This window comes from Mobula birostris, chromosome 6, assembly GCF_030028105.1.
Source record: "Mobula birostris isolate sMobBir1 chromosome 6, sMobBir1.hap1, whole genome shotgun sequence".
NCBI lineage: Eukaryota > Metazoa > Chordata > Chondrichthyes > Myliobatiformes > Myliobatidae > Mobula > Mobula birostris.
Window position 1 is genome coordinate 104,101,262 of NC_092375.1, and position 144,179 is coordinate 104,245,440.

Below are 144,179 nucleotides of genomic sequence, written 5' to 3' on the forward strand. Positions count from 1 at the left end.
TCAGACCTGGGCCATACTGGTTCAATACGATCTCAGACCCAGACCATACTGGTTTGATACGACCTTAGACCCATACCATACTGATTCGATATGGTCTCAGACCTGGGCTATACTGGTTCGATATGATCTTAGACACGGGCAATACTGGTTCGATCCAATCTCAGACCCGGGCCATACTGGTTCGATATGTACTCAGACCCAGGCCATACTGGTTCGAATCCATGTCAGACCCGTGCCATGCTGGCTCGATATGATCTCAGACCCGGGCCATACCGGTTCGAAGTGATCTCAGACCCAGGCCATACTAGTTCGATACGACCTCAGACCCGGGCCATACTGGTTCGTTAAGATCTCAGACCTGGGCCATACTGGTTCGATCCAATCTCAGACCTGGGCCATACTGGTTCAATACAATCTCAGGCTCAGGCTATACTGGTTCGATACAATCTCAGACCCGGGCCACACTGGTTCGATATGTACTCAGACCCAGGCCATACTGGTTCGAATCCATGTCAGACCCGTGCCATACTGGCTCGATATGATCTCAGACCCGGGCCATAACGGTTCGAAGCGATCTCAGACCCAGGCCATACTAGTTCGATACGATCTCAGTACCGGGCCATACTAGTTCGATACGACCTCAAACCTGGGCCATACTGGTTTGATACGATCTCAGACCCGGGCAATACTAGTTCAAAATGATCTCAGACCTAGACCATCCTGGTTTGATAAGATCTCAGACCTGTGCCATACTGGTTCGATACAATCTCAGTCCCAGGCCATACTGGTTCGATACGATCTCAGACCCGGGCCATGCTGGTTCGTTAAGATCTCAGACCTGGGCCATACTGGTTCAATACGATCTCAGACCCAGACCATACTGGTTTGATACGACCTTAGACCCATACCATACTGATTCGATATGGTCTCAGACCTGGGCTATACTGGTTCGATATGATCTTAGACACGGGCAATACTGGTTCGATCCAATCTCAGACCCGGGCCATACTGGTTCAATACAATCTCAGACTCAGGCTATACTGGTTCTTATACAATCTCAGACCCGGGCCATACTGGTTCGATATGTACTCAGACCCAGGCCATACTGGTTCGAATCCATGTCAGACCCGTGCCATGCTGACTCGATATGATCTCAGACCCGGGCCATACCGGTTCGAAGCGATCTCAGACCCAGGCCATACCAGTTCGATACGACCTCAGACCCGGGCCATACTGGTTCGTTAAGATCTCAGACCTGGGCCATACTGGTTCGATCCAATCTCAGACCTGGGCCATACTGGTTCAATACAATCTCAGGCTCAGGCTATACTGGTTCGATACAATCTCAGAACCGGGCCATACTGGTTCGATATGTACTGAGACCCAGGCCATACTGGTTCGAATCCATGTCAGACCCGTGCCATACTGGCTCGATATGATCTCAGACCCGGGCCATAGTAGTTCGATACGGTCTCAGACCCAGGCCACACTAGTTCGATACGATCTCAGACCCAGGCCATACTGGTTCGATACAATCTCAGACCCGGGCCATACTGGTTCGATATTTACTCAGACCCGGGCCATACTCTTTCGAATCCATGTCAGACCCGGTACATGCTGGCTCGATATGATCGAAGACCCGGGCTATACTAGTTCGATACTGTCTCAGTTGCAGGCCACACTAGTTCGACACGATCTCAGACCCGGGTCGTACTGGTTCAATACAATCTCAGAACCAGGACATACTGGTTCGATACGATCTCAGACCGGGCCATTCTGGTTGGAAACAATCTCAGACCCACACCATAATAGTTCGATATGATCTCAGACCGTTGCCATCCTGGTTCGATACGATCTCAGACCTGAGCCATATTGGTTCAATACAATCTCAGGCCCAGGTGATACTGGTTCGATACAATCTGAGACCCGGGCCATACTGGTTCGAATCCATGTCAGACCCATGCCATGCTGGCTCAATATGACCTCAGACCCGGGCCATACTGGTTCAATACGATCTCAGACCCAGGCCATACTAGTTCTATACGATCCCAGACCCGGGACATACTGGTTCGATACGATCTCAAACCTGGGCCATACTGCTCGATACGATCTCAGACATAGGCCATACTGGTTTGATAGGATCTCAGATCCATACCATACTGATTCAATATGGTTTCAGACCTGGGGCATACTGGTTTGATACGATCTCAGACCCGGGCAATACTAGTTCAATATGATCTCAGACCTGGACCATCCTGGTTTGATAAGATCTCAGACCTGTGCCATACTGGTTCGATACAATCTCAGTCCCAGGCCATACTGGTTCGATACGATCTCAGACCCGGGCCATGCTGGTTCGTTAAGATCTCAGACCTGGGCCATACTGGTTCAATACGATCTCAGACCCAGACCATACTGGTTTGATACGACCTTAGACCCATACCATACTGATTCGATATGGTCTCAGACCTGGGCTATACTGGTTCGATATGATCTTAGACACGGGCAATACTGGTTCGATCCAATCTCAGACCCGGGCCATACTGGTTCAATACAACCTCAGGCTCAGGCTATACTGCTTCTTATACAATCTCAGACCCAGGCCATACTGGTTCGAATCCATGTCAGACCCGTGCCATGCTGGCTTGATATGATCTCAGACCCGGGCCATACCGGTTCGAAGCGATCTCAGACCCAGGCCATACTAGTTCGATACGACCTCAGACCCGGGCCATACTGGTTCGTTAAGATCTCAGACCTGGGCCATACTGGTTCGATCCAATCTCAGACCTGGGCCATACTGGCTCAATATGACCTCAGATCCGGGCCATACTGGTTCAATACGATCTCAGACCCAGGCCATACTAGTTCTATACGATCCCAGACCCGGGACATACTGGTTCGATACGATCTCAGACCCGGGCCATGCTGGTTCGTTAAGATCTCAGACCTGGGCCATACTGGTTCAATACGATCTAAACCTAGACCATACTGGTTTGATACGACCTTAGACCCATACCATACTGATTCGATATGGTCTCAGACCTGGGTTATACTGGTTCGATATGATCTTAGACACGGGCAATACTGGTTCGATCCAATCTCAGACCTGGGCCATACTGGTTCAATACAATCTCAGGCTCAGGCTATACTGATTCTTATACAATCTCAGACCCGGGCCATACTGGTTCGATATGTACTCAGACCCAGGCCATACTGGTTCGAATCCATGTCAGACCCGTGCCATGCTGGCTCGATATGATCTCAGACCCGGGCCATACCGGTTCGAAGCGATCTCAGACCCAGGCCATACTAGTTCGATACGACCTCAGACCCGGGCCATACTGGTTCGTTAAGATCTCAGACCTGGGCCATACTGGTTCGATCCAATCTCAGACCTGGGCCATACTGGTTCAATACAATCTCAGGCTCAGGCTATACTGGTTCGATACAATCTCAGACCCGGGCCATACTGGTTCGATATGTACTTAGACCCAGGCCATACTGGTTCGAATCCATGTCAGACCCGTGCCATACTGGCTCGATATGATCTCAGACCCGGGCCATAGTAGTTCGATACGGTCTCAGACCCAGGCCACACTAGTTCGATACGATCTCAGACCCAGGCCATACTGGTTCGATCCAATCTCAGACCCGGGCTATACTGGTTCGATACAATCTCAGACCCGGGCCATACTGGTTCGATATGTACTCAGACCCAGGCCATACTGGTTCGAATCCATGTCAGACCCGTGCCATGCTGGCTCGATATGATCTCAGACCCGGGCCATACCGGTTCGAAGTGATCTCAGACCCAGGCCATACTAGTTCGATACGACCTCAGACCCGGGCCATACTGGTTCGTTAAGATCTCAGACCTGGGCCATACTGGTTCGATCCAATCTCAGACCTGGGCCATACTGGTTCAATACAATCTCAGGCTCAGGCTATACTGGTTCGATACAATCTCAGACCCGGGCCATACTGGTTCGATATGTACTCAGACCCAGGCCATACTGGTTCGAATCCATGTCAGACCCGTGCCATACTGGCTCGATATGATCTCAGACCCGGGCCATACCGGTTCGAAGCGATCTCAGACCCAGGCCATAAAAGTTCGATACGATCTCAGTACCGGGCCATACTAGTTCGATACGACCTCAAACCTGGGCCATACTGGTTTGATACGATCTCAGACCCGGGCAATACTAGTTCAATATGATCTCAGACCTAGACCATCCTGGTTTGATAAGATCTCAGACCTGTGCCATACTGGTTCGATACAATCTCATTCCCAGGCCATACTGGTTCCATACGATCTCAGACCCGGGCCATGCTGGTTCGTTAAGATCTCAGACCTGGGCCATACTGGTTCAATACGATCTCAGACCCAGACCATACTGGTTTGATACGACCTTAGACCCATACCATACTGATTCGATATGGTCTCAGACCTGGGCTATACTGGTTCGATATGATCTTAGACACGGGCAATACTGGTTCGATCCAATCTCAGACCCGGGCCATACTGGTTCGATATGTACTCAGACCCGGGCCATACTCTTTCGAATCCATGTCAGACCCGGTACATGCTGGCTCGATATGATCTAAGACCCGGGCTATACTAGTTCGATACTGTCTCAGTTGCAGGCCACACTAGTTCGACACGATCTCAGACCCGGGTCGTACTGGTTCAATACAATCTCAGAACCAGGACATACTGGTTCGATACGATCTCAGACCGGGCCATTCTGGTTGGAAACAATCTCAGACCCACACCATACTAGTTCGATATGATCTCAGACCGTTGCCATCCTGGTTCGATACGATCTCAGACCTGAGCCATATTGGTTCAATACAATCTCAGGCCCAGGTGATACTGGTTCGATACAATCTGAGACCCGGGCCATACTGGTTCGAATCCATGTCAGACCCATGCCATGCTGGCTCAATATGACCTCAGACCCGGGCCATACTGGTTCAATACGATCTCAGACCCAGGCCATACTGGTTCGATCCAATCTCAGACCCGGGCTATACTGGTTCGATACAATCTCAGACCCGGGCCATACTGGTTCGATATGTACTCAGACCCGGGCCATACTCTTTCGAATCCATGTCAGACCCGGTACATGCTGGCTCGATATGATCTTAGACCCGGGCTATACTAGTTCGATACTGTCTCAGTTGCAGGCCACACTAGTTCGACACGATCTCAGACCCGGGTCGTACTGGTTCAATACAATCTCAGACCCACACCATAATAGTTCGATATGATCTCAGATCGTTGCCATCCTGGTTCGATACGATCTCAGACCTGAGCTTTATTGGTTCAATACAATCTCAGGCCCAGGTGATACTGGTTCGATACAATCTGAGACCCGGGCCATACTGGTTCGAATCCATGTCAGACCCATGCCATGCTAGCTCAATATGACCTCAGACCCGGGCCATACTGGTTCAATACGATCTCAGACCCAGGCCATACTAGTTCTATACGATCCCAGACCCGGGACATACTGGTTCGATACGATCTCAAACCTGGGCCATACTGCTCGATACGATCTCAGACATAGGCCATACTGGTTTGATAGGATCTCAGATCCATACCATACTGATTCAATATGGTTTCAGACCTGGGGCATACTGGTTTGATACGATCTCAGACCCGGGCAATACTAGTTCAATATGATCTCAGACCTAGACCATCCTGGTTTGATAAGATATCAGACCTGTGCCATACTGGTTCGATACAATCTCAGTCCCAGGCCATACTGGTTCGATACGATCTCAGACCCGGACCATGCTGGTTCTTTAAGATCTCAGACCTGGGCCATACTGGTTCAATACGATCTCAGACCCAGACCATACTGGTTTGATACGACCTTAGACCCATACCATACTGATTCGATATGGTCTCAGACCTGGGCTACACTGGTTCGATATGATCTTAGACACGGGCAATACTGGTTCGATCCAATCTCAGACCCGGGCCATACTGGTTCAATACAATCTCAGGCTCAGGCTATACTGGTTCTTATACAATCTCAGACCCGGGCCATACTGGTTCGATATGTACTCAGACCCAGGCCATACTGGTTCGAATCCATGTCAGACCCGTGCCATGCTGGCTCGATATGATCTCAGACCCGGGCCATACCGGTTCGAAGCGATCTCAGACCCAGGCTATACTAGTTCGATATGACCTCAGACCCGGGCCATACTGGTTCGTTAAGATCTCAGACCTGGGCCATACTGGTTCAATACAATCTCAGGCTCAGGCTATACTGGTTCTTATACAATCTCAGACCCGGGCCATACTGGTTCGATATGTACTCAGACCCAGGCCATACTGGTTCGAATCCATGTCAGACCCGTGCCATGCTGGCTCGATATGATCTCAGACCCGGGCCATACCGGTTCGAAGCGATCTCAGACCCAGGCCATACTAGTTCGATACGATCTCAGTACCGGTCCATACTAGTTCGATACGACCTCAAACCTGGGCCATACTGGTTTGATACGATCTCAGACCCGGGCAATACTAGTTCAATATGATCTCAGACCTAGACCATCCTGGTTTGATAAGATCTCAGACCTGTGCCATGCTGGTTCGTTAAGATCTCAGACCTGGGCCATACTGGTTCAATACGATCTCAGACCCAGACCATACTGGTTTGATACGACCTTAGACCCATACCATACTGATTCGATATGGTCTCAGACCTGGGCTATACTGGTTCGATATGATCTTAGACATGGGCAATACTGGTTCGATCCAATCTCAGACCCGGGCCATACTGGTTCAATACAATCTCAGGCTCAGGCTATACTGGTTCTTATACAATCTCAGACCCGGGCCATACTGGTTCGATATGTACTCAGACCCAGGCCATACTGGTTCGAATCCATGTCAGACCCGTGCCATGCTGACTCGATATGATCTCAGACCCGGGCCATACCGGTTCGAAGCGATCTCAGACCCAGGCCATACTAGTTCGATACGACCTCAGACCCGGGCCATACTGGTTCGTTAAGATCTCAGACCTGGGCCATACTGGTTCGATCCAATCTCAGACCTGGGCCATACTGGTTCAATACAATCTCAGGCTCAGGCTATACTGGTTCGATACAATCTCAGATCCATACCATACTGATTCAATATGGTTTCAGACCTGGGGCATACTGGTTTGATACGATCTCAGACCCGGGCAATACTAGTTCAATATGATCTCAGACCTGGACCATCCTGGTTTGATAAGATCTCAGACCTGGGCTATACTGGTTCAATACAATCTCAGATCCGGGCCATACTGGTTCGATATGTACTCAGACCCAGGCCATACTGGTTCGAATCCATGTCAGACCCGTGCCATACTGGCTCGATATGATCTCAGACCCGGGCCATACCGGTTCGAAGCGATCTCAGACCCAGGCCATACTAGTTCGATACGATCTCAGTACCGGGCCATACTAGTTCGATACGACCTCAAAGCTGGGCCATACTGGTTTGATACGATCTCAGACCCGGGCAATACTAGTTCAATATGATCTCAGACCGTTGCCATCCTGGTTCGATACGATCTCAGACCTGAGCCATATTGGTTCAATACAATCTCAGGCCCAGGTGATACTTGTTCGATACAATCTGAGACCCGGGCCATACTGGTTCGAATCCATGTCAGACCCATGCCATGCTGGCTCAATATGACCTCAGACCCGGGCCATACTGGTTCAATACGATCTCAGACCCAGGCCATACTAGTTCTATACGCTCCCAGACCCGGGACATACTGGTTCGATACGATCTCAAACCTGGGCCATACTGCTCGATACGATCTCAGACATAGGCCATACTGGTTTGATAGGATCTCAGATCCATACCATACTGATTCAATATGGTTTCAGACCTGGGGCATACTGGTTTGATACGATCTCAGACCCGGGCAATACTAGTTCAATATGATCTCAGACCTGGACCATCCTGGTTCAATACAATCTCAGACCCGGGCCATACTGGTTCGATATGTACTCAGACCCAGGCCATACTGGTTCGAATCCATGTCAGACCCGTGCCATACTGGCTCGATATGATCTCAGACCCGGGCCATACCGGTTCGAAGCGATCTCAGACCCAGGCCATACTAGTTCGATACGATCTCAGTACCGGGCCATACTAGTTCGATACGACCTCAAACCTGGGCCATACTGGTTTGATACGATCTCAGACCCGGGCAATACTAGTTCAATATGATCTCAGACCTAGACCATCCTGGTTTGATAAGATCTCAGACCTGTGCCATACTGGTTCGATACAATCTCAGTCCCAGGCCATACTGGTTCCATACGATCTCAGACCCGGGCCATGCTGGTTCGTTAAGATCTCAGACCTGGGCCATACTGGTTCAATACGATCTCAGACCCAGACCATACTGGATTGATACGACCTTAGACCCATACCATACTGATTCGATATGGTCTCAGACCTGGGCTTTTCTGGTTCGATATGATCATAGACACGGGCAATACTGGTTCGATCCAATCTCAGACCCGGGCCATACTGGTTCGATATGTACTCAGACCCGGGCCATACTCTTTCGAATCCATGTCAGACCCGGTACATGCTGGCTCGATATGATCTAAGACCCGGGCTATACTAGTTCGATACTGTCTCAGTTGCAGGCCACACTAGTTCGACACGATCTCAGACCCGGGTCGTACTGGTTCAATACAATCTCAGAACCAGGACATACTGGTTCGATACAATCTCAGACCGGGCCATTCTGGTTGGAAACAATCTCAGACCCACACCATAATAGTTCGATATGATCTCAGACCGTTGCCATCCTGGTTCGATACGATCTCAGACCTGAGCCATATTGGTTCAATACAATCTCAGGCCCAGGTGATACTTGTTCGATACAATCTGAGACCCGGGCCATACTGGTTCGAATCCATGTCAGACCCATGCCATGCTGGCTCAATATGACCTCAGACCCGGGCCATACTGGTTCAATACGATCTCAGACTCAGGCCATACTGGTTCGATCCAATCTCAGACCCGGGCTATACTGGTTCGATACAATCTCAGACCCGGGCCTGACTGGTTCGATATGTACTCAGACCCGGGCCATACTCTTTCGAATCCATGTCAGACCCGGTACATGCTGGCTCGATATGATCTAAGACCCGGGCTATACTAGTTCGATACTGTCTCAGTTGCAGGCCACACTAGTTCGACACGATCTCAGACCCGGGTCGTACTGGTTCAATACAATCTCAGACCCACACCATAAAAGTTCGATATGATCTCAGACCGTTGCCATCCTGGTTCGATACGATCTCAGACCTGAGCTTTATTGGTTCAATACAATCTCAGGCCCAGGTGATACTGGTTCGATACAATCTGAGACCCGGGCCATACTGGTTCGAATCCATGTCAGACCCATGCCATGCTGGCTCAATATGACCTCAGACCCGGGCCATACTGGTTCAATACGATCTCAGACCCAGGCCATACTAGTTCTATACGATCCCAGACCCGGGACATACTGGTTTGATACGATCTCAAACCTGGGCCATACTGCTCGATACGATCTCAGACATAGGCCATGCTGGTTTGATAGGATCTCAGATCCATACCATACTGATTCAATATGGTTTCAGACCTGGGGCATACTGGTTTGATACGATCTCAGACCCGGGCAATACTAGTTCAATATGATCTCAGACCTAGACCATCCTGGTTTGATAAGATCTCAGACCTGTGCCATACTGGTTCGATACAATCTCAGTCCCAGGCCATACTGGTTCGATACGATCTCAGACCCGGGCCATGCTGGTTCGTTAAGATCTCAGACCTGGGCCATACTGGTTCAATACGATCTCAGACCCAGACCATACTGGTTTGATACGACCTTAGACCCATACCATACTGATTCGATATGGTCTCAGACCTGGGCTATACTGGTTCGATATGATCTTAGACACGGGCAATACTGGTTCGATCCAATCTCAGACCCGGGCCATACTTGTTCGATATGTACTCAGACCCAGGCCATACTGGTTCGAATCCATGTCAGACCCGTGCCATGCTGGCTCGATATGATCTCAGACCCGGGCCATACCGGTTCGAAGCGATCTCAGACCCAGGCCATACTAGTTCGATACGACCTCAGACCCGGGCCATACTGGTTCGTTAAGATCTCAGACCTGGGCCATACTGGTTCGATCCAATCTCAGACCTGGGCCATACTGGTTCAATACAATCTCAGGCTCAGGCTATACTGGTTCGATACAATCTCAGACCCGGGCCATACTGGTTCGATATGTACTTAGACCCAGGCCATACTGGGTCGAATCCATGTCAGTCCCGTGCCATACTGGCTCGATATGATCTCAGACCCGGGCCATAGTAGTTCGATACGGTCTCAGACCCAGGCCACACTAGTTCGATACGATCTCAGACCCAGGCCATACTGGTTCGATCCAATCTCAGACCCGGGCTATACTGGTTCGATACAATCTCAGACCCGGGCCATACTGGTTCGATATGTACTCAGACCCAGGCCATACTGGTTCGAATCCATGTCAGACCCGTGCCATGCTGGCTCGATATGAACTCAGACCCGGGCCATACCGGTTCGAAGTGATCTCAGACCCAGGCCATACTAGTTCGATACGACATCAGACCCGGGCCATACTGGTTCGTTAAGATCTCAGACCTGGGCCATACTGGTTCGATCCAATCTCAGACCAGGGCCATACTGGTTCGATATGATCTCAGACCCAGGCGATACTGGTTCGATACGATCTCAAACCTGGGCCATACTGGTTTGATACGATCTCAGACCCGGGCAATACTCGTTCAATTCGATCTCAGACCTAGACATTTCTGGTTTGATAAGATCTCAGACCTGAGCCATACTGGTTCGATACAATCTCAGTCCCTGGCCATACTGGTTCGATACGATCTTAGACCTGGGCCATACTGGTTTGATACGAACTCAGACCTGGTCATACGGGTTTGATGTGATCTCAGACCCGGGCCATACTGGTGAGATATGATCTCAGACCCAGGCGATACTAGTTCGAAATGATCTCAGACCTGGGCCATACTAGTTCGATATATTCTCAGAATTGGACCATACTGGTTCGATATGATCACTACATGGGCCATACTGATTCGATCGGATATCAGACACAGGGCATACTGGTTCGATCCAATCTCAGACCTGGGCCATACTGGTTCAATACAATCTCAGGCTCAGGCTATACTGGTTCGATACAATCTCAGACCCGGGCCATACTGGTTCGATATGTACTCAGACCCAGGCCATACTGGTTCGAATCCATGTCAGACCCGTGCCATACTGGCTCGATATGATCTCAGACCCGGGCCATACCGGTTCGAAGCGATCTCAGACCCAGGCCATACTAGTTTGATACGATCTCAGTACCGGGCCATACTAGTTCGATACGACCTCAAACCTGGGCCATACTGGTTTGATACGATCTCAGACCCGGGCAATACTAGTTCAATATGATCTCGGACCTAGACCATCCTGGTTTGATAAGATCTCAGACCTGTGCCATACTGGTTCGATACAATCTCAGTCCCAGGCCATACTGGTTCGATACGATCTCAGACCCGGGCCATGCTGGTTCGTTAAGATCTCAGACCTGGGCCATACTGGTTTAATACGATCTCAGACCCAGACCATACTGGTTTGATACGACCTTAGACCCATACCATACTGATTCGATATGGTCTCAGACCTGGGCTATACTGGTTCGATATGATCTTAGACACGGGCAATACTGGTTCGATCCAATCTCAGACCCGGGCCATACTGGTTCAATACAATCTCAGGCTCAGGCTATACTGGTTCTTATACAATCTCAGACCCGGGCCATACTGGTTCGATATGTACTCAGACCCAGGCCATACTGGTTCGAATCCATGTCAGACCCGTGCCATGCTGACTCGATATGATCTCAGACCCGGGCCATACCGGTTCGAAGCGATCTCAGACCCAGGCCATACTAGTTCGATACGACCTCAGACCCGGGCCATACTGGTTCGTTAAGATCTCAGACCTGGGCCATACTGGTTCGATCCAATCTCAGACCTGGGCCATACTGGTTCAATACAATCTCAGGCTCAGGCTATACTGGTTCGATACAATCTCAGACCCGGGCCATACTGGTTCGATATGTACTTAGACCCAGGCCATACTGGTTCGAATCCATGTCAGACCCGTGCCATACTGGCTCGATATGATCTCAGACCCGGGCCATAGTAGTTCGATACGGTCTCAGACCCAGGCCACACTAGTTCGATACGATCTCAGACCCAGGCCATACTGGTTCGATCCAATCTCAGACCCGTGCTATACTGGTTCGATACAATCTCAGACCCGGGCCATACTGGTTCGATATGTACTCAGACCCGGGCCATACTGGTTCAATACGATCTCAGACCTGGGCCATACTGGTTCAATACGATCTCAGACCAGGGCCATACTAGTTCGATATGATCTCAGACCAAGGCCATCCTGGTTTGATACGATCTCAGTCCTGGGCCATACTGTTTTGAATCCATGTCAGACCCGGGACATGCTGGCTCGACATGATCTCAGACCCGGGCCATACTAGTTCGATACGGTCTCAGACCCAGGCCACACTAGTCCGATACGATCTCAGACCCGGGCCATACTGGTTCAATACGATCTCAGAACCAGGCCATACTGGTTCGAAATGGTCTCAGACCTGGACCATTCTGGTTCGATTCGATCTCAGACCCTGGCAACACTGGTTCAATACGATCTCAGAGCCAGACCATACTGGCTTCATACGATCTCAGACCCGGGCCATACTGGTTCAATACAATCTCAGGCCCAGGCGATACTGGTTCGATACAATCTCAGACCCGGGCCATACTGATTCGATACGATCTCAGACACAGCTGATACTGGTTTGATACAATCTCAGACCTGAGCCATATTGCTTGGATACAATCTCAGACCCGGGCCATACTGGTTCGATACGATCTCAGACCCAGACCATACTGGTTTGATACGATCTTAGACCCGGGCAATAATGGTTCAATACGATCTCATACCCAGCCCATACTGGTTTGATATGATCTCAGACCCATACCATACTGATTCGATATGTTCTCAGTCCTGGGCTATACTGGCTCGATATGATCTTAGACACGGGCAATACTGGTTCGATCCAATCTCAGACCCAGGCTATACTGGTTCGATACAATCTCAGACCCGGGCCATACTGGTTCGACATGTACTCAGACCCAGACCATACTGGTTCGAATCCATGTCAGACCCGTGCCATGCTGGCTCGATATGATCTCAGACCCGGGCCATACCGGTTCGATGTGATCTCAGACCCAGGCCATACTAGTTCGATACGACCTCAGACCCAAGCCATACTGGTTCATTAAGATCTCAGACCAGGGCCATACTGGTTCGATATGATCTCAGACCCAGGCGATACTGGTTCGATACGATCTCAAACCTGGGCCATACTGGTTTGATACGATCTCAGACCCGGGCAATACTAGTTCAATACGATCTCAGACCTAGACATTTCTGGTTTGATAAGATCTCAGACCTGAGCCATACTGGTTCGATACATTCTCAGTCCCTGGTCATACTGGTTCGATACGATCTTAGACCTGGGCCATACTGGTTTGATACGAACTCAGACCTGGTCATACGGGTTTGATGTGATCTCAGACCCGGGCCATACTGGTGAGATATGATCTCAGACCCAGGTGATACTAGTTCGAAATGATCTCAGACCTGGGCCATACTAGTTCGATATATTCTCAGAATTGGACCATACTGGTTCGATATGATCACTACATGGGCCATACTGATTCGATCGGATATCAGACACAGGGCATACTGGTTTGATACAATCTCAGACCCGGGCCATATTGGTTCAAAACAATCTCAGGCCCAGGTGATACTGGTTCGATACAATCTCAGTCCCGGGCCATACTGGTTCGATATGTACTCAGACCCAGGCCATACTGGTTCGATATGATCTCAGACCCGGGCCGTTCTAGTTCGATATGATCTCAGAACTGGGTCATACTGGTTCGATATGATCTCAGACCTGGGCCATACTGATTTGATACGATCTCAGACACAGCCGATACTGGATTGATACATTCTCAGACCTGAACCATATGGGTTGGATACGATCTCAGACCCAGGCCACACTGGTTCAATACAATCTCAGGCCCAGGCTATACTCGTTCGATACAATCTCAGACCCGGGCCATACTGGTTCGATACGATCTCAGACCCGGGCAATAATGGTTCAATACGATCTCAGTCCCAGACCATACTGGTTTGATATGATCTTAGACCCATACCATACTGATTCGATATGGTCTCAGACCTGGGCTATACTGGTTCGAAACAATCTCAGACCCGGGCCATACTGGTTCGATTTGTACTCAGACCCGGGCCATACTCTTTCGAATCCATGTCAGACACAGGACATGCTGGCTCGATATGATCTAAGACCCGGGCCATACTAGTTCGATACGGTCTCAGTCCCAGGCCACACTAGTTCGATATGATCTCAGACCCTGGTCATACTGGTTCAATACAATCTCAGAACCAGGACATACTGGTTCGATACGATCTCAGACCGGGCCATTCTGGTTGTACACAATCTCAGACCCAGACCATACTAGTTCGAAATGATCTCAGACCAGAGCCATACTAGTTCGATATGATCTCAGACCAAGGCCATCCTGGTTCGATACGATCTCAGGCCCGGGCCATACTGTTTCGAATCCATGTCAGACCCGGGACATGCTGGCTCGATATGATCTCAGACCCGGGCCATACTAGTTCGATACGGTCTCAGACCCAGGCCACATTAGTTCGATACGATCTCAGACCCGGGCCATACTGGTTCAATACGATCTCAGAACCAGGACATACTGGTTCGATACGATCTCAGACCGGGCCATTCTGGTTGGACATTCTCAGACCCAGATCATACTAGTTCGATATGATCGCAGACCATGGCCATCCTGGTTCGATACGACCTCAGACCCGGGCCATACTGGTTCGATATGATCTCAGACCCAGGCCATACTGGTTCGAAATGGTCTCAGACCTGGGCCATACTGGTTTGGTTCGATCTCAGACCCTGGCAACACTGGTTCAATACGATCTCAGAGCCAGACCATACTGGTTTCATACGATATCAGACCTGAGCCATACTGGTTCGATACGATCTCAGACCCGGGCCATATTGTTTCAATACAATCTCAGGCCCAGGCGCTACTGGTTCGATATGTACTCAGACCCGGGCCATACTGGTTCGATATGATCTCAGACCTGGGCCATACTGATTCGATACGATCTCAGACACAGCTCATACTGGTTTGATACAATCTCAGACCTGAGCCATATGGGTTGGATACGATCTCAGACCCAGGCCATACAGGTTCAATACAAACTCAGGCCCAGGCTATACTCGTTCGATACAATCTCAGACCCGGGCCATACTGGTTCGATACGATCTCAGACCCAGGCAATAATGGTTCAATACGATCTCAGACCCAGACCATACTGGTTTGATATGTTCTCAGACCTGGGCGATACTGGTTCGATACAATCTCAAACCCGGGCCATACTGGTTCAATATGAACTGAGACGCGTGCCATATTGGGTCGATATGACCTCAGACACCTGGGCCATACTGGTTCGATACGATCTCAGACCCGGGCAATAACGGTTCAATACGATCTCAGACCCAGACCATACTGGATTGATACGATCTTAGACCCATACCATACTGATTCGATATGGTCTCAGACCTGGGCTATACTGGATCGATATGATCTTAGACCCGGGCAATACTGGTTCGATCCAATCTCAGACCCGGGCCATACTGGTTCGATATGTACTCAGACCCGGGCCATACTCTTTCGAATCCATGTCAGACCCGGTACATGCTGGCTCGATATGATCTAAGACCCGGGCTATACTAGTTCGATACTGTCTCAGTTGCAGGCCACACTAGTTCGACACGATCTCAGACCCGGGTCGTACTGGTTCAATACAATCTCAGAACCAGGACATACTGGTTCGATACGATCTCAGACCGGGCCATTCTGGTTGGAAACAATCTCAGACCCACACCATAATAGTTCGATATGATCTCAGACCATTGCCATCCTGGTTCGATACGATCTCAGACCTGAGCCATATTGGTTCAATACAATCTCAGGCCCAGGTTATACTGGTTCGATACAATCTGAGACCCGGGCCATACTGGTTCGATTCCATGTCAGACCCATGCCATGCTGGCTCAATATGACCTCAGACCCGGGCCATACTGGTTCAATACGATCTCAGACCCAGGCCATACTAGTTCTATACGATCCCAGACCCGGGACATACTGGTTCGATACGATCTCAAACCTGGGCCATACTGCTCGATATGATCTCAGACATAGGCCATACTGGTTTGATAGGATCTCAGATCCATACCATACTGATTCAATATGGTTTCAGACCTGGGGCATACTGGTTTGATACGATCTCAGACCCGGGCAATACTAGTTCAATATGATCTCAGACCTAGACCATCCTGGTTTGATAAGATCTCAGACCTGTGCCATACTGGCTCGATATGATCTCAGACCCGGGCCACAGTAGTTCGATACGGTCTCAGACCCAGGCCACACTAGTTCGATACGATCTCAGACCCAGGCCATACTGGTTCGATCCAATCTCAGACCCGGGCTATACTGGTTCGATACAATCTCAGACCCGGGCCATACTGGTTCGATATGTACTCAGATCCGGGCCATACTCTTTCGAATCCATGTCAGACCCGGTACATGCTGGCTCGATATGATCTAAGACCCGGGCTATACTAGTTCGATACTGTCTCAGTTGCAGGCCACACTAGTTCGACACGATCTCAGACCCGGGTCGTACTGGTTCAATACAATCTCAGAACCAGGACATACTGGTTCGATACGATCTCAGACCGGGCCATTCTGGTTGGAAACAATCTCAGACCCACACCATAATAGTTCGATATGATCTCAGACCGTTGCCATCCTGGTTCGATACGATCTCAGACCTGAGCCATATTGGTTCAATACAATCTCAGGCCCAGGTGATACTTGTTCGATACAATCTGAGACCCGGGCCATACTGGTTCGAATCCATGTCAGACCCATGCCATGCTGGCTCAATATGACCTCAGACCCGGGCCATACTGGTTCAATACGATCTCAGACTCAGGCCATACTGGTTCGATCCAATCTCAGACCCGGGCTATACTGGTTCGATACAATCTCAGACCCGGGCCTGACTGGTTCGATATGTACTCAGACCCGGGCCATACTCTTTCGAATCCATGTCAGACCCGGTACATGCTGGCTCGATATGATCTAAGACCCGGGCTATACTAGTTCGATACTGTCTCAGTTGCAGGCCACACTAGTTCGACACGATCTCTGACCCGGGTCGTACTGGTTCAATACAATCTCAGACCCACACCATAAAAGTTCGATATGATCTCAGACCGTTGCCATCCTGGTTCGATACGATCTCAGACCTGAGCTTTATTGGTTCAATACAATCTCAGGCCCAGGTGATACTGGTTCGATACAATCTGAGACCCGGGCCATACTGGTTCGAATCCATGTCAGACCCATGCCATGCTGGCTCAATATGACCTCAGACCCGGGCCATACTGGTTCAATACGATCTCAGACCCAGGCCATACTAGTTCTATACGATCCCAGACCCGGGACATACTGGTTTGATACGATCTCAAACCTGGGCCATACTGCTCGATACGATCTCAGACATAGGCCATGCTGGTTTGATAGGATCTCAGATCCATACCATACTGATTCAATATGGTTTCAGACCTGGGGCATACTGGTTTGATACGATCTCAGACCCGGGCAATACTAGTTCAATATGATCTCAGACCTAGACCATCCTGGTTTGATAAGATCTCAGACCTGTGCCATACTGGTTCGATACAATCTCAGTCCCAGGCCATACTGGTTCGATACGATCTCAGACCCGGGCCATGCTGGTTCGTTAAGATCTCAGACCTGGGCCATACTGGTTCAATACGATCTCAGACCCAGACCATACTGGTTTGATACGACCTTAGACCCATACCATACTGATTCGATATGGTCTCAGACCTGGGCTATACTGGTTCGATATGATCTTAGACACGGGCAATACTGGTTCGATCCAATCTCAGACCCGGGCCATACTGGTTCAATACAATCTCAGGCTCAGGCTATACTGGTTCTTATACAATCTCAGACCCGGGCCATACTTGTTCGATATGTACTCAGACCCAGGCCATACTGGTTCGAATCCATGTCAGACCCGTGCCATGCTGGCTCGATATGATCTCAGACCCGGGCCATACCGGTTCGAAGCGATCTCAGACCCAGGCCATACTAGTTCGATACGACCTCAGACCCGGGCCATACTGGTTCGTTAAGATCTCAGACCTGGGCCATACTGGTTCGATCCAATCTCAGACCTGGGCCATACTGGTTCAATACAATCTCAGGCTCAGGCTATACTGGTTCGATACAATCTCAGACCCGGGCCATACTGGTTCGATATGTACTTAGACCCAGGCCATACTGGGTCGAATCCATGTCAGTCCCGTGCCATACTGGCTCGATATGATCTCAGACCCGGGCCATAGTAGTTCGATACGGTCTCAGACCCAGGCCACACTAGTTCGATACGATCTCAGACCCAGGCCATACTGGTTCGATCCAATCTCAGACCCGGGCTATACTGGTTCGATACAATCTCAGACCCGGGCCATACTGGTTCGATATGTACTCAGACCCAGGCCATACTGGTTCGAATCCATGTCAGACCCGTGCCATGCTGGCTCGATATGAACTCAGACCCGGGCCATACCGGTTCGAAGTGATCTCAGACCCAGGCCATACTAGTTCGATACGACATCAGACCCGGGCCATACTGGTTCGTTAAGATCTCAGACCTGGGCCATACTGGTTCGATCCAATCTCAGACCTGGGCCATACTGGTTCAATACAATCTCAGGCTCAGGCTATACTGGTTCGATACAATCTCAGACCCGGGCCATACTGGTTCGATATGTACTCAGACCCAGGCCATACTGGTTCGAATCCATGTCAGACCCGTGCCATACTGGCTCGATATGATCTCAGACACGGGCCATAACGGTTCGAAGCGATCTCAGACCCAGGCCATACTAGTTCGATACGATCTCAGTACCGGGCCATACTAGTTCGATACGACCTCAAACCTGGGCCATACTGGTTTGATACGATCTCAGACCCGGGCAATACTAGTTCAATATGATCTCAGACCTAGACCATCCTGGTTTGATAACATCTCAGACCTGTGCCATACTGGTTCGATACAATCTCAGTCCCAGGCCATACTGGTTCGATACGATCTCAGACCCGGGCCATGCTGGTTCGTTAAGATCTCAGACCTGGGCCATACTGGTTCAATACGATCTCAGACCCAGACCATACTGGTTTGATACGACCTTAGACCCATACCATACTGATTCGATATGGTCTCAGACCTGGGCTATACTGGTTCGATATGATCTTAGACACGGGCAATACTGGTTCGATCCAATCTCAGACCCGGGCCATACTTGTTCAATACAATCTCAGGCTCAGGCTATACTGGTTCTTATACAATCTCAGACCCGGGCCATACTGGTTCGATATGTACTCAGACCCAGGCCATACTGGTTCGAATCCATGTCAGACCCGTGCCATGCTGACTCGATATGATCTCAGACCCGGGCCATACCGGTTCGAAGCGATCTCAGACCCAGGCCATACTAGTTCGATACGACCTCAGACCCGGGCCATACTGGTTCGTTAAGATCTCAGACCTGGGCCATACTGGTTCGATCCAATCTCAGACCTGGGCCATACTGGTTCAATACAATCTCAGGCTCAGGCTATACTGGTTCGATACAATCTCAGACCCGGGCCATACTGGTTCGATATGTACTTAGACCCAGGCCATACTGGTTCGAATCCATGTCAGACCCGTGCCATACTGGCTCGATATGATCTCAGACCCGGGCCATAGTAGTTCGATACGGTCTCAGACCCAGGCCACACTAGTTCGATACGATCTCAGACCCAGGCCATACTGGTTCGATCCAATCTCAGACCCGGGCTATACTGGTTCGATACAATCTCAGACCCGGGCCATACTGGTTCGATATGTACTCAGACCCGGGCCATACTGGTTCAATACGATCTCAGACCTGGGCCATACTGGTTCAATACGATCTCAGACCAGGGCCATACTAGTTCGATATGATCTCAGACCAAGGCCATCCTGGTTTGATACGATCTCAGTCCTGGGCCATACTGTTTTGAATCCATGTCAGACCCGGGACATGCTGGCTCGACATGATCTCAGACCCGGGCCATACTAGTTCGATACGGTCTCAGACCCAGGCCACACTAGTCCGATACGATCTCAGACCCGGGCCATACTGGTTCAATACGATCTCAGAACCAGGCCATACTGGTTCGAAATGGTCTCAGACCTGGACCATACTGGTTCGATTCGATCTCAGACCCTGGCAACACTGGTTCAATACGATCTCAGAGCCAGACCATACTGGCTTCATACGATCTCAGACCCGGGCCATACTGGTTCAATACAATCTCAGGCCCAGGCGATACTGGTTCGATACAATCTCAGACCCGGGCCATACTGATTCGATACGATCTCAGACACAGCTGATACTGGTTTGATACAATCTCAGACCTGAGCCATATTGCTTGGATACAATCTCAGACCCGGGCCATACTGGTTCGATACGATCTCAGACCCAGACCATACTGGTTTGATACGATCTTAGACCCGGGCAATAATGGTTCAATACGATCTCATACCCAGCCCATACTGGTTTGATATGATCTCAGACCCATACCATACTGATTCGATATGTTCTCAGTCCTGGGCTATACTGGCTCGATATGATCTTAGACACGGGCAATACTGGTTCGATCCAATCTCAGACCCAGGCTATACTGGTTCGATACAATCTCAGACCCGGGCCATACTGGTTCGATATGTACTCAGACCCAGGCCATACTGGTTCGAATCCATGTCAGACCCGTGCCATGCTGGCTCGATATGATCTCAGACCCGGGCCATACCGGTTCGATGTGATCTCAGACCCAGGCCATACTAGTTCGATACGACCTCAGACCCAAGCCATACTGGTTCATTAAGATCTCAGACCAGGGCCATACTGGTTCGATATGATCTCAGACCCAGGCGATACTGGTTCGATACGATCTCAAACCTGGGCCATACTGGTTTGATACGATCTCAGAGCCGGGCAATACTCGTTCAATTCGATCTCAGACCTAGACATTTCTGGTTTGATAAGATCTCAGACCTGAGCCATACTGGTTCGATACAATCTCAGTCCCTGGCCATACTGGTTCGATACGATCTTAGACCTGGGCCATACTGGTTTGATACGAACTCAGACCTGGTCATACGGGTTTGATGTGATCTCAGACCCGGGCCATACTGGTGAGATATGATCTCAGACCCAGGCGATACTAGTTCGAAATGATCTCAGACCTGGGCCATACTAGTTCGATATATTCTCAGAATTGGACCATACTGGTTCGATATGATCACTACATGGGCCATACTGATTCGATCGGATATCAGACACAGGGCATACTGGTTCGATCCAATCTCAGACCTGGGCCATACTGGTTCAATACAATCTCAGGCTCAGGCTATACTGGTTCGATACAATCTCAGACCCGGGCCATACTGGTTCGATATGTACTCAGACCCAGGCCATACTGGTTCGAATCCATGTCAGACCCGTGCCATACTGGCTCGATATGATCTCAGACCCGGGCCATACCGGTTCGAAGCGATCTCAGACCCAGGCCATACTAGTTCGATACGATCTCAGTACCGGGCCATACTAGTTCGATACGACCTTAAACCTGGGCCATACTGGTTTGATACGATCTCAGACCCGGGCAATACTAGTTCAATATGATCTCGGACCTAGACCATCCTGGTTTGATAAGATCTCAGACCTGTGCCATACTGGTTCGATACAATCTCAGTCCCAGGCCATACTGGTTCGATACGATCTCAGACCCGGGCCATGCTGGTTCGTTAAGATCTCAGACCTGGGCCATACTGGTTCAATACGATCTCAGACCCAGACCATACTGGTTTGATACGACCTTAGACCCATACCATACTGATTCGATATGGTCTCAGACCTGGGCTATACTGGTTCGATATGATCTTAGACACGGGCAATACTGGTTCGATCCAATCTCAGACCCGGGCCATACTGGTTCAATACAATCTCAGGCTCAGGCTATACTGGTTCTTATACAATCTCAGACCCGGGCCATACTGGTTCGATATGTACTCAGACCCAGGCCATACTGGTTCGAATCCATGTCAGACCCGTGCCATGCTGACTCGATATGATCTCAGACCCGGGCCATACCGGTTCGAAGCGATCTCAGACCCAGGCCATACTAGTTCGATACGACCTCAGACCCGGGCCATACTGGTTCGTTAAGATCTCAGACCTGGGCCATACTGGTTCGATCCAATCTCAGACCTGGGCCATACTGGTTCAATACAATCTCAGGCTCAGGCTATACTGGTTCGATACAATCTCAGACCCGGGCCATACTGGTTCGATATGTACTTAGACCCAGGCCATACTGGTTCGAATCCATGTCAGACCCGTGCCATACTGGCTCGATATGATCTCAGACCCGGGCCATAGTAGTTCGATACGGTCTCAGACCCAGGCCACACTAGTTCGATACGATCTCAGACCCAGGCCATACTGGTTCGATCCAATCTCAGACCCGTGCTATACTGGTTCGATACAATCTCAGACCCGGGCCATACTGGTTCGATATGTACTCAGACCCGGGCCATACTGGTTCAATACGATCTCAGACCTGGGCCATACTGGTTCAATACGATCTCAGACCAGGGCCATACTAGTTCGATATGATCTCAGACCAAGGCCATCCTGGTTTGATACGATCTCAGTCCTGGGCCATACTGTTTTGAATCCATGTCAGACCCGGGACATGCTGGCTCGACATGATCTCAGACCCGGGCCATACTAGTTCGATACGGTCTCAGACCCAGGCCACACTAGTCCGATACGATCTCAGACCCGGGCCATACTGGTTCAATACGATCTCAGAACCAGGCCATACTGGTTCGAAATGGTCTCAGACCTGGACCATACTGGTTCGATTCGATCTCAGACCCTGGCAACACTGGTTCAATACGATCTCAGAGCCAGACCATACTGGCTTCATACGATCTCAGACCCGGGCCATACTGGTTCAATACAATCTCAGGCCCAGGCGATACTGGTTCGATACAATCTCAGACCCGGGCCATACTGATTCGATACGATCTCAGACACAGCTGATACTGGTTTGATACAATCTCAGACCTGAGCCATATTGCTTGGATACAATCTCAGACCCGGGCCATACTGGTTCGATACGATCTCAGACCCAGACCATACTGGTTTGATACGATCTTAGACCCGGGCAATAATGGTTCAATACGATCTCATACCCAGCCCATACTGGTTTGATATGATCTCAGACCCATACCATACTGATTCGATATGTTCTCAGTCCTGGGCTATACTGGCTCGATATGATCTTAGACACGGGCAATACTGGTTCGATCCAATCTCAGACCCAGGCTATACTGGTTCGATACAATCTCAGACCCGGGCCATACTGGTTCGACATGTACTCAGACCCAGACCATACTGGTTCGAATCCATGTCAGACCCGTGCCATGCTGGCTCGATATGATCTCAGACCCGGGCCATACCGGTTCGATGTGATCTCAGACCCAGGCCATACTAGTTCGATACGACCTCAGACCCAAGCCATACTGGTTCATTAAGATCTCAGACCAGGGCCATACTGGTTCGATATGATCTCAGACCCAGGCGATACTGGTTCGATACGATCTCAAACCTGGGCCATACTGGTTTGATACGATCTCAGACCCGGGCAATACTAGTTCAATACGATCTCAGACCTAGACATTTCTGGTTTGATAAGATCTCAGACCTGAGCCATACTGGTTCGATACAATCTCAGTCCCTGGTCATACTGGTTCGATACGATCTTAGACCTGGGCCATACTGGTTTGATACGAACTCAGACCTGGTCATACGGGTTTGATGTGATCTCAGACCCGGGCCATACTGGTGAGATATGATCTCAGACCCAGGTGATACTAGTTCGAAATGATCTCAGACCTGGGCCATACTAGTTCGATATATTCTCAGAATTGGACCATACTGGTTCGATATGATCACTACATGGGCCATACTGATTCGATCGGATATCAGACACAGGGCATACTGGTTTGATACAATCTCAGACCCGGGCCATATTGGTTCAAAACAATCTCAGGCCCAGGTGATACTGGTTCGATACAATCTCAGTCCCGGGCCATACTGGTTCGATATGTACTCAGACCCAGGCCATACTGGTTCGATATGATCTCAGACCCGGGCCGTTCTAGTTCGATATGATCTCAGAACTGGGTCATACTGGTTCGATATGATCTCAGACCTGGGCCATACTGATTTGATACGATCTCAGACACAGCCGTTACTGGATTGATACATTCTCAGACCTGAACCATATGGGTTGGATACGATCTCAGACCCAGGCCACACTGGTTCAATACAATCTCAGGCCCAGGCTATACTCGTTCGATACAATCTCAGACCCGGGCCATACTGGTTCGATACGATCTCAGACCCGGGCAATAATGGTTCAATACGATCTCAGTCCCAGACCATACTGGTTTGATATGATCTTAGACCCATACCATACTGATTCGATATGGTCTCAGACCTGGGCTATACTGGTTCGAAACAATCTCAGACCCGGGCCATACTGGTTCGATTTGTACTCAGACCCGGGCCATACTCTTTCGAATCCATGTCAGACACAGGACATGCTGGCTCGATATGATCTAAGACCCGGGCCATACTAGTTCGATACGGTCTCAGTCCCAGGCCACACTAGTTCGATATGATCTCAGACCCTGGTCATACTGGTTCAATACAATCTCAGAACCAGGACATACTGGTTCGATACGATCTCAGACCGGGCCATTCTGGTTGTACACAATCTCAGACCCAGACCATACTAGTTCGAAATGATCTCAGACCAGAGCCATACTAGTTCGATATGATCTCAGACCAAGGCCATCCTGGTTCGATACGATCTCAGGCCCGGGCCATACTGTTTCGAATCCATGTCAGACCCGGGACATGCTGGCTCGATATGATCTCAGACCCGGGCCATACTAGTTCGATACGGTCTCAGACCCAGGCCACATTAGTTCGATACGATCTCAGACCCGGGCCATACTGGTTCAATACGATCTCAGAACCAGGACATACTGGTTCGATACGATCTCAGACCGGGCCATTCTGGTTGGACATTCTCAGACCCAGATCATACTAGTTCGATATGATCGCAGACCATGGCCATCCTGGTTCGATACGACCTCAGACCCGGGCCATACTGGTTCGATATGATCTCAGACCCAGGCCATACTGGTTCGAAATGGTCTCAGACCTGGGCCATACTGGTTTGGTTCGATCTCAGACCCTGGCAACACTGGTTCAATACGATCTCAGAGCCAGACCATACTGGTTTCATACGATATCAGACCTGAGCCATACTGGTTCGATACGATCTCAGACCCGGGCCATATTGTTTCAATACAATCTCAGGCCCAGGCGCTACTGGTTCGATATGTACTCAGACCCGGGCCATACTGGTTCGATATGATCTCAGACCTGGGCCATACTGATTCGATACGATCTCAGACACAGCTCATACTGGTTTGATACAATCTCAGACCTGAGCCATATGGGTTGGATACGATCTCAGACCCAGGCCATACAGGTTCAATACAAACTCAGGCCCAGGCTATACTCGTTCGATACAATCTCAGACCCGGGCCATACTGGTTCGATACGATCTCAGACCCAGGCAATAATGGTTCAATACGATCTCAGACCCAGACCATACTGGTTTGATATGTTCTCAGACCTGGGCGATACTGGTTCGATACAATCTCAAACCCGGGCCATACTGGTTCAATATGAACTGAGACGCGTGCCATATTGGGTCGATATGACCTCAGACACCTGGGCCATACTGGTTCGATACGATCTCAGACCCGGGCAATAACGGTTCAATACGATCTCAGACCCAGACCATACTGGATTGATACGATCTTAGACCCATACCATACTGATTCGATATGGTCTCAGACCTGGGCTATACTGGATCGATATGATCTTAGACCCGGGCAATACTGGTTCGATCCAATCTCAGACCCGGGCCATACTGGTTCGATATGTACTCAGACCCGGGCCATACTCTTTCGAATCCATGTCAGACCCGGTACATGCTGGCTCGATATGATCTAAGACCCGGGCTATACTAGTTCGATACTGTCTCAGTTGCAGGCCACACTAGTTCGACACGATCTCAGACCCGGGTCGTACTGGTTCAATACAATCTCAGAACCAGGACATACTGGTTCGATACGATCTCAGACCGGGCCATTCTGGTTGGAAACAATCTCAGACCCACACCATAATAGTTCGATATGATCTCAGACCATTGCCATCCTGGTTCGATACGATCTCAGACCTGAGCCATATTGGTTCAATACAATCTCAGGCCCAGGTTATACTGGTTCGATACAATCTGAGACCCGGGCCATACTGGTTCGAATCCATGTCAGACCCATGCCATGCTGGCTCAATATGACCTCAGACCCGGGCCATACTAGTTCGATACGGTCTAAGTCCAGGGCCATACTGGTTCGATACAATCTCAGACCCAGGACATACTGGTTCGATACGATCTCAGACCGGGGCCATTCTGGTTGGAAACAATCTCAGACCCAGACCGTACTAGTTCGATATGATTTCAGACCTCGTCCATGCTGGTTCGATATGATCTCAGTCCTGGGCCATACTAGTTGGTTATGATCTCAGACGCGGGCCATACTGGTTGGATATGATCTCAGAACTGGGCCATACTGGTTCAACACGATGTCAGACCTGGGCCATACTGGTTCGATACGATTTCAGACCTCGTCCATACTTATTTGATATGATCTCATACCCAGGCCATACTGGATTGATACGATCTCAGACCTGAGCCATACTGGTTTGATGCGATCTTAGACATGTGCCATACTAGTTCTGTACGATGTCAGACCCCAGCCATACTGGTTCGACACGATCCCAGACCCAGGCCATGCTAGTTCGACTCAATCTCAGACCTGGGCCATACTGGTTCCAGGCGATCTAAGACCCGGGCCACACTGGTTCGATACGATCTTAGACCCGGGTGATACTGGTTCGATATTGTCTCAGACCTAGGCCATACTGGTTCGATACGATCTCAGACCCGGGCAATACTGGTTCAATACGAACTCAGACCCAGACCATACTGGTTTGATACGATCTCAGACCTGAGCCATACTGCTTTGATACGATCTCAGACCCGGGCCATGCTAGTTCGAATCAATCTCAGAGCCAAACCATACTGATTCGATATTGTCTCAGACCTGGGCCATACTGGTTCGATACGATCTCAGACCCGGGCAGTAATGGTTCAATACGATCTCAGACCCAGACCACACTGGTATGATACGATCTCAGACCTGAGCCATACTGGTTCGATACGATCTCATACCCGGGCCCTGCTAGTTCGAATCAATTTGAGACCTGAGCCATACTGGTTCGATACGATCTCAGACCCGGGCCATGCTGGTTCGATATGATCTCAGACACGGGCCATACTGGTTCGATACAATCTCAGATGCAGGCCATACTGGTTCAATACGATTTCAGTCCTGGGCCATGCTGGTTGGATGCGAACTCAGACCCGGGCCATGCTAGTTCGAATCAATCTCAGACCCGGGCGATACTAGTTCGATATGATCTCAGACCTGGGCCATACTGGTTCAATACGATCTCAGACCTGAGCCATACGGGTTGGATACGATCTCAGACCCAGGCCATACTGGTTCAATAAAATCTCAGCCCAGGCTTTACACATTCGATACAATCTCAGACCCGGGCCATACTGGCTTGATATGATCTCAGACCCGGGCCATACTGGTTCAATACAATCTCAGGCCCAGGCTATACTCGTTCGATACAATCGCAGACCCGTGCCATGCTAGTTCGAATCAATCTCAGACCCACACCATACTGATTCGATATTATCTCAGACCTGAGCCATACTGGTTTGATACGATCTCAGACCTGGGCCATGCTGGTTTGAATCAATCTCAGACCCGAGCCATACTGGTTTGATACGATCTCAGACCCGGGCCATACTGGTTCGATATGATCTCAGACGCAGGCCATACTGGTTCGATATGATCTTTGACCTGGGCCATACTGGTTCGATACAATCTCAGACCTGGGCCATACTGGTTAGATACGCTCTCAGACCCGGGCCATACTAGTTCGATATGATCTCAGACCCAGGCTATCCTGGTTCGATATGATCTCAGACCCCGGCCATACTGGTTCGATGCGATCTCAGACGCAGTCCATACTGTTTCGATATGGTCTCAGACCTGGGCCATACTGTTTCGATATGATCTCAGACCTGGGCCATACTGGTTCGATATGATCTAAGACCCGGGCCACACTGGTTCGATACAATATCAGACCCGGGTGATACTGGTTCGTATGATCTCAGACCCGGGTGATACTGGTTCGATATGGTCTCAGAGCTGGGCCATACTGGTTCGATACGATCTCAGACCCGGGCAATACTGGTTCAATACGAACTCAGACCCAGACCATACTGGTTTGACATGATCTCAGACCTAAGCCATACTGGTTCGATACGATCTCAGATCTGGGCCATGCTAGTTCGAATCAATCTCAGACCCGGGCCATACTGGTTCGATATGATCTCTGACGCGGGCCATACTGGTTCGACACGATCTCAGACCCGGGCCATGCTAGTTTGAATCAATCTCAGACCTGGGCCATGCTGGTTCCATACGATCTAAGACCCGGGCCTCACTGGTTCGATATGATCTCAGATCGGAGTGATACTGGTTCGATACGATCTGAGACCCAGGCAATATTGGTTCAATACGATCTGAGATCCAGACCATACTGGTATGATGCGACCTCAGAGCCGGGCAAAACTAGTTCCATATGATCTCAGAGCTGGCCATACTGGTTCAATATGATCTCAGACCCGGGCCATACTAGTTCGATATGGTCTCAGACCCGGGCCATACTGGTTCGATATGATCTCAGAACTGGGCCATACTGGTTTGATACGATGTCAGACCTGGGCCATACTGGTTCGATACGATGTCAGACCTGGGCCATACTGGTTCGATATGAACTCAGACCTGGGCCATATTGATTCGATACGATCTCAGACCCAGGCCATACTGGTTTTATACGATTTCAGACGTGAGCCATACTAGTTCGATACGATCTCAGACCCAGGTCATACTGGTTCGATACGATCTTAGACATGGGTCATAGTAGTTTGATATGATCGTAGACCCAGGCAATGCTGGTTCGAATCAATCTCAGACCTGGGCCATACTGGTTCGATACAGTCTCAGACCCTTGACATATTTGTTTGATACAATCTCAGACCCGGGCCATACTGGTTCGATACGATCTCAGACCCGGGCCATGCTGGTTCGACACGATCTCAGACCCGGGCCATGCTAGTTCGAATCAATCTCAGACCTGGGCCATGCTGGTTTGATACGATCTAAGACCCGGGCCTCACTGGTTCGATATGATCTCAGATCCGAGTGATACTGGTTCGATATGGTCTCAGACCTGGGCCATGCTGGTTCGATATGATCTGAGACCCGGGCAATATTGGTTCAATACGATCTGAGACCCAGACCATACTGGTATGATACGATTTCAGACCCGGACCATACAGGTTCGATACGATCTCAGACCCGGGACATACTGGTTCGATATGATCTCAGACCAAGGCCATCCTGGTTCGATACGATCTCAGACCCAGGATATACTGGTTCGATACGATCTCAGATTGGGGCCATTCTGGTTGGAAACAATCTCAGACCCAGACCATACTAGTTCGATATGATCTCGGACCAAGGCCATACTGGTTCGATACGATCTCAGACCCGGGCCATACTGGTTCAAAAGGATCTCAGATGCAGGCCATACTGGTTCAATACGATCTCAGTCCTGGGCCATACTGGTTCGATAAGAACTCAGAACCAGGCCATACTGGTTTGATACGATCTCAGACCTGGGCCATACTAGTTTGATACGATCTCAGACGCAGGCTATCTTGGTTCAAGACGATCTCAGACCCAGGCCATATTGGTTTGATACGATTTCAGACGCAGTCCATACTGGTTTGATATGATCTCAGACCCAGGCCATACTGGTTCCAGGCGATCTAAGACCCGGGCCACACTGGTTCGATACGATCTCAGACCCGGGTGATACTGGTTCAATATGGTCTCAGAGCTGTGCAATACTGGTTCAATACGAACTCAGACCCAGACCATACTGGTTTGACACGATCTCAGACCTGAGCCATACTGGTTCAATACGATCTCAGATCCGGGCCATGCTAGTTCGAATCAATCTCAGACCCGGGCCATACTAGTTCGATACGATCTCAGACCCGGGCCATGCTGGTTCGATATGATTTCTGACGCGGGCCATACTGGTTCGACACGATCTCAGACCCGGGCCATGCTAGTTCGAATCAATCTCAGACCTGGGCCATACTGGTTCCATACGATCTAAGACCCGGTTCTCACTGGTTCGATATGCTATCAGATCCGAGTGATACTGGTTCGATATGGTCTCAGACCTGGGCCATACTGGTTCGATACGATCTGAGACCCAGGCCATACTAGTATGATACGATTTCAGACCTGAGCCATACTGGTTCGATACGATCTCAGACCCGGGCCATACTGGTTCGATACGATCTCAGACCCGGGCCATACTGGTTCGATACGATCTCAGACCCAGGACATACTGGTTCGATATGATCTCAGACCAAGGCCATCCTGGTTCGATACGATCTCAGACCCGGGCCATACTGGTTCAATAGGATCTCAGATGCAGGGCATACTGGTTCGATACGAACTCAGACCCACGCCATATTGGTTCGATACGATCTCAGACCTGGGCCATACTGGTTCGATACGAACTCAGAACCAGGCCATACTGGTTTGATACGATCTCAGACCTGGGCCATACTGTTTCGGTACGATCTCAGACCCACACCATACTGATTCAATATGATCTCAGACCTGGGCCATACTGGTTCGATACGATCTTAGACCCGGGCAATACTGGTTCAATACGATCTCAGACCCGGGCCATACTATTTCCATATGATCTCAGAGCTGGACATACTGGTTCAATATGATCTGAGACCCGGGCCATACTAGTTCGATATGGTCTCAGACCCGGGCCATACTGGTTCGATATGATCTCAGAACTGGGCCATACTGGTTCAATACGATCTCAGACTCAGGGTATATTGGGGTTTGATATGATCTCAGACTTGGGTCATACTGGTTCGAAAGAATTTTAGACCTGGGCCATACTGGTTCAATACGATCTCAGACTCAGGGTATATTGGGGTTTGATATGATCTCAGACTTGGGTCATACTGGTTCGAAAGAATTTTAGACCTGGGCCATGCTGGTTCAATACGATCTCAGACCCAGGCCAAGCTGGTTCGATACAATCGCAGGCCCGGGCCCTGCCACCTCCACTCAGTCCATACTTGACCTTTCCAATTTGGCCTGGCGCTTTAATTGACCAAACCTTGGGTTATTCCTCGGTCTCAGGCCCAGGATCCACCTTGACTCTGCCTGAACTCACCTCAGTTCTGCCATGTGAAATTCCCTCCAAATCCACTCTAGCAATTGCCAAGCATTGGCTGAATTCCTGCTCTCGGGCCCAGCCACGTTACGCCACAGCTCTCCCACACCTTTGCGACTTCAGCCTGCGCCACAATGGCACTATGCTGTTAACGAACTCAACTTGGAAAGGAATGCTGCAGGCTATTGATTGCAGTGAGTGCTTACCAGAAAACATGTCAGTAATAAAGTCGTTGTTTTTTTTGTTTCATTTGCCTCTGGCAAGTAGTCACCAAGCTTCACCAGTGCCCTCTTAAACCAGACCTATCCAAAAGTAGAGAGGCAGTACACTGTTAAGGGCAAGTTACTTAACAGTGTTAATGAGTAGAGGGATCTTGGAGTGAAAGTTTGTAGCTCTCTGTAGGTGGCTACACAGGTAGATAGGATGGTTAAGAAGTCTTATGGCATGTTTGCCTTTATTAGTTGAGGCAATGAGTTCATGAAGTTATGCTTAAAGTTCATTTTATTGGCAAAGTATGCATATACAAATCTGATATTCATCTTCTCCAAATAGCCTTGAGATACAGAACGACCATGGACATTGGGTAGGCTGAAGTGACTAGGTTGCCCATTTGATAGAATTGGGACAATATTGTGAGGCAAAGGGCCCATTCCTGTTCTGTACTCTGTTCTATCCAAACCCACGTAGGACCATAGACAAAGGGCAGTATTAGGCTATTCAGGCCATCGAGTCTGCTCTGTATTCCATCATGTCCATAAGATATAGGAGCAGAAGTAGGCCATTCGGCCCATCGAGACTGCTCTGTCATTCAATCATGGGCTGATCCAATTTTTCCAGTCATCTCCAGTCCCCTGCTTTCACCCTTCGATGCCCTGGCTAATCAAGAACTTATCTATCTCTGCCTTAAATACACCCAATGACTTGGCCTCCACAGCCACTCATGGCAACAAATTCCACAGGTTTACCACTCTCTGACTACAGTAATTTCTTCGCATCTCAGTTCTAAAAGGACATTCTCCAATCCTGAAGACATGCACTATTGCCCTGGAATCCCCTACCATAGGAAATAATTTTGTCATATCTAGCAACACACATCAAAGTTGCTGGTGAACGCAGCAGGCCAGGCAGCATCTATAGGAAGAGGTACAGTCGACATTTTGGGCCGAGACCCTTAGTCAGGACTAACTGAAAGAAGAGATTAGTCCTGACGAAGGGTCTCGGCCCGAAACATAGAAACATAGAAAACATAGAAAATAGGTGCAGGAGTAGGCCATTCGGCCCTTCGAGCCTGCACCGCCATTCATTATGATCATGGCTGATCATCCAACTCAGAACCCTGCACCAGCCTTCCCTCCATACCCCCTGATCCCCGTAGCCACAAGGGCCATATCTAACTCCCTCTTAAATATAGCCAATGAACTGGCCTCAACTGTTTCCTGTGGCAGAGAATTCCACAGATTCACCACTCTCTGTGTGAAGAAGTTTTTCCTAATCTCAGTCCTAAAAGGCTTCCCCCTTATCCTCAAACTGTGACCCCTCGTTCTGGACTTCCCCAACATCAGGAACAATCTTCCTGCATCTAGCCTGTCCAATCCCTTTAGGATTTTATACATTTCAATCAGATCCCCCCTCAATCTTCTAAATTCCAACGAGTACAAGCCCAGTTCATCCAGTCTTTCTTCATATGAAAGTCCTGCCATCCCAGGAATCAATCTGGTGAACCTTCTTTGTACTCCCTCTATGGCAAGGATGTCTTTCCTCAGATTAGGGGACTAAAACTGCACACAATACTCCAGGTGTGGTCTCATCAAGGCCTTGTTCAACTGCAGTAGTACCTCCCTGTTCCTGTACTCGAATCCTCTCACTATAAATGCCAGCATACCATTCGCCTTTTTCACCGCCTGCTGTACCTGCATGCCCACTTTCAATGACTGGTGTATAATGACACCCAGGTCTCGTTGCACCCCCCCCTTTTCCTAATTGGCCACCATTCAGATAATAATCTGTTTTCCTATTTTTGCCACCAAAGTGGATAACTTCACATTTATCCACATTAAATTGCATCTGCCATGAATTTGCCCACTCACCCAACCTATCCAAGTCACCCTGCATCCTCTTAGCATCCTCCTCACATCGACTGTACCTCTTCCTATAGATGCTGCCTGGCCTGCTGCGCTCACCAGCAATTTTTATGTGTGTTGCTTGAAATTCCAGCATCTGCAGATTTCCTTGTGTGTGCCATATCTTCTTCAGAAGTTTTCGGATGACTCTGCCATAGTTGAATGCATCAGCAAGGGAGATGAGGCTGAGAACAGGGCTACAGTAGGAAACTTTGTCACATGGTGTGAGCAGAATTATCTGCAGCTTAATGTGAAAAAGACTAAGGAGCTGGTGGTAGACCTGAGGAGAGCTAAGGTACCGGTGACCCCTGTTTCCATCCAGGGGGTCAGTGTGGACATGGTGGAGGATTACAAATACCTGGGGATACGAATTGACAATAAACTGGACTGGTCAAAGAACACTGAGGCTGTCTACAAGAGGGGTCAGAGCCGTCTCTATTTCCTGAGGAGACTGAGGTCCTTTAACATCTGCCGGACGATGCTGAGGATGTTCTACGAATCTGTGGTGGCCAGTGCTATCATGTTTGCTGTTGTGTGCTGGGGCAGCAGGCTGAGGGTAGCAGACACCAACAGAATCAACAAACTCATTTGTAAGGCCAGTGATGTTGTGGGGATGGAACTGGACTCTCTGACGGTGGTGTCTGAAAAGAGGATGCTGTCTAAGTTGCATGCCTTCTTGGCCAAAGTCTCCCATCCACTGCATAATGTACTGGGTGGGCACAGGAGTACATTCAGCCAGAGACTCATTCCACCGAGATGCAGCACAGAGCGTCATAGGAAGTCATTCTTGCCTGTGGCCATCAAATTTTACAACTCCTCCCTTGGAGGGTCAGACACCCTGAGCCGATAGGCTGGTCCTGGACTTATTTTATAATTTACTGGCATAATTTACATATTACTATTTAACTATTTATGTTCTATTACTATTTATTATTTATAGAGCAACTGTAATGAAAACCAGTTTCCCCCGGGATCAATAAAATATGACTTATGACTATATCTAATCTGCTCAGGCCTTTTAACATTTGGAACGTTTCTATGAGATCTCCCCTCATTCTCCTGAACTCCAGGGAATACAGCCCAAGAGCTGCCAGATGTTCCTCATATGGTAACCCTTTCATTCCTGGAATCATTCTCGTGAATCTTCTCTGAACCCTCTCCAATGTCAGTATATCCTTTCTAAAATAAGGACCCCAAAACTGCACACAATACTCCAAGTGTGGTCTCACTAGTGTCTTATAGAGCCTCAACATCAAATCCCTGCTCTTATATTCTATACCTCGAGTGCCAACATTGCAATGAATGCCAACATTGCATTCGCCGCCTTCACCACCGACTCAACCTGGAGGTTAACCTTTAGGGTATCCTGTACGAGGACTCCCTTTGCATTTTGAATTCCATCCCCATCTGAATAATAGTCTGCCTGTTTATTTCTGCCCGTTAATGTCTGACTTATTATCCCTCTCAACTACATTCTCCTGTCTGCTTTTCATAGCCTTTGCCGCCTTTGTTAATCAAGAACCTATCAACCTCTGGTTTAAATATAGCCAATGAGTTGACCTCCACAGCTGTCCATGGCAATAAATCCCTCAGACTCATCTCTCTCTGGCTAAAAAAATTCCTCCTTATCTCTGTTCTAATCATCTACCATTCTTGTTGGCAGCTCATCCCACACTTGCATCACTGCCTGAGTGAGAAGTTCCCCCTCAGACAACCCTTAATTATTTCACCTTTCACCCTAAATGTTTATTTCTAGTCTCACCTAACCTCAGGGGGAAAAAAGCCAAGCTTGCAAGCTTACCCTACCTATGCCTTGCATGATTTTGTATACCTCTATAAGATTTCTCCTCATTCTCCTATGCTCCAGGGTATGAGGTTATAAGTTATAACTCAGTTCCCCAGATCCTGGCAGCATCCTTGTAAACTTTCTCTGCACTCTGTTAGTCTTTGCTGTAGGTGAGCAAAACTGTGTGCAATACTCACTCAAAATACTGGAGGAACTCAGCAGGCCAGGCAGCTAGGAAAAGAGTAAACAGTTGATGTTTCGGGCCGAAACCCTTTGGCAGGACTCTAAAGGGTTTCGGGCCGAAACATCCACTGTACTCTTTTCCATAGATGCTGCCTGGCCTGCAGAGTTCCTTCAGCATTTTGTGTGTGTTGCTCAGATTTCCAGCATCTGCAGATTTTCTCTTGTTTATGATACTCACTAATGTCTTATACAACTTCAACAAAACATACGTCACTTTATTGAATGCCAAAAGCTCTCTTTATGACCCTCTATAACCATGATGCACTTTTAAGGAGTTATGGATTTTTATTCCCAAATCCCTCTGCTCTACTCTCCTCACTGCTCTACCGTTCACTGTGTAGGTCCGATCCTAGTTTGTTCTCTCCCGTATGAGCGTTCAGTTCAGCGGTGCAAATCCCCACTCTCCCCTGTGTTTCATTCTGATTGACGACCTGGGTTTCCATCCCCAGGTCCACCACCGTTTGTTCCAACACCAGGAAGTTCAACTGGTATGTTGGGTCAATTTTCTCACATTGCACCAAACTCCTCTGGCCAAAAACTCCTCCACATTTGACACTTCACTTCTGTCGCCCAGGCTCATCCACTCGCCTCGCCTCATAGTCCCCCCAGGCGAATCCAAGCTCCAGGCGGTCATCCACATACGCCAAAACTCCACACACCTTCACTTCCTCCATGGTCTTCCTCATGCCCCGCGGGAAGGTTGCAGGGGCTCCAGATATGCCCTTTGGCATCTTTTCAGATCGGAAGAATCCTGGGGAACTAATAACGGCCGTCTGTTGCTCATCAGCCGCACTCCTCGGGATCTGGCAATATCCACTCCTCAAATCCAGCACATTAAACCACGTTGCATAATCTGCACACACGCTGCCTCCATCTTCCACAGCGCCAGGGTCCAGTTGCCGCGACCTCTCTCTCACTGAGGTGTCTTCAGTGGTCAACTCCCCTCCCTTGTGGTGGCCTCCCCCTATGTGGCCTTTCATATATTGGTGAGACCCGACGCAGACTGGGAGACCGTTTCGCTGAACACCTACCCTCTGTCTGCCAGAGAAAGCAGGATCTCCCAGTGGCCACACATTTTAATTCCACATCCCATTCCCATTCTGACATGTCTATCCACGGCCTCCTCTACTGTAAAGATGAAGCCACACTCAGGTTGGAGGAACAACACCTTATATTCCGTCTGGGTAGCCTCCAACCTGATGGCATGAACATTGACTTCTCTAACTTCCATTAATGCCCCACCTCCCCCTCGTACCCCATCCGTTATTTATTTATATATATATTCTTTTTCTCTCTCTCCTTTTTCTCCCTCTGTCCCTCTCACTATACTCCTTGCTCATCCTCTGGGCTTGCCCTCTCCTCCCTAGGCCTCCTGTCCCATGATCCTCTCATATCCCTTTTGCCAATCAACTGTCCAGCTCTTGGCTCCATCCCTCCCCCTCCTGTCTTCTTCCATCATTTTGGATCTCCTCCTCCCCCTCCCACTTTCAAATCTCTTACTAGCTCTTCTTTCAGTTAGTCCTGATGAAGGGTCTCGGCCTGAAACGTCGACTGTACCTCTTCCTATAGATGCTGCCTGGCCTGCTGCGTTCACCAGCAACTTTTATGTGTGTTCCTTTCAACATTTGGCAGGTTTCAATGACATTCCCCCACATTCTTCTAAATTCCAGTGAGTACAGGCCCAAAGCAGCCAAACCTTCCTCATATGTTAACCCCTTCATTCACGTAATCCTTGTCATCGAGGGAGTACAGAGAAGGTTCACCAGATTGATTCCTGGGATGGCAGGACTTTCATATGAAGAAAGACTGGATGAACTGGGCTTGTACTCGTTGGAATTTAGAAGATTGAGGGGGGATCTGATTGAAACGTATAAGATCCTAAAGGGATTGGACAGGCTAGATGCAGGAAGATTGTTCCCGATGTTGGGGAAGTCCAGAACGAGGGGTCACAGTTTGAGGATAGAGGGGAAGCCTTTTAGGACCGAGATTAGGAAAAACTTCTTCACACAGAGAGTGGTGAATCTGTGGAATTCTCTGCCACAGGAAACAGTTGAGGCCAGTTTATTGGCTATATTTAAGAGGGAGTTAGATATGGCCCTTGTGGCTACGGGGGTCAGGGGGTATGGAGGGAAGGCTGGGGCAGTGTTCTGAGTTGGATGATCAGCCATGATCATAATAAATGGCGGTGCAGGCTCGAAGGGCCAAATGGCCTACTCCTGCACCTATTTTCTATGTTTCTATGTTTCTATGTAATTATCCTTGTGAACCCCCCCCGGACACTCCCAATGATAACACCTCCTTTCTGAGATATAGGGCCTAAAACTGTTGACAAAACTCCAAGTGTGGCCTGGTTAGTGTCTTATAAAGCCGCAACATTATCTCCTTGCTTTTATATTCTATTCCCTTGATAGAAATGCCAACATTGCATTTGCCTTCTTTACCACAGACTCAACCTGTAAATTAACCTTCTAGGAGTCTCACACGAGGTCTCCTAAGTCCCTCCGCACCTCTGATGTTTGAAACTTCTCCCTATTTAGATAACAGTCCACAGTATTGTTTCTTTTACCAAAATGCATTATCATATTATATATTTCCCAACACTGTATTCCATCCGCCACTTCTTTGCCCATTCTTTTAGTGGGTGTATGGAATGCACTGCCGGCAGTGGTGGTGGAAGCGGATACAATAGGGTATTTTAAGAGCCTCTTACATGGAGCTTCGAAAAATGCGGTAGGGAAATTCGAGGCAGTTTCAAGAGTAGGTTACATGGTCGGCCGAAGGGCCTGTAATGTGCCGTAAATTTCTATGTTCTATGTCTAAGTTCTGCTGCAATCGCATTGCTTCCTCAGCACTACCTACTCCTCCACCTATCTTCGTATCATCTGCAAACTTTGCCACAAAACTATCAATCCCATTATCTAAATCACTGACAAACAATCTGAAAAGCAGCGGTCCCAATACTGACCCCTGAGGAACACCACTAGTTACTGGCAGCCAACTAGAAAAGGCCCCTTTTATTCCCACTCACTGCCTCCTGCCTGTCAGCCATTCCTCTATCCATGCCAGTATCTTTCCTATAACGCCACAGGATTGTATCTTGTTAAGCAGCCTCATGTGTGACACCTTATCAAACACCTTCTGAAAATCCAAGTAAATGACATCCACTACCCCTCTGTTGTCCACCCTGCTTGTTACTTCCTCAAAGAACTGCAACAGATTTGTCAGGCAAGATATCCCTTTACAGAAACCATGCGGACTTTGACTTATTTTATCATTAGTCTCCAAGTACCTCGAAACCTCATCCTTAATAATATACTCCAACATTTTCCCAACCACTGAGGTTAGGCTAACTGGCCTATAATTTCCTTGCTTTAGCCTTCCTCCCTTCTTACAGAGTTGAGTGACATTTGCAACCTTCCAGTCCTCCAGGACCATGTCAGAATCAAGTGATTATTGAAAGATCATAACCAATGCATCCGTTATCTCTTCTGCAACCTCTCTCAGGACTCTGGGATGTAGTCCATCTGGTCCAGGCGACTTATCCACATTAAGACCTTTGAGTTTGTCTAGCACTTTTTCCTTTGTAATAGCAATGGCACTCACTCCTGCTTCCTGACACTCACGTACCACTGATACACTACTAGTGTCTTCCACAGTGAAGACAGATTCAAAGTACCCAATAAGTTTATCTGCCATTTCTTTGTCCCCCATTACTACCTCACCAGCATCATTTTCCAGTGGTCCAGTATCAACTCTCACCTCCCTTCTACTCTTTAAATAACTGAAAAAGACTTTGGTATCCTGCTTTATATTTTTGGCTAGTTTGCTCTTATATTTCATCTTTTCCCTTCTTACAGCTTTTTTTTGATGCCTTTCATTGGATTTTAAAAGCTTCCCAATCATCCACCTTCCCACTCAATTTTGCTACCTTATATGCCCTTTCCCTGGCTTTTATGCAGTCCTTAACTTCCCTTGTCAGTCATGGTTGCCTAGCCCTGCCATTTGAGAACTTCTTCCTCTGTGGGACTTATTTATCCTGTACCTTGTGAACTATTCCCAGAAACTTCAGCTGTCATCTCTGCCAGTATTCTCCTCCAATCCACCTGGGCAAGCTCCTCTCTCATTCTCTTTATTCCATTGTGATACAGATACATGTGACTTATGCTTCTCCCTCTCAAATTGCAGTATGAATTCAATCATATTATGATCATTGTCTCCTAAGGGTTCCTTTATGTTCAGCTCCCTAATATAATCGGGATTATTACACAACACCCAATCTAAGATACCCTTTCCCCGAGTAGCCTCAAGCACAAGCTTCTCTAAAAAGCCATTTTAGACATTCAACAAATTCACTCTCTTGAGATCCGACACCAACCTGATTTTCCCAAATGCTTTTCATATTGAAGACCCCATTACAATTGTGACATCACCCTTATTACAAGCCCTTTCTCGCTCCATTTGCAATCTCAACCCCACATCTTGGCTACTATTTGGTGGCCTATGGATGATTCCCATAATGTTTTTACTACCCTTGCAGTTTCTTAACTCCACCTACAAAAATTCAACCTTCTCTGACCCAATGCTTTAAATTCCTCGGGGTCAATATCACAAATGACCTGACTTGGTCCAACCAAGCAGAGTCCACTGCCAAGAAGGCCCACCAGTGCCTTTACTTCCTGAGGAAGCTGAAGAGATTTGGCCTGTCCCCTAAAACACTCACTAATTTTTATAGATGCACCATAGAAAGCATTCTTTTAGGGTGCATCACAACCTGGTATGGAAGTTGTCCTGTCCAAGACTGGAAGAAGCTGCAGAAGACCCTGAACACGGCGCAGTACATCACACAAACCAATCTTCCATCCTTGGACTCACTTTACACCGCACGCTTTCAGAGCAGTGCTGCCAGGATAATCAAGGACATGATCCACCCAGCCAACACACCTTTCGTCCCTCTTCCCTCCGGGAGAAGGCTCAGGAGCTTGAAGACTCGTACGGCCAGATTTGGAAACAGCTTCTTTCCAACTGTGATAAGACTGCTGAACGGATCCTGACCCGGATCTGGGCCATACCCTCCGAATATCCGGACCTGCCTCTTGGTTTTTTTGCACTACCTTTTCTATTTATGATCTTATAATTTAAATTTTTAATATTTACTATCGTTTTGTACTCCAGGGAGCACGAAGCGCAGAATATCGCTGTGATGATTGTATGCTCTATTATCAATTGTTTGGCACAATAAAGTATAAAGTATGTCACCTCTTTCTAAAGATGTAATTCCATCTCTTACCAACACAGCCACACCACTGCCTATGCTTTCCTGCCTGTTCTTTCAACACAAAGTTATCCTTTGATGTTAAGCGCCCAACTATAGCCTCTTTCAGCCACGACATTAATCCAACCAATCTCTCATTACACCACGAATTAGTCCACTTCATTCTGAATGCTACTTGTATTTAAATAAAGTACCTTCAGGGCTGCATTCTGCACCTTTTTGAATTTTGCCTCTGGGCACAATTTAACTCTTTGATCTGTCTGCATTTATACCCAATCACTGGCTTGTCCTTCCTTACATTCATATTACACTCATCATCTACTTGTAAACCTGCTGGCTCATCTTCAGCTCTATCATACTGGTTCCCATCCCCCTGCCATATTGGTTTAAACCACTCCCCCACTCCCAACAGCTCTAAATGACTCTTACAGCCCACAAGGATATTAGTTCCCCTTGGATTCAGGTGCAACCTGTCCCTTTTGTACAGGTCACACCTGACCCAGAAGAGGTCCCAATTATCCAGAAATCTGAATCCCTGCCCCCTGCTCCAATTCTTTTGCCACCTCATTCTATTCCTATCCTCACTGGCAGCAATACACACTTGAGGACTTGCTTCTCAGCTTCCCTCCTGACTCCCTGTATTCTGTTTTCAGGACTTCCTCCCCATTTTTCTACCTATGCCGTTGGTACCAATATGTACCTCGACCTCTGGCTGCTCACCCTCCCTTTTCAGCATATTGTGTATGTATCCAGAAACATCACGAACCCTGGGACCTGGGAGGCAGACTACCATCTATGTTTCCTTTTTGCTTGCACAGAATCACCTATCTGTCTCCCCGACTATGGAGTCCCCTATGACTGCTACCATCCTCTTTGTTTCCCTACCCTTGCCAGAGGCACGGCAACTGCTGCTTCCCCCTGGGAGGTCATTCTCTCCCCCCAAACAGTATTGAAAATGGAGTACTTATTGTTGAGGTGGATGGCCAGAGATAGCTCTCCACAGTCTGACATTCCCCATTCCCTCTCCTGACAGTCACCCATTTATCTGCCTCCTGTAGCCTTGGGGTGACTACCTCCCAGTAGTTCCTGTCTATCACTGCCTCACTTTCCCTAACAAGCTGAAGGTCATTGAGCTGCAGCTCCAGTTCCCTAACCAGGTCTCTAAAGAGCTGCAGTCAATGCACCTGGCATAGATGTAGCCATCAGGGAGGCCAGGAGACTCCTGGAAATCTCACATCTGACACCCATGTCACTCAAAAGTGTTTAATGTCATGCTTTTGATAATGGACAAGTTAGAGATGGGAAACCATTTCAATCCATCAGAACTGGGCTCAACATTTAAGAAAGGATGTACTAGCATTTCAGAGAGTCTAGAGGATATTTACAAGAATGATCCTGGCAATGAACGGGTTACATTAATAGGAGCAGTTAATGGCTCTGGGCCTGTACTCACTGGAATCAAAGGATGAGGGAGATCTCACTGAAACCTACTGAATATTGAAAGGCCTAGATAGAGCAGATGTTGAGAGGATGTTTCCAATAGCAAGAGAGTCTGGGACCAGAGGACACAACCTCAGAATACAAGGATGCCCCTTGAGAACAGCGATGAGGAGGAATTTCTTTAGCCAGAAGATGGTGAATCTGTGGAATTCATTGCCACAATCTATATGGAGGCCAAATCATCAGGTATATTTAAAGCAGAATTTGAGAGCTTTTTATTAATAAGGATGTCAAAGGTTATAGGGTAAAGGCAGATGAATGAGGTTGAAAAGGAAAACACATCAGTCATGATGGTATGGCGGGTGGCTCAGTGGGCTGAACTGCCTAATTCTGCTCCTATGTCATAGAAACATAGAAAATAGGTGCAGGAGTAGGCCATTCGGCCCTTCAAGCCTGCACCGCCATTTATTATGATCATGGCTGATCATCCAACTCAGAACCCCGCCCCAGGCTTCCCTCCATACCCCCTGACCCCCGTAGCCACAAGGGCCATATCTAACTCCCTCTTAAATATAGCCAGTGAACTGGCCTCAACTGCTTCCCATGGCAGAGAATTCCACAGATTCACCACTCTCTGTGTGAAGAAGTTTTTCCTAATCTCGGTCCTAAAAGGCTTCCCTTTTTTCCTCAAACTGTGACCCCTCGTTCTGGACTTCCCCAACATCGGGAACAATCTTCCTGCATCTAGCCTGTCCAATCCCTTTAGGATCTTATACGTTTCAATCAGATCCCCCCTCAATCTTCTAAATTCCAACAAGTACAAGCCCAGTTCATCCAGTCTTTCTTCATATGAAAGTCCTGCCATCCCAGGAATCAATCTGGTGAACTTTCTTTGTATTCCCTCTATGGCAAGGATGTCTCTCCTCAGATTAGGGGACCAAAACTGCACACAATACTCCAGGTGTGGTCTCACCAAGGCCTTGTACAACTGCAGTAGTACCTCCCTGCTCCTGTACTCGAATTCTCTCGCTATAAATGCCAGCATACCATTCACCTTTTTCACCGCCTGCTGTACCTGCATGCCCACTTTCAATGACTGGTGTATAATGACACCCAGGTCTCGTTGCACCTCCCCTTTTCCTAATCGGCCACCATTCAGATAATAATCTGTTTTCCTATTTTTGCCACCAAAGTGGATAACTTCACATTTATCCACATTAAATTGCATCTGCCATGAATTTGCCCACTCACCCAACCTTAACCAAGTCACCCTGCATCCTCCTCACAGCTAACACTGCCACTCAGCTTCGTGTCATCCGCAAACTTGGAGATGCTGCATTTAATTCCCTCATCCAAGTCATTAATATATATTGTAAACAACTGGGGTCCCAGCACTGAGCCTTGCGGTACCCCACTAGTCACTGCCTGCCATTCTGAAAAGGTCCCGTTTATTCCCACTCTTTGCTTCCTGTCTGCTAACCAATTCTCTATCCACATCAATACCTTACCCCCAATACCGTGTGCTTTAAGTTTGCACACTAATCTCCTGTGTGGGACCTTGTCAAAAGCCTTTTGAAAATCCAAATATACCACATCCACTGGTTCTCCCCTATCCACTCTACTAGTTACATCCTCAAAAAATTCTATGAGATTCGTCAGACATGATTTTCCTTTCACAAATCCATGCTGACTTTGTCTGATGATTTCACCGCTTTCCAAATGTGCTGTTATCACATCTTTGATAACTGACTCCAGCAGTTTCCCCACCACCGACGTTAGGCTAATCGGTCTATAATTCCCCGGTTTCTCTCTCCCTCCTTTATTAAAAAGTGGGGTTACATTAGCCACCCTCCAATCTTCAGGAACTAGTCCAGAATCTAACGAGTTTTGAAAAATTATCACTAATGCATCTACTATTTCTTGGGCTACTTCCTTAAGCACTCTGGGATGCAGACCATCTGGCCCTGGGGATTTATCAGCCTTTAATCCCTTCAATTTACCCAACACAACTTCCTTACTAACATGTATTTCGCTCAGTTCCTCATCTCACTGGACCCTCTGTCCCTTACTATTCCTGGAAGATTATTTATGTCCTCCTCAGTGAAGACAGAACCAAAGTAATTATTCAATTGGTCTGCCATGTCCTTGCTCCCCATAATCAATTCACCTGTTTCTGTCTGCAGGGGACCTACATTTGTCTTTACCAGTCTTTTCCTTTTTACATATTTATAAAAGCTTTTACAGTCAGTTTTTATGTTCCCTGCCAGTTTTCTCTCATAATCTTTTTTCCCTTTCCTAATTAAGCCCTTTGCCCTCCTCTGCTGAACTCTGAATTTCTCCCAGTCCTCAGGTGAGCCACTTTTTCTGGCTAATTTGTATGCTTCTTCTTTGGAATTGATACTATCCCTAATTTCTCTTGTCAGCCATGGGTGCACTACCTTCCTTGATTTATTCTTTTGCCAAACTGGGATGAACAATTGTTGTAGTTCATCCATGCGATCTTTAAATGCTTGCCATTGCATATCCACCGTCAATCCTTTAAGTGTCATTTGCCAGTCTATCTTAGCTAATTCACATCTCATACCTTCAAAGTTACCCCTCTTTAAGTTCAGAACCTTTGTTTCTGAATTAACTATGTCACTCTCATAATTGATAACAGCTGCCATCTCACAGAGGTACGTTCTAGCCTGATCAGTAAGGTACGCTAATGGTTCTGGTCATGCAATGAGTTAAAAATTTGTTTCAGCCAACATGTGTGATTTCAACAGTGTTTGAACCTACCCTGAGTTCACGCTGGGCCACTTGTGCCAGATTATGGGCTTGTCTGCCAGCCAGCAGTCACCTTTGTTTATTGCAACCACAGATCCCAAACAGGACATGGAAGAAAATGACTTTCCTCCACAAAATGCTTCTGTCACAAAACAATGTGAGAGGCCATTTTGTCCGTACTCGCCAGTGACTGCAGTGTTACAGACCAAGAAACAGCCACCTGAGGAACTCCGAGGGTCTGGTGCCTTTGGTTGAAATGGTGGGGGGGGGAGGGGTTTGGCTGGAGCAGATCATCAGGTCAAGACCCCGCATCGGAAATGAGGGTGGAGAGAGGTGGCGGTAAATGTAGAGAGGAGAGGGAGGGTTTGGGGTAGGAGCTAGTAGGTGATTGGTGGATTGAGGAGAGGGTAAAGATTGATGGGCAGAAAAGGAGACAGAGGTAGATGGATGACAGATGGAGGTAGGCAAAGGGGCAAATGGAATGAAGCAACACAAAATGTAGAGGAACTCAGCAGGTCACGCAGCATCTACGTAGGGAACTTTCCTTCACCAGTCCTGACACAGGGTCTCGGCCTGAAATGCCAACAGTTTATTCCCCTCTATGGATGCTGCCTGACTTGGTGAGTTCCTCCAGCATTTTGTGTGTGTTGCTCTGGATTTCCAGCATCTGCAGAATCTCTTGTTTATGATGTGCCTCACAGATCTCCATTATATTTTCTCCTTCCCACATTAAAACGGTAGGTAGGAAACTTTGTCACATGGTGTGAGCAGAATTATCTGCAGCTTAATGTGAAAAAGACTAAGCAGCTGGTGGTAGACCTGAGGAGAGCTAAGGTACCGGTGACCCCTGTTTCCATCCAGGGGGTCAGTGTGGACATGGTGGAGGATTACAAATACCTGGGGATACAAATTGACAATAAACTGGACTGATCAAAGAACACTGAGGCTGTCTACGAGAAGGGTCAGAGCCATCTCTATTTCCTGAGGAGACTGAGGTCCTTTAACATCTGCCAAATGATGCTGAGGATGTTCTACGAGTCTGTGGTGGCCAGTGCGATCATGTTTGCTGTTGTGTGCTGGGGCAGCAGGCTGAGGGTAGCAGACACCAACAGAATCAACAAACTCATTCATAAGGCCAGTGATGTTGTGGGGATGGAACTGGACTCTCTGACGGTGGTATCTGAAAAGAGGATGCTGTCCAAGTTGCATGCCATCTTGGACAATGTCTCCCATCCACTACATAATGTACTGGGTGGGCACAGGAGTACATTCAGCCAGAGACTCATTCCTCCGAGATGCAGCACAGAGCGTCATAGGAAGTCATTCCTGCCTGTGGCCATCAGACTTTACAACTTCTCCCTTGGAGGGTCAGACACCCTGAGCCAATAGGCTGGTCCTGGACTTATTTCCTGGCATAATTTACATATTACTATTTAATTATCTATGGTTTTATTGCTACTTAATTACTTATGGTGCAACTGTAATGAAAACTAATTTCTCTCAGGATCAATAAAGTATGACTATGATTATGACTAAAACGATGCACTCTAATATTTGACATTTCCACCCACCCCAACAGCAAGCTGGAGCAGCAGGCTGCTGCAGGGACTCAGTGGGTCATGCATGCTGTGGTGGTAAAGGTATTGTCGATGCTTTCATAAAGCAGTGAATTAGTTTATCAATGTCACATTAAATTCTCAGTCCTTTTGCACAGTTTCAAGCTGAAACCTCTACAGAAAGATTAAATAAAGAAAGGTTAGCTTTATTTGTCACACGTGCATTGAAACATTGTTGTTGTGGCTATCCCTCGAGGTCGAGGATGATGGTCTTCATTCTGTTGGTCTACTTATGGGCTCTCAAGCGGCTTATGAGTCCAATCTTGGCTTTGAAAGTTCTTCCGCATCCAGGAAGCAATGTGATATGATGCAATGTGTCATATGCATCAAATCAAATCAGTAAGAATTGTGCTGGAGAGCCTGACAAGTGTCACCACACTTCCTGTGCCAATCTGAAACCTCAATTGAAAGACTAAGTAAAGATTAGCTTTATTCGTCACATGCACGTTGCTTTGTTTACAAATTAAATCAGCAAGAGTTTTGCTGGGCTTCTAGCTCCAAGATGCCAGTCACCCTCACCAGTAAATCTTTGAAACGTGGGAGGAAACCAGAGCTTCCACAGAAAACTCAGGCAGTTGAAAGGAGAACTTACAAACAACGGCAGGATTTGAACAGCTTGCTGGCACTGTACAGTGATACGCTGACCGCTACCACCTCCCCCAATCCACACAGATGCGTCTTGACCTGCTGATTTTCTCCAGCACAGACTTACTGCTGCTTCCTCCCTGCAGTGACTGTTTTAAGGACGAGGGACAAAGATACAATTTGATGCAAAGAGGAATTTCTTTTATACTAGTTACCTGGGACTCTGGAAGTAAACACTCAGGGATTTCCAAAGGGAACTGATCAGGTATTTTATTTTTTTTTAGGGATACAGCATGGTCCTTCCAACCCAATGAGCTCACACCACCCAGTTACACCTGTGTGACCAATTAACAAAAACCTTTTGGATGTGGGAGGAAATGGGAGCACCCAGACAAAACCCACACCGTCACGGGGAGAGCATATAAACAACTTACAAGCAGTGGCCGGAATTGATCCAGGTCACCAGCACTGAGGATGAGAGGGAAAGAGCAACAACAGGACTGAATAGCTTGTTCCACAACTTGGGCATGGAGTGAGTTCATGACCTCTTTCTGTGCACTAAAGATCTTACGAAAGGGCAGGAGGTCATTACACGCTGAGAACTCATGCTCTCAATATTACTCACTGTGATTCTTTTTTCTTTTCGTATTTGTACAATTTGTGGTCTTTTGCACAATGGTTGCTTTTCCATCTTTGTGTGTATTTTTACATTGATTCTGCCGTATTTCTTTGTTCTACTGTGAATGCCCGCAAGAAAATGAACCTCTGGGTCATATAGAATGAGATATACCTACTTTGATAATGAATTTACTTTGAAATCTTAGAATCTTTGATTAGAGCTTACAGGGACAGTGACCAAAGATGACGTTTTATTCTGTGACTCTTCTTCGACGGGTTAAAATTATTCTCAGCTCAGCCAGTTCACCAGAAGGTGACTCATAACACTGGCCAATCGCTGATCTATGGAACGGGTTAAGTTAAACAAAGCTGAACTGAATAAAGTCTTACACCATGCCTCATATGGATAAGTTGCCTTGCAAACCATGAGCATTATGAAGCAAATCCATCCACAGCACTTATCAATGGTTTCTGAGGGGGTCCGGTCTATGTCACACCGATCAGTGACCTTTAACCTTTGCTGTCCACTACTTCCGGTCCACAAATTTGAGGTGTATGGGTTTGCTAGGAGACAGTAAGCCACGGGTCTTGGCTAGGACAGTGCCTGTGTTGGGAGCCACTTGGATCTCAAACGTTTGCAGGAGCTGAAAAGATAAAGTTTGAATAGATTCAGATTAACAGTAACAAAATACATTTACGTCGTGCCTTTATCAGTCATAAAGCACTGCAGTATAGAAATAGTTCCATCTGGTCTATGTCAAGCTGTTATTCTACCTGCACCTGGATGTAGCCTCCATTCCCTCCTATCAACATACCGACCCAAACTTCTTAAATGCTGAAATTGAACTGGCATCCACTATCAGCTCCTTTCATACTCTCACTACCCTCTGAGTGAAGAAGATCCCTCATGTTTCCTTTATATATTTCACCTTTCACCTTTAACTCATGACCTCTAGTTTCCAGTTTCAGTCAACCTCAGTGGTAAAGCCAGCCTGAATAAGACCTATCCATACCCCTCTTAACTTTGCATACCTCAAATTTCTTTCGCCAGAGGGTGGCGAATCTGCGCAATTCATTGCCATAGATGGCTGCGAAGGACAAGTCAGTGGACATATTTAAAGCAGAAGTTGATATGGTCTTGATGTATCAGGGTGTCAAAGGTTATGGGGAGAAGTCATGGCAGTGTGCCTCAGGGATCTGTACTGGTCCAATGTTATTTGTCATATACATTAATGATCTGGATGATGGGGTGGTAAATTGGATTAGTTAGTATGCAGATGATACTAAGATAGGTGGAGTTGTGGATAATGAAGTAGGTTTTCAAAGCTTGCAGAGAGATTTAGGCCAGTTAGAAGAGTGGGCTGAAAAATGGCAGATGGAGTTTAATGCTGAAAAATGTGAGCTGCTACATTTTGATAGGACTAATCAAAATAGGACATACATGGTAAATGGTGGGGCATTGAAGAATGCAGTAGAACAGAGGGATCTAGGAATAATGGTGCATAGTTTCCTGAAGGTGGAATCTCATGTGGATAGGGTGGTGAAGAAAGCTTTTGGTAGGCTGGCCTTTATTAATCAGAGCATTGAGTATAGGAGTTAAGATGTAATGTTGAAATTGTATAAGGCATTGGTGAGGCCAAATTTGGAGTATTGTGTACAGTTCTGGTCACCGAATTATAGGAAAGATGTCAACAAAATTGAGAGAGTACAGAGGAGATTTACTAAAATGTTACCTGGGTTTCATCTCCTAAGTTACAGAGAAAGGTTGAACAAGTTAGGTCTTTATTCTTTGGAGCGTAGAAGGTTGAGGGGGGACTTGATAGAGGTATTTAAAATTATGAGGGGGATTGATAGAGTTGACGTGGATAGGCTTTTTCCATTGAGAGTGGGGGAGATTCAAACAAGAGGACATGAGTTGAGAGTTAAAGGGCAAAAGTTTAGGGGTAACATGAGGGGGAACTTCTTTACTCAGAGAGTAGTAGCTGTGTGGAACGAGCTTCCAGCAGAAGTGGTTGAGGCAGGTTCGATGTTGTCATTTAAAGTTAAATTGGATAGATATATGGACAGGAAAGGAATGGAGGGTTATGGGCTGAGTGCAGTTCGGTGGGACTAGGTGACAGTAAGAGTTCGGCATGGACTAGAAAGGCCGAGATGGCCTGTTTCCGTGCTGTAATTGTTATATGGTTATATATGGTTAAGTCAGGAGAATGGGGCTGAGAGGGATCATAAATCAGCCATGATAGAATGGCATAGCAAACTTGACGGGCTGAATGGCCTGAATCTGCTCCCCTGTCTTATGGTCTAAATATTTTTTACCTTTCACCCCTTTACCTATGACCTGCAGTTCTCATCTTGCCCAACCTCAGTGGAAAAAGCCTGCTTGTATTTGCCCTATCCATACACCTCATAATCTGTGCATCTCCACTAAATCTCCCCTTTTCTCTTACACTCCACTGAGTAAAGTTCAAACTGACTCAACCTTTCCATATGACGTTAAAATATTAAGGTGATGCTAGGCTTCATTAATAGGGGGATTGAGTTCAAGAGTGGAGAGGTCATGTTGCAACTCTACAAATCTCTGGTGAGACCACACTTGTGTTCAGTTCTGGTCACCTCATCATAGGAAGGATGTGGAAGCTATGGAGAGGATGCAGAGATTTACCAGGATGTTGCCTGGATTGGAAAACAAGTCTTATGAGGCAAGGTTAGCAGAACTGGGACTTTTCTCTTTGGAGCGTAGAAGGATGAGAGGGGACTTGATAGAGGTCTACAAGATTATGAGAGGCAAAGATAGGGTGGATAGCCAGTACCTGTTTCCCAGGGCACGAACGGCAAACACCAGAGGGCATATGTACAAAGTTAAGGGAGGGAAGCCTAGGGGAGACATCAGGGGTAAGTTTTTTTACACAGAGGGTTGTGGGTGTCTGGAATGATTTGCCAGGGATGGTGGTGGAGGCTAAAACATTAGGGGTATTTACGAGCCTCATTGTCAGGCACATGGATGAAAGAAAAATAGACGGTTACCGGGTAGTGTGGGTTTCGTACTTTTTTTAAGGAATATATGGGTCAGCACAACATCAAGGGCCGAAGGGCCTGTACTGTGCCGTAGTATTCTAGTGTCTGGTGAAAACATTCTGCAGTGCATCAGAAAAGCCATGAGTGACACTGAGCCGTGGGTATCCGAGGCAGGCGTATGAACAAAGGGAGTATGGACTCTGGTAAGTTAAGCTTGGGAAAGGAATTCCAGAACTTAGACCTCGGTAGCCAGTGTCATGGGAAACGCAGGGACTAAAGACCAGAGGGCAAAGTTGGAGAAGTGCAGGGATTTTAGTACATGGGGTCCAGAGATTGAATACAAAACTGGCCACATTTTCGAGGACAGGGGATTGTGATGGAGGGGTGTTATTCTGGCTGGAGGTCTATGATCAGGTGGTGTTCTGCTGGGACACCTGTTGTGAATGACATTTGGACAGAAATGTAGATGTGCAGACGCCATGAAAATCTGCAGAGTTATGGATTATAGAACCAAGAGCATAGAATACGGGTAGCACTGTAGCACAGTGGATAGGGAAACACTGTTACAGTGTCAGCGACCTGGGCTCCACTCCCACCGCTGCCTGTAAAGAGTTTGTACGCTCTCCCTGTGTCTGCGTGGGTTTCCTCACACCTCCCAGAGACAGTCAGTTAATTAGTCACGTTGGTGAAACTGGGCCGTGTGAGCCTGGTTCCACATTGTAGCTCAAAATGCATCGAACAAACATGAGAACAGGACAGTACAGCACACAGCAGGCCCTTCGGCCCACAATACTGGGCTGACCTTTCAACCTACTCTAAGATCAATCTCAACATTCCCTCCTACACAGCCTCCACTTTTCTTTCATCCATGTGCCTATCTAAGAGTTTTTTAAATGACCCTAACATATCTTCCTCTATCACCACCGCTGGTAGCGTGCTCCACACACCCACCACTCCCTGTGTCTAGAGAACTTACCTCTGATATCACCCCCGCCTACACTTTTCTCCAATCACCCTAAAAATATGCCCCTGCTACCTTTATCACATCACCTTACACCCTTCCCTCCAGCAAGAAAAGCTCATACTCGCTTAAGCTATCCTCATAAGATATGCTCCCTGATCTGGGCAGCATCCTGGTAAGCCTCCTCTAAAGGCTGAGTGTGTGGTCTGGTAGCACAGCAGTCAGTGTAATGCTTTACGGTGCACTGTCTGTAAGACCAGAGTTCAATTCTCACCACTATTTGTAAGAAGTTTGTACTCTCTCTCCATGACCATGTGGGTTTCCTCTGGGTGCTCTGGTTTCCTCTGAAGATGTACAGTCCCATTATGATGAGTGAGCTGTGGGCCTGCTGCACTGGGGACACTTATGGATTGCATCCAGTACATCTTCGTACAATGAGGGTCATTGACACAAATGAGATATTTCACTGTATGTTTCAATATTCCATGTACACGTGACAAATAAAGCTCACCTTTATGATCTTTCTTTAAGGATACAGCAGTGTACAGATCAGTTGGAAACATGGGTGGAGAAATGGCAGAGGAGTATAACGTGGGTAAATGTGAGATGCTGTAAGTCAAAGGTGAGAGAAAAGTATTCAGTAAATGCCAGGGCAGTGAGGAACACTGATGTGCACAGGGAAACTCGAAAACGTTCACTTCTACATTGTACCATAGTGAGCATTCAGACTGGCCGCAGCACCATCTGCTATTGGTGGGGGAGGTGCTACTGCACAGGATCAAAATAAACTGCAGACAGCTGTAAACTCAGTCAGCTCCATCATGGGTACTAGCCCCCATAGTATCCAAGACATCTTCAAGGAGCGATGCCTGAGAAAGGTGGCATCCATCACCCAGGACATGCCCTCTTCTCATTGTTACCTTCTGGAGCGAGGTACAGGAGCCTGAAGACACACACTCACTGATTCAGAAACAGCCGCTTCCCCTCTGCCATCCGATTTCTGAATGAACATTGAACCCATGAACACTGCCTCACTACTATTTTTTCACTATTTGTGTCTTTGCACTATTTATTTTAATGTAACTTTTAACATACATATATACTTACTATAAATCAGTTCTTCTTTTCTGTATTTCTCATGTATTGATCGTACTGCTGCCACAAAGTTAAATTGCACGACATATGCCAGAGATATTAAACCTGATTCTGATCTGGGGATGCAAGTCCATTGCTCATTGAAAGCGGTGCACAAAAGCACAGCAGTACACTGTACTTGTCACATTGGCCAGGGCATTAATGATAAAAGTTGGCCTGTTTTGTAGCAGCTGTATAAAATGTTCGACCCAGGGGCCAATGTCACACCATCCTTCAGGATACTGACATCTTTAACCTCTTGCTTCGGCAGTCTGAAGTACCTACTTGCCTAAAGTAGACTTCAATCATACCAGCGCCCAAGATGAGAATGCTGACTTGCCTCAATGACTATTGTCCAAGAGCACTTACATTAACTGTGATGCAGAGCTTTGAGAAGCTCACTCACTCACCTCATACTGAACAGATTCTACAACCTATGGACTCAATTTCAAGGACCCTACAACTCATGGTCTCAGTATTATTTATTTATTTATTAATTATCATTATTAGCTTTTTTTATTTGCAGTTTTTCTTTTGCACATTGTCAGTCTTTGTGTGTAGTTTCTCACTGACTCTATTGTATTCCTATGTTCTACTGTGAATGCCTGCAAGAAAATGAATCTCCAGGTGGCATATGGTGACATTTAGTACTTTGATAATAACTTTAGCTGGGCTGCATTTCAAGAACTCTCTTGTGTTCTGATACAGGAAGGATGTGAAGACATTGCAGAGTGTGCAAAAGAGTCTCAACAGGATGTTCCCAGGTTAGAGAGTGTTAGTTCTAAGGAAAGAAAGAGTTTAGCTTTATTTGTCACATGTATATCAAATCAGAGTGAAACCTGTCCTTTGTATCAACAATGAACACAGCCCAAATATAAGCTAGGGGCAGCCCACAAGTCTTGCCACGCTTCCGGTCAACGTAACGTGAACACAACTCACCATCTTCCGGTAAGATGGCGATGTGCTTGGTCACAGCAGTCTCTCTGGGTTCAACAAACGGTGCAAATATTTATCTTCAATGTTTTGTTGTGCGATCACAAGACCTTGTTGGACATTGGTAATATAAAATCCTGAAAGTCAGGTTCATTGGTGAGACCGACCGTGGAAAAGCGGCATGGTCTTGGGTTATTGCAGGGATCAAGCCTTCAGGCCTTCAGACAGCCACTCAGGGAGGCAGCCTGCCTGTTACACACCATTACAGCCTGATACAGACACCCAGGGAGGCGGTGTGGGAGAGATTAGAGGCACAGCAGGAGTGCTGGAATCGGTGCTGGGTTGGGCCTGGCTTGGTCCATCCGTGTTGCTCTCTGGTGTTCAAGCTGACTCACCTGTATCTGTTGGTATGGAACTGCTGTGCTTGTTCTTGCAGAAACAAAGATCCAGGACGACATCGATCATCAGGGACTTGTGCCAGTATTTTTTATGACTATATATGCTGTGTGGGACTGTGTGAATGGCACTTTGCATGTAGGCCCCAGAGGAACACAGTTCTGTTTAGCTTTATACACGTGTATGGCTGAATGACAACTGAATTTGAAAGCCACATGGTCACGGGGAGAACCTACAAACTCCTGAAAGACAGTGGCAGGACTGGAGTTCAAACGCAGGCGTTTAAAGTGACACACTGACTATCATGCTACTGTACTGCCCCACTGGGCACCCAGACACTGACACACCAAGGATAAAATGGATCAGCTGGACTGTTTTCTCCTAACGTCACAGCTCAGTATGACAAACATCCTGCCCAAGACTATGAGAAATTTCAGAGAGTTTTGAATGTTGTCCAATCTATCACACAAACTGTGTTTCCTTCCACTGACTATCTACACTTCCTGCTGCTCAGGAAAGCAGCCAACATCATCAAGGTCACACCACCCACCCTGGTCAGTTCCCCCAAACTGGACTTTCCCCCACCCTGGTCATTCCCCCACACCCTGGTCATTTCCCCCCACCCTGGCCAATGTCCCCCCCCCTTGGCCATTCCCCCCACCACCCTGATCAGTTCCCTCCACCCACCGGAGCATGAGAGTAGGAACCACGAAGGGACCTCTCAAACACCGGAGAATAGACTCTAACCTGATCTTCCACCCTATCTCCAGGTGCCCCTCGCACTTGTCTGCCTTCGCCCACGATGTTGTGCCAACTCTATTATCTACCTTAAGGTCAATCCATCCTCGGGGCAGCCCGACACAGAACACAGAACATGTGTAGAACAGTACAGGCCCTTCAGTCCACAATGTTGTGCTCTCCTTTTAACCATTCCAAGATCAGTCTAACCTTTCCCACCCATGTAGCCCTGCATTTTTCTATCAACTATCATCACATTTAACGGCAATGCAGGCTCAAAGGACCAAATCACCTTCTCCTCTTACCTTGTAGCAATACATGACTGACAAATAGGACATTTTGCAATAGAATACATAAAGTACCAAAATTTCAATATTCAACCTATGATAAATGGTTTTCATTTCCTTTTTCTCAAAGAACATAGGAGAGTGCTGCACAGTCCAGGCCCTTCAGCCTGCGATGTCATGCTGGCCTTTTAACTTACTCCAAGTTCAGTCTAACCCTTCCTTCCCACACAACCCTCCATTTTCTATCACCTCTGTGCCTGTCAAAGGGTCTCTTAAATGTTCCTTGTGTATCTGCCTCTCCCACCACCCTTGGCAGCGCTCCACACACCCACCGCTCTGTCAAAGTCACCTCTCGTTGTCCTTTGTTCCAAAGAGAAAAGCCTGAGCTCACTCAACCTGTTGTCATAAGACACGCTCTCTAATCCAGGCATCATCAGTTTACTTTGTACTACCTCAATGTACTTGGATCCTTGTACGGTTCTCAAGCGACATGAGCTTTTCACTGCATCTTGGTACACGTGGCAAAAAGAACCAACGATGCTGGTATGGGAAGCAAGTGACAGCCCACGTCCATGATCAGGAAGACCTGCCAGTGACAGTGACAGACCACATCCGTGATCAGGAAAACCTGCCAGTGACAGTGACAGTCCACATCCGTGATCAGGAAAACCTGCCAGTGAAACAGTGACAGACCACATCCGTGATCAGGAAAACCTGCCAGTGACAGTGACAGCCCAAATCCGTTATCAGGGTGACTTGTCAGTGACAGTGACAGCCCACGTCCGTGATCAGGGAGACCTGCCTGTGTAATTGCAAGCTGGATTTGCAGCTCTGCGATCCTGCGCCCCACGCAGCTCCTCACTCCATAACCGAATGGGATGGCTGCAAAGTTATCCACCCTGTCCGTGTTGGCCTTCCGCAGCCAACGCTGGGGCAGGAACTCTCCCGGACTGTTGAAAACCTCACCATCGTGTGATGTGGAATAGTGGCAGAGAGCAAGCTGGGTCTGTGGGTGCAGAGAGAGAGAGAGAGAGAGGGTGGGGGGGGGAAATGAGGTCAAGATTCAGGATTTAAATTTATCACAGGTACATCAGATTTACAGAAATGCATCATTTGCGTTAACACAACTGAAAGTGTGCTGTGGGCAGCCTGTAAATGTCGCCCCCTTCTGGTGCTGACATAGCATACCCACAATGCTCAGCAAAGCAATGCAGAACACAACAAACAACTGGACAACAGCAAAACAAGTCCCTTACCTCCCCCCCACACTCCCCTATCCATACACACGGACAGTCCCCCAACCCTGGGACAGATCTCCAAACTTTGGGCATTGGGCTTCAACTTCCTCAGTCCACGAATCATCTCAGACTCCTTTCTCATCACTCCCTTGTCAGACTCATTTTATTTATCACACGCACATTGAAACATTCAGTGAAATGAGTCTTTTGACCAACACATATAGGGATGCACGGCAAGTGTCACCACTCATTTTGGCGCCAACATAGCATGCCCAAATGCTCGGTAGAGCAATACAGAAAGAGCAAACAACAACAGAAAAACAAGTCCCATTCCTGCCAGCCACACCCCTCCTCCCAGCCAGCAGAGAGAATAATCGGTTTTGTTTGGAAAAGTAAATAAAGATCTCACTCCGCTTGGGATGAAATATCCTCCAACAACCATGTCCTCTTGGGTGATTCGACCATTTCCAGGGAGAACAGGAAACATCCTGTTTGGGAGGACAAGAAGGAATTTTATGTTTAAGTCATTTGGGTTTACAATTTAAGATTCCAAGCTAGTCAAAGGTTGACTTAAACTAGGGCCTCTGTTGGGTGAGGTACCTGTAGAGCAACCAGATTGTAGGTAAATGGGTAAATTGGTTTGCGAGTGTTAGATGTACCAACATACAGTGAAAACCTTTTGTTTTACATGCAGTTGATACAAATCATTCCATTAAGGGCATTGGGAGAAACTATGGAATGAAGACCATAAGACATAGGAACAGAATAAGGCCATTCAGCCCATTGAGTCTTCTCCGCAATTCCATCATGGCTGAATTATTATCCCTTTCAACCCTATTCTCCTGCCTTCTTCCTGTAACCTTAGACATGCTGATTAATTAAGAACCTATCAACCAATGAAGGTTCATAGTTAAAGAGAAAGTGCAGATCAAACAGACAGTAAGGTGCAAGGCTGTAACAAGGTACATTGTGAGGTGAAGAATCCATTTTATTGTACTAGATACCATTTAGTAGTCTTATAAGAGTAGGGTACACGCTGTCCTTCAGCCTGGTGGTAGGAACTTTAAGGATTTTATATCTTCTGCCTAATTGGAGGAGGAGAAGAGAGAATATCCAGGATGGGTAGAGTCTTTGATTATATTGGCTGCTTTCTGAGGCAGTAGGAAGTACAGACAGAATCCATGGAGCGAAGTTGCTTTCCGTGATGTGCCGAGCTATGTCTCTAACTCTCTGTAGTTTCTTACAATCTCCAACAGAGCAACTGCCAGACCAAACCATGATGCATTTGAATAGGATGCTTCCTACTGGTAAGGGTCAAAGGGAACATGTCAAAATTCTTAAGCCTCCTGAGGATGTAAAGGCACTGGCGAACTTTCTTGGTCATGGTTAAACCTGGACAGGCTATTGGTGATGTAAGCTCCTAGACACAGCTCTGTAGAGAATTCTAGACACGGGCCCGTAGAGGATCGCGGACACGGGCCCGTAGAGGATCGCGGACACGGGCCCGTAGAGGATCGTACACATGGCTCTGTAGAGAATCGCAGACATGGGTCTGCAGAGAATCGCAGACATGGTTCTGTAGAGAATCGTAGACATGGTTCTGTAGAGAATCGTAGACACGGTTCTGTAGAGAATTGTACACACGGTTCCATAGAGGATCGTAGACATGGTTCTGCAGAGAATCGTAGACACCGTTCTGTAGAGAATCGTAGACATGGTTCTGCAGAGAATCGTAGACACGGTTCCATAGAGGATCGTAGACATGGTTTTGCAGAGAATCGTAGACACCGTTCTGTAGAGAATCGTAGACATGGTTCTGCAGAGAATCGTAGACACGGTTCCATAGAGGATCGTAGACATGGTTCTGCAGAGAATCGTAGACACGGTTCTGTAGAGAATTGTACACATGGCTCTGTAGAGAATTGTACACATGGCTCTGTAGAGAATCATAGACATGCTTCTGTAGAGAATTGTACACATGGTTCCGTAGAGGATCGTAGATACGGTTCACTAAAGAATTGTAGACATGGTTCTGTAGAGAATCGTAAACACGGTTCTGTTTGAGACCACACAAAACAATAGAGAACTGTAGACACAGTTCAGCATATCATGGAAAGTTCCAATTTAAGATGGCGCTGGTGAAGATCAGCAACTATTTTTCACTGGCAAACAAAGGAAACATCTAAATACTTTCTCAGCAACATTTTTTTCTGATAAAGAATCACTACAAACAATAACTCTGAGTTTCAATCTATTTAGCACTGGGCTGAATTGGAAAGTTCAGGTACAAGCTGAATTGCTGCAGTGGGGTCTACGTCCCAGAGCATATCGTTGTGACAGAACCCAACGTCTGGTCACCTCAGCAGATGAAAAGCTCAGGGTGTCAGGGTGGAGATGAGGGACGGTCTGGTTCAGCTCACTGCTCTGCAATTTAAGCACCTCAGCAGATGAAAAGCTCAGGGTGTCAGGGTGGAGATGAGGGACGGTCTGGTTCAGCTCACTGCTCTGCAATTTAAGCACCTCAGCAGATGAAAAGCTCAGGGTGTCAGGGTGGAGATGAGGGACGGTCTGGTTCAGCTCACTGCTCTGCAATTTAAGCACCTCAGCAGATGAAAAGGTCAGGGTGTCAGGGTGGAGATGAGGGACGGTCTGGTTCAGCTCACTGCTCTGCAATTTAAGCACCTCAGCAGATGAAAAGGTCAGGGTGTCAGGGTGGAGATGAGGGACGGTCTGGTTCAGCTCACTGCTCTGCAATGTTTTCTTGGCTCTGCCTGAACTGAGGCTATAGCTTGGTGTCTGTGCACTTCAGTTCTGAACGCTACTTGCTTGCTTTTATTGTTTTTTTCTCTCTGCACATTGGGTGTTTGACAGTTCTGTTTGATGGATTATTTTGGGTTTCTTTTTTTGCGGCTGCCTGTAAGGAGAAGAATCTGAAAGCTGTATAATGTATACATAGTTGGATTATAAATGATCTTTGAACCCAGCCTCCACTCCATGGACCCTGCCTCAGGGAAGCAGCCAGCAAGATCAAAGACACCACCCACCACAGACATTCTGACTTCTCCCCCCACCCACCCACTGAAAGATACAAAAGCCTGAAAGCACGTACCCCCAGGCCCAAGGACCGAATCTTCTTCACTGAGCAATCCCTAGCACAGTGAGGTAGGCTCTTGATCTTGTCTACCTGTACAGCCCTTCATTACACTCTGTGCTGCAGCCTGCTATCGTTTTACCTTGCCCTTCCTCAGTGCACCATATCTCAGTACACGTGCGGTGTGGGGTGAGAAAGGGAGGGAAGGGGGTTGCATTAGAATGGGAGAAGAGTAGCCAATGCACGTCGGAGAAATGAAACCACTGTGCCACTGACTGGGGTTTGATTCCTGCCGCTGTCTGTAAGGAGGTTGTACGCTCTCCCCGTTACCTCTGGGTGCTCTGGTTTCCTCCCACGTTCCTCACACACATAGGTTAGTAAGTTGTGGCAATGCTACATTGGTACCAGAAGCAGGGGCAGCACCTGCGGGCTGTTCCCAGCACGGTCCTTGGACTGTTGACGCAAACCATGCATTTCACCAAGTGTTTTGATGAACATGAGGTAAATAAAGCCAACCTTTAATTTTTACTCAAATGCACATGTTTCTTTGGGTAAAGTAATGACTCTCCCAGTCCCTGCTGAAACAGCTTAATCCCTGCAGCCCCTCCACCACCAGTGAGGAATAAAACCACAAGAAAGGGAGGTTAGAGAGATTGTGACAAGTACATAGACATACAGCGAAATGCATCATGGTCATCGATGACTAACACCGTCTGAGGATTACTTTGGGGGAAGCCTGCTGGTGTCGCCAACATAGCAGGCCCACAGCTAACCCTAATCCCAACCCGTGTTTGTTTAGGAATGTGGGAGGAAACCCACTCGGTCACGGGGAGAACATAGAAGTCCTTACAGGCAGCAGCTGGAATTGAACGCTGGTTTGTGATTGCAGGCTGTAAAGAGATAGGTTGACTGCTATGCTGCCACAAAGTGAAGGTTTTACCTTAGTGTTTCCTTAAGGACACAGCGGACCAGAGGCAATTTGGACAGGTCCTGGACTGTTGGAGTCATATCCTGTCCCAGGTTCCGGAGGATTTCTTCAGACACCGATCTCTGGATGGCCGGATAGCTGGCCAGTAAATATGTGCACCACGACAAAGTAAAGGAAGTCTGCAGGGAACAACCACACAACAACAAGACACAAGACAGGACAGCAGTGTTTCTCTCCTTTCTACCTCCATCGGTATGGACGGTAATTAGAGATTTAGAGATAAAGGCCTTTCTGCCCAACGAGCCCCTGCCACCCAAATTGGACTCTTGCGACCAATTAGCCTACCAACTCACAGGTCCTTGGGTTGTGGGAGGAGACCAGAGCACTGGGAGGAAACCCACATGGCCACATCTCCTTATAAACAGTGGCAGGAATTGAAGCCGGGTCACTGGTGCTATAAGCCATTAAGCTAAATGCTACACCGTGCATGTGACAATATATACCAGGCTCAATGACAACTTCTATCCCACTGTTACCAGACTCTTGTATGATAAGATGCATTCTTGGCCTCACAATCTACTATATTATGATCTTGCACTTTATCATTTACCTGCAGTGCAATTTTTTGATATCTTTTACACTTAATTCTGCAATGTTTTTATTTTGCCTTGCTCTTGCTCAATGTACATGATTTGATCTGTATAGACAGTATGCAAGACCATCTTTGCACTGTACTTTGGCACGTGTGACAATAATAAACTGATTTACCAAGCTGGTTTCCTCCAGTGCTTTAAGGATTAGCTTTATTTGTCACATGTATATCGAACCAGCAAAATGTGAACTGCCTCGTTTGTGTCAACGCCCAGCGCAGTCCAAATCTGTGTTGCCACGCTTCTGGTGCCAACACAGCATGCCCACAACTTACGAACCATACACCTTTGGAAGATGGGAAGAACCTGGAGCACCTAGAGACATCCCACGTGGTTACTGAGAGAGCACTGTCCTTACAGACAGCGAAGGAAACTGAACCCCGATGGTGGCTGCAGTAAAGCGTTATGTTAATCGCTACACTAACTGTGCTGGCTTTGTGTGGGTTGCTACTGTGTTACTCTACATCATCACAGTAAGATTTCCTCCTTTGTGTCTTTATAAGACTCTGTAAGGTGGCACTTGCTGATGGTAAAAGCAGTTTAGCATTCCCTGTATATATTTAGAGACACAGCAGGGAAGAGGCCTCCCTGGCTGAATGAGCCAAGCTGGTCAGCAACCCACTGACTGAACCCTGGCCTAATCACAGGACAATTTATAATGACCAATTGGCCTACTAACTGGTTTGTCTTTGGACTGTGGGAGGAAACTAGAGCACCCAGAGGAAACCCACGCGGTCACCATACAAGCTCCTCACAGACCACACTGGAATTGAACACCTCCAACTGCAATAGCATCACGCTAACCGCTACGCTACCGCGGCACTGTGGATGTAACAGGCGCTACACAAAGCAAGGCCTGCTCAGACTTACTGTATCTACGCCCGCCAGCAGCAGCTCAGTCATGTTGGCGTAGATCTCCTCCAGCGTCATCTCCTGACTGACCAGTAGCTGGGTCAGCAGTCCACCCTGGACCTCCTCTCCCTGTTTCAGCTCTCGTGCAATCTCAGCCAGCTTTCTATTAACGTGGATCTCACCTGGTTAGATGTGACGGGGAGGTTGGAAAAGAGGCAGTCAACATAAGACCATAAAACATAGGAGCAGAATTAGGCCACTCGGCCCATCGAGTCTGCTCGCCATTCCATCATGTTTGATTTTACTATCCCTCTCAACTCCAAACTCCTGCCTTCACACTGTAACCTTTGAACCCCCACTAATAAAGAACATATCAATCTCCACTTTAAGTATACCCAATAACTTGACGTTCACCGCTCGTTGTGGCAATGAATTCCTCTGGCTAAAAAAATTCCTCCTCATCTCTGTTTTAAAGGGTCATCCTTCTACTCTGAGGCTGTGCCCTCTGGTCCTGGACTTCCCCACTATAGGAAACATCCTCTGCATGTTTACTCTATCTCGGCCTTTCAATATGCAGTAAGTTTCAATGAGATCCCCCCCCTCATTTTTCTAAATTCCAGCAAGTACAGGTCCAGAGCCATCTAATCCTTGCCGTGTCTTCACCATCCCCTCTGACCTACCCCTCCTTGAAGCTCTGTTTTGGCCTCAGCAAGTGTTTTACCTTTGTCTCCCTTTGGCCGTACCTCAGCGAGTTCTAGGCCTGCCACAATGCTGAGGTCACCTTCTGTCACCTCTGTCTCCGAGCCCACTTCTTTGGCAAGAATTCCACACACTATGCTGATGACTCCTTCTCTCATCTTGAATCCTCCTCCTCTTCTTGGACACACTGCCCAGGTTCTCTGCCTGCTGTGTATCTTTTCACCTCAAATTACCGACAAGACATCAACCAACCTCAGCACCCCTCTCTCCTCCCCGAACCTTACTCCCTCTGAACGTACTGCCCTCCACTCTCTCTGCACCAATCCCAACTTCACAGTCAAACTCACAGACAAAGAGGGTGCTGGAGTAAAGAGTGGACACTTCAGGACTGGAAAGGAAGGGGGAAGATGGCAGAATGAAAAGTTGGGGGGAGGGGAGGTGATAGATGGGTGGGAAAGGTCAGGGTCTGGAGAGGAAGGAATCTGATAGGAGAGGAGAGTGGACAATAGGAGGAGGGGACGCACGGGGAAGTAATAGGGAGGTGAGAAGGTAGGCAGTTGGGTTGGCATGGCAGCGTAGTGGTCAGTTCCTGCCACTGTCTGTCAGGAGTTTGTATGTTCTCCCACGACCACATGGGTTTCCTCCAGGAGCTGCGGTTTCCTCCCACAGTCCAAAGACGTACTGGTTGGTAGGTTAATTGGTCATTGTAAACTGTCCTGTGAATGTGTTAGGATTAAATTGGGGGAGAGCTGGGTGGCTCGGCTCAAAGGCTCGAAGGGCCCATTCTGCTGTATCACCATTGGAAGAGATAATAGGTGAGAGTGGGGATTGGAGGAAGCATGGGGGGTGGGGGAACAGACAGACTGTAAGGTGTGTTCCTTCACCCTGGACCAGCGTGTCAGAACAGGAATGGGAACTGGAATGGAAGTGTTTGGCCAGAGGGAAGCTCCGCTTGTGGCAGATGGACTTGGTTAAACTGGACCCTAATCTACAAGGGTCTCACTAATATGGATGAAGACACGTCAGGAGGCAACACCTCACCTGTGAATCTATTGTGTCCGGTGCAGCCTCCTCTACATTGGTGAGACCTGTCATAATTCAGAGGACCGCTTCGTCGAACACCTCCGTTCTATCTGCCAAAATCAGAACTTCCCAGTGGCCAATCATTTTAATTCCTAATCCTATTCCCATTCCAACATATCAGTCCACGGCCTCCCCTTGTGACATGATGAAGCCACCCTCAAGGTGGAGGAGCAACACCTCATATTCCATCTGGGTAGCCTCCAACCTGATGGCAAAAAATCCCTCCCCTCCCCTCTTCTTTTATTCCCTACTCTGGTCTTTAACCTCTTCTCACCTGCCTATCACATCCACGTGGGTCCCCTCCTCTTTCCCTTTCTCCTATTGTCCACTCTCCTCTCCTATTAGATTCCTTCCTCTCCAGCCCTTTACCTTTCCCACCCACCCGACTGTAGCTATCACCCCCCAGCTAGCCTCCTTTCCCTCTCCTATTTTTTTGTTCCGGCATCTTCCCCCTTCTTTCTTATCCTGAAGAAGGGTCTTGGCCTGAAACATTGACTGTTTATTCATGTCCATAGATGCTGCCTACCTGCTCAGTTCCTCCAGCATTTTGAGTGAAATATGCAAGACAAGTTTTTCACTGTATCGCAGAACGCAGGAATCATAAACCAATCCCAATTCAGACCCAATAGGAAAAGAGGACTGCTGATGTTACTTTCCAAACCATGAAGGCATGGGACTTGGAGTGAAATCTTTGGGCAGTTGTGTTCCCATGGATCTATAAAGCTCTGGAACATTAAAGAGCCTCATGGACAGGAGAGTAGGGCAATGAGTCCAAAAGTTTGCCCCTTCTTGTTTGGACAATTCGGAATCGGAATCGAGTTCATCACCACCGACATGTATTGTGTAATTGGTTGCTTTGCAGTAACAGTACAGAGCAAGACATAAAAATTACTATAAGCCACAAAATAAACAAACAAACAAACAAATAAATAAATAGTGCAAAGGACTAATAGTGGGGTAGTGTTCATGGACCATGATGAAATCTGCTGGCGAAGGAGAAGAGCAGCTCTTAACACTGAGTGTGCATCCTCAGGCTCCTGTACCTCCTTCCTGAGGGGAGTAATGAGAAGAGGGCATGTCCTGGATAGCGAGGGTCCTTCATAATGAATGCCACCTTCTTGAGGCACTGCCTGTGTATTCAGTCTCATGCCAACCACAAATTAATACGACCTCCAGCTTTCCAGAGTAGATCCAATTCTTGGTGCTTTCTTCCACACCCCAACAAAAAATATCTCTCCCCACCATTGAGGACAGCCTGCAAGATGCAGTGTCTCAGAAAGGCAACATCCATCACCAGGAACCCCCACCATGTGGGCCATGCCCTCTTCTCGATGCCACCATTGGGCAGGGGGTACTGGGGCATGAAGACCCACATCTCGAGGTTCAACAGCAGCTTCTTCCCCACCACCATCAGGTTCTGGAAGTGACCTGAAAAACTTTAGACTGTATTTCTCCCAACTTCCGCTAATGTCATAAGTTTAATTTGTCATAAGGTGTATAAGATGATGAGAGGCATTGATTGTGTGCATAGTCAGAGGCTTTTCCCCAGGCTGGAATAGCTAACACGAGGAGGCACCATTTTAAGGTGCTTGAGAGTAGGTACAGGTGAGATGTCAGGGGTAAGTTTTTTTAAATGCAGAGAGTGGTGAGTGCGTGGAATGGGCTGATGACGATGCTGGTGGAGGCAGACTTAAGAGACTTTTGGATAGGTACATGGAGCCCAGTAAGATAGGGGGCTATGGGTAATTACCCTATAGGTAATTCCTAAAGTACATGTTCAGCAAAGCATTGTGGGCCGAAAGACCTGTATTGTGCTGTAGGTTTTCTATGTTCTATAAGTTATGTATCATTTATGGTCATATAAGCTTATGCAATTTATGTTTGACCTGTTTGTAATGCTGCTGCAGAAAACATTTTTCGCAGCATTTATACCCTACACAATGGGAAAACATCGGGAACAGACATTGAGGGAGGAAAACAAGCCACACGTTCACAAGGACACGATGCTCACTGAATCAGGAAAAAAGATACACGTTTATAAGGACATAATGCTAACTGAATCGGAAAACAACCACACGTTCACAACGACACGACGCTTACTGAATCGGAAAAGTCCATCCCAGGACCGACAGAACTCATTCCAAGGCTTTGGGAAGAGAGGGCGGAGCCACTTGGGAATGGCCCCTGCATACATGGTGGTCTTAAACATGCTGAACATGAGCTCTAGAGATTCCATGTACTGCTTGGTCTCCTGGCAGATCTCGTTCTCTAGACAGCCGAGGCGAGCTTCGAAAAGGATGGTGGCAACACCTGCAGGTGAAGAGGACAATATGGTTATCAGCAGCACACAGATGGGAAGTGACAGCCACCATCACAGTCAGCCAGGTGGTGTAAGGCCAGGAGGTGGGTCACTCACACTGGCATCCTCACAGTCATACAGCACCACAGCACAGAAACAGGCACTATCTCCTGTCTAGTCGGTTTCCAGCCTCGTCCCATCCTTCTGCAGATAACCCAGACCACAGCCCACCATAGCCCTCCCACCCATGTACATATCCAAACTTCTCTTCCGTGTGGCAACAAAGCCCACATCTCGTTCCTAGCGGGAAGCTTTGTTAATGCTGCATGGGATGGGGTGGGGGGGGGTTAAGCTAGAGCTGCAGGAGATGGAAACCAGAGTGCCAGAACAGATAGTGGAGAAAAACATTGGTAAGCCCTCAGACAAAGGTAGGAATCAAAAGGTTGAGCATAGTGCAGCTAGTATCCTGAGCTGCCTGTATTCCAACGCAAGAAGTATCATAGGAAAGGCAGATGAGCTCAGGGCATGGATCCACACATGGAATTACTATATTGTAGCCATTGGTGATGCAAGAGGGTCAGGACTGGCAGCTCAATGTTCTGGGGTTTCCATTGTTTTAGATGTGACAGAGTGGGAGGGATTAATAATAATTCAATAATATTAAGTACTTTATTGATCCAAGTGGAAAATTCTTTCGTACCCGCAGTAACATTTAAAAACACTTAGCAGTGTGTAGACTTAACTAATAAAGTACAGAATAATAGCTGTGTGGAACGAGCTTCCAGCAGAAGTGGTTGAGGCAGGTTCGATGTTGTTGTTTAAAGTTAAATTGGACAACTATATGGACAGGAAAGGAATGGAGGGTTATGGGCTGAGTGCAGGTCGGTGGGACTAGGTGAGAGTAAGAGTTCAGCACAGACTAGAAGGGCCGAGATGACCTGTTTCCGTGCTGTAATTGTTATATGGTTATAATAAAATACACAATAATAATCTACCAACGTGCAATAATAATATACAAAATAATAAAACAGAATATTGTACTATGATGTGTGTTCTCCTGTTGCACAGAGATGAACTGTTGTATATGCTCATTGCATTTGGTCAGAAAGATTTTCTGTAACGATCCTTGTGACAGCGGAGGAGGGGCGGCTGTGTAGTTCTCTGTCTGAGATGGTGGTGAGTGACACTGGTGCTCCACAAGCGACTGTCCTGTCTCTGTTTCTGTTCACACTGAACACCTCAGACTTTCAGTACAAATCTGAGTCTTCTCACTTGCAGAAGTTCTCTGATGACTCTGAGGTGGTTAGGTGTGTCAGAAATCAGATACCAGAGATATGATGGGGGGTGTTATTGGGCAGGGAAAACATCAAGGCAGTGCTCAGTCAGGGCAGGCTGGAGAACTCTTCTAGTGAGGCTTTATGGATGGAACTGAGGAATAAGAAAGGTATGACCACGTTAATGGCTATATTATAGACCACGGGATTAAGACGAACAAATTTATCATGAGATCGCAGACTGTTGTAAGAAACATAAGGTTGTGATAGCAGGTGATTTTAACTTTCCACATATTGACTGGGACTCCCATACTGTCAAAGGACTAGATGGGATAGGGTTTGTCAAATGTGTTCAGGAAAGTTTCCTTAATCAGTATGTAGAAGCCTCAAGGACAGAGTGTGCAATATTTGATCTGCTCTTAGGGAATGAGACAGGGTAGGTGGCAGAAGTTTGTGTAGGGAAATGCTTTATATCTCATGATCACAATGCTGCTGGTTTCAAAGTAAATATGCATAAAGATAGGTCTGGTCTGTGAGTTGAGATTCTAGATTGGAGAAAGGACAATTTTAATGGTATCAGAAATGATCTAGCAAGAGTGGATTGGGGCAGGTTGTTTTCTGGCAAAGGTGTACTTGGTAAGTGGGAGGCCTTCAAAAGTGAAAATTTGAAAATACAAAGCTTGTACATGCCTGTAAGAAATGCAAGAGAACACTTAAGAAAGAAATCAGGAGGGCTAAAAGAAGGCATGAGGTTGTTCTATCAGACAAGGTGAAGGAGAATCTTTAGGAATTCTACAGATATGTTAAGAGCAAAAGGATTGCAAGGGGCAAAATTGACGCTCTGGAAGATCAGAATGGTAATCCATGTGTGGAGCCAAACAGCTGGGAGAGATCTTAAATGAATTTTTTGCATCTGTATTTACTCAGGAGATGGTACGGTATCTATAGAAATGAAACAAAGTGGCATCAACTCCATGGACCCTACGTAAAATAGTTAATAGACATAGATTGATTGTCCATAAAGTGACACTAGGTACAGGAGAGTCTGTGCATGAAGTGACTGACAGGATATGATAAAGAGGTGGTTGGGGGAGTGGAGGTGTTGATCAGCCTTACTGCTTGGGGAAAGCAGTCGGATGCGTGGCAGCATAGCGGTTAATGTGATGTTATTACACTAAAGGCATCGGAGTTTGGAGTTCAATCCCAGCATCCCCTGTAAGGAGTTTGTTCGTACTCCACGTGGAATTTCTCCCAGAGCAAAGACATACAGGCTAATAGATCATCGTAAGAAAGCTAGGGTTAAATTGAGGGTTCCTGGGTGGCATAGCTTGAAAGGCCAGAGGGCCTGATCCATGCTGTATCTCTAAATAAATAAAGTGACTGTTCCTGAGGAAAAAAAGCTTGCTTGCATTTATCCCATCTATACCCATCATAATTTTAAATACCTCTATCAAATCCCCTCTTATTCCAGGGAAGAACCTTTTCCCCTAACTCAAGTCCCGGCAACATCCTTGTAAACTTTCTCTGAATTCTTTTTGATCTTATTGATATCTGTCCTGTAGGTAGGCGACTGGAACAGCTGAATTAACAGGTTTGTGTGGCCCCATGACTGCATGGGTTTGATCTGGGTGCTCCGGTTTCCTCACACATTCCAAAGACACATGGCTAATACGTTGTGGGCATGCTGCATTGGTGCCAAAAGCCTGGAGCCATTTACGGCTGCCCCGCCACATGCTTGGACTGTGTTGTTCGTTGCCACCAATGACACATTTCAGAGTGACAGATAAAGCTCACTTATTTATGTTTTCAGTGTTCCAAATCTGTCCTCACCAACTTCAACATAACATCTCAACTCCTGTACACAATGCTCACAATATACAAACAATTATGTATTATAAACAAACATGAAGGCCAATCTGCCAAAAGCTGCCTTTATAAACCTAGTACCTTGTCAACTCTCTACAACAGTTTTAGTACGATCTTCCTGCCTTCGTATTACAGTACCCCTCAGAAGTTCATCAAGGCTCTTGTTACTTTTCCATATCAGGCCAGGGCAGTGCCCAAGTCCCAGAACAATAGCCAGGGAACATAAATCCAGGCTCAAAAAAGCTCTGAAATAAAAACCAAAATGCTGAAGCCTGAAAGGATGGACCAACAGGCTCAAGGACAGCTTCTATCCCACTGTTGAATCTGCATCTCACAATCTGATTTTACACTTTCTGCACGCACTTTCTCTGTGACTGTTACTGTGTTATTGTTTTCCCTTGTTCTATCTCAATACACCAGGCATTCCACCTCTCCCGGAAGTTCTGGGAGTCTCCCGCACATTAATAGTGGCTCCCTGATGCCCGCAAATTATATACAATATCCCGGAAATCAATTGTTTTGAGAGTGAGAGAGAGAGAGAGAGAGAGAGAGGGAGAGAGAGAGAGCGCAAGAGTGAGAAAGCAAGTGCGAGAGAGCGAGCGCGAGTGAGAGCGACGAGAGAGAGAGCGAGAGAGTGAGCGTGAGTGAGAGCGACCACGAGAGAGAGAGAGAGCGCAAGAGCGAGAAAGCAAGCGCGAGAGAGAGAGCACGAGTGACAGCGACCACAAGAGAGCGCGAGAGAGAGTGAGAGCGAGAAAGCAAGTGCGAGATAGAGCAACAGCAAGAAAGCAAGTGCGAGAGCGACCACGAGAGAGAGCACGAGAAAGAGCGCGAGAGCGAGAGAGCGAGAACGAGAAAGCAAGCACAAGAGAGCGAGTGCGAATGAGAGTGACCACGAGCGAGAGAGAGCAAGTGAGAGAGTTCCAAAAAAAGTCAGTGGCAGAGTGTTCCAAAAAAAATATAAAACGTACGTCATCCCAGACTACGCTAAAGTGTACCCCTGCCTAATAGGGGTCAAAAATAATGATAGTGTTGCTCGCTGCGCTGTTTGCTACAGTGACTTTTCTATTGCCCATGCTGGGTTAAGACTGTAAAAGACATGTTGAGGTGAGTTTAACAGGTGTCATTCGTTCATTAGCATAGCTAATGTTATTTAAACTAGCTGGCTAGCTGCTAAGGAGCTACTCTATTGCAGACATCCCACTTCTCCCGGAAATCTCCCGCAAATTGATGGTGCTACCTCCCTGAAATTGGTTTTTGCAGGGTGGGATGTCTGATACACTGTGTAATGATCTGATCTGTATCAACAGGTTGCAGGACAAGCTTTTCACTCTAACTTGGTACACACGACAATAATAAACCAATAAATAGTAAGGACTCTCCCCTCACCAACCATTGGTCAAACAACATCTTGGGGGGTGATGGTGGAGACAGTGGAGCTGCTGTTTCCCAGCTCCAGGGACCTGGGCCTCTGGTAATGCTGCTGTGGGTGTGTACAGGTTTCCTCCGGATAACCTGGCTTCCTCCACATCCCAAAGCCATGCGGGCCAGGTCAGGTTCAGATTCAGACCCAGGTACATCGAAACTTACAAATGCGTCATTTGTGTTAACAGCCAATGTGGCGGCTGCAGCCCTCAAGTGTCGTCACACATCCTGGCACCAACACGGCATGCCCACAAGGCTTGACAGAAGGAAATAAAAGCAGCATCCTTCCTGCCCTCCCCACCCCGACTCTCTCTCACGCACGGAGCTCCAACCCAGGACAGGCTGCTGCTAGATCTCCAGATCTTGGCTCCAAACACTTAGATATTGGGACTCCAGCCTTCAGTCTCCAGCCAGGACTTACAGACTTGACCTTCAGGACTTCATTTCCAGACTTGCCAGTTTGGTGAGTTAGTTGGCTGCTGTAACTCGGCTCTGGAGTGCCCTTGTGTGGTAGAGGTGGCAGGAAATGGGGACATAAAATGAGTTCACTGTAACTGAGCACACAAGAGACTGCAGATGCTGGAATCTGGAGAAAATAGGCCCTTGATGGTCAGCATGGACGCTGAAGGCCTGCTCAGTTCTATAAAACTTTGGTTGGATCACATTGGAGTCTGGTGCTCAGTTCTGGTTGTCTCATTATGGGAAGAATGTGGACACTTTCGAGAGGGTGCACAGGAGATTTACCAGGATGCTGCCTGGATTAGAGAACTTTTCTCTTTGGAGTGAAGAAGGATGAGAGTTGACTTGATAGAGCTGTTAATGAAAATAAGAGACATACTGTAGATCATGTTGACAGCCACACTTTTTACCCAGGGAGAAAATGGCGAACTTTAAAGTGATAGGAGGAAATTATAGGGGAAATGTCAGTGGTAGTTTTTTTTTAAAAACACCGAATGGTGGGTACATGGGGTGTGCTGCTGGGATGGGTACATAGAAACATAGAAACATAGAAAATAGGTGCAGGAGTAGGCCATTCGGCCCTTCGAGCCTGCACCGCCATTTATTATGATCATGGCTGATCATCCAACTCAGAACCCCGCCCCAGCCTTCCCTCCATACCCCCTGACCCCCGTAGCCACAGGGGCCATATCTAACTCCCTCTTAAATATAGCCAATGAACTGGCCTCAACTGTTTCCTGTGCCAGAGAATTCCACAGATTCACCACTCTCTGTGTGAAGAAGTTTTTCCTAATCTCGGTCCTAAAAGGCTTCCCCTCTATCCTCAAACTATGACCCCTCGTTCTGGACTTCCCCAACATCGGGAACAATCTTCCTGCATCTAGCCTGTCCAATCCCTTTAGGATCTTATACGTTTCAATCAGATCCCCCCTCAATCTTCTAAATTCCAACGAGTACAAGCCCAGTTCATCCAGTCTTTCTTCATATGAAAGTCCTGCCATCCCAGGAATTAATCTGGTGAACCTTCTCTGTACTCCCTCTATGGCAAGGATGTCTTTCCTCAGATTAGGGGACCAAGACTGCACACAATACTCCAGGTGTGGTCTCACCAAGGCCTTGTACAACTGCAGTAGTACCTCCCTGCTCCTGTACTCAAATCCTCTTGCTATAAATGCCAGCATACCATTCGCCTTTTTCACCGCCTGCTGTACCTGCATGCCCACTTTCAATGACTGGTGTATAATGACACCCAGGTCACGTTGCACCTCCCCTTTTCCTAATCGGCCACCATTCAGATAATAATCTGTTTTCCTATTTTTGCCACCAAAGTGGATAACTTCACATTTATCCACATTAAATTGCATCTGCCATGAATTTGCCCACTCACCCAACCTATCCAAGTCACCCTGCATCCTCTTAGCATCCTCCTCACAGCTAACACTGCCACCCAGCTTCGTGTCATCCGCAAACTTGGAGATGCTGCATTTAATTCCCTCATCCAAGTCATTAATATATATTGTAAACAACTGGGGTCCCAGCACTGAGCCTTGCAGTACCCCACAAGTCACTGCCTGCCATTCTGAAAAGGTCCCGTTTATTCCCACTCTTTGCTTCCTGTCTGCTAACCAACTCTCCACCCACACCAATACCTTACCCCCAATACCGTGTGCTTTAAGTTTGCACACTAATCTCCTGTGTGGGACCTTGTCAAAAGCCTTCTGAAAATCCAAATATACCACATCCACTGGTTCTCCCCTATCCACTCTACTAGTTACATCCTCAAAAAATTCTATGAGATTCGTCAGACATGATTTTCCTTTCCCAAATCCATGCTGACTTTGTCTGATGATTTCACCGCTTTCCAAATGTGCTGTTATCACATCTTTGATAACTGACTCTAGCAGTTTCCCCACCACCGACGTTAGGCTAACCGGTCTATAATTCCCCGGTTTCTCTCTCCCTCCTTTTTTAAAAAGTGGAGTTACATTAGCCACCCTCCAATCCTCAGGAACTAGTCCAGAATCTAACGAGTTTTGAAAAATTATCAGTAATGCATCCACTATTTCTTGGGCTACTTCCTTAAGCACCCTGGGATTCAGACCATCCGGCCCTGGGGATTTATCTGCCTTCAATCCCTTCAATTTACCTAACACCACTTCCCTACTAACATGTATTTCGCTCAGTTCCTCCATCTCACTGGACCCTCTGTCCCCTACTATTTCTGGAATTACATTTAAGAGAGTCTTAGATAAGCATATAGATGAAAGAAATACGGAGTTATGCAGTAGGGAAGCATTAGATTGATCATGGAGCAGATTAAAATCTCAGCACAACATCACAGGCTGTACGATTCTATGCTCTATGAGTGGGTGCTTGAGAGTCAGTGTGGTGAAAGTGCCTGTTTCTGTGCTTTGTGACTCCATGACTCTAAAACACCGAGCTCAGTCAGAGGAGTTGTTTATCTAGTCCTGTACGTGTACATTAATTGAATAACAAAACGCTTACTTCCTGACTATGGGAAACTGATGCTTCCCTGGAACTGCCCTCCACTTAGGATGACTGTGTTGTGTTGGGTTAACAGACTGGGGATGTGAGATGCTTTCTAATGAAGCAACTCACCTTCCAATGCGAATCTGAAGAACAAGTTATTCACGTTGGTCACAGTCTGTGAGCTACTGTCCCTCACATGCTTCACCCTTGTGATCAGGTCAGCGACAGTGTCCGTCACTCCCTGGGAGAACGTGGCCACATCCTTGGGCTTCATGATCCGCTGCTTCAGGGCGTTCCTCATTTTCAGCCACTCTTCTCCCTCCCTGAAATAAACAGCAGTACCAGTGTGACCTGAGTCAGAGAGATTAGAGAATTCTACGTTAAAGCCAACTCCTCATGGGGGCCAATGGTGTACACTGGTGGTCCCGTGACTCTGGGACATTCCTTCTGATCCCAGTCCTTTGACTTAGTCTGGGAAGTAGATCAGATTCAAAGTCAAAATAAATTTATTATCAGAGTACATAGACTAAGTAGCCACTTTAATATTAGCTACTGGAGGTACCTAAAATGGCTGCTGAGTGTACTTCTGTACATTCGTGGTCTTCTGCTGCTGTAATCCATCCATTCAGTTTCAACGTGTTGTGCGTTCAGAGATTCTCTTCTGCACACCACTGTTGTAACGTGTGGTTATTTGAGTTACTGTCGCCTTCCCGTCAGCTGGAACCAGTCTGGCCATTTTCCTCTCAACTCTCTCATTAACAAGACGTTTTCACCCACAGAACTGCCGCTCACTGGATTTTTTTTTGGTTTTTGCACCATTCTCTGTAAACTGTAGCCAGTTCTAATGTGAAAATCCCAGGAGGTCAGCAGATTCCAAGATAACCACCCTTTCTGGCACCAACAATCATCCCGCAGTCAAAGTCACTTAGATCATATTTCTTTCACATTCTGATGTTTAGATTTTCAGTGCCAGGGATAACTGATCAGTGTTCGGTTCCTGCTGTTGTCTTCAAGGAGTTTCTGCATTCTCTTCCTGCCCAGTAGGTTTCCTCCGGGAGCTCCAGTTTTCTCTCGCATTCCAAAGACGTATGGGTTAGGATTAGCAAGCTGTGGGCGACCTACACTGGTGCTGGAAGCACGGCCACACTTGCAAATTGCCCACAGCACAATCTGAAAGTGACACATTTCACTGTACGCTTCGATGTCCGTGCGACAAATAAAGCTAATCTTAATCTTAATTCTGTGCCTGTTTTCCTGCCACTGCTTTACAAAGGAAAAAGGTGCCAGGCAGGCTCAAGTCTTAATGTGGATAAGTCGCCTGGACCGGATGGACTACATCCCAGAGTCCTGAGAGAAGTTGCTGAAGAGATAACGGGTGCACTGGTCATGACCTTTCAATAATCACTTGATTCTGGCATGGTCCTGGATGACTGGAAGATTGCAAATGTCACTTCACTCTTTAAGGGAGGAAGGCAAAAGGGAGGAATTTATAGGCCTGTTAGTCTAACCTCAGTGGTTGGGAAAGTGTTGAAGTTTATTATTAAGGGTGAGGTTTCGGGGTACTTGGAGAGTAATGTTAAATAAGTCAAAGTCATAAGGCGTTTGATAAGGTGCCACACATGAGGCTGCTTAACAAGATAAAATGCTATGACATTACAGGAGAGATATTGGCATGGATAGAGGAATGGCTGACGGGCAGGAGGCAGCGAGTGGGAATAAAAGGGGCCTTATCCAGTTGACTGTCAATGACTAGTGGTGTTCCTCAAGGGTCAGTATTAGGACCATTACTTTTCACATTGTTTGTCAATGATTTGGATGTTGGAATCGATGGCTTTGTGGCAAAGTTTGCAGATGATACGAAGATAGGTGGAGGGGTAGGTAGTGCTGAGGAAGCAATGCGATTGCAGCAGGACTTAGACACATTGGAAAAATGGGCATAAAAATGGCAGATGGATTACAGTGTTGGGAAATGTATGATAATGCATTTTGGTAAAAGGTAAAATGTGCTGCGTGAATTAAGTCACCAGGGAAAATTACTGGTAGATACAAGGCAGCTTCTTTATTCAACAAAACAAGGTACAGCAGGCATCATATGGAGAGGCTTTCGGTTGAAAGGTCTCGCTGGCCCAACATGGGGCTAGATATTTTATGTGCCAAACATCAAAGGTCAACTCCATATTTACAATGTATGGACAATGCTTTCTTTGAAACTATATACAACTTTCACACCTCCTGATTCGCATCCACACCACAGACATCCAAATGAATTTTAATCAGCTTTATCTAAATGGGGAGAAAGTTCAAACATTGGAGGTGCAGAGGGATTTGTAGAAGACTCCCAGAAGGTTAATTTACAAGTTGAGTCTGTGGTAAAGAAGGAAATGCAATGTTGGCATTTATTTCAAGGGGAATAGAATATAAAAACAAGGAGATAATGCTGAACTTTTATAGGGCACTAGTCAGCCACACTTGGAGTATTGTCGACAGTTTTGGGCCCCATACTCAGAAAGGATGTGTTGTCATTGGAGAGAATCCAGAGGAGGTTCACGAAGATGATTCCAGCAATGAAGGGGTTAACATATGAGGAGCATTTGGCAGCTTTGGGCCTGTACTCACTGGAATTTAGAAGAATGCAGAGAGGATCTCATTGAAACCTACCGAATGTTGAAAGGACTAGAGAGGGTGGATGTGGAGAGGATGTTTCCCTTGGTTGGGGTATCCAGAACTAGAGGGCACAGCCTCTAAATTGAGGGACGACCCTTTAGAACAGAGGTAAGGAAGATTTCTTTCAGCCAGAGAGTAGTGAATCTGTGGAATGCTCTGCCACAAACTGCGGTGGAGGCCAAGTCAGTGCATATATTGAAGGTGGAAGTTGATTGTTTCCTGGTCAGTCAGGACATCAAAGGATATGGTGTGAAGGCAGGTGTATGGGGATGAGTGGGATCTGGGATCAGCCATGATGGAATGGTGGAGCAGACTCAATAGGCTGAATGGCCTAATTCTGCTCCTATGTCTTATGGACTTGTTAACCACCTCATCGACCTGTGTAGCCACTTCCAAGGAGCTATGAATTTGGATCCCGAGAGCTCTCTGCTCAACAACACTGTAAAGGATCTTGCCCTTAACAATATACTGTCACCGTGAGTTTGTCCTGCCGAGGTGCAACACCTCACACTTATCTGGGTTAAACTTCATCTGCTCATATGTTCAACTGAATAAGACCGTTCTGAATCCAGACAGCCAATTTACCACGGACCCTGTGCATCTTAATCTTCTGGATTGGCCTCCCATGGGGACTTTGTCAAACACCTTACTACAATCTATGTAGACAGCATCCACTGCCCTGTGCTCATCAATCTCTCCCTTCACCTTGTCAAAAAAAAGCAATTAAGTTGGTAAGGCAAAACATGCCAAGCACAAAGCCATGCTGGCTCTCCCCAATTAGGCCATGGGCCTTCAAATGCTTATATATCCCCTCCCTAAGAATTTTCTCCAGCAATTTCCCCTACAACTGATGTGAGACTCATTGGTCTATAGTTCCTAGGATCTTCCCTTGTTCCCTTCTTAAACATCCAAGGCCTCCCTCAATAATCTGAGGTAAATCTCATCAGGCCTTGGGGACGTATCCACCTCAATACTCACTCGGAGGCCCAACCTCCTCCTTGACCTCTCATGGACCTATACACTCAGCACTGGTCTCCTGGTCCTCCATATCCTTTTCTTTGATAAATACTGAAGCAAAGTACTCATTTAGTGCCTCACTCACATTCTCTGCTTCCAAGCAAATGTTACCCACTTTTCTCTTGAGTGGTCCCACCTCTCCCTAGTTATCCTCTTGCTCTTGAGGTATGTATGGAATGCCTCAGGATTCACCTTAATCCTACTTGCCAAGGAATTTTCATGGCCCCTGCTGGCTTTCATAATTTCCTTCTTTAGATCCTTTCTGGTTTCTTTATACTCATGGGCTTTGTTTGATCCTGACTTCCAAAGCTTTAACTACTTTTCCATTTTCCTTCTTGGCTAAATTCATCACCTCTCTGGACATCCAAGGTTTTATTATCTTTCCATCCCTGTCTTTCCTTCTAACAGGAAAATACCTTTCCTGTACTCTGTGCAATTGATCTTTAAACACCCTCCACATGTCTGATGTGGACTTTCTACAAAAAAAAACTGTTCCCAATTAATGCTTCTTAGTTCCTGCCAAATGCCCATGTTATTTGTCCTACTCCAATTTAAAACTCTCCCACAAGGACCATACTTCTCCTTATCTATAGCTATCCTGAAAGATAAGGAGTTGTGGTCACAGTACCCTAACTACTCACCCACTGGAAGGTCAGTCACCTGACCAGGCTCATTATCCAACTCCAGGTCCAGTATGGCCCCTCCTCTCATTGGACCATCCACATATTGATTTAATAAACCTTCCTCGATATATTTAACAAATTCTGCACCACTCAAACCCCTTACACTAAGAAGGTCCCAGTTTATATGAGAGAAGTTGAAATACCCCATGACAATAACCCTCTTATTTGTACACAGTTCCTTAATCTGATTACATATCTGTTCCTCAATGCCCTGATTGCTATTAGGGGGTCTGCAGTACAATCCCATCAGTGTGATTGCCCCCTTCCTATTCCTGAGTTCCACTCAAATGGACTCAGTGTCTGACCCCTCCATTATGTCTGCCCTCAGTGCTGTTGTGATGTTGTCCCTGATTCGTAGTGCAACATCCTCCTCCTCTTTTGCCTCCTCCTCTATCCTTTCGAAAACCTGGAACATTGATCACCTATTCCTGACCCTTTCTCAACCAAGTTTCAGTAATGGCTACAGCATCATAGTTCCATGCACTAAGTTCATCACCCTTACCCATAATACTCCTAGCACTAAAATATACACACTTCAAACTATCTGACTCATCATGCCTGTAATTTCAATTTTGCCTTTTAATACTTCCTCTGATATCTACCTCCTGGTCCAACCCTTCTTACCACTGACCTGGGGCTCCAGTTTCCAGCCCCCAGCAAAATAGTCGTGAGAAGAGGGCATATCCTGGATGGTGAGGGACAAGTGATGGATGTTCTTCTGGAGGCACCACTTTTTGAAGATGTCCTCTGTCTGGGGAGGGTTGTACTGGTGATGGAGCCTGCTGAGTGTCCAGCTCTCTGCAATCCTGTGCATTGGAGCCTCTATATCAGACAGTGGTGCAGCCAGTCAGAACGCTCTCCACTGTAGAAACTGGCTAGTCTTTGGCAACGTACCAGATCTCATCAGATCTCCCCTGCTCTTTCCCAAGTGGTTTAAATCACTTGTATTTAGAAAAGGGAACAGGTAGGAACTCTCAGTTTATAATCTCCCCTGAAACAAATGCACCACTAACTTTGTACCAGTGCTAAGCGTGCCAACTCATTTTGCACTCTGGTCCCTGGAGTAGACCTTGATCCCAAAGGTCTCAGGAGCAGAAGCAAAAGTCACAGCTAGCAGAATTGTTTACTCTGGAGACCTGGCAGACGTTTACTCCGAGATTCAAAGTATGAGATTCATCTTCCCACAGACAGCCACGAAACAACGAAACACCATGGAACCTGCTCAAAGAAAATATCAAACACCCAATGTGCAAAAAAAGAACAAATCGTGCAAACAGCAAAATACAAGCAAAAAACAACAATCAAGGAATGTTTAGTTCAGTTCAATTTAGCGCCGTGTCGTTCATTGACTGCAGGCCGTTCAACATCTTCACGCAAAATAGCAATAAAAAACAAGGAGCAACCAGAAACACATAAAACATGAACTGCAGAGTCCTCTGAAAAAAAAGAGTCTAATCCACAAACTGCACTGATCAAACAATGCCCAAGTTATAAGATTATGAGAGGCATTGGGAGCTTGTATCTTTCTCAAAGAGTTGAAACATCTAATCCTAGTGGGTCAGTATTCAGGGTGAGAGGGGGGTAAGTTCAATGGAAATGGGAGGGGCATGTGTTGTTCTTACGCAGAGAGTGATGGTGCTGAGGCAAATTTGATAGAGGCATTTGAGGATTTTAGACAGACACATGAGTATACAGAGAATGGAAGGATATGCATGACATGCAGGCAGATGGGATTAGGTGTCCCTGGTTCAGTCATATTGGCACAACATCATGGGCTGAAGGGCCTATTCTCCTACTGTACTGTTCTACGTTCTTAACCACTGCAACAGGAAACAAAAACACACATGAAAAAAATTGCATTATTGCGAATGCAGACAAAAGAACTGCAGATGCAGGAATCCAGAGCCACAATAGGGTCAACAAGTTCTGGAGCAGGAGTTCCAAGCAGGTCTCGATGACCCTCTGTGAGACCAGAATTTGAGGCCTAGATTTGGTGGTGGGGGGGGGGGCGGGCGGGGTCCAGACATCGGTGAGTCCAGAGTTTGGTGACCAGCGGGTCCTGGAGTCAATGCGGACGATCGAGGCTCGAGAGTCGATGGTTAGTCTGTAAGTCAGGGCCCGACGGCTAGGGCCAGAGTCTGCAAATCCACAGCAGAAGGCACAGCACATTGTCAACAAGCCTGAGTCAGAGTCTGCTGAGTGCTGGAGGCCAAACAAGGCCTGTTATGGGGTTGGAGGGCAGTATGTGTGTGCGTGGGGTGGGGAGGGATGAATGGGACTTGTTTTGCTGTTACTGTTATGTCACTTGTTGTGTTCTGTGTTGTTCTGCCCAGCCCGGCAGGCATACTTCGTTGGTGACAGTTGCGGGCTGCCCCCAGCACACCCTCGGGTGCGTTGATTGTTAACACAAATGATGCATTTCACTCTATGTTTCGATGTACACGTGGTGAGTAAATTTTAATTTTCAATCTTGAAGGCAGCACCCGTGGAGGAAAATGGACAATCAATGTTTCAGGGTGAGAAGTCAGGTGGATGGTCTTGACTGGAAATATTAACGGTCCGATTCCCTCCACAGATGCTGCCTGACCCACTCAGCTTGCCCAGCAGTTTGTTTTCTTTTAATCTCACAAATGGCATCATTTCAACTTAACTGCTAAACTTCAAAGACCATAAGACTTAGTTCCAATGCTTACTCAAACAATCCACAGGCACTCAGTCTCTACTTACGCAGATATCAGTCCCACGGCCCTTTTCCGAAGTTGTCTGTACTCTTGCCACGACTCCATGTTGGCCCTCTGAGGGGCTCTTCCCTCAGCCCTCAGCACCTGGGCCACCATGTCCTGATCAGCGATGGACACTACAAACTGAGGTCCAAAGTGTGACTTAAAGATCTTGCCATACTGCTGTGTGTGCTGGAGCTACAACACAAAAAAAGGATTTAATCATTGCAAGGTTAGTAAGAGACTTCTGTCATCTGTAGGCCCAGTCTTTGCAAACTTGACCTTAAAGAAAACTCCGGTTCTTAGAAGAGACATTAAACACAGCACAGTACAGAGCAACACACACACAAAGATTCTTCACTGGTTAGAGCATCAAGGAATACGGTGAGAGGGCAGGTGTATAGGGTTGAATGGGATCTGAGGTCAGCCATGATAAAATGGCAGAATGGACTCGATGGGCTGAATGGCCTAATTCAGCTCCCATGTCTGAAATGCTGGAGGAACTCAGCAGGTCAGGCAGCATCTGTGGAAAGGAATAACATTACAGGCCCTTCAAGCTCATGATGTTATGCAGAACTTTTAGCCTGCTCTACAATCAATCTAACCCTTCTGTCCTAGGTAGTCCTCCATTCTTCCACCATACATGGCCTATTTAAGAGTTTCTTATATGTCCTCAATGCTTCTGCCTCTACCATCATCCCTGCCAGGGCCTTCTATGCACCCACCACTATCTGTATAAAATTACCTCTGACACCCTCCTTTTCCAATCACCCTAAAATTATGTCCATCTTATTAGCCATTTCCACCCTAGGACGAAGTCTCTGGCTGTCCACTTGCTCTGTGCCTCTTACCTTGTGCACCGCTTTCAAGTCACTTCTCATTCTCCTTCGCTCCAAGGAGAAAAGCATTAGTTTGCTCAATCTATCTTCATAAGACGTGCCTTCCAATCCAGGCTGCATCCTGGTAAATCTCCTCTGCACCCTCTCTAAAGCTTGCCACGTCCTTTCTATAATGGGGGCGACCAGAACTACTTACAGTATTCCAGGTATTCATATTCTAACCTGCTAGGAGTCCCAGATACCTGTACCTCACCTGCACTCCACCACTTCCTTCCCTCTTGCATTATCCAAATAAAACTCCTCATCCCCGAATCATAATTCTTCAGTGCTCTCTGTTCTTCCTCAGTCATAACCATCTGACATTACAAAATTATATCCATACTGACCCGGTCTTCTGCCTTGACCCATCGAACTGCACCCAGACCATATCCCTTCAAACACCTCTAATCCATGTACCCGCCCAAGCTCCTCTATCTAAAGTCCTTCTGGTGAGGAGACTCTCATGGTGCCTTTGAAGAGGACTCTCCTAAAGTTAACAGAGAGGCGTCTATGACCAAACATTCTTTGTCCATCCTTTACAGGAGGGTGCAGAGAAGGTTCACCAGGACATATCACTCCATTTCCTGTATATTCATGTGTCTATCTAGAAGCCACCTAGAGGTCACTATTGTATCTGCTTCCACCACCATCCTAGGCAGCCTGTTCCAGATACCCAATGCTCTCTGTGTAAAAAAACCTGGCCCACAGATCACCTTTCAGCTTTTTCTCTCTTCCTTGGAATGCAGAGGTATACAAAACTACGAAGGGTAAAGATAAGGTAAATGCCAGCAAGCTTTTTCCACTGAGGTTGTGTGAGACTAGAACTAGGGGTAACTGGTTAGAGATGAAAGTGAAGTATTTAATGGGAGCCTGAGGGGGATCTTTTTCATTTAGAACAGAGATGTGGAGAAATTACTTCAGAGGGTGATGCAAGCGTGTAACGAGCTCCCAGTGGAAGTAGATGCAGCTTCAATTGCAACATTTCAGAGAAGTTTGAATTGATACACGGATGAGAAGGATTTGGAGGGATACGGTTTGGGTGTGAGTATTTGGGACTAGGCAGAAGACGAGGTCAGCAAGGTCTATAGTTTCCAAGAGTCTTCCTTGCTCCCTTCTTAAATAGAGGTATAACATCAGCCATTTGCCAGTCCCTTGGGACCTCTCCTGCGGCTAGAGAGGACATGAAGATACTGATCAAGGGCCCAACAATCTCAACTCTTGCCTCCTTCCATAACCTGGGGCAAATCCTATCAGGCTCTGGGAAATTATCCACCTTAATACTCACGAGGAGACCCAACACCTCCTCCTCCTTGACCTCTAAATGCCCTAACGTATTTATAGACTCAGCACTGATCTCCTCATCCTCCATAACCTTTTCATTGGTAAATACTGAAGCTAAATACTCATTTAGTACCTCATTGATATTCTCTGCATCCAAGCAATTGTTACCCTCCTTTATCTTTGAGTGGTCCCACCCTCTCCCTAGTTATCCTCTTGCTCTTGATGTCTGTATAGAATGCTTTGGGATTAACCTTAATCTTACTTCCCAAGGACTTTTCATGACCCCTCCTGGCTTTCATAACTTCCCCCTTTAGTTCCTTATAAAACCATAAGATATGGGAGCAGAAGTAGGCCATTCGGCTCATCGAGTCTACTCCATCGTTCAATCATGAGCTGATCCAATTCTTGCAGTCATCCCCTCTACACTGCCTTCTCCTCATACCCTATGATGCCCTGGCTAAGCAAGAACCTATCTATCCTTGCCTTAAATGCACCCAATGACTTGGCCTCGACAGCCGGTTGTGGCAATAAATTCCACAGATTTATTTTCCTCTGACTAAAGTAATTTCTCCACATCTCTGTTCTAAACGGACGTCATTCAATCTGAAGTCATGCCCTCTTGTCCTAGACTCCCCTACCACGGGAAATAACTTCGCCAAATCTAACCTGTTCAGGCCTTTTAACATTTGGAACGTTTCTATGAGATCCCCCTTCATTCTCCTGAACTCCAGGATATACAGCCCAAGAGCTGCCAGATGTTCCTCATACGGTAACATTTTCATTCCTGGAATCATTCTCGAGAATCTTCTCTGAACCCTCTCCAATCTCAGTATATCCTTTCTAGAATAAGGAGCCCAAAACTGCACGCAATACTCCAAGTGTGGTCTCACGAGTGTCTTATAGAGCCTCAACATCTCATCCCTGCACTTATATTCTATACCTCCAGATATGAATGCCAACATTGCATTCGCCTTCTTCACCACCGACTCAACCTGGAGGTTAACCTGGGCATCCTTCACAAGGACTCCCAAGTCTCTTTGCATCTCTGCATTTTGAATTCTCTTCCCAGCTAAATAATAGTCTGCCCATTTATTTCTTTCACCAAAGTGTGTGACCATACACTTTCCAACATGTATTTCATTTGCCACTTCTTTGCCCATTCCCCTAAACTACCTAAGTCTCTCTGCAGGAGCTCTGTTTCCTCAACACTACCTGCTCCTCCACCTATCTTGGTATCATCGGCAAATTTAGCATCAGATTCATTCATACCATAGTTCCAATCATTGATATACATCGTAAAAAGCAGTGGTCCGAACACCGACCCCTGTGGAACTCCACTGGTAACCAGCAGTCAGCCTGAATAGGATCCCTTTATTCCCACTCTCTGTTTTCTGCTGATCAGCCAATGCTTCACCCATGCTAGTAACTCCCCTGTAATTCCATGGGATCTTATATTACTAAGCGGCCTCATGTGCAGCACCTTGTCAAAGGACTTCTGAAGATCCAAGTACACCACATCTACTGCATCTCCTTTGTCTACCCTGCTTGCAATTTCCACAAAAAATTGCAATAGGTTAGTCAGGCAGGATTTTCCTTTCAGGAAACCATGCTGGCTTTGGCCTATCTTGTCATGTGCCTCCAGGTACTCTGTAATCTCATCCCTAACAATCGAATCCAACAACCTCCCAACCATTGATGTCAGGCTAACAGGTCTATAGTTTTCTTTCTGCTGCCTCTCACCCTTCTTAAATAGCGGAGTAACATTTGCAAAGAGAAGTGGGAGAAAGAAGCGGGGTTGGTACTTTCAGAGGAGGCTTGGGGGGAAAATCTGCGGCTTTCAATGGTCCTCGACTAATTCTTTGACTTGGAGAGAACATTGTTGGAAAAACATTATAAGATACTTCAAGACCCCATATCAGGAAAAATATAAAGATACAAACGTGACGTGTTGGAGAAGGTGCGGCTCCAAGGAGGCAAATCGTTTTCATATTTTCTGGGATTGTCCTAAGTTAAGTCTATATTGGGACGGTATTCATAGAACATTAGTTAAGGTACTTAGGTCCCAGATACCTCTGAACTTTGAGACGCTCTATTTGGGGCATGTATTGTTTCTTGAACAGAAGGAAGATATAAAGTTGCTGCAGGCCCTCTTAGTGGCAAGTAAGAAATCAATCACTAGAAAGTGGCTAAATCCAATACCACCTACATTAGAAGATTGGCACGAAATTATCTTGGAAATATTTAAAATGGAAAAGTTGACTTACTCCCTGAGAATTCAAAAAGAAAAATTTTATCAAATCTGGAATAAATGGATTGAATATATAACCCCAATGCCAGCAGACTTTAGATGACTCTCCTAATGATTTATACTGCTCTTCTCATCAACACAGTAATATTGCTAACGTAAGCACCCCTAGTCTAAATGTCTTTTTTTTTGTTTTCTTTTGGAAAATAGAGAATTAACACAAGTAAAAGGAAAGATTTGGGAAAGGGATAAAAAATAAAAAAATTAAGTAAATAAGCACATAGGGATTGGATAATTATGACTGCGGGCAGGAGCAAGCATGAACAAATTAAGATATAAACACCTACAATGGTTGTTACATAGGCTTATATACACATTTTGGACCAGTGGAAATGGTCCAGAAGGGTTATATGGAAACTATTATTACCATTTTTCTTAACAACTAATACCATTACTTAGCCTAATAGATTAGAATTACCACAGTACATAATTATCTGTTTAAGTGTCTAATTTGCTTTTATATCATCTCAATGTGTACTTAAGAATGTATAAATAATTATAGTTTTATACATATAAAAAATGGAAAAGGTTATATGTGTGAAAAAAGTACATGATATTTGTGAATTCCTTATCCAAATAAAAATAAATTTAAAAAAAAAGATCATTGTTAATGTTTTCACAATCTTGCAATCTCTCCAGCTACTTCCTTCAGAACCCGAGGGTGCATTCCATCAGGTCCAGGAGATTTATCCACCCTCAGACCATTAAGCTTCCTGAGCACCTTCTCAGTCGTAATTTTCACTGCACCAACTTCACTTCCCTGACACTCTTGAATGTCCTGTACACTGCAGATGTCTTCCACTGTGAAGACTGATGCAAAATACGCATTCAGTTCCTGCCATCTCTGCATCTCTCATTACAATATCTCCAGCGTCATTTTCTATTGGTTCTATATCTTCCCTCAACTCTCTTGCACACTTTATAAAAAAGCTTTTAGTATCTTCTTTGATATTCGTCACCAACTTCCTTTCATAATTCATCTTTTCCTTCCTAATGACATTCTTAGCTTCCTTCTGCAAGTTTTAAAAACTTCCCAATTCTCTATCTTCCCACTAGCTTTGGCTTCCCTGTATGACCTCTCTTTTGCTTTTTCTCTGGCTTCACTTGTCAGCCACGGTATGTACTTTCATTCGAAAATTTCTTCTTATTTGGAATATACCTGTCTTGCACTTCCCTCATTTTTCGCAGAAACCCCAGCCATTGCTGCTTTGCTGTCCTTCCTGTTAGTGTTCCTTTCCAGTCAACCTTGGCTAGTTCCCCTCTCATGCCATTGTAATTTCCTTTATTCCACTGAAATACTGACACATTGGAATTTAGTTTCTTCTTCTTAAATTGTAAAGTGAACTTGATCATATTGTGATCACTGTTCCCTAAGGGTTCCTTAACCTTAAGCTCTTTTATCACCTCCGGATCATTGCGTAACACCCAATCCAGCACAGCCGATCCCCTAGTGGGCTCAACAACAAGCTGTTCTGAAAAGCCATCCCTTAGATACCCTACAAATTCTCTTTCTTGAGGTCCAGTACTGACCTGGTTTTCCCAATCCACTTTCATGTTAAAATCCCCAATGATTATCATGATATTGCCTTTCTGACATGCCTTTTCTATCTCCTGCTGTAATTTGTAATCCACATTCTGGCTGCTGTTTGGAGGCCTGTATACAACTGCCATTAGGGTCCCTTTACCCTTGCCGTTTCTTAACTTAACCCATAGAGGCTCTCTACCTTCTGATCCGATGTCATCTCTTTCTAATGATTTAATATTATTTCTTATACATAGGGCCACACCACCCCCTCTGTCTACTAACCTATCTTTCCGATACACCATATATCCTAGCACATTCAACTCCCAATGGCAGTCAACCTTTAGCCAAGTTGCAGAGATGGCCACATCATACTCGCCAATCTGTAGCTGAATTTCAAGATCGTCCATTTTATTTCTTATGCTGTGTGCATACAAATACAACACTTTTAGTCCAGTATTTGTTGCTTTCTGTTTTAACTGCACCACGCATCTATTGCCCTGTAACGCATCCCACCAGCTGTGATTATGCCTCATCTCCTGCCTGTCCTTTCTATCATCTCTGTCACTATCTTTGATTTATTTCTGTTTTCCCCTTCCTCAGCCCTATCACTCCGGTTCCCATCCCCCTGCCAAATTAGATTAAACCCTCTCTAACAGCTCGATTAAACCTGCCTGCTAGAATATTGGACCCCTTTGGGTTCAGGTGTAACGTGTCCTTTTTGTACAGGTCGTACCTCCCCCAGAAGATGCCCCAGTGATCCAGGAACCTGAAGCCCTGCCCCCTACACCAATCTCTCAGCATTACTATGCCTGATATGCTATTCTTGCGCTCGTTAGCACGTGGCACAGGCAGCAATCCCGAGATTACTAACCTGGAGGTCCTGTTTTTCAACTTCCTACCCAACTCCCTGAACTGTCTCTTCAGGACCTCCTCCCTTTTTCTACTTATTTCATTGGTACTAATGTGTACCAAGACTTCTGGCTGTTCACCCTCTCCTTTCAGAATACTCTGCACCTGATCTGAGACATCCCGTACTCTGGCACCCGGGAGACAACACACCATGCGGGTACCTCTATCAGACTGACAGAACCTCCAGTCTGTTCCCCTCACTATGGGATCCCCTATGACTACTGGATTCCTCATTTTCCTCTTTCCCTTCTGCACCACAGAACCAGGCTCAGTGCCAGAGACCTGTCCTGCTCCTGCTTAACTTCTCTCTGTAACTCAAACCTTTGAATCCCAACAACGTCCTCATTAATCTCTTCTGCACTTTGTACAGATTAAAGGTGTCTTTTCCACAGATACCAACCTAAACTGAACACAGTATTCCAAGCATGGCCTCACAAACGTGTTATTTAACTCCAACATACATTTTTTTGGTCATTTCTGTGGAAATGTTTGTACATAGAGTTGTCCACCACAGAATCAGGCCTTTTGGCCCATCAGATCCATGCTGACCATTAATCTATTTACAATCAGTGACCAGTTTATTAGGAACCTCTTGTAGCTTATGAAATGGCCACTGAGTGTATGTTCGTGATCTTCTGCTGCTACAACTCACCCACCTTAAAGTGTTGTGTGTCCAGAGACGCTCTTCTGCACCATGGTTGTAACACGTGGTTGTTTGAGTTACTGTCACCTTCCTGTCAGCTTGAACCAATCTGGCCATTCTCCTCTGACCCCTCTCATTAATAAGGTGTTTTCACCCACAGAACTGCCACTCACTGGATATTTTTTGTTTTTCACACTGTTCTCTGTAAACTCTACAGACTGTTAACACGACTCAAAGTCCAAGATTCAAGATTAATGTAATTTTCTGTACAGTAGTGTAAAGGAGAATGAAATAATTGTTACTCTGGATCTGAGGCAACACAAAAGATAAAGAACACAATAACTACTTTCTAAAAAATACACAAAAATATAAATACATCTGATAGCTTACATACATGGATTGATTATATGCCCATGAGGTGTCTCTAGGCTACACGTAAGGTGACTGATGAGAAATAATAAAGTAGTGGTGGAGCTAGTGGGTGGAGGAGTTGATCAGCCTTACTGCTTGGGGAAAGCAACTGTTTTTGAGACTGGGGATCCTGGTGTGGATGCTATGTAGTCTCCTCCCTGATGGGAGTGGGACAAACAGGGTGGGTGGGATCCTTCAAGTAAAGTCAAACTTCTTGTCATTTAACTATATTCATGTATATGATGACACTGGCCCTTTTCTGACACCTTTCTGTACATACTGTTTGTCCTTGTTGGCGAGCAGACTGGTGTTGGTGATGTGTTGGGCAGCTTTGACTACCCATTGTGGAGCCTTCCTCTCCGCAACAGTACAATTTCCATACCAAGCAGTGATGAAGCTGTTAGGGTGCTCTCCACTACACATCTGTAGAATGGCATAAGTATGGACATGCAAGGTCCAGCTCTCTTCAGCCTCCTCAGAAAGCAGAGGTGTTGGTGAGTTTTCCTGACTGTATGGGATGTGTTCTGGGACCGTGAGAGGTTGTGTGTGATGTGCATTCCCAGGAATTTGGTGTGAGCACAGTGTACAGCAGTGGGCTCAGCACACATCCGGGGGGGGGGGGAGTGGGGGGGGGCACCGATGTTGAGGATGATGGGAGGTTGTGCATGAAATGAAATTCCAGGAGATCAGCAGTTTCTGAAATACTGAAACCACCCCATCTGGCACCAACAATCTACATGTTTTTACATAATGAGTTGCTGCCAAGTGATTGGCTGATTAGATATTTGCATTAATGAGGTAACTAATAAAATGGCCACTGAGTGTACATTTATCACGTTTACTTGCATTAAGCCCAAAACCTTCTATTTCTTTCGATGCAAGAAAATGAATGACGTTGAACTGCTTTGATAATGGGCTTTAAGAGAGGGCTTACACTGCCATTCCCAATTATTTTTAACAGACTTTCTTGTTCTTTAATGGGCAGCACCTTTACCATGCCTTAGAAGACCATGGCCAAGTCTCACCTTAGATACCTGAGCTTGTAAATTAAGGTTGATAATGCAATGAAGTCACTTACTCAAAGACAACTACAGCACAGAAACTGGCCCTTCAGTCCATCTAGTCCATGCCAACTTTGCTTTCTGCTTAGTCCCATCTACCTGCCATAGCCCTTCTTAACCCTCCCACCCATTTACTTACCCAAATTTCTCCTAAATGTTGAAACCAAACCATATCCCCCACTTCCACTGGCATCTTGTCCCACCCTCTGAGTGAAGAAGTTCTGTCTCATGTTTGTAAACATTTCATGTTTCACCCCTAACCTATGACCTCTAGTTCTAGTCTTACCCAACCTCAGTGGAAAAAGCCTGCTTGCACTTACCCTATCTATACCCCTCATAATCTTGTATACCTCTATCAAATCTCTCTGCAATCTCCAACACTCCAGGGAATAAAGTCCTAACTTATTCAACATTTCCCTATAACTCAGGTTCTTGTCATAGCAACATCCTTGTTAATTTTCTTGTGCACTCTTACACACTTATTGATATTTTTCCTGTAGGTTGGTGACCAGAACTGCACACAACAGTATGGCCTCATAAATATCTGAAACAACTTCAATATCCATCTCCTGTACTTAGTACTTTGATTTATGCAGGCCAATTTGCCAAAAGCACTCTTTATGACCCTACCTACTTGTGATACCCATTTCAAGGAGTTATGGACCTGTATTCCCAGATCCCTCTGTTCTACCACAGTCCTCAGTGCCCCACCATTCACTGTTTAAGTCTTACTCTGGTTTGTCCTCCCAAAGTGCAAAACACCTCACACTTGTCTACATTAAATTCCATCTGACATTTTTTAGCCCAGGTTTCCAGCCTGCCCAGATCTTGCTACAAGCTGTGATTGTCTTCCTTGCTAACCACTACACCTCCAATCTTGGTGTCATTCGTAAATCTGCTGATCCAGTTTAACATATTATCATCCAGATTATTGATCTAGATGATAGACAACAATGGACCCAACACCGACCCTGTGTCACACCATTAGTCACAGGCTCCAATCTGAGAGGCAACCATCTACAACCACTCTCTGACTTTTCCCACAAAACCAATGTCTAATCAACTTACAACACACATCAAAGTTGCTGGTGAACGCAGCAGGCCAGGCAGCATCTGTAGGGAGAGGTGCAGTCGTCGTTTCAGGCTGAGACTCTTCGTCAGGACTAACTGAAGGAAGAGTGAGTAAGGGATTTGAAAGTTGGAGGGGGAGGGGGAGATCCAAAATGATAGGAGAAGACAGGAGGGGGAGGGATGGAGCCAAGAGCTGGACAGGTGATAGGCAAAAGGGGATACGAGAGGATCATGGGACAGGAGGTCCGGGAAGAAAGACAAGGCGGGGGGGGGATCCCAGAGAATGGGCAAGGGGTATGTTCAGAGGGACAGAGGGAGAAAAAGGAGAGAGAGAGAAAGAATGTGTGTATAAAAATAAATAACAGATGGGGTACGAGGGGGAGGTGGGGCATTAGCAGAAGTTAGAGAAGTCGATGTTCATGCCATCAGGTTGGAGGCTACCCAGACGGAATATAAGGTGTTGTTCCTCCAACCTGAGTGTGGCTTCATCTTTACAGTAGAGGAGGCCGTGGATAGACATGTCAGAATGGGAATGGGATGTGGAATTAAAATGTGTGGCCACTGCAAGAGCCTGCTTTCTCTGGCGGACAGAGCGTAGGTGTTCAGCAAAGCGGTCTCCCAGTCTGCATCAGGTCTCGCCAATATATAAAAGGCCACATCGGGAGCACCGGACACAGTATATCACCCCAGCCGACTCACAGGTGAAGTGTCGCCTCACCTGGAAGGACTGTCTGGAGCCCTGAATGGTGGTAAGGGAGGAAGTGTAAGGGCATGTGTAGCACTTGTTCCGCTTACAAGGATAAGCGCCAGGAGGGAGATCAGTGGGGAGGGATGGGGGGGACAAATGGACAAGGGAGTCACGTAGGGAGCGATCCCTGCGGAAAGCAGAGTGGGGGAGAGGGAAAGATGTGCTTAGTGGTGGGATCCCGTTGGAGGTGGTGGAAGTTACGGAGAATAATATGTTGGACCTGGAGGCTGGTGGGGTGGTAGGTGAGGACCAGGGGAACCCTATTCCTAGTGGGGTGGCGGGAGGATGGAGTGAGAGCAGATGTACGTGAAATGGGGGAGATGCGTTTGAGAGCAGAGTTGATGGTGCAGGAAGGGAAGCCCCTTTCTTTAAAAAAGGAGGACATCTCCCTCGTCCTGGAATGAAAAGCCTCATCCTGAGAGCAGGTGCGGCGGAGACGGAGGAATTGCGAGAAGGGGATGGCGTTTTTGCAAGAGACGGGGTGAGAAGAGGAATAGTCCAGATAGCTGTGAGAGTCAGTAGGCTTATAGTAGACATCCGTGGATAAGCTCTCTCCAGAGATACAGACAGAAAGATCTAGAAAGGGGAGGGAGGTGTCAGAAATGGACCAGGTATCAACTTACCACCTCATTCCGAATGCCAACTGACTGAACCTTCTTGACCAGGCTTTGATGTGGAACCTTGTCAAAATCCTTGCTCGAGTCCAAATAGCCAAGGACCAATGTTCATCAACTTTCCTGGCAGCTCGGGACACTGGATTTCTGAGTTCAATTCCAAAGCCATCTGTAAGGTTCACTCCCACAGTACAAAGATGTAGAGTTAATAGGTTAATTGTAAATTGTCCAGTGATTAGGTTGGTGGTAAATGGGTGAGTTTCTAGGCAGTGCGGACTCATTAGGCTGGAAGAGCTTGTTCCACACTCCATCTCAAATACAATAAAAAGTAACCTTCACGAAAAACTCTAAGATTAGTTTGACACGACCTACCATGCACAAAGCCATGTTGACTACGTCTAATCAGTACTCATCTATCCAAATACATATCGGGTACATCAGAAAACCTTCCAACAACTTTCCTTCTACTGACATCAGGCTCACTGGCCTTTTATTTCCCAGCATATTTTTAGAGTCTTTCTTAAAGAACAAACCAACATTAGCTGTCCTCCAATTCTCCAACAACTCACCCATGGCTAAAGACTTTCTAAAGACCTCTGCTAGAGCACCTGAAATTTCACTAGCTTCCCAAAAGGTCTGACCTTATCAGGCCCTAGGAGTTTATCCACGCTAACTTGCCTCAACGCAGCAAGCACGTCCTCCTCTGTAATCTGTATAGGGTCCATCACCTTGCTGCTGGTTTTCCTCACTCCTATAGACTCTATGTCTGTCTCATGAATAACTACAGATGCAAAAGAACCCACCTTAAACCCCGCCCCCCAACTTCTTTTGGCTCCATGCACAGATGACCGTGTGGTTAGCGTAATGTTATTTCTGCACGAGTGACCTGAGCTCATTCCTGCTGCTGTCTGTAAGGAGTCTGTATACGACCGTGTGTGTTTCTTTCTATATATTGGTGAGACCTGATGCAGCCTGGGAGACTGTTTCGCTGAACACCTATGCTCTGTCCGCCAGAGAAAGCAGGATCTCCCAGTGGCCACACATTTTAATTCCACGTCCCATTCCCATTCTGACATGTCTATCCACGGCCTCCTCTACTGTAAAGATGAAGCCACACTCAGGTTGGAGGAACAACACCTTATATTCCGCCTGGGTAGCCTCCAACCTGATGGCATGAACATTGACTTCTCAAACTTCCGCTAATGCCCCACCTCCCCTCCTTACCCCATCCCTTATTTATTTATTTATTTATTTATTTATTATTTCCCCTCTTTCTTTCTCTCTCTTTTTTCTTCATCTGTCCCTCTCACTATATCTTCCTCTGATGCTTCCCTCCCCCTTTCTTTCTCCCTAGGCCTCCCGTCCCATGATCTTCTCCCTTCTCCAGCCTGGTATCCCTTTTGCCAAACAACTTTCCAGCTCTTAGCTCCATCCCTCCCCCTCCTGTTCTCTCCTATCAGTTCGGATCTCCCCCTCCCACTTTCAAATCTCTTACTATCTCTTCTTTCACCAAAAGCGGGAGGTCCCGACAACATCCCTGGATGTGTGCTCAAGGAATGTGCTGATGTATTAGCAGATGTCCTGACAGACATTTTCAACATCTCCCTTAGTTAAGTTATTGTCCCCAGATGCTTCAAAGCCTCCACAATCATCTCTGTAGCAAAGAAATCAGTTGTAGCCTGTCTAAACAATTACCATCCCGTTGCACTGACCCCCATAGTGATGAAATGTTTTGAACGGCTTGTCAAGCCTCATATCACAGCCAGCCTCCCCTCATCACTGGATCCTCTACGGTTTGCTTATCGTCCAAATTGCTCTACGGTGGATGCAATATCCACCACACTGCACACAGTTCTCTCTCACTTGGACAACAAAGACACTTATGCCAGAATCCTGTACATTGATTTCAATTCAGCGTTCAATACCATCATCCCGCAGAGACTAGTGGAGAAACTGTCGCTGCTTGGCCTTAACACTGCCATGTGTCGCTGGATTCTGGATTTCTTGACAGAGAGACCACAGTCAGTCCATGTTGGCAGGATCATCTCTGACTCCATCACGCTGAGCACTGGATCCCCACAAGGCTGAGTGCTTAGCCCATTGCTGTTTACACTGCTAACACATGACTGTGCAGCCAGATTCAAGGAGAACCTGATCATTAAATTTGCTGATGATACCACAGTGGTGGGGCTCATCAGCAGAAAAGATGAAACTATGTACAGGGAGGAGGTCAAACACCTAGAGAGCTGGTGTAGGGATAACAACTTGATGCTTAATGTCACTAAAACCAAGGAGATGATCGTTGATTTCAGACGGTCTCAGCCTGAGCACACACCCCTCAGCATCAGCGGCTCCACAGTGGAGAGAGTGGAAACATCAAGTTCCTTGGAGTGCAGATCTCGGACAATCTCACCTGGGATTGTGAAACGGGCTCAGCAGAGATTGCACTTTCTGAGGAAGCTTAAACAAGCATCACTCCCCACTAACATCTTAAATACATTCTACAGAGGCGTAGTTGAGAGTGTGTCGACCTTTAGCATCACCACCTGGTACTCCAGCTGCAGTGCTGTCGACAAAAAAGCCTTGCAGAGGGTGGTTAGGGGAGCAGAGAAGGTTATTGGGGTCTCCCTACCTTCTGTCCAAGACCTCTTTCAGAGTCGATGCCTCCAGAAGACACAGTATATCATTAAAGACCCCTCACACCCTCTCCACGAACTGTTTGTTCTTCTGCCATCAGGCAAACATTACATCAAAACTAAAACCACAAGGCTACTAAACAGCTTCCTCCCACAGGCAGTCAGACTGCTAAATAGTTGCTCCACCTGACTCTGCTTTGGACACTTTTAACTTGCACTGGACACTTATAACTGATTTTAACTGACATGTGGCTGTTGTGTTTTACTATTTATTGTTATGTTTATTATTTAGTGTTGTGTTTGTTATGTTATGATTGCACCGCCCCTGAGAAACGCTGTCTCATTCTGCCCTGCAGAGCTGATGTACGGTTAGAATGACAAAGTTTTTTTTGAATCTTTTGAATCTTTGAATCTTTCAGTTAGTCCTGATGAAGGGTCTTAGCCCAAAATGTCGACTGTACCTCTTCCTACAGATGCTGCCTGGCCTGCTGCGTTCACCAGCATTTTGTGCGTGTGTTGCCTTAATGACTATTGCCCGGTAGCATTCACATCTACAGTGATGAAATGCTTTGAGAGGTTGGTTATGACTGGACTGAACTCTTGCTTCATTACAATTTGCCCATCGCCACAATAGGTCAATGGCAGATTCAATCTCAATGGCTCTCCACACGACCTCAGACAACACAAACACCTACATCCGGATGCTGTTCATCTAGAGCTCAATATTTAACACCATCACTCCCACAATCCTGATTGAGAAGTTGTAGAACCTGGGCATCCGTACCTCCCTCTATAATTGGATCCTTGATTTTCTAACCGGAAGATCACAATCTGTGCAGATTGGTGATAACATCTTCTCCTCGCTGATGATCAACACTGATGCACCACAGAGGTGTGTGCTTTGCCCACTGCTCTACTCTCTCTATAACCATGACTGTGTGGCCAGGCATAGCTCAAATACCATCTATAAATTTAATGACGATACAACCATTGTTGGTAGAATCTCAGGTGGTGACGAGAGGGCGTACAGGAGCGGGATATGCCAACTAGTGGAGTGGTGCCACAGCAACAACCTGGCACTCAGTATCAGTAAGACGAAAGAGCTGATTGTGGACTTCAGGAAGGGTAAGACGAAGGAACACATACCAATCCTCATAGAGGGATCAGAAGTGGAGAGAGTGAGCAGTTTCAAGTTCCCAGGTGTCAAAATCTCAGGACCTAATCTGGTCCCAACATATCGATACAGCTACAAAGAATGCAAGATAGCGACTATACTTCTTTAGGAGTTTGAAGAGATTTGGTGTGTCAACAAATACACTCAAAAACTTCTATAGTTGTACCGTGGAGAGCATTTTGACAGGCTGCGTCACTGTCTGGTGCAAAAGGTTGTAAATCTAGTCAGCTCCATCTTGGGTACTACCCTACAAAGTACCCAGAACATCTTCAGGGAGTGGTGTCTCAGAAAGGCAGTGTCTATTATTAGGACCTCCAGCACCCAGGGCATGCCCTTTTCTCACTGTTACCATCAGCTAGGAGATACAGAAGCCTGAAGACACACACTCAGCGATTCAGGAACAGCTTCTTCCCCTCCGCCATCCGATTCCTAAATGGACAGTGAACCCATTTCTACCTCAGTTTCTAACATATATTATTTCTGTTTTTTGCACGATTTTTAATCTATTCAATATATGTATACTGTAATTGATTTTCTTATTTCATTTTTTTCTTCTACATTGTGTATTGCATTGAACTGCTGCTGAGCTAACAAATTTCATGACACATGCTGGTGATAATAAACCTGATTCTGATTCGGTTTTTAGCCTCCGCTTTAAATACAGTCGGTCCTCCTTATCCGTGGGAGATTGGTTCCGGAACCCCCTGCGGATACCTAAAAACGCGGATGCTCATGTCCATTATATAAAATGGCGTAGTATTTGCATATAACCTACGCACATCTCCCGTATACTTTAAATCATCTCTAGATTACTTATAATACCTAATACGATGTAAATAGTTGTTATACTGTATTGTTTAGGGAATAATGACCAGAAAAAATGCTCAAACAATGAGTACTGGAGAGAGAACTTCCGGGTTTTCCTGATCAGCGGCTGTTTGAATCTGCGCATGCGGAACCCGCAGATAAGGAGGACCGACTGTACACCCGATGACTTGGCCTCCACAGTTGTCTGTGATAATGAATTCCACAGATTTACCACCCTCTGGCTAAAGAAACTCCTCATCTCTGTCCCAAAGGTACTTCCACGGATTGCGCCTACATGCTGCATTGCTCAACGACTCTGCAGATCTGGAGCACACATTGAAGCTCTTGTTCAAAGATCACCTTTGTTGTTCAGGGGTGGGAGCCTGTTGAGGTCTGCTGGAGTGAGAAAGCCAGAGGCTTTCTGTGGCTGTAGAACAAGGCAAGGAACTTGCAATTAAATTCAATCCCTTAAATCAACATTTTAGGGATACAAAATTATAAGGGGAATAGATATGGTAAATGCAAACAGGCTTTGTCCACTGAAGTTGAATGAGACTCGAATCAGAGATCATGGGTTAAGGGTTAAAGGTGAAATGTTCAAGGGGAACATGAGGGGAACTTCATTCAAAGGGTGGTGTGGTGAGAGCGTGGAACTGGGTTTGATTGCAAAATTGAGAGAAACTTGGATAGGTACATGAATGGGAGGGTTATGAAGGGTTATGGTCCAAGTGTGGGTCAATGGGATTAGGCAGATCAATGGTCTGGCATGTACTAGATGGACCGAAGGGCTCGTTTCTGTGCTGTAGGGTCTATGGCGTGATCCTATGTAAGAACAAGTCTGCAGTGCTGAGTGAACTTGTCAGCAAAACTTAGAAGTGGAACCAACAGTGTAAGTCTGCAAATGAACTGGGGAGGGAAGGCAAAGGGTAACTGACACACACAACACCCTGCACGAACTCAGCAGGTCAGGCAGCATCTATGGAAAGGACTAAACAGTCAACATTTCAGGCAAGACCCTTCATCAGGGCTGGAAAGGAAGCGGCCAGGATAAGAAGATGGGGGGATGGGGGGGGCTGGAAGGTGATGGGTGAAACCAGGTGAGGGGGAGGGGGAGTGGGGGGTGGTGGAGGGGGAGGGGTGGTGAAATGAGAAGCTGGGAGGTGATGGTGGAAAAGGTAAAGTGCTGATGGAAACACACGCACACACAAAATCAAGAATCGAAGACTGAAGAACTAATTAAAAATACATGAGCTTCAGGAAGCTGCGGGAAGTGTTGCGCTAGATTGCAGAAGTAACCCAATCCTCACTCACTCAATCCCAGGGGGCGGGGGGGCAACTTCATGCACAGCGTTCAAATGGTTCTTAAACCTTTTTTTTCCCAAACTAAAGCAAACCAATGGTGAGGGAATGTTTAAAAATTACCGCGGAACAGCGATGTGGTTAAAAGACTCGAACCTGTGTTCCTGCAAGTCTCTTTGTCCCGACAAGGAATGGTTCGAAGCGTCCACACAGAGAGCACACGTATAATTTCTCCCGGTTAATGTTTCTCGCAACAGAGGTCCACTGGGTGGGTTAAATAAGGCGCACAAAAGTACTAAGATTGATTACTCACACAACTCGCACACTTTCTGACTCACTTGAATGTCGTGTATTCTACTAAAGCCGTCTCCCCAGAACAACTCGACCAGGTTACGAAGCGTGCTGGGTCCAGGCATTTCGGACAAACCTCTGACCCGCAGCACTCTGGTTCCGGATGGCGCCGAGTAGCCTGCGCAGGTCTCAGAACCTTCGGCATCTTTTGTGTTCTTCGACTCCACTGCCCCGTTGGGCGAGGCCCCTCTCCGAGAGGATTTGGCTATACCGGGGAGCCGAGTCAAAGCCATTATTCTCCTAAGGATGAACCAGATACCGGACCGAGTCATCACTCTTCCTTGCTGCCAACAACTCCTCTCTTCCTTCCTTCCTCTCCTCTCCTCTCAAAACAACAAGTCCCTTCGTTCATTTATTAGAGAGCCGGGCCTGGCTCACGTGAGGGGAGCCGGACAATGGGTGGTCCTCCCGTTTCTCCGTCAGAACGTGGTGGGTTCCAATCCCAACTCATCGGCGTTGAGCAAGAAAGTGCCCCGCTAAGGTAGTGCGGCACTGTCAAAGGCTCCTGGTCCCCCAGAAAGAAACCTACTCTCCTGGCTTCCCGCAAAGGATCTCCTGGCGCTAAAGCGCAACGGAGCATTTACACTTTTTCGGAAAGGTGGACAGCACCTACAGGAGGAGCTGCTTCATGAAAGTGGCACCTTATCATTAATAACACAAGAGATTCTGCAGATGCTGGAAATCCAGAGAAACACACACAAAATGCTGTAGGAACTCAGCAGCTCTGTGGAGGGAATAAAAGTTGACGTTTCGTGCCAAGATTTCATCAGGATAGCATTGTGTTACCTATGCAACACACATGAAAGTTACTGGTGAACGCAGCAGGCCAGGCAGCATCTCTGCCTGATGCTGCCTGGCCTGCTGCGTTCACCAGCAACTTTGATGTGTATTGCTTGAATTTCCAGCATCTGCAGAATTCCTCGTGATTGTGTTACCTATCATGGTTTTCCGGGCCATATCCTCTTCTCGCCGCTACAGGCAGGAATTAACACACAAAGGAGCTGGAGGAACTCAGCGGTTCAGGCAGCATAGGTGCAGAGAAAGACTGCTGGTTTGATTTTCAATGGACACCAATAGACTTGTCTCTGGTTGTGTTTCTCTTAGTACTAATGACTTGGTCTGCACGCACTTTATTTTCAGTGTCATATACAAACGTTTGTAATTTAAGTTTAATTTATGTCGTATGCGTCTGAATCTGTGACGCTGCTGCAAGGTTTGTGAAACGAGAATTGGTAATGCAAACTTCTTGAGGAACTCAACCTGTCGAGCGGCATCTGTTGGAGGCAAAGGAATTTCAGATATCAGATATAGCATTAGTTTTTTATTAATAGATTTCGGGCTTTTCTCACTGGAGTGAAGGAGGGTGAGAGTCGATTTGACAGAGGTATACTCCTTTGCCGAGTAAAGTAGCCACTGAGTGTGTGTTCATGGTTTTCTGCTACTGCAGCCCGTCTAGAAGACTATACGTTATAAAAATCAGAGTTAGGCCATTTGGCCCATCGAATATGCTCCGCCGTTCCATCATGGCTGAGCAATTTTCCTCAGCTCCACTCTCCTGCTTTTTCCCCATATCCCTTCATGTCCTGACCAATCAAGAATCTGTCAGCTTCTGTCTTAAGTATACATAAATACTTGGCCTCCACAGCTGCCCATGCCAACGAATTCCACAAATTCAACACTCTCTGACTAAATAAATTCTTCTTCATCTCCATTCTAAAAGGACACCCCTCTATTCTGAGGCTGTGACCTCTGGCCTTAGAGTCTCTCACCAGACAATTTCATTCTTTATCTCAATTTAGAAAACAGTGAACCCTTTCTTCTACCACAATGCACGACCATACACTTCCCAACACTCTATTCCATCTGCCATTTCTTTGCCTATTCTCCCAATCTATCAAAGTCCTTCTGTAGCCTCTCTACTTTCTGAAAACTACCCTCCCCTCCACCTATCTTAGTATCTGCAAACTTTGCCACAAAGCCATCAAAATCATTGAGAAATAGTGTAAAAAGAGGTGGTCCCAACACAGACCCCTGTGGAGCACCACTAGTCACTGGAAGCTAACCAGAAAAGGCTCCCTTTATTCCCACTCTTTGCCTCTTGCCAATCAGCCACTGCTTTATCCATGTTTGAATCTTTCCTTTCATAGCATGGACTTGTAGCTTGTTAAGCAGCCTCATGTGTGGCACCTTGAAAATCCTTCTGAAGATCCAAGTACACAACATGAACTGATTCTCCTTAGTCTGTCCTGCTTGATATTTCTTCAAAGAATTCCAACAGATTTGTCAGGCAAGATTTTTCCTTGAGGAAAGCATGCTGACTGCAACCTATTTTATCCTGTGACTCCGAGTACCCTGAAACCACATCCTTAACAGTTGATTCCAACATCTTTCCAACCACTGAGGTCAAACTAGCTGGCTTATAATTTCCTGTCTTCTGCCTCTCTCCCTTCTTGAAGAGTGTAGCGACATTTGCAATTTTCCAATCTTCCAGAACCATGCCAGAATCTAGTGATTCTTGAAAGATCATTACTAATGCCTCCGCAATATCTTAAGCCACCTCTTTCAGAACCCTAAGGTTCATCTGCTCTGGGTGACTTATCTGCCTTCAGATCTTTCAGGCTAAGCACCTTCTCCTTAATAATAAGCAACTACACACATTTTTGTCCCCTGACACTCTTGAACTTACAGCATACTGCTTCTGTCTTCCTCAGTGAAGGCTGATGCAAAATACTTACTCAGTTCATCTGACATTTCTGTTTCCCCCATTACTACCTCTTGAGCATCTTTTTCCAGTGGTTCAATATCTACTCTCACCTCTCTTTTACTCTTTATGTATATGAAGAAACTTCTGATATCCTCTTTAATATTATCAGCTAGCTTACTTTTGCATTCCATCTTGACCTTCTTAGTGACTTTTTAAGTTGCCTTCTGTTGGTTTTTAAAAGCTTCCCACTAATTTTTGCTCTATTATATGTCCTCTGTTTGGCTTTTATGTTTGCTTTGACTTCTCTTGTTAGCCACTGTTGTGTTATCTTTCCTTTAGATTACTTCTTGCTCCTTGAGATGTATACTGTATATCCTATGCCTTCTAAATTGCTTCCAGAAATTCCAACCATTGCTGCTCTGCCATCATTCCTGCCAGTGTTCTTTTCCAATCAATACTGGCCAACTCCTCTCTCATGCCTCTGTAATTTGCTTAATACTGCTGTAATACTGATACATCTGACTTTAGTTTCTCCTTCTCAAATTTCAGGATGAATTTGATCATATTTTGATCATTTTCCCCAAAGGGTTCTTTTACCTTAAGCTCTCTAAATAATTCGGGTTCATTGCATAACATGCAATCCAGAATAGCTGATCCTCTCGTGGGCTCAACCACAAGCTGTTCTAAGAAGTCATGTCGTAGGTGCTCTAGAAATTGCCCCTCTTGGAATCAAGAACCCACCTGATTTTCCCAATCTACCTGCATATTGAAGTTCCCCAGCCCTTTTGTCATGCATTTTCAATCTCCCTTCCTTACTACTCCTTGGGGGTCTGTATATAACACCCATCAAGGTCTTTTTAAATGCGCAGATCCTTAGCTCTATCCACAGTGATTCAATTCTGTACCTGCCGACCCACAGTCACCACGTTCTAAAGATTTGATTTCATCTTTTACCAATGGAGTAACTCCCTCTGTTTTGCTGCCTGTCCTTTCAATGCAATGTGTATCCATGGACATTAAGCTCCTAGTTATAATCTTCTTTCAGCCATGTTTCAATGATGCCTACGACATCATACATGCTAATCTGTAACTGTGCTGCAAGTTACACAGCTTTTGCATCAGTCTTCACCATAGAAGACACTAGCAGTGTGGTGGAAGTTTCCAGGTGTCAGCAGTCATGAAGTGTGTGAAGTCGCCATTCCTAGAGAGAAGGTTCTTGGGAAACTGAAAAGTCTGAAGGTAGATAAGTCACCTGGACCAGATGGTGTCCAGCCCAGGGTTCTGAAAGAGATGGCTAAAAATACTGTGGAGGCATTAGTAATGATTTTTCAAGAATCACTCAATGCTGTAATGATTCTGGAAGACTGGAAAATTGCAAATATCACTCCACTCTTCAAGAAGGGAGAGAGGCAGAAGAAAGGAAACTATAGGCCAGTTAGTCTGACCTCGGTGGTTGGGAAGATGTTGAAGTCGATTATTAAGGGTGAGGTCTCAGGGTACTTGGAGGCACATGATAAAATAGGCTGTAGTCAGCATGGTTTCCTGAAGGGAAAATCTTGCCTGACAAATCTGTTGAAATTCTTTGAAGAAACAACAAGCAGGATAGACAAACGAGAATTGGTTGATGTTGTGTACTTGGAGTTTCAGAAGGACCTTGACAAGGCGACACAGATGAGGCTGTTTAACAAACTACAACCCATGGTATTACAGGAAAGATTTTAGCATGGATAAAGCAGTGGCTGATTGGCAGGAGGTAAAGAGTGGGAATAAAGGGAGCTTTTTCTGGCTGGTTGCCAGTGAGCAGTGGTGATCCACAGGAGTCTGTGTCGGGCCCAATTCTTTTACATTATATGTCAGTGATTTGGATGATGGAGTTGATGGCTTTGTTACAAATGATATGAAGATAGGTGGGGAGCATATAGTTTTGAGGAAGTGGAGAGACTACAGAAGGGCTCAGACAGATTCAGAGATTGGGCAAAAAAGTGACAGATGGAATACAGTGTCGGGAAGTGTATGGTCATGCATTTTGGTGGAAGTAATGAAAGGGTTGACTGTTTTCTAAATGGAGAGAAGATACAAAATACTGAGGTGCAATGGGACTTGGGAGTCCTTTGCAGGATTCCCTTAAGGTTAATTTGCAGATTGATTTTATGATGAGGAAGGCAAATGCAATGTTCGCATTCATTTCAAAAGGACTAGAATATAAAAGCAAGGAAGTAATGATGAGACTCTATAAAGCACTAGTGAGGCCTCAGTTGGAGTATTGTGAGCTGTTCTAGGCTCATTATCTTAGAAAGGATGGGCTGAAACTGGAGAAGGTTCAAAGAAGGTTCACAAAAATGATTTCAGGTTTGAATGGCTTGTCATATGAAGAATGTTTGATGGCTCTGGTCCTGTATTCACTGGAATTCAGAAGAATGAGGGGTGACTTCATTGAAACCTATGGAATAGTGAAAGCCTTGATAGAGTGGATGTGGAGAGGATGTTTCCTGTGATGTGAGAGTGGTGAATCTGTGGAATTCTTTGCCACAGGCAGCTGTGGAGGCCAAGCCTTTATGTATATTGAAGGCACAGGTTGATAGATTCTTGATTGGTCAGAGCATGAAGGGATATGGGGAGAAGGCAGGAAACTGGGATTGAGGAAAATTGGATCAGCCATGATGAAATGGTGGAGCAGACTTGATGGGCCAAATAGCCTAATTCTGCTCCTATATCTTAAGTTCTTCTGCCTTATTCCATATACTACGCATATTCAAATATAACACTTTCGGCCCTATATCCACCCTTTTTGATTTTGTCTATATACTGCGCACATTCAAATATAACATTTTCAGTCCTATATTCATCCTTTTTGACTTTGTCCACCTTTTATATTGTAATTCATCTTGATGGCTGCAATTTTGTCCTATCATCAGCCTGTTATTGCTGGGAGTTTCACTACACACTGCCTCTGTTTATAAACCAACCACTTCATCTTTAGCACTGTCACTCATCCCTCTGCCAAATGAGTTTAAACCTAGTTGAACAATTGTACCAACCTGCCTGGAAGGATATTGGATCCCCTTGGGTTCAGGAGTAACCCATCCCTTTTGTACAGGTCATACCTTTCCCAGAAGAGATCCCAATGAACCCCTGCCCCCTGCACCAGTTCCACAGCCATGCATTCACCTTCCAATTCATCGTATTGTGACGAAAAACCAAGTTATCAGAAGATTGATGTGGATGAGAGAGATAAGAGAGACAAATAGAGAAACATTCAAAATGTTAATGAGAGGTGAGAGAGATTAATGAAAAGAGACACAGTTCTGAGTATTGACAGACCGGTTGCTTTGAACCTGAACTGTTTGAAGTTTGATGGACAGGCGATATCCCAGCAGGGGGATAAAAGGAACAGGTTCGCTAAGGCAAGACAGACACCACGAGATCACGAGATAACGAGACCCTGGAAGTGCGGTGTGCCCCCACAAGTTGGTGGGAGTTTGGAGGTCTGGTCGCGGGACCGACCATAAACGCACAGGGTGAGAAGGTACGATCGGCGGGAACCTGGTGTGTGTGTCCACCCTTGCCTGGGTGCCGGGTTCACCGCGGAAGAACGATCGTATCCGGAACGGAGGGGTCACAGTCGGTGACCTCAGAAGACATTAAAAAGGGCTCGCCCGAAAGCTAACTGCGAGGAATATCAAGGTCTGTCTGAATTTGATTTGCATATCATCATTCGCGCTCTCCCCCTCTCTCTCTCTCTGTCTAATGGCACAACAGCAATTACTGCGAACTGTACTGAGCTGAACTGAACTCTGTGTCACTTGAGACTGATCATTTTACCCCTAGACTGTGATAGAGCTTGATTGATCCTATTATCCTAGTTCTGGGTACATGTGTGTTTTATCATTGCTAACCCGTCGCATTTATATCCTTATGATTAGAGTACTGTGTTACTTATTTCTTTAATAAAACTTTCTTAGTTCCAGTAATCCAGACTCCAACTAAGTGGTCCATTTCTGCTGGTTTGGCAACCCAGTTACGGGGTACGTAACAGTATTCTCACCCTCACTGGCATGTGGAATGGGCAGCTATCCAGAGATTACTACCCGGGAGTTCTTGTTTGTCAGTTTTTGACCTGGTTCCCTGAAATCTCTGTTCAGAACCTGCTCACCTTGTCTACAGATGATATTGGTGCCAATATGTACCAAGACTTATGGCTGCTCATTCTTGCCCTTGAGAATGCCATGGACCTGACCCGGGCACTAGAGAGGCATCGTACCATCCGGGTGTTTCTGTCGTGCTCACAGAACCTCATCTCTGTTCCTCTGACTATGGAATCTCCTGTTGACACTGCAATCCTCTTCACCTATTTGCTCTTCTGAGCCACCGCACTACTTCAATGTTCGACATGTTGTGCATTCAGAGATGCCTTTCTGCACAGTACTGTTGTAAAGCTTAGTTATTTGAGTTACTGTCACCTTCCTGTCAGCTTGAACCAGTCTGACCATTCTCCTCTGACCTCTCTCATTAACAAGGCATTTTGCTTACAGAACTGCTTTTGTTTTTTGCACAGCTCTCTGTAAACTCTGGAGACTGTTGTGTGTTAAAATCCCAAGAGATCAGTAGTTTCTGAGATACTCAAACCACCCTGTCTGGCACCAACAATCATTCCACAATCAAAGTCACTTAGATCACATTTCCTCCCCATTCTGAGGTTTGGTTTGCACAACAACTGAACCCCCTGACCATGTCCGCTTGCTTTTCTGGCAAAGGTAATAATCAATCCAACTACAAACACTGTACATGGCAATAATCAATACAAATACAAACACTGTACGTGGTAACGATCAATCCAACTACAAACACAGTACGTGGTAATGATCAATACAACAACAAGCACTGTACATGATAACGATCAATACAACTACAAACACTGTACGTGGTAACGATCAATACAACTACAAACACTGTATGTGGTAATGATCAATACAACAACAAGCACTGTACATGGTAATGATCAATCCAACTACAAACACTGTTTGTGGTAATGATCAGTACAAATACAAACACTGTACGTGGTAACGATCAACACAACTACAAACTCTGTGTAGATGGTAATCAATACCAATACAAATACAGGAACAAGTGCAAAAACAATAAACAGTATGAAGCTTCGTAGTACTGACCGAGGAAGTCCAAAAGGAAATGCTAAACAACAATAAAAGAAGAGTCGGAATTAAACATTCATGTTATCAATATTTGCATTCAAGACAATGCATCGGGGCTAAGTGAGGAGGGGAGATGGCCAGTGTAAAGAGGAGGTGGTTGCCGGGTGAGACAGGGGCCTGAGATAATTGGTGGACGAAGAAGGGATGAAGATGATGGACAAGTCCAGGTAGGTAGCGACTGGCAATACTTATCTCGTTGGACCTGTTGAGACCAAATGGTGAGGTGTAGTCGGTAGCACTGCTGCTGCACCTCCCCCCCCCGCCCCCCCATCTTGGGGGAGTGCACACAGTTTCTTTTCTGGGCAACAGGAAGTTAAAACTGGAGGGCAGAGGTTTAAGATGAGAGGAGAAAGATTTGTAAATGAACTGAAAGGGGAACCGCTTCACTCAGAAGGCTGCGTGTATGGGGAACAAGCCACTGGAAGTAGTGGTTGAGACAATAACAGTTAAAAGCCATTTAGGTAGGTCCATAGATAGGAAAAGTTGGAAGGATATGTGTCAATCGTGGACAAATGGGACTAGATGAGATGGTTGGAATGGATGTTGGTCTGATTCTGTGGCTGAGACGGGCGTTCAACCCCAATCTGCATTTTTGTCTGGGTTTCCTCCCACACCCCACGGACTGTCAGGTTGCCCCAACACCACAGAGGATTAGGTTGCTTTGTGGGTGGAGGGAACTCTGGGCTGAGAGGGTTGTGTATGCTCTATGAAACTGGGCTAATAATAGTCCATTGGTTTATTATTACCATGTGCTGAGCTACAGTGTAAAGTCTGTCATGTTTGCGGATGACACGAAGCTGGGTAGCAGTGTTAACTGTGAGGAGGGTGCTAAGAGGATGCAGGGTGACTTGGATAGGTTGGGTGAGTGGACAAATTCATGGCAGATGCAATTTAATGTGGATAAATGTGAAGTTATCCACTTTGGTGGCAAAAATAGGAAAACAGATTATTATCTGAATGGTGGCCGATTGGGAAAAGGAGAGGTGCAACAAGATCTGGGTGTCATTATACACCAGTCATTGAAAGTGGGCATGCAGGTACAGCAGGCGGTGAAAAAGGTGAATGGTATGCTGGCATTTATAGCGAGAGGATTCGAGTACAGGAACAGGGAGGTACTACTGCAGTTGTACAAGGCTTTGGTGAGACCACACCTGGAGTATTGTGTGCAGTTTTGGTCCCCTAATCTGAGGAAAGACATCCTTGCCATAGAGGGAGTACAAAGAAGGTTCACCAGATTGATTCCTGGGACGGCAGGACTTTCATATGAAGAAAGACTGGATGAACTGGGCTTGTACTCGTTGGAATTTAGAAGATTGAGGGGGGATCTGATTGAAACGTATAAGATCCTAAAGGGATTGGACAGGCTAGATGCAGGAAGATTGTTCCCGATGTTGGGGAAGTCCAGAACGAGGGGTCACAGTTTGAGGATAGAGGGGAAGCCTTTTAGGACCGAGATTAGGAAAAACTTCTTCACACAGAGAGTGGTGAATCTGTGGAATTCTCTGCCACAGGAAGCAGTTGAGGCCAGATCATTGGCTATATTTAAGAGGGAGTTAGATATGGCCCTTGTGGCTACGGGGGTCAGGGGGTATGGAGGGAAGGCTGGGGCGGGGTTCTGAGTTGGATGATCAGCCATGATCATAATAAATGGCGGTGCAGGCTCGAAGGGCCGAATGGCCTAGTCCTGCACCTATTTTCTATGTTTCTATGCATGCTGTTCATACAGATCAAATCATTATGCAGTGCATTGAGATAGTAATAGTGCCATCACTCAAGTTGAGTGTGATGTTCTTCTCAGGAGTTGTCTATTGGTGGGCCCTCTGGTGGCTTATAGAGGTTTATCTGAGATCCACATATCCTGGTGCAGTGTGGGCAGGAGAAGATGGTGGCTGTGGTAGTGGCTGGGTCTTGGTTGTTCAGTCTCTCCTTTACAGCTGCTGCTTGTTCTCTTTGCTAGAGTGAAGGTCATTCTCACAGCTCCCTCTTGAACAGACTTCCTCCAGGTGTATCTATTGAATGTAATGTCTTCCCAGTTTTAGATGTAATGTTGAATTTCTTCAGGCTGAATTTGATGTTATCTTTGAAGAGTTTCCTTTGCTCACCAAAGCTCACTGACCTTCCTTCAACTGGGAGTGAAGGCTTGGTTTGGGGAGATGAGAGTTAGGTATCCAAATTACATGATTTATCCATTGGAGTTGGTGTTGCCTTATCATAGTGGGGATGCTTCTCATGTAGGCCTACTCCAATACGCTGGTGTTAGTGAGTCTGTCCTTCCAGCTGATCCTCAGAATCTTCTGTAAGACTCTTTGGTGCTTTTGTTCCAGGCTTTTAGGTGCTGAAGTTGAGGTAGTACAAGGTAAAACAATATCAAGGTGCTGAATAAAGTGTAACACAACTGCGATTGGCCTTATCACAAACAATAATAAATCTGCTTATAGGGAGGAGGTGCTGAAACTGTCCTATTGGTGCAGGAATCACAACCTATCACTCAACGTCAAGAAGACAAGAGAAATGATAATTGACTTCCAGAAGGCAAGAGGTCCCAAACAAGTCCCACTGTTCATAAATGGTGAAGTAGTGGAAAGAGTCTCCAGTTTCATGTTTTTGGGGATGAACATCACCAAGGAGATCATTGTCCATGAATACAACCTCGATAGAAGGGACGACAGAACAGCAACTATACTACCTAAGGGGCTTAAGGAAAGCTAATCTGCCTCAAAAATTGTTGGCCAACTTATATTGATGTGTGATAGAAAGCATACTGGCATATGCAATGACAGCGTGATACTCTAGCTGCAGTGAGTCGGATCACAAAGCAATCCAATGGGTGATTTGGACGGCTCGGCACATCACTGGAACTCAACTCCTGGACTTGGAGACAATCTACAACTCTCGATGCCTATGACAGGCTTGTAACATCATTAAAGACCCTTCCCATCCCAGTTCAATCTGTTCAATCCCCTGCCATCTGGTAGGAGATACAGAAGATGCTTAGCTAAGACAGCTCGACTGAAAAACAGTTTCTACCTAAGGGTATTTGTGCAGCTGAATAATGCTACACCTCGGTTTGCCAATGGCCTTTGAGTGTTATGGACTACCATAGTCACTTGTTGCATGTAAATATGGGAATTGTTTTTTTTAATTAAGTTGTACCAGAATGCATTGTAAATATCTGTTTTTATGGACTGGAGTAGCACCACAATCTCATTGTCTTAAGCAATGACAAAAACTCTCTATTCTATTCTATGCTATTCTATCTACAGAGAAAGTGCAGTGCAGGGAGGTATAAGGTGCAAGGTCATAACAAGGTAGACTGTGAGGTTAAGAGTCTATCTAAACGTACTAGGGAATTGTTCTATAGTCTTAAAAAGGTGGGATAATAGGAGCCCTTGAGCCTGGTGGTATGTAATTTCAGGCTTCTGTATCTCCTGCTCGATGGGAGGGAGAAGAAGGAACATCCAGGGTGGGAGGTCTCTTTGACTATGTTGGCTGCTTTATGGTTTCTTTCCACATTATCTGCCATTGATTTGGATGGTGGAATTGATGGCTTTGTGGCCAAATTTGTGGAAGATATGAACATAGATGGACGGGCAGGTAGTGTTGAGGAAGCAGAGAGGCTTACAGAAGGATTTAGACAGATTGGGAGAATGGAAGAGAAGTGGCAGATGGATATAGTGTATGGAAGAGTCTGGTCAGGCACTTTGTGGAAGGGAATAAAGGCATAGGTTATTTTCAAAATGGGGAGAAAATTCAAAAATCAAGGTTCAAAAGGACTTAAGAGTCCTTGTGCAGGATTCCTTAAAGGTTAACTTGCAGGTTGAGCCAGTGGTAAGGAAGGCAAATGCAATATAGGCATTCATTTCAAGTAGATTAGAAAATAAAAACAAGGATGTAATAGTGAGGCCTTATAAGCCATTGGTCAGATTGCACTTGGATTATTGTGGTAGTTTTGGGACCCTTATCTGAGAAGAGATGTGCTGACATTGGAGAGGCCCCAGAGGAGGCTGACAAGATTGATCCTAGAAATGAAATGGTTGACGTTTGAGGAGTGTTTAATGGCTCTGGGCCTGTACTCACTGGAATTTTAAAGAATGAGGGGTGATCTCATTGAAACATCGCACATTGAAAGGCCTGGATAGAGAGGATGGGGGAGGATTCTTCCTATTGTGAGAGAGACTCACAGAACAGATGAGGAGGAATTTCTTTAGCCAGAGAGTGGTGAATCTGTGAAATTCATCGCCACAGGCAGCTGTGGAGGCCAAGTCGTTTGGTATATTTAAAGTGAAGATTCATAGGTGCTTGATTAGTAAGGGCATAAAAAGGTTACGGGAAGAAGACAAGAGAGTGGGTTGAGAGGGATAATAAATCAGCCATGATGGTATAGTGGAGAATGTCACTGGGCCGAATAGCCTAATTCTGCTTCTATGTCTTATGGTCTTATGGTCTTTACTGTGCCCACAACTCTGTAGTTTCTTATGGTCACAGGCAGAGGACCCTTTGCTTATTAAAAGAAAGTTTCTTCCTCATCTTAAAAATATTGAAGGAATCTTCTTCCACTGTTCTTTGAGAGCTCCAAAGGCTCATGATCTGTTGAGTAAAACACAATTGCCTCTTCTCATTCTTAAATGAGTAACTCTGAGAATACAAGGACGTCCCTTTAGAATAGAGATGAACAAGAATTTCCTTATCCAGAATTCAAGTTGGATTGTAATTCAACCATACACATTTATACAGCTGCATGAAACATCGTTTCTTTGTGGCCAAGGTGCAAAACACTGTAATGCAGTCACACACAGCACATACAGTTATGATAACACATGCAGTCACAACATAATGGCCTGATGATTGAGGGTGCATGGGATGTTGTCCTGGAGCCACGTTTCTGTAAGGACAAAGATGCAGTAGTTCCTCATCTCACGCTGGGTCAGCTGCAGATGAAGGCGATCAGCTTGTCTTCCCGGGAATGAATACAAGAGAGCAGCACCAGCAGGAGAGTTACCGGTGCAGGTTAGCCCCTACTCTAGCACACATTCCAGTTCTCCCACAGCGCCCCAGTTCTCTCCCATTCCCCAGGTGCTCTGGTACTTCATTCTCCAGGTGACCTGACAGGAAACGCCGTGGCATGAGGGCTGGTCTGTGCAACAACCAAGAACCCACAACTCCCCCACTGTCACTCTCGCTAATGAACCAAAGAACCAGATTTGCAGTATTTTGGATTACCAATGTCCAACGGGGTTTTCAATCACAAGAAAAGTGTTTAAGACGAACATTTGCACCATTTGTGGGACATGGGGAGGTTGTGCTACCAAGTGTGCCACCATCTTAACGGATTTTCAATTTCTTTTTTGGAGAGAAATATAGAAATGGACCATACAGATTTCTAAAGTACCAGATGGAATTCGATGATTCCAAATCAATTCTTGTATAAATTAACACACATCAAAATTGCTGGTGAACGCAGCAGGTCAGGCAGCATCTCTAGGAAGAGGTGCAGTCGACGTTTCAGGCTGAGACCCTTCGTCAGGACTAACTGAAGGAAGAGTTACTAAGAGATTTGAAAGTGCGAAGGGGAGGGGGAGATCCAAAATGATAGGAGAAGACAGGAGGGGGAGGGATGGAGCCAAGAGCTGGACAGGTGATTGGCAAAAGGGATATGAGAGGATCATGGGACAGGAGGTCCGGGAAGAAAGACAAGCGGGGGGGAACCCAGAGGATGGGTCAGGGGTAGATTCAGAGGGACAGAGGGAGAAAAAGGAGAGTGAGAGAAAGAATGTGTGTATAAAAATAAGCAACAGATGGGGTACGAGGGGGAGGTGGGGCATTAGCGGAAGTTAGAGAAGTCGATGTTCATGCCATCAGGTTGGAGGCTACCCAGACGGAATATAAGGTGTTGTTCCTCCAACCTGAGCGTGGCTTCATCTTTACAGTAGAGGAGACCGTGGATAGACATGTCAGAATGGGAATGGGATGTGGAATTAGAATGTGTGGTCACTGGGAGATCCTGCTTTCTCTGGCAGACAGAGCGTAGGTGTTCAGCAAAGCGGTCTCCCAGTCTGTGTCGGGTCTCGCCAATATATAAAAGGCCACATCGGGAGCACCGGACGCAGCATATCACCCCAGCCGACTCACAAGTGGAGTGTTGCCTCACCTGGAAGGACTGTTTGGGGCCCTGAATGGTGGTAAGGGAGGAAGTGTAAGGGTATGTGTAGCACTTGTTCCGCTTACACGGATAAGTGCCAGGAGGGAGATCAGTGGGGAGGGATGGGGGGGAGGAATGGACAAGGGAGTCGCGTAGGGAGCGATCCCTGCGGAATGCAGAGGAGGGGAGGGAAAGATGTGCTTAGTGGTGGGATCCCGTTGGAGGTGGCGGAAGTTACGGAGAATAATATGTGGGACCCGGAGGCTGGTGGGGTGGTAGGTGAGGACCAGGGGAACCTTATTCCTAGTGGGGTGGCGGGAGGATGGAGTGAGAGCAGATGTACGTGAAATGGGGGAGATGCGTTTAAGAGCAGAGTTGATAGCAGAGGAGGGGAAGCCCCTTTCTTTAAAAAAAGAAGATATCTCCCTCATCCTAGAATGAAAAGCCTCATCCTGAGAACAGATGCGGCGGAGACGGAGGAATTGCGAGAAGGGGATGGCGTTTTTGCAAGAGACAGGGTGAGAAGAGGAATAGTCCAGATAGCTGTGAGAGTCAGTAGGCTTATAGTAGACATCAGTGGATAAGCTGTCTCCAGAGACAGAGACAGAAAGATCTAGAAAGGGGAGGGAGGTGTCGGAAATGGACCAGGTAAACTTGAGGGCAGAGTGAAAGTTGGAGGCAAAGTTAATAAAGTCAACGAGCTCTGCATGCATGCAGGAAGCAGCGCCAATGCAGTCGTCGATGAAGCGAAGGAAAAGTGGGCGACAGATACCAGAATAGGCACGGAACATAGATTGTTCCACAAACCCAACAAAAATGCAGGTATAGCTAGGACCCATACGGGTGCCCATAGCTACACCTTTAGTTTGGAGGAAGTGGGAGGAGCCAAAGGAGAAATTATTAAGAGTAAGGACTAATTCCACTAGACGGAGCAGAGTGGTGGTAGAGGGGAACTGATTAGGCCTGGAATCCAAAAAGAAGCGGAGAGCTTTGAGACCTTCCTGATGGGGGATGGAAGTATATAGGGACTGGACATCCATGGTGAAAATAAAGCGGTGGGGGCCGGGGAACTTAAAATCATAGAAAAGTTTAAGAGCGTGAGAAGTGTCACGAATATAGGTAGGAAGGGATTGAACAAGGGGTGATAAAACCGTGTCGAGGTATGCAGAAACGAGTTCGGTGGGGCAGGAGCAAGCTGAGACAATAGGTCTACCTGGACAGGCAGGTTTGTGGATCTTGGATAGGAGGTAGAAACGGGAAGTGCGGGGTGTGGGAACTATAAGGTTGGTAGCAGTGGATGGCATCTCCCCCATTTCACGTACATCTGCTCTCACTCCATCATCCCGCCACCCCACTAGGACTAGGGTTCCCCTGGTCCTCACCTACCACCCTACCAGCCTCCGGGTCCAACATATTATTCTCCGTAACTTCCGCCACCTCCAACAGGATCCCACTGCTAAGCACATCTTTCCCTCCCCCCCCCTCTGCATTCCGCAGGGATCGCTCCCTACGTGACTCCCTTGTCCATTCGTCCCCCTCATCCCTCCCCACTGATCTCCCTCCTGGCACTTATCCGTGTAAGCAGAACAAGTGCTACACATGCCCTTACACTTCCTCCCTTACCACCATTCAGGGCCCCAGACAGTCCTTCCAGGTGAGACAACACTTCACCTGTGAGTCGACTGGGGTGATATACTGCGTCCGGTGCTCCCGATGTGGCCTTTTATATATTGGCGAGACCCGACGCAGACTGGGAGACCGTTTTGCTGAACACCTACGCTCTGTCTGCCAGAGAAAGCAGGATCTCCCAGTGACTACACATTTTAATTCCACATCCCATTCCCATTCTGACATGTCTATCCACGGCCTCCTCTACTGTAAAGATGAAGCCACACTCAGGTTGGAGGAACAACACCTTAAATTCCATCTGGGTAGCCTCCAAACTGATGGCATGAACATTGACTTCTCTAACTTCCGCTAATGTCTCACCTCCCCCTCGTACCCCATCTGTTACTTATTTTTATACACACATTCTTTCTCTCACTCTCCTTTTTCTCCCTCTGTCCCACTGACTATACCCCTTGCCCATCCTCTGGGCCCCCCCCCGCCTTGTCTTTCTTCCCGGACCTCCTGTCCCATGATCCTCTCGTATCCCCTTTTGCCAATCACCTGTCCAGCTCTTGGCTCTATCCCTCCCCTTCCTGTCTTCTCCTATCATTTTGGATCTCCCCCTCCCCCTCCAACTTTCAAATCCCTTACTCACTCTTCCTTTAGTTAGTCCTGACGAAGGGTCTCGGCCTGAAACGTCGACTGCACCTCTTCCTAGAGATGCTGCCTGGCCTGCTGCGTTCACCAGCAACTTTGATGTGTGTTGCTTGAATTTCCAGCATCTGCAGAATTCCTGTTGTATGCGCTTGTATAAATTAACCAGGATTTCTCCCATTTTCCTGCACCACCTGTATTTGCCACTCGGGGACACCAGAGGAAATCATTTCCTTCTAAAACAGGGACCAATACCATTAAGCAAGGGGTCTGTGGAAGGCACACAGATGCTTTGAGGGCTGAGAGTGAGGGGGCAAGGCTGGAGTCAGAATTAGTTTATTTTTTATCACAGGAAGCAAGATACGTGAAAGGCTTGTCTTGTGTACTTGTGTATATCGATGAGATAGTCACACAGTGCATTGAGATAGAATAAGATAAAGCAAATGACAGGACACAGAATAAATTCAAAGTCACAGTAAATTTATTATCAAAGTGAGATTCATTGTTTATTTCCATACAGGGGCTTCTGCTGATGCTGGAAATCTGGAGTAACACGCAAAGTGCTGGAGGAACTCAGCAGGTCAAGCAGCATCTATGATGGTAAATGAACAGTTGACGTTTCGGCCTGAGACTGGAAAAGGGGGTGTCATAAGTGTGAATAAGAAGGTGGGGGGAGGGGGAGAGGTGCAAGCTGACAGGCTATAGGTGTGACCAGGTGAGGGAGAAGGTGGTGGGCAGGGGAGGGTAAAGGAGGCCAAGACCCTTCACCAGGACTGGAAAGGAGGTGGGGGTGGGGTGGGGAAATGGAAAAAGAAGGGAAGGGAGATCCTTCGTTAGGGCCCTTCTCTCCTCCCCAAACTCCTTTTTCCAGCTTCTGCCCCCTTCCTTTACAGTCTTGATGAGGGGTCTTGGTCTAATCGTTTATTCCTCTCCATAGATGCTGCCTGACCTGCTGAGTTCCTCCAGCACTTTGTGTGTGCTCCACAATGTTTGCACTGTCAGGCTGTAGAGAAATCAGGCAGAAAGAGGTGTCGTGCCGCTCGTCTTGTTCCACTTGGCTGTGAAGGAGGCCAAGGGCAAGACTGGTTAATGTGGGATGGGCAGGGAAATTAAAATGTTGTAATTCAGATTTAGATTCTCATTCTCATTCAAGGGGGAATCTCATTGAAACCTATTAAATATTGAAAGGCCTAGATAGAGGATGTGGAGAGGATGTTTCCAATCGTGGGGCAGTCTAGGACCAGAGTCACAGCCTCAGAATACAAGGATGTCCCTTTAGAGCACAGATGAGGAGGAATTTCTTTAGATGGTAGATCTGTGGAATTCATTGCCACAGCTAGCTGAGGGGACAAGTCAATGGGTATATCTAAAGCTCAGGTTCTTGATTAGTCAGGATGTCAAAGATTACGACAAAAAGGCCTAAAGATGAGTTTGTGAGGAATAATAAACCTGCCATGATGGGCTGAATGGCCTAAATCTGCTTGTGCCCTTGAAATAAACTGCTGGAGAGGTAACGATGTGTCTGGTGATGGGATCACGTTGTAGCTGGTGGGAAAGGGATGGTGTGACTGGTTGTAGGTTCACGTTGTAGCTGATGGGAAGGGGACGATGTGACTGGTTGTAGATTCACGTTGTAGCCGGTGGGAAGGGGACGATGTGACTGGTTGTAGATTCACGTTGTAGCTGGTGGGAAGGGGACGATGTGACTGGTTGTAGATTCACATTGTAGCTGGTGGGAAGGGACATTGTGACTGGTTGTTGGTTCACGTTGTAGCCGATGAGAAGGGGATGATGTGACTGCTTGTAGTTTCATGTTGTAGCTGGTGGGAAGGGATGTTGTGACTGGTTGTTGGTTCACATTGTAGCCAGTGGGGAGGGGATGATGTGACTGGTTGTTGGTTCACATTGTAGCTGGTGGGAAGGGATGTTGTGACTGGTTGTTGGTTCATGTTGTAGCTGGTGGGGAGGGGACGATGTGTCTGGTTGTTGGTTCACATTGTAGCAGGTGGGAAGAGGACAATGTGACTGGTTGTAGGTTCATGTTATAGCTGGTGGGAAGGGGATGATGTGACTGGTTGTAGGTTCATGTTATAGCTGGTGGGAAGGGGATGATGTGACTGGTTGTAGGTTCATGTTATAGCTGGTGGGAAGGGGATGATGTGACTGGTTGTAGATTCACGTTGTAGCTGGTGGGGAGGGGACAGTGTGACTCGTTGTAGGTTCATGTTGTAGCTGGTGGGAAGAGATGTTGTGACTGGTTGTAGGTTCACGTTGTAGCTGGTGGGGAGGGGATGGTGTGTCTGGTTGTTGGTTCACATTGTAGCAGGTGGGAAGAGGACAATGTGACTGGTTGTAGGTTCATGTTATAGCTAGTGGGAAGGGGATGATGTGACTGGTTGTAGGTTCATGTTATAGCTGGTGGGAAGGGGATGATGTGACTGGTTGTAGATTCACGTTGTAGCTGGTGGGGAGGGGACAGTGTGACTCGTTGTAGGTTCATGTTGTAGCCGGTGGGGAGGGGATGAATGACGTGTTCAATGTGTGTGTTGCTGAGTAAAAGGTAAGGATCACGTTTACCCACCTTTTAAACCCCGCTGTGGGTGCTCTGGTTTCCTCCCACATTCCAGTGGTGCACGGGGTAGGTTAGTGAGTTGTGGACACGCTACACTGACGGCGGAAGTGTGGTGGCAGTTGCCAGCTGCTCGCTGATTTGGTTTGACACAAATGCCACACGTCACTGTACCTTTATATGTACAAGTGACAAATGAAGCTCATCTAATCTAAACGCCTGCTCTGTAATCTAATGAGAGTCTGCCAATCTTTCCCTGATACTTTTTTGAAGCCTTGGGATACTTTGCAACATTTAAGGTGATGCAATTTATTGGTGTATCTACCGTGCCAGAATTTCCCTTTTCAGAGCAGCATGGGAGCGCGGTGGTCACATAACACTATTTCAGCACCGGTGAACTGTGGTCAACTCTGTGGTATCCTTACAGTGTTTGAATGTTCTCCCCGTGACCAAGTGGACATCTTCCAACTGATTGGATTTGCTCCCAGATCCGAAATGACGTATGGGTTAGTAGGTTAATTGGTCATAAGGGTGTGAACCCATTGGATTGGAAGGACCTTTTACTGTGCTGTGTCTCTAAATAAGTTAAACTTCCATGTGGTGAAAAGGATGGTGAAACTCACGACCCCAAAGTTCCTGTGCTCCCCACAGGAGGGCACTAGATAATCATTTTGACCAACCCTGGGCCAAGTTATATATCTGCAGTTAGTGTTTATGCAGCATCCTTACCATACCTAATCTACTGAAGATTTTTGCAGGAGTTTTATCAAACAAATGTACACGTGCTGAAATATTGGGGCAAATGGGCTGTAGCAAAACATAGAATACTGAACAGTGCAGTGCAGGTATAGAACCACAGTGTCTGTGCTGACCCTGCTGGTAAATGAAGTTAGTCCCACTGGCCTGAGCATGATGCATATCCCTACATTCCCCTCCTGTCCCAGCGTCTGTCTCAAGTGCCTCCAAACACCACTATCATGCCTACCCCCACCACCTCCCCTGTCAGTGTGTTCCAAACTCCTATAACTCTGTGCAAAAGTACCTTAAACTTACTTGCCCCTTCTCAACTTAAAAGCTCTGATCTCTAATATTTGACATCTCCCTACCCTGGGAAAGAGACTCCAACTATCTATCCCTGTTTCTCTTAACTTCAGAAACTTCTATAATCTCTCCTCTCAGCCTCTGATGCTCCAATTTTGTCCAACCCCTTCGGCCCATCTAATCTGTGCCTTCCCGCTTTTTCGCCTAGTTCCATATACCTGCACCTGGACCATAGCCTTCCCTACCTCACGCATCCAGACTTTCCTTCAATGCTACAGTTGAACCCATATCTACCACTTCCACTGGCAGCTCATCCCACATTCCTACCACCCTCTGAGTGAAGAATGTCCCTTAAAATATTTCACCTTTCACCCCAAACCTATGACCTCTAGTTCTAGTCTCACCCATCTTGAGGGGAAAAAGCCTGAAAGCATTCACCGCTATCCCTAATCCACATGACTCAGCATGCCCCTCATTCTCCTACACTCCAGGGAATAAAGTCCAAACCTGTCTAACCTTTCCCAATAACTCAGACCCTCGGTTGCTGCCAATAAGACCCTTATCGTTCATACTCTCATAGCAAAGCTGCATCAAGCTGAGCTTCTCTGCACCCTCCTGTAAAGGATAAACAACGAATGATGCCTCACTATTAATTTTGGGAGAGCCATCTTCAAGAGCACTCAGGGAGCCTCATGACCAGAAGGACTTTGGAGAAGAGAAGTTTGGGCATGCATGGGTAGGAGGGTTTTGGAGGGATATGGTCTGGGTGCAGGTCGACGGGACAAAGCAGAAGATCGGGTCAGCCGAAGGGCTTGTTTCTGTGCTGCGTTGCTCTGTGACTCTCTGACTTGTGGCTTTGTTGTTCAAGAAGGCTCCTTCTCCAGGGTAATTAGGGATAAGCAACAAAAGCTGGTCTTTCCAGTGACACTTCCCCACTGCAAGGTGAATAGAAAACATCACACTTACAAATGACCTGCTCCTTGGATCACAGAGTGAAACAGGTCCTTCAGCCCATTGAGACATACTGACTACCAACTCCCGACTTTACCCAAACCTCCATCACCGCCTTGATTTTATTCTCCTCGCATTCCAATCAAATCCAGAGATGTACGGGTCAGGGTTAGTAAGTTGTGGGCATACTGCATTGGGGCTGGAAGCATGGTGACGCTTGTGGGCTGAACTATTCGGAGAGTGTTGGTCATCAATCCATTTCCCTGTATATCTCGATGTTTTGATGTACTTGTGACAAATAAAACTAATTTAACCTAACTGTCCTTTGACCCTATCACTCACCTACAACACTTGGGCAATTTGGAGCAACCATGCTTCTGCTTCCACAGAAACCTAAGGAAATTCTGCGTATCCCCTTTGATCCTCACTAAATTTTATCAATGCATTGTGGAAAGATTCTGTCTGGATGCATCACAGCGCAGAATGGTAACTGCTCTGGCCAAGACCGCATGCACCCTGCTGGGGAAACTGCCTCTCCTCCATGGCTGATACGTCCTACTGCCTTGAGAAAGCAGTCAACATAACCGAAGACCCCTCCCGCCCCAGTCATTCTCTCTTCTCCTCCCTTCTATTGAGCAGAAGATACAACGCTTTGAAAACATGTTTCAGCAGGCTCAAGGACAGCTTCTATCCTAGTGTTACAAGAGACCTCCTGCAGAAGATGAATTCTTCAGCTTCCCCCATGGCCCTTGCACCTTATTTTGTCTGTCTGGACTGCAATAGAAACGAAAATCAGCAAGGATGTGCTGGGGCAGCCTGCAGGTGTCACCATGCTTCCAGCACCAACATAACATGCCCAGAATTCGCCAACCCGAACCCATACATCTTTCAGTGTGAGAGAAAACTGAGCACCTGGGGAAACCCTCGCAGTCAAGGGGAGAACATACATAGTCCTTACTGGGAGCGGCAAGGATTAAACCCGGCTCGTCCTGCTGGCACCGTAATAGCATTATGCTAACCCCTATACCACCACAGCTATCCTGGAGGGAAGGGGCTTTTACACGGAGAGTGGTGAGTACCTAGAACACACTGCCGGGGGTGGTGGTAGAGGCAGATACAGTCCGGACTCTTAGATAGGCATATGGATGATAGAAGAATGGAGGACCATGTGGGAGGCAGGGTTAGATTGATTCTGGAACAGATTAAAAGGTTGGCACAATACCAAAGGGCCTGAACTGTGTTGTAGTGTTCTATGTTCTAGTTTTTTTTTGCAGAAGTTTATTGAATGAATGATTGCTTCCAAAACCAAATTCCAAACAAGGAAACCCATTTTTACCAACAGACAACAAGGCTTAGGCTACTAAAATGTTACATCTGGTCAATCTTGCTGTATGCTTCTGAAACATGGACTATAACACCAGAACTCCAAAGAAACTTAGAAGCAACAGAAATGTGGTTTCTTAGAAGAATGCTGAAAATATCATAAAGAGATAGGGTAACTAATGAGACAGTACTCCAACGTGCCCACACAAAAAGATCTTTAATGAGAACATTAAATGAGAGGAAACTTAATTTCCTGGGCCATGTCATCAGAAAGGGAGAAATAGAATGCCTTACATTACAAGACTGTATGCCTGGGAAGTGTGGAAGAGGAAGGCAAAGAAGAAAATATACGGACACTGTGAAAGAACTAACAGATCTAAATGTGCGAGATATCATTGATGCTGCGAGGGATTGTTCGATGTGGACAGCCATGATCGCCCAAGCATGTAACGCGCAAGGCACATGAAGAAGATGAAGAAGATTGCTTCCCATCTCTTTTATTACATAACAACACACATAAAATGCTGTGGGAACTCAACAGGTCAGACAGCACCTACGGAAAGGAATGAACAGAAGGCATTTTGGGCTGAGACCTTTCATCTGGAAGGGTCCCTTCTATCGATGCTGCCAGGCCTGCAGCACTCTGTGCAAGTTTCTCTGGATTTCCAGCATCTGCAGAATCGCCTGTGTTTATGATTTATTAGGTGGCTGTTTATCTCTACTGCACACGAACTCTGCCTCAACCCCGTCTTACAGTCAATGCAACAGGTGTTGGCTGCCCTAGTGCCTTCTTTGCCCCGGGCACTCCTCTGTCCCTCCAATCCGGTTCATGGCTGATTACTGCAGCTCATTAGTGAATACAAGATGAGTAAGCCACCGGGTGATCGTATGGAGCAGAGAGGGGAAAAGTGTCTGCTTTCTCTATTTGTCACGTGTCCTTTCATCAGGAGGAGCTAGGGAAAAGGGTATTTGGAGACAGTGCTTTCTGTAAATGATTGATACAGATTGTAGCCTCGTTGTTGTGAATTAATGGATTCTGCCTTTGGAAGAACATGTTGTACTGTTAAAGAGAATAATACACACAAACAGAGAGAATGAATGAACAAACGGGAGAGTTAAAAAAACATTAACTTCATTAATGATTTTATCGCACTTTTTCCACCTGGTTTTGGACAACATTACTATTTGTAAACTCTTCCTTTTAAGCCACTAATTGAGATTAGATTTACTGGGAAGGATTGAAATCATATTTTATTTGGTTTCATTTAGAGACACAACACAGTAACAGACTCTTCCGGTCCAATCAGCCAATTCCAGGAAATCTATGGCCTATTCGGAACGTGGGAGGAGATCGGAGCCCTGGGAAATCGATGACCTATGACTGATCCAAATGGAGAATGAGTTGTTAGAGCAAGCACACACAAAACTCCAGTGTAAACAATAGACGGAGTGAATCACCTCACCTCCGTTCTGCCTCATCTGCTGAAGGGTCTGTAGATCCCCTAAATTCTCCCATGGAACCTACAACAGTGGATGAGAAGCAAATCATTGTTGGCCTTCATTAGTCGGGATTGAGCTCAAGGGGAATGAGATGACATTACAGTTCTATAAAACCCTGGTTAGACCACACTTGGAATATTATGTTCAGTTCTGGTCGCCTCATTATAAGAAGGATGTAGAAGCTTCAGAGAAGGTGCAGAGGAGATTTACCAGGATGCTGTCTGAATTAGAGGGCATGATTTATGAGGAAAGGTTGAGCAAGGTAGGGCTTTTCACTTTGGAGTGAAGGAGGACAAGAGGTGATTTGATGGAGGTGTACAAGATAATAAGAAGCACAGATCAAGACAGCCAGAAGTTTTTTCCCATGAGGCAAATTAGGGTGGATAAGTTCCCAGGGCCTGAAAAGATGTCCACTTGGACCTTGTGGGAGACTAGTGTCAAAACTGCAGGCTCCCTCGCAGAGGCATTTAAAACACCCTAAACTCAGACTCCCTCGCGGAGGTATTTAAAACACCCTAAACTCAGACTCCCTCGCGGAGGTATTTAAAACACCCTTAGCTCAGACTCCCTTGCGGAGGTATTTAAAACACCTTTAGTTCAGACACCCTCACGGAAGTGTTTAAAACACCCTCGGCTCAGACTCCCTCGTAGAGGTATTTAAAATACCCTCAGCTCAGACTTCCTCGTGGAGGTATTTAAAACACCCTCGGCTCAGACTCCCTCGTAGAGGTATTTAAAATACCCTCAGCTGAGACACCCTTACGGAGGTATTTAAAACGCCCTAAGCTCAGACTCCCTCATGGAGGCATTTAAAACGCCCTCAGCTCAGACTCCCTCATGGAGGCATTTAAAACACCCTCGGCTCAGACTCCCTCACGGAGGTGTTTAAAACGCCCTTGGCTCAGACTCCCTCACAGAGGTGTTTAAAACACCCTTAGCTCAGGGCAAATATAGGAGGATGGAGAATACCGAAGTTCCATTGCTCAAGAAAGGCTCTAAGAAATATATCAAAGTATTGAGTAGAAATGTTGGGATGTTATGTCCAAGCTGTAGAAAACATTAGTGAGTTATAGGGAAATGTTGAATACGTTAGGACTTTATTCACTGGAGCGAAGGAGCATGAAGAATAAAGCACAGAAAGAGTACATGCAAGCAGGTTTTTAAACTGAGGTTGAGTGCGACTGGAACAAATTGCCAGTGGACGTTAGATGTGTGTTCAACTCTGTGATTCTAGTGTGAGCATGAGCTCGACTCTATGACTCTAGTGTAGGCATTGGGTTTGACTCTATGACTCTAGTGTAGGCATTGGGTTTGACTCTATGACCCTAGTGTAGGCATTGGCCTTGACTCTGACTCTAGTGTAGGCATTCGATTTGACTCTGTGACTCCAGTATAGCCATTGGGTTTGACTCTATGACTCTAGTGTAGGCATTGGGTTTGACTCTGTGACTAGTGTAGGCATTGGGTTTGACTCTATCACTCTAGTGTAGGCATTGGGTTTGACTCTGTAACTCGAGTGTAGGCATTGGGTTTGACTCTGTGACTCTAGTGTCGGCATTGGGTTTCACTCTATGACTCCAGTGTAGGCATTGGGTTTGACTCTATGACTCTAGTGCAGGCATTGGGTTTGACTCTGACTCTAGTGTAGGTATTGGGTTTGACTCTATGACTCTAGTGTAGGCATTGGGTTTGACTCTGACTCTAGTGTAGGCATTGGATTTGACTCTGTGACTCTAGTATAGCCATTGGGTTTGACTCTGTGACTCTAGAGGAGGCATTGGGTTTGACTCTATGACTCTAGTGTAGGCATTGGGTTTGACTATATGACTCTAGTGTAGGCATTGGGTTTGACTCTATGACTGTAGTGTAGGCATTGGGTTTGACTCTATGACTCCAGTGTAGACACTGGGTTTGACTCTATGACTCTAGTGTAGGCATTGGGTTTGACACTGTGACTCTAGTGTAGGCATTGGGTTTGAGTCTGTGACTCTAGTGTAGGCATTGGGTTTGACTCGTGACTCTAGTGTAGACATTGGGTTTGACTCTGTGACTCTAGTGTAGGCATTGGGTTTCACTCTATGACCCTAGTGTAGGTATTGAGTTTCAATCTATGACTAGCGTATGCATTGGGTTTGACTATGACTCCAGTATAGGCATTGGGTTTGACTCTATGACTCTAGTGTTGGAATTGGATTTGACTCTGTGACTCTAGTGTAGGCATTGGGTTTGACTCTGTGACTCCAGTGTAGGCATTGGGTTTGACTCCGTGACTCTAGTGTAGGCATTGGATTTGACTCTGTCACTCTAGTGTATGCTTTGGGTTTGACTCTATGACTAGTGTAGGCATTGGGTTTGACACTATGACTCTAGTGTAGACATTGGGTATGACTCTATGACTCTAGTGTAGGCATTGGGTTTGACTCTATGACTCTAGTGTAGGCATTGGGTTTGACTCTATGACTAGAGTAGGCATTGGGTTTGACTCTGTGACTCTAGTGTAGGCATTGAGTCTGACTCTGTGACTCTAGTGTAGGCATTGGGTTTAACTCTGTGACTCTAGTGTAGGCATTGGGTTTCACTCTATGACTCTAGTGTAGGCATTGGGTTTGACTCTGTGACTCTAGTGTAGGCATTGTGTTTGACTCTATGACTAGAGTAGGCATTGGGTTTGACTCTCTGACTCTAGTGTAGGCATTGGGTTTGACTCTAAGAGTAGTGTAGGCATTGGGTTTGACTCTGTGACTCTAGTGTAGGCATTGAGTTTGACTCTATGACTGTAGTGTAGGCATTGGGTTTCAGTCTGTGACTCTAGTGTAGGCATTGGGTTTGACTCTATGACTCTAGTGTAGGCATTGGGTTTGACTCCGTGACTCTAGTGTAGGCATTGGATTTGACTCTGTGACTCTAGTGTAGGCATTGGGTTTGACTCTATGACTCTAGTGTAGGGATTGGGTTTGACTCTGTCATTCTAGTGCAGGCATTGGGTTTGACTCTATGACTAGTGTAGGCATTGGGTTTGACGCGATGACTCTACCGTAGGCATTGGGTTTGACTCTACGACTCTAGTGTAGGCATGGGTTTGACTCCGTGACTCTAGTGTAGACATTGAGTTTGACTCTGTGACTCTAGTGTAGACATTGAGTCTGACTCTGTGACTCTAGTGTAGGCATTGGGTTTTACTCTGTGACTCTAGTGTAGGCATTGGGTTTCACTATGACTCTAGTGCAGGCATTGAGTTTGACTCTGTGACTCTAGTGTAGGCATGGAGTTTCACTGTGACTCCAGTGTAGGCATTGGGTTTGACTCTATGACTAGTGTAGGCATTGGGTTTGACTCTGTGACTGTAGTGTAGGCATTGGGTTTGACTCTCTGACTCTAGTGTAGGCATTGGGTTTGACTCTAAGTGTAGTGTAGGCATTGGGTTTGACTCTGTGACTCTAGTGTAGGCATTGAGTTTGACTCTATGACTGTAGTGTTGGCATTGGGTTTCAGTCTGTGACTCTAGTGTAGGCATTGGGTTTGACTCTATGACTCTAGTGTAGGCATTGGGTTTGACTCTGTGACTCTAGTGTAGGCATTGGGTTTGACTCAATGACTCTAGTGTAGGCATTGGGTTTGACTCTATGACGCTAGTGTAGGCATTGAGTTTGACCCTATGACTCTAGTGTAGGCATTGGGTTTGAGTCTGTGACTCTAGTGTAGGCATTGGGTTTGACTGTATGACTCTAGTGTAGGCATTGAGTTTGACTCTGTGACTCTAGTGTAGGCATTGAGATTCACTCTATGACTCTAGTGTAGGTATTCGGTTTGACTCTATGACTAGTGTAGGCATTGGGTTTGACTCTGTGACTCTAGTGTAGGCATTGGGTTGACTCTCTGACTCTAGTGTAGGCATTGGGTTTGACTCTAAGAGTAGTGTAGGCATTGGGTTTGACTCTGTGACTCTAGTGTAGGCATTGAGTTTGACTCTATGACTGTAGTGTAGGCATTGGGTTTCAGTCTGTGACTCTAGTGTAGGCATTGGGTTTGACTCTATGATTCTAGTGTAGGCATTGGGTTTGACTCTGTGACTCTAGTGTAGGCATTGGGTTTGACTCAATGACTCTAGTGTAGACATTGGGTTGGACTCTATGACGCTTGTGTAGGCATTGAGTTTGACTCTATGACTCGAGAGTAGGCATTGGGTTTGAGTCTGTGACTCTAGTGTAGGCATTGGGTTTGACTCTATGACTCTAGTGTAGACATTGAGTCTGACTATGTGACTCCAGTGTAGGCATTGGGTTTGACTCTCTGACTCTAGTGTAGGCATTGGGTTTGACTCTCTGACTCTAGTGTAGGCATTGGGTTTGACTCTAACTGTAGTGTAGGCATTGGGTTTGACTCTGTGACTCTAGTGTAGGCATTGAGTTTGACTCTATGACTGTAGTGTTGGCATTGGGTTTCAGTCTGTGGCTCTAGTGTTGGCATTGGGTTTGACTCTATGACTCTAGTGTAGGCATTGGGTTTGACTCTGTGAATCTAGTGTAGGCATTGGGTTTGACTCAATGACTCTAGTGTAGGCATTGGGTTTGACTCTATGACGCTAGTGTAGGCATTGAGTTTGACTCTAGGACTCTAGTGTAGGCAATGGGTTTGAGTCTGTGACTCTAGTGTAGGCATTGGGTTTGACTGTATGACTCTAGTGTAGGCATTGAGTTTGACTCTGTGACTCTAGTGTAGGCATTGAGATTCACTCTATGACTCTAGTGTAGGTATTGGGTTTGACTCTATGACTAGTGTAGGCATTGGGTTTGACTCTGTGACTCTAGTGTAGGCATTGGGTTGACTCTCTGACTCTAGTGTAGGCATTGGGTTTGACTCTAAGAGTAGTGTAGGCCTTGGGTTTGACTCTGTGACTCTAGTGTAGGCATTGGGTTTCACTCTATGACTCTAGTGTAGGCATTGGGTTTGACTCTGTGACTCTAGTGTAGGCATTGTGTTTGACTCTATGACTAGAGTAGGCATTGGGTTTGACTCTCTGACTCTAGTGTAGGCATTGGGTTTGACTCTAAGAGTAGTGTAGGCATTGGGTTTGACTCTGTGACTCTAGTGTAGGCATTGAGTTTGACTCTATGACTGTAGTGTAGGCATTGGGTTTCAGTCTGTGACTCTAGTGTAGGCATTGGGTTTGACTCTATGACTCTAGTGTAGGCATTGGGTTTGACTCCGTGACTCTAGTGTAGGCATTGGATTTGACTCTGTGACTCTAGTGTAGGCATTGGGTTTGACTCTATGACTCTAGTGTAGGGATTGGGTTTGACTCTGTCATTCTAGTGCAGGCATTGGGTTTGACTCTATGACTAGTGTAGGCATTGGGTTTGACGCGATGACTCTACCGTAGGCATTGGGTTTGACTCTACGACTCTAGTGTAGGCATGGGTTTGACTCCGTGACTCTAGTGTAGACATTGAGTTTGACTCTGTGACTCTAGTGTAGACATTGAGTCTGACTCTGTGACTCTAGTGTAGGCATTGGGTTTTACTCTGTGACTCTAGTGTAGGCATTGGGTTTCACTATGACTCTAGTGCAGGCATTGAGTTTGACTCTGTGACTCTAGTGTAGGCATGGAGTTTCACTGTGACTCCAGTGTAGGCATTGGGTTTGACTCTATGACTAGTGTAGGCATTGGGTTTGACTCTGTGACTGTAGTGTAGGCATTGGGTTTGACTCTCTGACTCTAGTGTAGGCATTGGGTTTGACTCTAAGTGTAGTGTAGGCATTGGGTTTGACTCTGTGACTCTAGTGTAGGCATTGAGTTTGACTCTATGACTGTAGTGTTGGCATTGGGTTTCAGTCTGTGACTCTAGTGTAGGCATTGGGTTTGACTCTATGACTCTAGTGTAGGCATTGGGTTTGACTCTGTGACTCTAGTGTAGGCATTGGGTTTGACTCAATGACTCTAGTGTAGGCATTGGGTTTGACTCTATGACGCTAGTGTAGGCATTGAGTTTGACTCTATGACTCTAGTGTAGGCATTGGGTTTGAGTCTGTGACTCTAGTGTAGGCATTGGGTTTGACTGTATGACTCTAGTGTAGGCATTGAGTTTGACTCTGTGACTCTAGTGTAGGCATTGAGATTCACTCTATGACTCTAGTGTAGGTATTCGGTTTGACTCTATGACTAGTGTAGGCATTGGGTTTGACTCTGTGACTCTAGTGTAGGCATTGGGTTGACTCTCTGACTCTAGTGTAGGCATTGGGTTTGACTCTAAGAGTAGTGTAGGCATTGGGTTTGACTCTGTGACTCTAGTGTAGGCATTGAGTTTGACTCTATGACTGTAGTGTAGGCATTGGGTTTCAGTCTGTGACTCTAGTGTAGGCATTGGGTTTGACTCTATGATTCTAGTGTAGGCATTGGGTTTGACTCTGTGACTCTAGTGTAGGCATTGGGTTTGACTCAATGACTCTAGTGTAGACATTGGGTTGGACTCTATGACGCTTGTGTAGGCATTGAGTTTGACTCTATGACTCGAGAGTAGGCATTGGGTTTGAGTCTGTGACTCTAGTGTAGGCATTGGGTTTGACTCTATGACTCTAGTGTAGACATTGAGTCTGACTATGTGACTCCAGTGTAGGCATTGGGTTTGACTCTCTGACTCTAGTGTAGGCATTGGGTTTGACTCTCTGACTCTAGTGTAGGCATTGGGTTTGACTCTAACTGTAGTGTAGGCATTGGGTTTGACTCTGTGACTCTAGTGTAGGCATTGAGTTTGACTCTATGACTGTAGTGTTGGCATTGGGTTTCAGTCTGTGGCTCTAGTGTTGGCATTGGGTTTGACTCTATGACTCTAGTGTAGGCATTGGGTTTGACTCTGTGAATCTAGTGTAGGCATTGGGTTTGACTCAATGACTCTAGTGTAGGCATTGGGTTTGACTCTATGACGCTAGTGTAGGCATTGAGTTTGACTCTAGGACTCTAGTGTAGGCAATGGGTTTGAGTCTGTGACTCTAGTGTAGGCATTGGGTTTGACTGTATGACTCTAGTGTAGGCATTGAGTTTGACTCTGTGACTCTAGTGTAGGCATTGAGATTCACTCTATGACTCTAGTGTAGGTATTGGGTTTGACTCTATGACTAGTGTAGGCATTGGGTTTGACTCTGTGACTCTAGTGTAGGCATTGGGTTGACTCTCTGACTCTAGTGTAGGCATTGGGTTTGACTCTAAGAGTAGTGTAGGCCTTGGGTTTGACTCTGTGACTCTAGTGTAGGCATTGAGTTTGACTCTATGACTGTAGTGTAGGCATTGGGTTTCAGTCTGTGACTCTAGTGTAGGCATTGGGTTTGACTCTATGATTCTAGTGTAGGCATTGGGTTTGACTATGTGACTCTAGTGTAGGCATTGGGTTTGACTCAATGACTCTAGTGTAGACATTGGGTTTGACTCTATGACGCTTGTGTAGGCATTGAGTTTGACTCTATTACTCGAGTGTAGGCATTGGGTTTGAGTCTGTGACTCTAGTGTAGGCATTGGGTTTGACTCTATGACTCTAGTGTAGACATTGAGTCTGACTATGTGACTCTAGTGTAGGCATTGGGTTTGACTCTGTGACTCTAGTGTAGGCATTGGTGTTGACTCTCTGACTCTTCTGTAGGCATTCGGTTTGACTCTATGACTCTAGTGTAGGCATTGAGTTTGACTCTATGACTCTAGTGTAGGCATTGAGTTTCACTCTATGACTAGCGGAGGCATTGGGTTTGACTCTGTGATGCTAGTGTAGGCATTGGGTTTGGCTCTATGACTCTAGTGTAGGCATTGGGATTGACTCTGTGACTCTAGTGTAGCCATTGGGTTTGAATCTATGACTCTAGTGTTGGCATTGGGTTTGACTGTGACTCTAGTGTAGGCATTGGGTTTGACTCTGTGACTCCTGTGTAGGCATTGGGTTTGACTCTGTGACTCTAGTGTAGGCATTGGGTTTGACTCTGTGACTCTAGTGTAGGCATTGGGTTTCACTCGATGACTCGAGTGTAGGCATTGAGTTTCAATCTATGACTAGCGTATGCATTGGGTTTGACTATGACTCTAGTGCAGGCATTGGGTTTGACTCTATGACTCTAGTGTCGGCATTGGGTTTGACTCTGTGACTCTAGTGTAGGCATTGGGTTTGACGCTATGACTAGTGTAGGCATTGGGTTTGACTCTATGACTCTAGTGTAGGCATTGGGTTTGACTCTATGACTCTAGTGTAGGCATTGGGTTTGACTCTATGACTAGTGTAGGCATTGGGTTTGACTCTATGACTCTAGTGTTGGCATTGGGTTTGACTCTATGAATAGAGTAGGCACTGGGTTTGACTCTGTGACTCTAGTGTAGGCATTGAGTCTGACTCTGTGACTCTAGTGTAGGCATTGGGTTTCACTCTATGACTCTAGTGTAGGCATTGAGTTTCAATCTATGACTAGCGTATGCATTGGGTTTGAATATGACTCTAGTGCAGGCATTGGGTTTGACTCTATGAATCTAGAGTCGGCATTGGGTTTGACTCTGTGACTCTAGTGTAGGCATTGGGTTTGACTCTATGACTAGTGTAGGCATTGGGTTTGACGCTATAACTCTAGTGTAGGCATTGGGTTTGACTCTATGACTCTAGTGTAGGCATTGGGTTTGACTCGATGACTCTAGTGTAGGCATTGGGTTTGACTCTATGACTAGTGTAGGCATTGGGTTTGACTCTATGACTCTAGTGTAGGCATTGGGTTTGACTCTATGAATAGAGTAGGCATTGGGTTTGACTCTGTGACTCTAATGTAGGCATTGAGTCTGACTCTGTGACTCTAGTGTAGGCATTGGGTTTGACTCTATGACTCTAGTGTAGGCATGGGTTTGACTCCATGACTCTAGGGTAGACTTTGAGTTTGACTATATGACTCTAGTGTAGGCATTGTGTTTGACTCTATGACTCTAGTGTAGGCATTGGGTTTGACTCTATGACTCTAGTGTAGGCATTGGGTTTGACTCCATGACTCAAGTGTAGGCATTGGGTTTGACTCTATGACTCCAGTATAGACATTGAGTCTGACTCTGTGACTCTAGTGTAGGCATTGGGTTGTACTCTGTGACTGTAGTGTAGGCATTGGGTTTCACTATGACTCTACTGTAGGCATTGAGTTTGACTCTGTGACTCTAGTGTAGGCATTGAGTATCACTCTATGACTCTAGTGTAGGTATTGGGTTTGACTCTATGACTAGTGTAGGCATTGGGTTTGACACTGTGACTCTAGTGTTGGCATTGGGTTTGAAACTCTGACTCTAGTGTAGGCATTGGGTTTGACTCTATGACTGTAGTGTAGGCATTGGGTTTCAGTCTGTGACTCTAGTGTAGGCATTGGGTTTGACTCTATGACTCTAGTGTAGGCATTGGGTTTGACTCAATGACTCTAGTGTAGGCACTGGGTTTGACTCTATGACGCTAATGTAGGCATTGAGTTTGACTCTATGACTCTAGTATAGGCATTGGGTTTGACTCTGTGACTCTAGTGTAGGCATTGGGTTTGATTCTGTGACTCTAGTGTAGGCATTGGGGTTGACTCTGTGACTCTAGTGTAGGCATTGTGTTTGACTCTATGACTCTAGTGTAGGCATTGAGTTTCACTCTATGACTAGCGTAGGAATTGAGTTTGACTCTGTGATGCTAGTGTAGGCATTGGGTTTGGCTCTATGACTCTAGTGTAGGCATTGGGATTGACTCTGTGACTCTAGTGTAGGCATTGGGTTTGACTCTGTGACTCTAGTGTCGGCATTGGGTTTGAATCTATGACTCTAGTGTAGGCATTGGGTTTGACTCTGTGACTCCAGTGTAGGCATTGGGTTTGACTCTGTGACTCTTGTGTAGGCATTGGGTTTGACTCTGTGACTACTGTGTAGGCATTGGGTTTGACTCTGTGACTCTAGTGTAGGCATCCGGTTTGACTCTGTGACTCTAGTGTAGGCATTGGGTTTCTCTCTATCACTCTAGTGTAGGCATTGAGTTTCAATCTATGACTAGCATATGCATTGGGTTTGACTATGACTCTAGTGTAGGCATTGAGTTTGACTCTATGACTCTAGTGTAGGCATTGGGTTTGACTCAATGACTCTAGTGTAGGCACTGGGTTTGACTCTATGACGCTAATGTAGGCATTGAGTTTGACTCTATGACTCCAGTGTAGGCATTGGGTTTGAGTCTGTGACTCTAGTGTAGGCATTGGGTTTGACTCTATGACTCTAGTGTAGGCATTGAGTTTCACTCTATGACTAGCGTAGGAATTGAGTTTGACTCTGTGATGCTAGTGTAGGCATTGGGTTTGGCTCTATGACTCTAGTGTAGGCATTGGGATTGACTCTGTGACTCTAGTGTAGGCATTGGGTTTGACTCTGTGACTCTAGTGTCGGCATTGGGTTTGAATCTATGACTCTGGTGTAGGCATTGGGTTTGACTCTGTGACTCCAGTGTAGGCATTGGGTTTGACTCTGTGACTCTAGTGTAGGCATTGGGTTTGACTCTGTGACTACTGTGTAGGCATTGGGTTTGACTCTGTGACTCTAGTGTAGGCATCCGGTTTGACTCTGTGACTCTAGTGTAGGCATTGGGTTTCTCTCTATCACTCTAGTGTAGGCATTGAGTTTCAATCTATGACTAGCATATGCATTGGGTTTGCGTATGACTCTAGTGTAGGCATTGAGTTTGACTCTATGACTCTAGTGTCGGCATTGGGTTTGACTCTGTGACTCTAGTGTAGGCATTGGGTGTGACTCTATGACTGTAGTGTAGGCATTGGGTTTGACTCTATGACTAGTGTAGGCATTGGGTTTGACGCTATGACTCTAGTGTAGGCATTGGGTTTGACTCTATGACTCTAGTGTAGGCATTGGGTTTGACTCTATGACTAGAGTAGGCATTGGGTTTGACTCTGTGACTCTAGTGTAGGCATTGAGTCTGACTCTGTGACTCTAGTGTAGGCATTGGGTTTGACTCTGTGACTCTAGTGTAGGCATTGGGTTTGACTCTATGACTCTAGTGTAGGCATTGGGTTTGACGCTATGACTGTAGTGTAGGCATTGGGTTTGACTCTATGACTAGTGTAGGCATTGGGTTTGACTCTATGACTCTAGTGTATGCATTGGGTTTGACTCTATGACTAGTGTAGGCATTGGGTTTGACTCTATGACTCTAGTGTAGGCATTGGGTTTGACTCTATGACTATAGTAGGCATTGGGTTTGTCTCTGTGACTCTAGTGTAGGCATTGAGTCTGACTCTGTGACTCTAGTGTAGGCATTGGGTTTGACTCTATGACTCTCGTGTAGGCATGGTTTTGACGCCGTGACTCCAGTGTAGACATTGAGTTTGACTCTATGACTCTAGTGTAGGCATTGGGTTTGACTCTGTGAATCTAGTGTAGGCATTGGGTTTGACTCAATGACTCTAGTGTAGGCATTGGGTTTGACTCTATGACGCTAGTGTAGGCATTGAGTTTGACTCTAGGACTCTAGTGTAGGCAATGGGTTTGAGTCTGTGACTCTAGTGTAGGCATTGGGTTTGACTGTATGACTCTAGTGTAGGCATTGAGTTTGACTCTGTGACTCTAGTGTAGGCATTGAGATTCACTCTATGACTCTAGTGTAGGTATTGGGTTTGACTCTATGACTAGTGTAGGCATTGGGTTTGACTCTGTGACTCTAGTGTAGGCATTGGGTTGACTCTCTGACTCTAGTGTAGGCATTGGGTTTGACTCTAAGAGTAGTGTAGGCATTGGGTTTGACTCTGTGACTCTAGTGTAGGCATTGAGTTTGACTCTATGACTGTAGTGTAGGCATTGGGTTTCAGTCTGTGACTCTAGTGTAGGCATTGGGTTTGACTCTATGATTCTAGTGTAGGCATTGGGTTTGACTCTGTGACTCTAGTGTAGGCATTGGGTTTGACTCAATGACTCTAGTGTAGACATTGGGTTTGACTCTATGACGCTTGTGTAGGCATTGAGTTTGACTCTATTACTCGAGTGTAGGCATTGGGTTTGAGTCTGTGACTCTAGTGTAGGCATTGGGTTTGACTCTATGACTCTAGTGTAGACATTGAGTCTGACTATGTGACTCTAGTGTAGGCATTGGGTTTGACTCTGTGACTCTAGTGTAGGCATTGGTGTTGACTCTCTGACTCTTCTGTAGGCATTCGGTTTGACTCTATGACTCCAGTGTAGGCATTGAGTTTGACTCTATGACTCTAGTGTAGGCATTGAGTTTCACTCTATGACTAGCGGAGGCATTGGGTTTGACTCTGTGATGCTAGTGTAGGCATTGGGTTTGGCTCTATGACTCTAGTGTAGGCATTGGGATTGACTCTGTGACTCTAGTGTAGCCATTGGGTTTGAATCTATGACTCTAGTGTTGGCATTGGGTTTGACTGTGACTCTAGTGTAGGCATTGGGTTTGACTCTGTGACTCCTGTGTAGGCATTGGGTTTGACTCTGTGACTCTAGTGTAGGCATTGGGTTTGACTCTGTGACTCTAGTGTAGGCATTGGGTTTCACTCGATGACTCGAGTGTAGGCATTGAGTTTCAATCTATGACTAGCGTATGCATTGGGTTTGACTATGACTCTAGTGCAGGCATTGGGTTTGACTCTATGACTCTAGTGTAGGCATTGGGTTTGACTCTATGACTCTAGTGTAGGCATTGGGTTTGACTCTATGACTAGTGTAGGCATTGGGTTTGACTCTATGACTCTAGTGTTGGCATTGGGTTTGACTCTATGAATAGAGTAGGCACTGGGTTTGACTCTGTGACTCTAGTGTAGGCATTGGGTTTGACTCTATGAATAGAGTAGGCATTGGGTTTGACTCTGACTCTAATGTAGGCATTGAGTCTGACTCTGTGACTCTAGTGTAGGCATTGGGTTTGACTCTATGACTCTAGTGTAGGCATGGGTTTGACTCCATGACTCTAGGGTAGACTTTGAGTTTGACTATATGACTCTAGTGTAGGCATTGTGTTTGACTCTATGACTCTAGTGTAGGCATTGGGTTTGACTCTATGACTCTAGTGTAGGCATTGGGTTTGACTCCATGACTCAAGTGTAGGCATTGGGTTTGACTCTATGACTCCAGTATAGACATTGAGTCTGACTCTGTGACTCTAGTGTAGGCATTGGGTTGTACTCTGTGACTGTAGTGTAGGCATTGGGTTTCACTATGACTCTACTGTAGGCATTGAGTTTGACTCTGTGACTCTAGTGTAGGCATTGGGTTTCTCTCTATCACTCTAGTGTAGGCATTGAGTTTCAATCTATGACAAGCATATGCATTGGGTTTGACTATGACTCTAGTGTAGGCATTGAGTTTGACTCTATGACTCTAGTGTAGGCATTGGGTTTGACTCAATGACTCTAGTGTAGGCACTGGGTTTGACTCTATGACGCTAATGTAGGCATTGAGTTTGACTCTATGACTCTAGTGTAGGCATTGGGTTTGAGTCTGTGACTCTAGTGTAGGCATTGGGTTTGACTCTATGACTCTAGTGTAGACATTGAGTCTGACTATGTGACTCTAGTATAGGCATTGAGTTTGACTCTGTGACTCTAGTGTAGGCATTGGGTTTGATTCTGTGACTCTAGTGTAGGCATTGGGGTTGACTCTGTGACTCTAGTGTAGGCATTGGATTTGACTCTATGACTCTAGTGTAGGCATTGAGTTTCACTCTATGACTAGCGTAGGAATTGAGTTTGACTCTGTGATGCTAGTGTAGGCATTGGGTTTGGCTCTATGACTCTAGTGTAGGCATTGGGATTGACTCTGTGACTCTAGTGTAGGCATTGAGTTTGACTCTGTGACTCTAGTGTCGGCATTGGGTTTGAATCTATGACTCTGGTGTAGGCATTGGGTTTGACTCTGTGACTCCAGTGTAGGCATTGGGTTTGACTCTGTGACTCTAGTGTAGGCATTGGGTTTGACTCTGTGACTACTGTGTAGGCATTGGGTTTGACTCTGTGACTCTAGTGTAGGCATCCGGTTTGACTCTGTGACTCTAGTGTAGGCATTGGGTTTCTCTCTATCACTCTAGTGTAGGCATTGAGTTTCAATCTATGACTAGCATATGCATTGGGTTTGACTATGACTCTAGTGTAGGCATTGAGTTTGACTCTATGACTCTAGTGTCGGCATTGGGTTTGACTCTGTGACTCTAGTGTAGGCATTGGGTGTGACTCTATGACTGTAGTGTAGGCATTGGGTTTGACTCTATGACTAGTGTAGGCATTGGGTTTGACGCTATGACTCTAGTGTAGGCATTGGGTTTGACTCTATGACTCTAGTGTAGGCATTGGGTTTGACTCTATGACTAGAGTAGGCATTGGGTTTGACTCTGTGACTCTAGTGTAGGCATTGAGTCTGACTCTGTGACTCTAGTGTAGGCATTGGGTTTGACTCTGTGACTCTAGTGTAGGCATTGGGTTTGACTCTATGACTCTAGTGTAGGCATTGGGTTTGACGCTATGACTCTAGTGTAGGCATTGGGTTTGACTCTATGACTAGTGTAGGCATTGGGTTTGACTCTATGACTCTAGTGTATGCATTGGGTTTGACTCTATGACTAGTGTAGGCATTGGGTTTGACTCTATGACTCTAGTGTAGGCATTGGGTTTGACTCTATGACTATAGTAGGCATTGGGTTTGTCTCTGTGACTCTAGTGTAGGCATTGAGTCTGACTCTGTGACTCTAGTGTAGGCATTGGGTTTGACTCTATGACTCTCGTGTAGGCATGGTTTTGACGCCGTGACTCCAGTGTAGACATTGAGTTTGACTCTATGACTCTAGTGTAGGCATTGGGTTTGACTCTGTGAATCTAGTGTAGGCATTGGGTTTGACTCAATGACTCTAGTGTAGGCATTGGGTTTGACTCTATGACGCTAGTGTAGGCATTGAGTTTGACTCTAGGACTCTAGTGTAGGCAATGGGTTTGAGTCTGTGACTCTAGTGTAGGCATTGGGTTTGACTGTATGACTCTACTGTAGGCATTGAGTTTGACTCTGTGACTCTAGTGTAGGCATTGAGATTCACTCTATGACTCTAGTGTAGGTATTGGGTTTGACTCTATGACTAGTGTAGGCATTGGGTTTGACTCTGTGACTCTAGTGTAGGCATTGGGTTGACTCTCTGACTCTAGTGTAGGCATTGGGTTTGACTCTAAGAGTAGTGTAGGCATTGGGTTTGACTCTGTGACTCTAGTGTAGGCATTGAGTTTGACTCTATGACTGTAGTGTAGGCATTGGGTTTCAGTCTGTGACTCTAGTGTAGGCATTGGGTTTGACTCTATGATTCTAGTGTAGGCATTGGGTTTGACTCTGTGACTCTAGTGTAGGCATTGGGTTTGACTCAATGACTCTAGTGTAGACATTGGGTTTGACTCTATGACGCTTGTGTAGGCATTGAGTTTGACTCTATTACTCGAGTGTAGGCATTGGGTTTGAGTCTGTGACTCTAGTGTAGGCATTGGGTTTGACTCTATGACTCTAGTGTAGACATTGAGTCTGACTATGTGACTCTAGTGTAGGCATTGGGTTTGACTCTGTGACTCTAGTGTAGGCATTGGTGTTGACTCTCTGACTCTTCTGTAGGCATTCGGTTTGACTCTATGACTCCAGTGTAGGCATTGAGTTTGACTCTATGACTCTAGTGTAGGCATTGAGTTTCACTCTATGACTAGCGGAGGCATTGGGTTTGACTCTGTGATGCTAGTGTAGGCATTGGGTTTGGCTCTATGACTCTAGTGTAGGCATTGGGATTGACTCTGTGACTCTAGTGTAGCCATTGGGTTTGAATCTATGACTCTAGTGTTGGCATTGGGTTTGACTGTGACTCTAGTGTAGGCATTGGGTTTGACTCTGTGACTCCTGTGTAGGCATTGGGTTTGACTCTGTGACTCTAGTGTAGGCATTGGGTTTGACTCTGTGACTCTAGTGTAGGCATTGGGTTTCACTCGATGACTCGAGTGTAGGCATTGAGTTTCAATCTATGACTAGCGTATGCATTGGGTTTGACTATGACTCTAGTGCAGGCATTGGGTTTGACTCTATGACTCTAGTGTCGGCATTGGGTTTGACTCTGTGACTCTAGTGTAGGCATTGGGTTTGACGCTATGACTAGTGTAGGCATTGGGTTTGACTCTATGACTCTAGTGTAGGCATTGGGTTTGACTCTATGACTCTAGTGTAGGCATTGGGTTTGACTCTATGACTAGTGTAGGCATTGGGTTTGACTCTATGACTCTAGTGTTGGCATTGGGTTTGACTCTATGAATAGAGTAGGCACTGGGTTTGACTCTGTGACTCTAGTGTAGGCATTGAGTCTGACTCTGTGACTCTAGTGTAGGCATTGGGTTTCACTCTATGACTCTAGTGTAGGCATTGAGTTTCAATCTATGACTAGCGTATGCATTGGGTTTGACTATGACTCTAGTGCAGGCATTGGGTTTGACTCTATGACTCTAGTGTCGGCATTGGGTTTGACTCTGTGACTCTAGTGTAGGCATTGGGTTTGACTCTATGACTAGTGTAGGCATTGGGTTTGACGCTATGACTCCAGTGTAGGCATTGGGTTTGACTCTATGACTCTAGTGTAGGCATTGGGTTTGACTCGATGACTCTAGTGTAGGCATTGGGTTTGACTCTATGACTAGTGTAGGCATTGGGTTTGACTCTATGACTCTAGTGTAGGCATTGGGTTTGACTCTATGAATAGAGTAGGCATTGGGTTTGACTCTGTGACTCTAATGTAGGCATTGAGTCTGACTCTGTGACTCTAGTGTAGGCATTGGGTTTGACTCTATGACTCTAGTGTAGGCATGGGTTTGACTCCATGACTCTAGGGTAGACTTTGAGTTTGACTACATGACTCTAGTGTAGGCATTGTGTTTGACTCTATGACTCTAGTGTAGGCATTGGGTTTGACTCTATGACTCTAGTGTAGGCATTGGGTTTGACTCCATGACTCAAGTGTAGGCATTGGGTTTGACTCTATGACTCCAGTATAGACATTGAGTCTGACTCTGTGACTCTAGTGTAGGCATTGGGTTGTACTCTGTGACTGTAGTGTAGGCATTGGGTTTCACTATGACTCTACTGTAGGCATTGAGTTTGACTCTGTGACTCTAGTGTAGGCATTGGGTTTCTCTCTATCACTCTAGTGTAGGCATTGAGTTTCAATCTATGACAAGCATATGCATTGGGTTTGACTATGACTCTAGTGTAGGCATTGAGTTTGACTCTATGACTCTAGTGTAGGCATTGGGTTTGACTCAATGACTCTAGTGTAGGCACTGGGTTTGACTCTATGACGCTAATGTAGGCATTGAGTTTGACTCTATGACTCTAGTGTAGGCATTGGGTTTGAGTCTGTGACTCTAGTGTAGGCATTGGGTTTGACTCTATGACTCTAGTGTAGACATTGAGTCTGACTATGTGACTCTAGTATAGGCATTGAGTTTGACTCTGTGACTCTAGTGTAGGCATTGGGTTTGATTATGTGACTCTAGTGTAGGCATTGGGGTTGACTCTGTGACTCTAGTGTAGGCATTGGATTTGACTCTATGACTCTAGTGTAGGCATTGAGTTTCACTCTATGACTAGCGTAGGAATTGAGTTTGACTCTGTGATGCTAGTGTAGGCATTGGGTTTGGCTCTATGACTCTAGTGTAGGCATTGGGATTGACTCTGTGACTCTAGTGTAGGCATTGGGTTTGACTCTGTGACTCTAGTGTCGGCATTGGGTTTGAATCTATGACTCTGGTGTAGGCATTGGGTTTGACTCTGTGACTCCAGTGTAGGCATTGGGTTTGACTCTGTGACTCTAGTGTAGGCATTGGGTTTGACTCTGTGACTACTGTGTAGGCATTGGGTTTGACTCTGTGACTCTAGTGTAGGCATCCGGTTTGACTCTGTGACTCTAGTGTAGGCATTGGGTTTCTCTCTATCACTCTAGTGTAGGCATTGAGTTTCAATCTATGACTAGCATATGCATTGGGTTTGACTATGACTCTAGTGTAGGCATTGAGTTTGACTCTATGACTCTAGTGTCGGCATTGGGTTTGACTCTGTGACTCTAGTGTAGGCATTGGGTGTGACTCTATGACTGTAGTGTAGGCATTGGGTTTGACTCTATGACTAGTGTAGGCATTGGGTTTGACGCTATGACTCTAGTGTAGGCATTGGGTTTGACTCTATGACTCTAGTGTCGGCATTGGGTTTGACTCTATGACTAGAGTAGGCATTGGGTTTGACTCTGTGACTCTAGTGTAGGCATTGAGTCTGACTCTGTGACTCTAGTGTAGGCATTGGGTTTGACTCTGTGACTCTAGTGTAGGCATTGGGTTTGACTCTATGACTCTAGTGTAGGCATTGGGTTTGACGCTATGACTCTAGTGTAGGCATTGGGTTTGACTCTATGACTAGTGTAGGCATTGGGTTTGACTCTATGACTCTAGTGTATGCATTGGGTTTGACTCTATGCCTAGTGTAGGCATTGGGTTTGACTCTATGACTCTAGTGTAGGCATTGGGTTTGACTCTATGACTATAGTAGGCATTGGGTTTGTCTCTGTGACTCTAGTGTAGGCATTGAGTCTGACTCTGTGACTCTAGTGTAGGCATTGGGTTTGACTCTATGACTCTCGTGTAGGCATGGTTTTGACGCCGTGACTCTAGTGTAGACATTGAGTTTGACTCTATGACTCTAGTGTAGGCATTGAGTTTGACTCTATGACTCTAGTGTAGGCATCGGGTTTGACTCCATGACTCAAGTGTAGGCATTGGGTTTGACTCTGTGACTCTAGTGTAGGCATTGGGTTTGACAGTATGACTCTAGTGTAGGCATTGGGTTTAACTCTGTGACTCTAGTGTAGGCATTGGGTTTGACTCTATGACTCTAGTGTAGACATTGAGTCTGACTCTGTGACTCTAGTGTAGGCATTGGGTTTAAATCTGTGACTCTAGTGTAGGCATTGGGTTTCACTCTATGACTCTAGTGTAGGCATTGAGTTTGACTCTGTGACTCTAGTGTAGGCATTGAGTTTCACTCTATGACTCTAGTGTAGGTATTGGGTTGACTCTATGACTAGTGTAGGCATTCTGTTTGACTCCGTGACTCTAGTGTAGGCATTGGGTTTGACTCTCTGACTCTAGTGCAGGCATTGGGTTTGACTCTAAGAGTAGTGTAGGCATTGGGTTTGACTCTGTGACTCTAGTGTAGGCATTGAGTTTGACTCTATGACTGTAGTGTAGGCATTGGGTTTCAGTCTGTGACTCTAGTGTAGGCATTGGGTTTGACTCCGTGACTCTAGTGTAGGCATTGGATTTGACTCTGTGACACTAGTGTAGGCATTGGGTTTGACTCTATGACTCTAGTGTAGGCATTGGGTTTGACTCTATGACTCTAGTGTAGGCATTGGGTTTGACGCTATGACTCTAGTGTAGGCATTGGGTTTGACTCTATGAATAGTGTAGGCATTGGGTTTGAATCTATGACTCTAGTGTAGGCATTGAGTCTGACTATGTGACTCTAGTATAGGCATTGAGTTTGACTCTGTGACTCTAGTGTAGGCATTGGGTTTGATTCTGTGACTCTAGTGTAGGCATTGGGGTTGACACTGTGACTCTAGTGTAGGCATTGGATTTGACTCTATGACTCTAGTGTAGGCATTGAGTTTCACTCTATGACTAGCGTAGGAATTGAGTTTGACTCTGTGATGCTAGTGTAGGCATTGGGTTTGGCTCTATGACTCTAGTGTAGGCATTGGGATTGACTCTGTGACTCTAGTGTAGGCATTGGGTTTGAATCTATGACTCTAGTGTAGGCATTGGGTTTGACTCTGTGACTCCAGTGTAGGCATTGGGTTTGACTCTGTGACTCTAGTGTAGGCATTGGGTTTGACTCTGTGACTACTGTGTAGGCATTGGGTTTGACTCTGTGACTCTAGTGTAGGCATCCGGTTTGACTCTGTGACTCTAGTGTAGGCATTGGGTTTCTCTCTATCACTCTAGTGTTGGCATTGAGTTTCAATCTATGACTAGCATATGCATTGGGTTTGACTATGACTCTAGTGTAGGCATTGAGTTTGACTCTATGACTCTAGTGTCGGCATTGGGTTTGACTCTGTGACTCTAGTGTAGGCATTGGGTGTGACTCTATGACTGTAGTGTAGGCATTGGGTTTGACTCTATGACTAGTGTAGGCATTGGGTTTGACGCTATGACTCTAGTGTAGGCATTGGGTTTGAATCTATGACTCTAGTGTAGGCATTGGGTTTGACTCTATGACTAGAGTAGGCATTGGGTTTGACTCTGTGACTCTAGTGTAGGCATTGAGTCTGACTCTTTGACTCTAGTGTAGGCATCGGGTTTGACTCCATGACTCAAGTATAGGCATTGGGTTTGACTCTGTGACTCTAGTGTAGGCATTGGGTTTGACAGTATGACTCTAGTGTAGGCATTGGGTTTAACTCTGTGACTCTAGTGTAGGCATTGGGTTTGACTCTATGACTCTAGTGTAGACATTGAGTCTGACTCTGTGACTCTAGTGTAGGCATTGGGTTTAAATCTGTGACTCTAGTGTAGGCATTGGGTTTCACTCTATGACTCTAGTGTAGGCATTGAGTTTGACTCTGTGACTCTAGTGTAGGCATTGAGTTTCACTCTATGACTCTAGTGTAGGTATTGGTTTGACTCTATGACTAGTGTAGGCATTCTGTTTGACTCTGTGACTCTAGTGTAGGCATTGGGTTTGACTCTCTGACTCTAGTGCAGGCATTGGGTTTGACTCTAAGAGTAGTGTAGGCATTGGGTTTGACGCTATGACTCTAGTGTAGGCATTGGGTTTGACTCTATGACTCTAGTGTAGGCATTGGGTTTGACTCTATGGCTAGAGTAGGCATTGGGTTTGACTCTGTGACTCTAGTGTAGGCATTGAGTCTGACTCTGTGACTCTAGTGTAGGCATTGGGTTTGACTCTGTGACTCTAGTGTAGGCATTGGGTTTGACTCTATGACTCTAGTGTAGGCATTGGGTTTGACGCTATGACTCTAGTGTAGGCATTGGGTTTGACTCTATGACTCGTGTAGGCATTGGGTTTGACTCTATGACTCTAGTGTATGCATTGGGTTTGACTCTATGACTAGTGTAGGCATTGGGTTTGACTCTATGACTCTAGTGTAGGCATTGGGTTTGACTCTATGACTATAGTAGGCATTGGGTTTGTCTCTGTGACTCTAGTGTAGGCATTGAGTCTGACTCTGTGACTCTAGTGTAGGCATTGGGTTTGACTCTATGA

The 144,179-nt window shown here is 46.3% G+C and overlaps 1 protein-coding gene across 1 annotated transcript; it reads right to left on the reverse strand.

The window, feature by feature from the left end:
• Positions 1-49,064: 49,064 nt before the first annotated feature.
• On the reverse strand, positions 49,065-99,217 carry LOC140199856 (cytochrome P450 27C1-like). Its single transcript, XM_072262361.1, has 9 exons — positions 99,140-99,217; positions 81,447-81,637; positions 74,485-74,678; positions 66,643-66,852; positions 62,779-62,942; positions 61,271-61,437; positions 57,649-57,727; positions 56,804-57,007; positions 49,065-49,181 (listed from the first exon to the last, which is right to left on the reverse strand). The coding sequence occupies exons 1-9, from the start codon at positions 99,215-99,217 to the stop codon at positions 49,065-49,067; spliced, it is 1,404 nt and encodes a 467-aa protein (XP_072118462.1).
• Between the last annotated feature and the right edge of the window lie 44,962 nt (positions 99,218-144,179).

Bases quoted from the DNA above. Each gene is read 5' to 3' on its own strand.
- LOC140199856 (XM_072262361.1), bottom strand. From the start codon at position 99,217: ATGCCTGGACCCAGCACGCTTCGTAACCTGGTCGAGTTGTTCTGGGGA. The intron at 74,679-81,446 runs GTAAGTAGAGAC...TGTTTATTTCAG, and splicing joins GCCGTGGGACTGATATCTGC to GGAGGGAGAAGAGTGGCTGA. The intron at 61,438-62,778 runs GTAAGTCTGAGC...TGTTCCCTGCAG, and splicing joins TGCTGGCGGGCGTAGATACA to ACTTCCTTTACTTTGTCGTG.